The sequence below is a fragment of the Ostrea edulis genome, chromosome 3, assembly GCF_947568905.1.
Source record: "Ostrea edulis chromosome 3, xbOstEdul1.1, whole genome shotgun sequence".
In the NCBI taxonomy this organism is placed as follows: Eukaryota; Metazoa; Mollusca; class Bivalvia; order Ostreida; family Ostreidae; genus Ostrea; species Ostrea edulis.
In genome coordinates this window covers 73186904-73331082 of record NC_079166.1, presented here as the reverse complement: position 1 = coordinate 73331082, position 144179 = coordinate 73186904, and the positions used below count along the sequence as shown (strand labels likewise).

At 35.1% G+C, this 144179-nt stretch overlaps 4 protein-coding genes and 2 long non-coding RNA genes across 8 annotated transcripts in view; 4 read left to right on the top strand and 2 right to left on the bottom strand.

The window, feature by feature from the left end:
- The first annotated feature begins 31947 nt into the window (after window positions 1–31947).
- On the top strand, window positions 31948–40887 carry LOC125676905 (uncharacterized). The gene is made up of 3 exons (XR_007370864.2): window positions 31948–31999; window positions 37088–37158; window positions 38964–40887. It is a non-coding gene; the product is annotated as an uncharacterized LOC125676905 (long non-coding RNA).
- Window positions 40888–52858: 11971 nt separating this feature from the next.
- Window positions 52859–56445, top strand: LOC130052818 (N-lysine methyltransferase KMT5A-A-like). Its single transcript, XM_056158881.1, has 5 exons — window positions 52859–52888; window positions 53844–53882; window positions 53979–54075; window positions 55870–56026; window positions 56181–56445. Exons 1-5 carry the CDS (start codon window positions 52859–52861, stop codon window positions 56410–56412), a joined length of 555 nt encoding a protein of 184 aa, XP_056014856.1. The 3' UTR covers window positions 56413–56445.
- LOC125658358 (uncharacterized) lies at window positions 56334–71709 on the top strand. Its single transcript, XM_056158880.1, has 10 exons — window positions 56334–56376; window positions 57889–57954; window positions 61948–64590; window positions 65179–65307; window positions 67049–68875; window positions 68984–69061; window positions 69475–69540; window positions 69725–69781; window positions 69916–69972; window positions 71459–71709. Exons 3-10 carry the CDS (start codon window positions 61977–61979, stop codon window positions 71668–71670), a joined length of 5040 nt encoding a protein of 1679 aa, XP_056014855.1. The 5' UTR covers window positions 56334–56376; window positions 57889–57954; window positions 61948–61976; the 3' UTR covers window positions 71671–71709.
- A 4157-nt stretch (window positions 71710–75866) lies between these two features.
- Window positions 75867–103046, top strand: LOC125668174 (uncharacterized). Of its 3 annotated transcripts, XR_008801218.1 has the most exons (5): window positions 75867–76000; window positions 76112–76167; window positions 89314–89451; window positions 97313–99474; window positions 101814–103046. XR_008801218.1 is itself a non-coding variant. In XM_056158879.1 (4 exons), the coding sequence occupies exons 1-4, from the start codon at window positions 75924–75926 to the stop codon at window positions 97348–97350; spliced, it is 309 nt and encodes a 102-aa protein (XP_056014854.1). In that variant the 5' UTR covers window positions 75867–75923; the 3' UTR covers window positions 97351–99709. The 3 variants fall into 3 exon arrangements, 2 of the variants coding, with proteins under 2 accessions (XP_056014854.1, XP_056014853.1); XM_056158879.1 differs by lacking the exon at window positions 101814–103046 and having other exon boundaries at window positions 97313–99709; XM_056158878.1 differs by lacking the exons at window positions 97313–99474; window positions 101814–103046 and adding an exon at window positions 95030–95273.
- Window positions 103047–120783: 17737 nt separating this feature from the next.
- On the bottom strand, window positions 120784–122498 carry LOC130052817 (uncharacterized). Its single transcript, XR_008801217.1, has 2 exons — window positions 122237–122498; window positions 120784–121373 (listed from the first exon to the last, which is right to left on the bottom strand). It is a non-coding gene; the product is annotated as an uncharacterized LOC130052817 (long non-coding RNA).
- Window positions 122499–141950: 19452 nt separating this feature from the next.
- LOC125677464 (multiple epidermal growth factor-like domains protein 10) overlaps window positions 141951–144179 on the bottom strand; it is an 11841-nt gene continuing 9612 nt past the window's right edge. The window contains exons 3-4 of the mRNA XM_048915545.2: window positions 143084–143215; window positions 141951–142820 (exon numbers count right to left, since the gene is read on the bottom strand). Of these exons, the coding sequence (XP_048771502.2) occupies window positions 142711–142820; window positions 143084–143215 (242 nt within the window). The 3' untranslated portion in view covers window positions 141951–142710. The remainder of the gene's footprint in view (window positions 142821–143083; window positions 143216–144179) is intronic.

The window sequence follows — 144179 nt, the reverse complement described above, 5'->3', positions numbered from 1 at the left end:
CAATATTCCAGAGGAATAGCAATACTAAATGTAGGAATGCATGTGTGCTAACTATTTTAAAAAAGTGATAAGGTTTCCAGGGGTGGATCCAGGAATTGCAGTTATGGAAGCACAACTTTCTGAGGCAGGGGTCTAGGGGGCGCCTCGAAGCCCCTAGTGGGTCTAAGACTTCGCCGTGGTTGGGGCCCAGGGGGTAAAGCCCCCGGAAGCTCATGGATTTTACAGATTTTGTAGGGCTTGAAATATGTCTCCTCTGTAGTGAATTTTAGTATTTTCTGTCATTTTTAACCAGGTGAAATTAAAAGAATGATGCAAATTTTAAGGGATTTTGGAAAATAAATGTAAGTTCTCCCAATAAAAGTTATTTAATAAATCAAAAGATTTTGTCATTTATTTCTCTGAGAGTGGAAGAAATTAAAGCTTCTTTTACCGTTTACATTTTGCTAAACAAAAGACCACAATTTACCTTAAATTTGACAATTTTAGGGGCAGCTACGCACCCCCCCCCCTTAAATCCGCCACTGCTTTCTTAACTTGTGCCAGCAGTTAAAATGTTGCAGAGACAAATTAACATATAAAAACTGCTCAATAATGAAGTATATGCATAAAATGCACTAAAATATATAAAAACATAACATATGTCAGGGGTGGATCCAGGAATGGTGGTTACGGGGGGCGCCACTTTATGAGGCACGGGGTCTGGAGGGCCACCTTGAGGCCCCCAGTGGGTCCACGGCGAAGCCCTGGTGGGGGCCCTGTGGCTCCTGGATTTTGCAGGTTTTATAGGGCTTGAAATATGTCTCCTATTTAGTCATTTGTACTATTTTCTATCATTTTTATAAGGTGAAATTAATAAAAATGACGAACAATTCTAAGGGGTTTTGGAAAAATTTAAGTTCTCCCAATAAAATATTTCAATATTTCTAACAGTGTTAGAAATACTGAAAAAAAAAATCTCAGTTGGCAGATAATACATCAATTATACTTGAAGGTAGTAGAGAATCTCTCCTAGAAACTGTAAGGACACTGAACAAGTTTACTGAACTATCAGGTTTATGTATTAAATGCTCCAAAACTCATGCAGTCTGGATAGGTACTAAGAGATTTAGTCAAGAAATTATATATTCAACTCTAATTTTTTCTTGGTGTAGTAGTAGATTTCCTTTCCCCGGTATTCACTTTGATGTAGACTTCCAAAATATTCCAAAAATGAATTATGAACTAAAGCTGATACAGATGAAGGCAATTATCAGCCAGTGGAGTAAAATATATCTAACACCAATAGGAAGGATAACTACTTAAAACTCTGGTGCTACCTCTTCTAAATCATATTCTAATGTCTATTCCTAATCCGTCTGATGATTTTTGTAAAGAATTAGAAAAACTCTTTTACTCCTTTGTATGGAATGGTCCTAGCCACCGCATTAAGAAAGATATAATTACAAAAACATATAAAAATGGTGGTTTAATATAAAAGCCTTTATTGCATCTTTAAAAAAATTTTGGATTAAAATCCGCTACTGGATATTATGCGTATATTCGTATACAGGCGCGGATCTAGAAGGGGGTTGAATAGGAAATGCAGGGGCGGATCCAGGAATTACGGTTACGGGGGGGGCAATTTATGAGACAGGGGGTTTGGGGGCCGCCTTGAGGCTCCCAGTGGGTCCAGGGCAAAGCCCTGGTGGGGACCCAGGGGGCGGAGCTCCTGAATTTTAATGATTATCTGGGGCTTAAACTATGTCTACTATTTAAGTAATTTTTACTATTTTTTATCATTCTTAATTAGGTGAAATTAGTAAAATGACACATATTTTAAGGGTTTTTGGTAAAAAAAAAAATTAAGTTCTCCCAATAAAGTAATTCAAGAAATCCAAAAAAAAATGTCAATCATTTTTCCGGGAGTGGAAGAAATTATTACTTCTTTTATCGTTTAGTACATTTGTGTAAACAAGATACCACGATTTACCTTAAATTTGAAAATATTAGAGGGGGGGGGCGACTACGCCCCTCCCCCTTCCTTAAATCAGCCACTGAAATGAGAGTTGTTATAACGTACGTTGGATAGTTAAACGACAACTTAACAGGAATGCTATCAATTTGTATTTCTAAATTCAAATTTGGATTAATGTTATTGTATAATTATCAGACGTAGATCTGTCACTCTTGATTTTAAAACTAATTCTGTTTTAAAATGCATTCCGATTTGCTCCCAGTAATTCATTGTTTTAAAATAAAATGTAATATTACAGATACAAACTATATAAAATATAATATGAATTATCATCACCTAATAGAAATGTTGACGCACAATTGTATGAACAATTTCCATCACCTCACTAGGATTTTAATAACTCTATAGTCTCTCTCTCTCTCTCTCTCTCTCTCTCTCTCTCTCTCTCTCTCTCTCTTACCGAATCTAAGAGGGGGGGGGTGCAACCCCCGTAATCCCCCCTCTAGATCCGCCAATGCGTATATATGTACGAGTTTGCTGTCGGAATGCAAACGAAGTTTATCAACGTACATTGTGAACCTTTTCAACAAACAGAATGAAGTTATTATTTTCCACATATAGTACACATCTCCTTTCACTTGCAACAGTCCCAGGTAAACATTTATCCGCGTTTCTTAGAGTGCATGGTATTGTTGTTCCCAGTTCTTACATGTACCTGCAAAGTTCTCATATTATGGAATGTGCTGTTTCTTTATGTGTAACATTTGTTCTTTAAACAAATATACATATATATATTTAAGCAAGTCTAGTTTATAAAGTTTTTTGAATTGTTAGCGCATTATTCACGAGCATTATGAGAAAGAAAAAACTTTTCACAATTCGTGATTTATTTACCATTTAGGGTGTTTGTTGTTGTCTCGCTAACGATAAAAACGGTGCAATTAATAGTTTGAGAACATCACCAAACGAGGCCGCTGTACATACTTGTACCATGATCAAGCATAGTACATCTACATAAATAACTTTAAATCATAAGATTGTTTCCTGTTCTGAAATAAATCTATAAGTACATTTTATAAAGTTCTTGCTAAACCAATGCACATGTTCATTGTCAAGTGCCCCATTCATCCTCCGATTCATTCCACACAAACCTGTTACTTGTTTGTACATGTAATATATGCACAGAAAAAAGTCATTTTTAGAGTCCGATTGTATTTGAGTGTGCAGAATTTTCCACGAATACACAATAATGATAATCATATATAGAAGGAAAAGGAATTTTTTTTTTTTTTTTTGATTTGCTGACTATATAAAGTATAACTTTAGGCGAAACATTTGTTCATTTTCCCAGTGAAATAATTGAATTGATGGCCGTATATGTAGGCCCATGATATGAACTGTCAATTTTACAGATTGGACACTTTGGGAGCATTTTGTTTTTCAATACAGGATAAAACATTCTTTCTGAAGAATTTATCGATGTTTAAACCCTGGACATTTCATTCACAAACCGAATAAAAGTGCGAAGCACTTTTATATTGAGTTTGTGAGTAAAATGTTCAGAGTTTACACATCGACAAATTCTTCAAAAAGAGTGTTTGATTCTTATAATTCCAATTCGTTCCCTGTATATTATCAATTTTAAAAAAGAATTGTTTCCCTGCACTATGTTATTTGTTTTCAGTCGTGTATGTATACATAGCGTTTGTGGATTTATTGATGTGTAAATTCTCATTTAGCTTTAATTGTGTCCAATCAAAAGAAATTGTAATAAATGAAATTGGAATTAGTGTTGGCTAACAATCATTTCAATGATTTTGCATTTTCCTATGTTGTCACCAACACTGTATCAACAAAATAGACAGAACAATTTGCAGATTTCAAAACTTCGAGTGAAGAAAACAATGTTTGAAGATATACTTACATGTAGTTTTAAACGAGCATACACGTATACTTGATGTTGAAATGCTTCAGAAATGAAATATTGATGAAAAATTATACTTTAAGCTTTATTATCATTTTTATCATATCATGCGTACAAACTGTATTTATCCTTTCATCCATTTGTTATTCGAATTACAATGATTGAAATAATTCCTATTGTACATCGAGATGATGGAATAAAGGTCAGGAACCAAGCATTACATTTACGATTAGGTCCTACTATCAACATGTTTAAACTTATTCAGTGAACATGTGAGGACAAACTTTATAGATTTCACTCGGTGTTCCATTATAAAGAAGGGGTGATTATCAAGGGTAGGTTATAATATACGTGTACAGAGTGCTACAGACCATGATCAAACAGAAAAAAAGGAACTAATTGATTGTTATTAATGTATATACTTTCAGATGGTTATTAGCACTAACCAAGATGGCATACCTACGTGGGAAAAACGTTGACCTAATTCAACATTGATTATATCTTTTACGTCTGTAAGTGAAAAAGTTTCCCGGTTTACTGTCGGAAGGTCGGTGGTCTCTTCCCAGGTACATTGTATCTGGGTTCTCTCTTCCATCAATAAAAACTGGGCGCCACCAGATAACTGAAAAATTGTTGAGTTTGGCAGAAAACAGCAAAAACAAAAAACAAACAAAAAACAAACAAACGTCTCATCGAGAATTTTTCACTCATATTAAGACTTCACCAGTACCACAAATTATGCTTAGCGCTAAGGGTCATAGCAGTGAGGGTTCTTTAACGTGCCAACGCCTGCCGCTGCACGGAACCTACGTATTTAAGGTCATATCCGAAATGCCCGTGGTTCTCACTTACAAATGCAGAGCCGAGCGTTTGGCGAAGGAGCAATTACTACCTGTGTTAACGTCTTAGGTTTGACACGGCCATGGCACAAGCGGACCTCGAACTCACGACTTCCGGTTATGGAGCGCACTCTCTACCACCGAGCTACCGCGACCGATTTCACTATGTGTACTCATCAATGAGGCCCCGTGGGGAGGTGGGTTAGAATAGTTCCCCAGTACCCTATGCTTTGCTTGTCGTAAGAAGCGATTAAATGGGGCGGTCCTTTGGATATGACCGCAAAAACCGAGGCCTCGTGTCACAGCAGGTGTTGCACGATAAATATCCCTCCCTGCTCAATGACCATTAACGCCGAGGATATGCCTAAATTTTGCAGCCCTTCACCAGCATTGGTGACGTCTCCATATAACTCAAAGATTCTCGAGCGAGAGGTTAAACAATATACAATCAATCAAATGAATACTATCTCATTAATGAGGATGTGTCAAGTGGAACGACAACAAGAAGTAAATATGATGTGTGAAATTAACATCTATCGTGTTTGATTTCATTGGGGAAAAAACTACAAAAAACGAGTGGCATCAACATGATAGCACACTTTCTTTTCTTTGTTTCATTTCATTACGATTGGAGAATAGCACAGAAAGGTGGCTGTGGCGATGAGTATGTTTTTGTCATCTTGAAATTTATGTATCCATAAATTCCATGTTGCAATCATGTAACGTTCGTTAGATCAATGATGATACAGCGATTCAGATTGGTTTAAAAGATGTTGTTATAGCATCAATCACAGAATGTACTATGACGTCATTTAAATAATAACAAATAACGTTATCATTTTCCAAATGATAACGATAATGATAATAATAATAGCCTTTATTTATCCAGAGAGTTTTCATTGTGGTCCTGAATTAACACTAAATAAGAATATAAATTAGTGTTTACATATAAATATATGATAGAAAAGATATGCATGGATACAAGGACAAATACAGAAAATGATACAAAGCACTAAAATTACCAACGACACGTACAACCAGATTGTCAAATTATTGTTATATATATATATATATATATATATATATATATATATATATATATACAGTGTATATATATAACACAATAATTTGACAATCTGGTTGTACGTGTCGTTGGTAATTTTAGTGCTTTGTATCATTTTTTGATATATATATATATATATATATATATATATATATATATATATATATATATATATATATATAACGTACATTTAACAGAATCATACGAAAAGCACATTGCATTTGAAATATTTTATATAAAGCACGGAAATAGCAATGGACTCTTAAATGAACAAAACTGCCCTAAGGGAAGAAAATTTCAATTCAAAGTACAGACAATTTCACATTATTTGGATGGGTACCCATTTCCTCCCATATCCGGGCTTGAACTCACGAACTGCGGATATATATATATATATATATATATATATATATATATATATATAATATTGTTTGCATATAGTTCCTAGTCCAAGCTCACTAAGAGGAGATGCATGACTGCCAGTCCTTGTCGTGTCGTTTACGCATTTCCTATTCTAATCGTGATTTAGGAAATGTTAATTGTTTAGTTTGATTATAATTGCCACATTGCTCTCTAATTATTGATATAGTTTTCACGGAATATACATACATCAAGGAAGAATTAAACTGTTGATTATCAAAAATAGAAATATATACTTCCAGGTCACAGTCTGTAGAAACCATAACGTTAACACTTGATCCCAAATAAAATCGACAGAAATTGATGAGAAATAATTTCAAAGTAGCCTATGTTGTACATGCAGTTGAATTAGCAACATAATCTTTATACCAGTATACTATCAAATGGTCTGTTTTTGTATAATAAAGATAACCATGATAATTTATGTTTACATATTTACTATATATATTCTTGAAGTCAACTTGAAATGCTACCATAATGCATTAGAAATGTCACACACGGACATAATGTTCATAGATTACGTATGTCGAAATCAAATTCAAACGGCGATCCAAAGTTAAAATCACAAATGTTTTGAACAGAATTTATTGTTTAAATGCACAATAGGATAGTAACCAACTGATAATGACTTCTGCTAATTTCCAAATACTGTCTTTCGAGATCGCATAGAGTAGGCTCATTAATGAACCCTGTGCTTCAAAAGGTATTTATTGATTGATTTATTATTGTTTAACGTCCCACTCGAGAATATTCACTCATATGGAGACGTTACCAATGCCGGTGAAGGGCTGCAAAAGGTCTATGCTCGGCACTTACGGCCTTTGAGCAGAGAGGGATCTTTATCGTGCCACACCTGCTGTAACACGGGACCTTGTTTTTCACGGTCTCATTCGAAGGACCGTCCCATTTAGTTACCTCTTACGAGAAACAAGGGGTGCTAAGGACCTATTCTAACCCGGGCCCCACAAGGTATTTAAGTGAGGCAACTGCAAATATAGATGCATTAGTCCTATGACGACTATCCGATTAGGTTGACTTTTTTGGTCGTTTTACAATTGCAAATATTAGGTGTTCACTTTCTAGTCATTCATAAGCAAGTGAATACATAGAACACAAGTCAATCAATAGTCCACTATTTTTTCAAATTCAAATCAGTATGTTTTTTTAACAATTCATTTTGATTGAATTGTATATTCAATATACAGATTCTTTTGAATAAATCTAGATATTTTTATATGCCAATACATGAGGCAAAATAAAACCGTTGGTTTTGGTTGTTTTTTTTTTTTTTTTTTTTTTTGGGGGGGGGGGTGGTTTTTTATCAATTTAACATGCTTACAGTTTTCATTTAGTTTTCTCTTTTTGAACGGTCAGCCTGCATTTCCAATAAATTTTGACAAGAAATAAGAAACAAATCGTGTTTTGGAGATTTGTGATATCAAGTATATCATTACAAAAGGCGACTTAGCAGTACAAGGGATTCTGAAAACAGGATGTCATTTTGGATGGAAACGAATTGTCAGTATGTAAAGACAAATATATCTATTTTAATACTCGCAGATAGCAGATATCTTGTATCTGCAATGTATTAACTTTGAATTGTTATAGTTTGTAATGTTTCTTTGAAATGACCACAGTAGCAAAACGATGTAAAATGCAACAGGAGAAGGAAAGGAAAACATCGTTGATTCGGGAATTTAACCCGGAATTCCTGCACTACTACTCAAGTGCTCTCTCCACTGAACTATCCAAGCCGATACCTATAGTCCATAGCACAACCACTGCATTCTTCACTCCTTAAGCTGTATTCGGCCTTGAGGACACGCAGTCCAGATTCTGTTGCCCCATTCGGCAGATTCCAGTACCCTACATCTAGCCTTAGATGTATGAAGACAAGTGATATACATGCATATACGCCTAACATTTGTAATGCGGTCGTCGATTTACTCTGCCAGAGAAACTGTTGCATTCAGAAAGTAGTGATCAAAATATGTTTTTAAATGAATATATCGAGTTTTCCTTAGAAAACTGCCCTCTATTTCGAAAAAAACCCCATAAATCTCAAAGACAAATAGTTACAAACATTGAAAGTGTCATAAAAAATATGTTAAAATGGACAGTATTTCGTGGGAGCTGTCGGTAGTTCCAGTTGATCAGTGATGTTAAACATGTTGTTATACGTCACTGTATACGTACAATGACGAAAAACATCATACACTCTGTACATCCGAGGTTAGATGGAACCAAACAGTCTGTTGCCCCTTGCAGGACTTCCACCTGGTCAACGGCACCACATGTAACAGGAGAAAGGATTTCTTTATGTCTGAGCTGCAAATCAAACTTGGGCTCCTACATTATATGTACCTGTCAGGTATTATAACCATTGCGATATTCATGCTGATATTCAAGTCTCATATAGCCCAAATTTTCTCATTCCTATTTGATTTTTTTTATAATTCAAAATTATAATATTACATTGGTAAGCTCGCCAGGATTATATGTCTTGAAGGGCGAAGACGATTTGAGGAAGTAAGCATGTAGTATTTAGGTCTAGAAAAATATAGCCCGATTTATCAAGCATACCTCAATTTCATGTTGTTAGGTTCTTTACGAGAGATGGGGTCATATATTTATAATGTTCCTCTTACTCTACTTGATCAGTTATTGATTGATCATTAACATATTTTTTTATTTCTCTGTCCGAGCGATGATTGGTACAGAGGTTACTAATTATATACAGAGGGTAGTTCGCTGGCTGGGTTACTTGCACCGTGTTCCTGAGCCACGTTCCCATTGCTTATTGAAAGTACAGGGTTTCTCACCCTTATTCAGGATCCTTAAGCTTTTTCCACTAATGCCTTTTTTTTCAAAAATAGGGTCGGATCATTGATTGATTGATTGATGTTTTCCGCCACACTCAACAATTTTTCAGTTATCTGGTGGCGCCCATTTTTTATTAGTGGAAGAGAGAACCCAGATGCAATGTACCTGGGAAGAGACCACCGACTTTCCGAAAGTAAACTGGTAAACTTTCTCACTTACCGGCGCGAGCGGTATTCGAACCCGCGCCGACAGAGGTGAGATGCCGTGTGATTTTGAGCGCGATTCTCTTACCAGTCGGCCACGGAGGCCCGTTGAAAAATCTTCTCAAGAACCACTGGGTCTTAAGAGTAGAACTTTACATGAAAGCTTCCTGATATTGTGCAGATGCACGTTTGTTAAAACCATGTCCCATGGGAGTAGGATGGGACCACAATAGGGAATTAAATTCATACAAATATATGGGAAAATCTTTTAAAAATCTTCTTCTCAAGAACTACTGGGCTAGGAAAGTACAAATTTACATGAAAGCTTCTTGACATAGTGTAGATTCAATTTTATAAAAATCATGACCCCCAAGGATAGGATGGTATCCGAATATGGGATCAAAGTGTTATATGCAAATATAATGGGAATCATGTTCTCAAGAACCATTGGGCCAGGAAAGTAGAAATTTATATAAAAGCTTCCTGACAAAGTGCAGGTTCAAGATTGTTAAAATCATTGCATCCAAGTGGTAAGTTGGAGTCACAATAGGGATCAAAGTTTTGCATGCCTATATGTAGGGGACAATTTTTTAAATATGGGCCAAGGTGACTCAGGTGAGGGATGTGGCCCTTGTGCCACTTGTTTAAGTAAATGATAGCCAGGGGCCAGTTTCACAAAACTATCTTACGACTAAGATCTGTCTTAAGTCCAAAAGTTGTCATAAAATCCATCATAGCTGTTTCACAAAACTGTCATATCTTAAGATAATCTTAAGATTGTTAGAAATTTTAAGACATACTGATACTTGTCCTAAGTCTATACTGAACTATGTTGTGCTAAGAGATATGTAGCTTATTCGGGGGGAACGTGGTTTCAGGGAAGAAACAATCTATTAGACTATATGGAGAATGCATATGTGGACATCGTATACCGCGACATGTGTTCTTTATGATGAACTCAATATTCGTTTAGAATATCCCACAACCAACTTTTTTCTACTTTCGCTGTTTAGGCATGTCCACTTTTTCTTCATTTCTTCACCCGACCGGACATACTCTGTTGAATTTACAGCATCTTAAAAACAAATGTCTCTTTTTTCCCTCCACCTTGTCAAACAATACTGATATTTCAGCAACTGAAAAGTTTGGACATCGTTTTAGACTGGTTCACGATTTTTGAAGAAAATATTTTTTTTTATTTTTTGCTAGATATTAAAAGTATAACTCATTTAATGTTGACAACCAACATTTTGACCTTCTGAATGCAAGGATAAAAACTATATTTTAGCCTTAAATATGTGTTATGTAAACAAAGACTCGAGTCTTTTTATGTAAGCAAACAAACAAGTGAAATATTAATTTTGTAATATAAAGCATCATAATTTTGTATAGTCTCACATATTAACTTTTATATAACACATTTTACCGGAAGAATGCTTGAAATGTGAAAGTTATAATAAAATAAGATCGATGTCCATTTGTTTTTTTAAATTTCGTAAACAATAATATACCGCAATCTTTGTTTACAAAACAAATAATAAACTCTCTAATATCAGCTTCTGTTATCATGTATAACCTTAATTTTTATGTGATTTTTATTCAACACATTAGACAGTAGATTTTGATCATTAAAAGTGAAAAATAAAATTTTGGGGAAAATCGTGAATCAGTCCCTTTAAATCTTTTGACACCGATTTGTCCGAGTGCATGCACACGGACTTCGTAGCCGCTGTGTGGTCACAAGTACATGTAAATGCATGCGAATAATATTCATTTATTGTTTGTAGGCACAAAAGCAGTGTTGGGTGAATCTATTTCTTTGTCTTTGGTTTTCCCTACCCATTCACACCCTCGTTTACTGAATACCTTTTTTGTATTTAGTATATTATTTTGTTGAATAAAACAAGTGCGGCGTTGCTAACTTGTAACAAACGCAACATTCCTAGATTGTCTTTTTTTCTTTATATTTCAAATTAGTTAAGCAAATATTTTATTTTCGGAGGAGAGGAATGGGAGAGAAAATAAAAAATATACCAGGCTCTACAAAAATATCATTCAATGTTTTATTTTTGTATCACAATTTCTGAAATCAAATAGTACAGAAATCGAATGTAACTTTTGAAATACGAAATAAAGTGTAGGTAACATGATTTAAAAATAAGTACAATGTATCAAATTTTATAAATACATTAGATGATTACAAATGCCTAAAATTGCAATATTTCAGCTTCCTATTTATATTTTTATATACTTTAATCTTTCATTTACATGTAGCATTTAAATTCATCCACGCAGTTAAAAGATTATAAAGGAAACACAGTATTTTAGAATGTAACGAGTATGCAAGTACATGTAACAACGTCCTAAGATCTATCTTAAGATTTCTTGAAGTTAAGATAGACTTGTGAAACGGTTCTGTCGTATCTTATGATTGTCATAAGTCAGATCTTAAGACACTCTTCCGACCCATCTTATGACAATCTTAAGATAGTTTTGTGAAATCCGGCCCAGTATTATACAGACCCTGAAGCGTGATACTACACCTCCAAAGCATTTCGTTTCGTTCCGTGCAGACCGTTCACCGTTCCGTGCAAATCGTTTCGTGCAAGAATCGTTCCTTGCATGATCAAGCCAGGCCATAGAAACGTGCAGATCATTCAAACAACGCCCTTAGAAACGTACATACCGTGTAAGTCATTTCGGCATGGGATGTAGGGCAGGTAACATTGTTGGGAATTTGACCAATTATTTCAAAAATGTCTCGAAGACGGGCTTTCAACAATGAAAATTTGCAAATACTCTAAAGAAAACAGTTTATTATAAAACCACCAGGCAGAGCAAAATCTGATACCATTTTATCACTCTTGGTAGTTTCTAGCAAGTGCAGAGACATGTATATATATGCCTTTGGTATTTGTTTTTGGTTATATATAGGAACAATTTATTTTTTCTTATTACATTTGCATGATCAAGTTTCTCTTTTTTAAATAAAAGATATTTTCATCAAAATTGTTTATCGGAACTGTCTGCATAATGCAAAGACCAACCTGTATATAATTTGTATATTCTACGCAAATTCCAAGATGTTTTTTTTTTTTACCATAGTATAAGTCAGCTAATCCGGTTATTTGAAATTAACATTCGTACAGCAGGTGTGAAAATTGGCGGGAACAATCGAAAATGACAAAAGAGGTGTTTATATTTTTGTCTCTCAAAAATGAATGCAGTTTTCTATAGGTTTAGAATTGAGGGAAATGCAACAATCTAATTCAAATTGGACGTTAGATCCGCTCACCGATCTGTTCATCATTACTGTAGTTAGTCATTATTTGTTTTATCTATTCATTTATGTGTTTGATTTATATCTCAATCTATTTCAATCATAGTTTGATTGTTTCTTTTTGTTTTGCATTTTCCCTTCTATCCAAGGTGACAGGTTCTTATCGACTGGCAAATACGATGTCTAGATGGAACTCCCCCCTCCCTCCCGCCCGAGAATATGTTCCAGTCTTACCTCACGAGAATAGTTTTAATCATTTTATTTGTTGTCATACACGTATGTAAAAATGAATAGGTTTATTCAATATTTGTCTTTGAGAAGAGACCTAGAATATTCAAATTGCACAAGTGTTTTAACGGCACTCTAATTGAATGTAATTTTTTTTAGCGAAACACGCTACTTTTGCAATGAATTTGATAGAACAATGAATATATAAAGTTGAATAATCAATATTTATGACGATAAAATTTATGCATCTTTTCCCTTTATTTCTGAAGTTAAAAAATATTCATTTCCTTTTATTCCAACGTTTTCATAAGTCATTAAACTATTTCTTGTTTAAACAAACCCAAGGATGAAACAAATAATCCTGAAAAAATCAAAGCGTGCAGGTCGTGTTTATCGTTTCGTGCAGACCATTCACAACCCTCTTCCCGTCCAACGAATGTTTCAAATCTTTGCTGACGAGAATTTTTTGAAATCATTTTATCTGTTTTCATACACCTGCACATGTATACTACTCAAAATTTGATAATTATCATAGATATTTTTCTGTTTAAAAAATTACTAACTGCATAACTGGCAATATTGTGTCCAAGTGAAATCAAAAACGTCTTCAACAAACTTGCATGTGCATTTCATGCCATGGGAAATGCGTTTCTCATCACAGTTTATGCTTTTGCTACCATTGCACGATTTTCACTCAGGCATCGGTGTCTGATTCTTTCTAAAATTTCAAACTCACTTGAGTGTTTACACTACGTTTATCAACACAATGTCCCCTAATCGTGTAAAGCGTCGCCTGACGTCAGAACAACTGGGCAGATGTATTGGAATGCTTGACGCTGGCTATTCACAACGTGATGTTGCAAATGCACTAAACGTCAGCCAGAACGTTGTAAACAGGGCCTGGAACCAACAGCAAACTTTTTGTACAGTAGCACACCGACATGGGGGTGGTCGTCAGAGGTCGACAACCCAACGCCAAGACCATTTTGTGGCTCTTCAGGCACGACGCCATCCCTTCTGGACAGCAACCAGCCTACGTAACGACCTCCTGAACGCCTCGGGGGTGAATGTGTCCACTCAGACGATACGTAATCGGCTTCACAATGCAGGTCTCAACTCGAGAAGGGCATGTGTTCGAGTCCCTCTGACTGTTCGACACCGGTGGGAGCGATTGGACTGGGCTGAGGATCATGTCACTTGGACACAGAATGATTGGGTTCAAGTTCTGTTCACCGATGAGTCCAGGTATTGTTTGGACTTTACAGACAGGAGGCACCGAGTGTGGCGACGACAACGTGAACGTTTCCATGATGCCAACAACAGTTAACATGACCGTTATGGTGGTGGTTCCATCATGGTCTGGGGTGGAATCAGCAGGGATGGAAGAACATATCTTCATGTCCTGGAGAGAGGAACAATGACGGGGGTGCGGTACCGGGATGAGATCCTCGATGTTTACGTCAGACCCTACGCTGGTGCTGTTGGCCCTGAGTTCATCCTGATGGATGATAACACCCGTCCTCATCGCACCAGGGTGGTGCAGCAGTACCTTCAGCAGGAGATAGTTGTCCGTATGGACTGGCCAGCGCGCTCGCCGAACTTGAACCCGATTAAGCATATATGGAACATGCTGAAGGTTGCCCTTTCACGCCGTAGAGCACAACCCACGACTTTGGCAGAGCTCGGAAATGCCCTCGTGGAAGAGTGGAACAACCTTCCCATTGGAAAAATCCGGGTGCTTATTGACAGCATCGCTCGACGTTGTCAAGCCGTCATTGATGCAAGGGGAGGCCATACCCGGTATTGACACTTCATCGACTAAGTGTAATGATGGACTATCCCCCAAAACTGTATAATTCTTTCTCTGGTTTGCTGTTAACTTTTTGTAAGAAATGCCTTTTGGTGTTGTTATCAAATTTCAAGCATTCCGTATTGATAAAAGTTTCATTCATAACCTGAGTAAACACGTTTCTGAGTCAAATTTATGTCTTTTGTTATGTTAGTGGTAAATTACACACATATAACCTAGTGATCCTTATCAAATGTTGAGTAGTATATATAAAATGTATAGGTTTATTTAACATCTGCTGAACGGTCAGAACGGAACGGTCAACGGTTTGCACGAAATGCTGACTACTTTGTAGGCGTGACTTGCACGCTTTGTGAACGGTCTGCACGAAACGGTAAGCGCGGCCTGCACGCTTTGATTTTTTCGGTATTTGGTTCAAATAGTTTCAATATAATGGCAGTATTCTAGATATTAAAAAAGGTTGAGAAAGAAATGATAACGATTCATTTTAAAATTATTGTTCATGTAGGACGCGGTAAATTTCATTTTTACTTATCAAATCAATGGCTTATGAACACGTTCGAATGAAAACAAATTAATATATTTCTCAAATTTTGGAAATAAAAAAATATATGCCAAAATCGTATCGTCACGGAATATTGACTAATCAAATTTTATTGATTCATTGCTCTGCTAAATTCTTTGAAACTGAATATAAAATGATCGCGTCTGTTTCGCTAATTTTGTACATTAATTCTGAGTGTCGTTAAAATACATTTACAATTTGTATATCCCAAGCCTCTTCCCAAAGACAGCGTTTCGTGCAAACCTTTCATCGTTCCGGGCAGATCAACATGTCTGACAAACCATTCACTCAAACATCCATCACATATGTCAACACCCATACAACTACTCACATATTTCCAGCATCTGCCCAGACACCCATTCCATCAGTTCACAAACTCAACACAATACACACACCCACTACATCAGTTCACAAACTCGACACAACACACACACACACCCAATACATCAGTTCACAATCTCAACACAATATACACACCCACTATATCAGTTCACAGACTCAACACAATACACACACTCACTACACCAGTTCACAAACTCAACACAACACACACACCCAATACATCAGTTCACAAACTCAACACAATACACACACTCACTACATCATTTCACAAACTCAACACAACACACACACCCAATACATCAGTCCACAAACTCAACACAACACACACACCCAATACATCAGTTCAGAAACTCAACACACACAACACACACACTACATCAGTTCACAGACTCAACACAACACACACACTCACTACATCAGTTCACAAACTCAACACAACACACACATCCAATGCATCAGTTCACAAACTCAACACAATACACACACTCACTACATCAGTCCACAAACTCAACACAACACACACACCCAATACATCAGTTCGCAAACTCAACACAACAAAAACACCCAATACATCAGTTCACAAACTCAACACCATACACACACCCACTACAGGAGTTCACAAACTCAACACACACACACACACACACACACACACACACACACACACACACACACACACACACACACACACACACACACACACACACACACACTACATCAATTCACAAACTCAACACAATACACATACAGTAGGTGTGGCACGATAAAGATTACCCCCTGCTTTATGGCCATAAGCGCCGAGCATAGGCCTAAATTTTGCAGCCCTTCATATGCACTGATGACGTCTCCATATAAGTGAAATATTCTCGAGAGGGACATTAAACAATATTCAATCAATCAATATATATGTATTCTGGTATGCATAGGTATATTATCAGGCATAAGATGAAGAACATATCTAAAATATGATATGTAGGTCTAATTAAAATATGTTAGAGTTTCTAATAAATGTTTGGATGCTTTGAAAATATAACATATTTATATCATTTGGAAAAGTTGTCTATTTTAAAAGTAGAACCATCGAATCTCATTGTTAAGAATCACTGAACGTTATTCCTTATTGTTTCCGAATGCTCTTTTTTAATGAGGGGACATGATATGGAACGAATAATTGTGATTATATGATAGGAAATACTTGATCAAGTTAATGTGAAATAAAGCATACGCTCTTGAGTATTTCATCAAACTTCCAGAGTGTATTTAAAAATAAATGAAGTTCCTATCAAGATCGTGTCAAAAACATCCGTGTGAGTAAAACAATTGCAGCTAAGATCAAAGTACTGAAAGTACTGATGGGAGTTGATTTTATGTAGGTTTGCACCAAATGTTTCTGGGATTAAGAATCATTCTGTAAAAGAATTTGAAAAAAATCAAAAGAAGTCATAAACTTATGCATAAATGTATGTTGTGTCTCTATAACACTCAGAGCGAAATTATTCATGCCTGCATACATACATACATGTACATATAGACATCGGTATGTTAACACAGTGTCTGGATTGTAGTTTACTATTCCAGCATATTGTATACATTTACTTTTAGAATTGCTTATTTTGTCAAAACATGTCACTGCTTCAGTATATTAACGCAAAAAATGACGAGTCCCATACTAATTGTTCGGCTATTCTGTACATACATAACAGGGGATGCTTACTCCTCCTAGGCACCTGATCCCACCTCTGGTGTGTCCAGGGGTCTGTGTTTGCCCAACTATCTATTTTGTATTGCTTATAGGAGTTATGAGATTGATCACTGTTCGTTATCTTCACCTTCCATACTATGTATGACAACGTGTTACTCTATTCACCTGATCAAGATAGAGGTGCCGTGGCGGGTATGAAAGGTCATTATGACATACTTACTCCTCCATACCTAATCCCGGTTCAAACACTATACCTTATCACTAACTTTTCTCATATGATCATGTAAAAGTAAAGAACAATCCGAATATATTCAAACTCTTGATGACAAAATAACTTGAATGCACCATAGTGTTGTTTAAATGAGGGTAACTCAATTGTTGAAAACTTACCTCAAACAACATGCTCTATAAATTGCATACATTACGTAATGGTACCAAGATATCTTCAAAATATTGCATTTCATATGCATAGGAAGGATGTAAGAGGGTTGTTTGATATGTAATGTGTATTGTACCACAGTGCGATAACGCTTTGTACGATTTCGTGGATGATGATGCTCTTGAATAGGTCTATTCAATACCTTTCCAACAGTATAAATAAGAACCTTCAGCTAATTATCATTTCAATGGAGCCAGTCGTTGACCACTGCTGTAAAAATAGTTGGGAAACGTGTTGAGAATATTGAAGAAATTAGAGCTTATATAAAAGTTCGCACAAAACTTGTTCATTCGGTAATGCATATTTTTATTGAATTGGGGGAAGTTTATGAGTCTGATACGGTATCGTATGAGATAATTCGTAGGTGGAGAAAGAAATTTCTGCCTGGCACAGAGTCCGTCAAAAATGCAGCAAAATCTGACGGACCTGTGACTGTAACAGGCAAGGCAAAGGTCAGGGAAATAATTGAAAGTGATGGCAGATACACTATTCATGATATTGCCAATGCTGTTGGCATATCGTCATCTCGGGTGCGTTTCATTTTGAAGCGTATTTTGAAAGTACAAAAGATTTCTGCCAGATGGATACCGCATATATTGACAGATGACCAAAAACGGGTACGAGTACAAACCGCTAAGCAATTACTCAAAATGTTTCCCAAATTCAATCAAAGACAATTTGCAAACGCTGTTACTGGTGACGAAACATGGGTTTACTATTTCGAACCAGTAAAAAAATGGAAACAAAATGTGGCTAAGGGAACTTGTCAATATTTATTGGGGGCGGGGGGGGGAGGGGGGGGGGGTTAGGACCGGTGCAAAATGCAATAGGACATTTATTTTGACTTGCATACTATGGTCGTTATAACGATCTAGTTCGTCAGTACAACCTCGCATTGGGTCAAATGCTGTCTGACGTGTTTCATACCGATTGTTAAGCCGTTCTTGGCGCACTGATTTTGACTGCGGATAGCTCCGTTTACCTGATCGGGATATAGGGCTCACGGCAGGTATGACCGGTCAACAGGGGATGCTTACTCCTCCTAGGCACCTGATCCCACCTCTGGTGTGTCCAGTGGTCCGTGTTTGCCCAACTCTCTATTTTGTATTGCTTATAGGAGTTATGAGATTGATCACTGTTCGTTATCTTCACCTTTCATACTGATAGGACTCTTCTTCTTTTTTTTTTCAACACGAATAGGACAGCTATATTTTTTGTGTAAATGAATCAATGAACAAACAATATTATAAAATATTTCAAACGTTTAATTCAACTATCTTTTAAACAATAATACTGAATTATGTGCATGTTTTATTTCATGTCCAAGTTGAATATACTTGAGACAATTTGCAATGAAGTAATGGACCTTTGATTTTTTTTTATATTAAAACATGTAATTATTTTTTTTTTAATCACAAAAGAATTATTCAGCTATGAATAAAATTGCAAAAATTACATGTTTGCATAGAGTATGGATTTCAATCATGGAAAATAATTTTTTTTTTATCATGTTGGCCATATCTTGAAAGATACAGACCATGCTTTAACTAAAGTCTAAACACATCTTTAATAATTTGATAGTTTGCCATTATAACCTATCATTGAGTCAAATGCTGTCTGAATTGTTTCATACCGAGTCTTAAACCGTTCTTGGCACACTGATTTTGACTACGGATAACTCTGTCTATCTTATCAAGATGTAGGGCTAACGTAGGGTGTGACCGGTCGAGGGGGGGGTGGTCCTTACTCCTCCTAGGCACCTGGTCCCACCTCTGATATATCCAGGGGTCCGTGTTCGTCCAACTTTCGATTTTGCATTGTTTAAAGAAGTTATGAGATTTATCATTGTTCCTTATCTTCAACTTTCATAGAGAATACTGAGATGTGAAAAATACTTGCAAGTACATGAGACAACAATTCAGTAAAACAGTTATTAATAAGATAATGAAAATGTAGCACTTTAAACAATAATTTAACAAAAAGAAAGAAAAAAAGATGAAAATGATGAGATTTATAACTTCACTAGACAAATTACCAAACAAACATGACAAAGAAAGCAAAAATCTCTTAGGAGCTTGAATCCTTCAGCTGATATAACTGGAGAGACAAGTATGAAGTATGAAGAACTCAAGAGATTTTTAGAATGAAGTAGATATGGTGTTTAATATATATATATATATATATATATATATATATGTATGTATGTATGTATGTATGTATGTGTGTGTGTGTGTGTGTGTGTGTGTGTGTGTGTGTGTGTGTGTGTGTGTGTGTGTGTGTGTGTGTGTGTGTGTGTGTGTGTGTGTGTGTGTGTGTGTGTGTGTTCGCGCACTATGCCGAGACTTACGACACGTATAAGGTTACACACGAGCAACCTACGACATTTTCAGAACCTACGACACAAAAGTGTGTCGTAGGTTTGCAGACCCCTTGAAATCGGAATTTTTCATCGTGTTTTACCCAGGAAATACAAAATTTTGTATAGTGTGAATTTCCGGGTTACACACGACTTTTGTTACACACAACACCGAGCCATAATGGGGTGCTTACACACTTTGCATCCTTGCCATATTCGCGCATGCGCAAAAAAAACTTCCTACGGAAACAAGGTCGACTGGATGACAATGCAAATGTAAGTGTTTTTGTTGATTTAATTGAATATAAGTAGTCAATTAATGATTTAAAATTGATATTTTTGTTCCCGTCCGTTTAGTTTGAATATATTGGGGTATGTGATGTATCGTTATTCTGCAGTAATGGTGAGAAAAAGTAAGTTGACCTTTGACACGACTAAGATACAATTAGATGCGTGTAAGCTTAAATAGTTCAATGGTTTTCATTTTCTGTATGTTTTTGTGTTTGTTTTATATCATCATGATTATCTTCAGTATTTTGGTTTATCATTGATTTGACAAAATGTTTTACAAATACAGAATCAAGGAATAGTTAGAATTTCCTCTTCAATACAATATCGGTGTACACGTTTTTTTTTTAGACATATGAACATCGTTAAAAGCAACAATTCTCTAAATATTCAATGAGAATTGAATTATTATACACAATATATTTGTCATTCTTTGATGAATATGCGTATCTTAATGTATAACATTGATATATAACAAACTGACGAACAACTGGAATTTCCTCTTTAGAATATTCTATCTTAGCTTGGCAAAATATTTTCAATATTTTCAAAGATATAAAGCCCGTTTCATAGCGACAATATCAAAGAAAATTAAACAAGTACATAGCTCCAAAAAAATTGGGTTTTATTACCACTATTTTTGGATATTATTAACTGGTAACCGGTGGATAGCTCCAGCCTCTTTCCCCTTAATAAGGAAGGTGTGGTCAAGCGCGGTTAAACAAGTTCTTGGGGAAAATATTGTTTACCTTATTTTAAGAAATTGTTTAGATTTCATTTTATTCCAACATCGACCAGTTGCAAAGATTTTGGGTGAATTTATCTGATGGTTGACTTTACGCCATGGCTATAAACAACTTTATATAATATGTTGATTTATAGGCGTTGAAAGAAATTTCCAAATAAAGGGTGTTGAAATCAAATGGGACAAGGACATTTAAAGTATGTGCGGTTCAAGTGTCTCTCATCAATATGAATAGAATGAAAAATAAAGTAATTTGTCCCAAAATGAAGTCCCCCCCCTTTCTTCTCTCCAACCCCATCCCCATTTGTGCATGTAGCTAGATCCAGTGTTTTCATACCAGACCAAATTCATGTTAAATTATCGATGTTTGTCCTGTTAAGAAGATATACTTTTTAAGTAAATGGAAACTCCAATCTAATTCACTGAATTTATGAAAAGGCAAGAGCAGATCCGGATTTCTCTCTCTCTCTCTCTCTCTCTCAGAGTGTTGCCAAATCGGTGTAACTTAAATTAAAAAAAATAAAGGGGTTTCGGTCAAGGGCTACCGCTATTTTTAGAGCGACCCTGAACACTAGCGACAGCGATTACCGCTACACCGGCACCAGAACATGTACAGACTGTTCAATCGAGTGGGGAAGATCCCCATGGCTTTTTGTAAATTTCATATAAAGTTGCAGAAATGACATTTTTTATCTTTGTTTATTTTTTTACTTATTCAATTGTAAGAAATCAGATACTATTTATATGTATTTCTAAAAATAAAATAGAAAAAAAAAATCCATTACGAGATTCGAACTGGGTACATGTTATCGTGAGTTTCATAGACATCTCTAACGATTACGTAACAGTGTTTTAATCTTCACACTCTTGTTATTTCACACTCTCAAATAAATGAAGTTATGTAAATCAATTTTGTGTAGCCTATGTTTCAAAATATTATCTGTATTTTGCACCATTTACAAATGTAAAATAGTATTGTTAAAAATTCAGAAGTTTTTGAATTTGTCAGCACTTGGAGATTATTTTTCTCGTGCCGTAGACCGACTGAAGACGAAAAAAAAAGGGTCAGATTATTTTCTTACTGCTGTGTTTAAAGTTATGTATTAGTAAGTATAAAATGAGGATATCATTGTTTATAGACATCAGTCAGTGCTGCATATTACCATTGTCTGTCTGTCTGTTTACCAGTATTTACAGGTATCTGAATTTTTAATCAGCTGTTAATCAGTAAATGGATACAAATAGAAAAATGGGAGGGGGGATGCATATAGATAGATAGATAGTGTATTTATCATCTATTTATAGAGATAGAGTTTTTCCCTTCTATTTATTTATATATATTTATTGATTAAAATACCTGTGCAGTATAATGAGTATTGCCCATGTCTGTTGTAGGGGTAGTGGTAAAATAGTATGATATACATGTATGTATGATATTTTAATAATATTAACAATGAACCTACATTGTAATATTTTTGCCATAGTGTGTATATGAATTCTAGGTATCAGGACAACTCGCCCCCAAGACAACTCGCCCTCAAGACAACTCACCCCCTCATCGGGACAACTCGCCCCTAAGACAACCCGCCCTCAAGACAACTCGCCCCATCTTCGGGACAACTTCTTGAGATAATTCGCTCCTACATATCATACATGTTTACAATTATTATTTTTGGTCTAAATCCAAGAGGTGTATTACCAAAAAATAATGAATTTCTTATAGATAGTATATACATCACAGAGAATAAGACGTGTTCACATTAACACCGAACTTCGTGTCTTTTTATGCAAGACGAAAGATTTTAGTGGAAATCCAGTGTTTGGGTTCAGTAAATTCATCATCACTTTTATGTACATGTAAAATATATAATTTCAGCGGAAACAAGTTAGCGTTTGGTATAGGGAGAGTATTAGCTTGGTCTACAGCTGACGTAGTATAATTATCAATAATCTGCGTCTGTTGTTAAATCTAATTGTTTGATTTCCCCCAAGCTGTTATAAATTTACTTCAAACGTTATGAGTTACCCATCATCAGAGTCTTTACACTTTGAAATCGCCGCGTAAAAAGAATCACACCGCGTAAAAAGAATCAGTAAAGCAAAGCCGTTATAAAATTTCTAAAATGGGAATTTTATTTTTCAACGGGTATTAGTTGAGAAATGCATTAAAAGATAATTACATGTATCAGAATATTCATGCTTCACCTTTACACTTATGTATACTATATCGATAAAAGAAACACCCACACCCTCAAAATTTTCTCAGTATTAGAGACATTTAATCAATTACCTGAAGATCAGTAAATATAATTTTCCTTGCCAATTGATTTATGAAAAATATAACTTTTTCTGAAATGCAATAATTAAATATATGTATAATTCTATTAGAATTTACCATTCGTGTTAAAGTATGAAAGAAAAAGACGTATCTTTATAATTGTAATTGTAATTAAAAGATTTATATAGCGCCCTATCAACATTAGTTCTCTAAAGCGCTTTACAAATGTGAAAGAAAAGATAATATAAAATCGATGTGCACATACATGTGAATAAAATATTAGTGTCAGAATTAAAATGCATAAATATTATTATTGATATATAGCGATATGATATGATTACCCTAATAATATATGAAACAATTTAAAACAACCCTTAGGAATAATTAAATACATAACAACGACATAGGCATAATAACAAACAGCAGGGTGTTTTGTTTTTTTTTGGGGGGGGGGGTGTTTGTTTTTTGTTAACAGCACTGTAAGAGCTGTATGTAAGAGCACTAAGTATATAAAAATAATCACAAATTAAAAGCCAATTTAAAGAGATGCGTTTTGAGGTCCACTTTAAAATTAGACAATGAAGTACATTGTCTGGGTTTAAAAGGCAGAGAATTCCAGAGACTCGATGCAGCTTTGTCCAAACGTCGATCCCCATATGTTTTCGTACGTGTCCGAGGTACCTGGAGAAGATGCAGAGATTCGGATCTTAGTGATCGTGTGGGATTGTAAACTGTAAGGATATCCTTTATGTAAACTGGAGATAGGTTGTTGGGAGATTTGAAAGTATGAAGAAGTATCTTATATTGAATTCTGTATTCAACTGGGAACCAGTGAAGATCTATTAGAACAGGAGTAATATGGTCGGATTTTTTTTAGCGTGTTATTAATCTTGCAGCTGTGTTTTGTGCCCTCTGAAGTTTGCTGGTGTGTTTAGAATGAACACCATAAAGCAATGCATTTCCGTAATCTAATCTGGATGTAACTAGCGAGTTTACTAGAGTTTTACATGCTTCATCATTGATAAATGTTAAAAGTGTAAATAACACACACAAAATAAAAATAAAATGTGATAATATATTTATATATAATATTGGGGGCAGGGTTTGACACTAAGGCACGCCCGACCGACCGAGACTACTAAATGATAGGTCTGGTCGGGTAAAATGTTTATTTACTAGTCCGACTGGTCGTGTTAAAAATATGAACAAATTTAAGAAACTTTACTTTAAATCATAAGATATTTTATTCATTAAAAAAATAACTGTAAAGAGTTTGCGAGCAATTTTGAACCGCATGATAACATAATCTCTATCTTTAGTTCTAATAAGTCGCGGTCGTAAGTGATGTTCTACGACATCTACACATTGTTAATGTGTGTAAAGTTATGTTTTGGTTAAATAGAATTATTGAATTCACTTTCATTAAAAAAAACACCAAAACAGTTCATTTGAATTGAATATAAGAAAGTGTTTATTAAACATATGTGCGGGAATGTCTATATAATCAAATATGAAATCTCATCCTCAATGAAAGCAAAAGATGTCTCAAGAAAGAAAAAAAAAGGAAAACGTTGGGAAGAAACAAAGCAGCTAGGGCTTATGAAATAGAAATTTTAAAAAAAAATATTGAGGTCAATTTATTCTAAATGGATTAAAGAATTTCCGTGCCGGTAAAAATTTAATGAAACTGAAAATAGGGTTGAAAGTAAAAGCATCAAATTGAATGACGAGATTAAAGATTTTTTTGAGACAATTAAATGCATTTTAGTTCAAACTTAACGTTTTTCATTTAAATTAAGTACATGTATTTAGATATGGAGAATCTTATAAGATTTTTTTCTGGAACGTTGGTCAGGGCTAGTGGATGTAAGGTCAGGTCTAGCAAAAATCATTTTAAGTAGCCCGATTGGTCTAGTGCCCCAAAAAGTTAATGTCAAACCCTGGGGGGCGAGTGTCTCAAGAGAAGGGGGCGACTTGTCCTGAGAGAGGGCAAGTTGTCCTAAGAGGGGGCGAGTTGTCTTGGGGGCGAGTTGTCCAGCATTCGAATTCTATTGGTATCAATTATATTGTAGGCCTAGTAAGAATACTATTCTACTTCTATTCAGTAGAAATAGAGCAACACATACAAGAATATTTAAGCTTACATTTATGTATAGTAGTCTGGTGCCACTAAATATATTAAGTTGAGTGTTCATAATATGTTAAAAATTCAGATCATGATGTTTATTTACATGTCAGAGGGCATAAACATGCACCATACTTTTCATGAAGCACCAACACTCTTCATGAAGTATGCTGGCGTAAAGCGCAGCAGTTCAGGGTACCTGTAAAGTGCGAAACGAAATCGAAACGAAACGAAATATACCGAAACGAAATCCACCGAAACGAAACGAAATATGTCGAAAGGAAACGAAACCCACCGAAACGAAATGAAACCTACCTAAGCGAAATGAAACAAATTGTATAACCGAACTCTTTTAATTATAATAATTAAAAATGGCATCTGAGGCCCCTGTGAAAGTTACCACAGATCAATAAAATTCGCCTCCCCTTTGATGCTTAACTGATACAAAGTTTTAAAAGTTGGAAGGGTGGGGTGGGGGGGGGTGAGTAAGCACAAAGTACATAAATAACTTGTGCAATTAGTTTCGGATCCATAAATTTCAGAACGGAGGGTTACAGTCTCACAGGTCAGAGGTTTGGGGAAACACACTAAACGAGGAGTGGGGTCACCGGCGTTGGATCCGCCTTTGGGCATAAATACATGTTTTAGTATTTTTTGCTCTAAAGATAAATCTATGTATACATGTGGATATTGTGTATTTGTATGTAGTATATCAAACGGTGGATTCTGAGTATGTCCTCCCGTTCTCTTTGTAATTTCTGCTTCCCATGTTCATAAGCCTTTTGATTTTACAAAATGCTGACCTCCTCCTGATATTATTGCATTAAAAAAATTCCGTTTTCCGTCCCGTTTTCAATTCCCCGTCTTAGCAACACCCCAAATGTATAGAGTTATCTTTAGACCCACTACATATCAATAATAATTTTTAATAATGCATGTATATATATATCTTACTGAATTGCATTCATATAATATGGTATACTATTCAATTTTTTTTCCATTATTGAAAGTACTCGCACCTCAGCAGTTAGAGATAAAATAAGAGGTTAAGAGCTCTTTCTGCTTTCAACTTTCTCAGACACTATTTTCTTCAAACAATGTATCTATGCCCAAAAGCGGATCCAACGCCGGCGACCCCACCCCTTGTTTCGTGTGTTTCCCCAGACCTCTGAGACTGTAACCCTTCGTTCTGAAATTTATGGATCCGAAACTAATTGCACATGGTATTTAATCAACTTCGGATATGTACTTTGTGCTGACTCACCCCCTTCCAACTTTTAAAACTTTGTATCAGTCAAGCCGAAGGCCTACATCAAAGGGGAGGCGAATTTTATTGATATGTGGTAACTTTCACAGGGGTCTAAGATACCATTTTTAATTATTATAATTAAAAGAGATCGGTTATACAATATGTTTCGTTTCGGTAGATTTCGTTTCGTTTCGGCGGATTTCGTTTCGTTTCGTTTCGATTTCGTTTCGCACTTTACAGGTACCCAGCAGTTCATGCCCTTAAATACTTTAAAAAATTAAACTTATTTCTTAAATATGCATACATGTATTTGTACTTTAATAATCCATGTTTAGGAAATATTTTCATGTTATATATGTTAATCATATGTGTCACCATGCAATGTTAGATTGAAAAATAAAATAAATACATGTGTATATGCAAGCTATATGTTTCATTAGATTCTTTGCATTTGATTTTAATGTCAAGTTTCTTTTTCATAGTTGACGCAACAGATTATGAGATACAGATGAAACATGCAAGGAACCATGTAAATGATTCTGAAAGTGGCTACCCAGGTGCTGTTTAAGGAAGCTTGTAATAGGAGTGGAAAACCACCCCAAAACTATGTGTCTAAAATGCCAGTAGAGACATAGAAAGAAGAGACCCGTACGAAAATTTGCTCACGTAATTTTTAAAATTTCCTGGCGTACCCATAATTCTGAAAGTCCAGCTAGATTTTTAACAACAAATCCTATGGAAAATACTGGCGTACCTGAGGCGTACTCCAGGCGTAATTTAGCTTGAATTATGCAAATTAGTACGTCTAGATTAATAAGTACGCCTTTAAAAAGAAAATACGCCTCAACTAGAAAATACGTCTCTAACGAAAATACACCCGTACAAAAAACAACAAATCCTATGAAAAATACTGGCGTAATTTAGCTTGAATTATGCAAATTAGTACGTCTAGATTAATAAGTACGCCTTTAAAAAGAAAATACGCCTCAACTAGGAAATACGTCTCTAGCAAAAATACACCCATACAAAAACCCTCCAATTGTAGAAAGTACGCCTCAATAAGGAAATACGTCTTTAGCGAAAATACGCCTCATCAACAGCCAAGGCAAAAAAAGTACATACAGGAGTCTACTTGTGGCCTGCATATTTAGTAACTCCTATAACGGAATACAAGATTGAAAAAATAATGAACACAATAACTGACAGGTTTTTGAAAATTGGAACTGTATTTAACAATACATAATTATGCCTGTGTAACAGCTTAAATTTTTCATCAGTTGACAAGTACATTAATAATAATCACATAACTAACAAAGGAGATTGTACAGATGTATGGTAGTTTTAAATATTTCTAATAATATATGTAATATGTAGTTCAATAAGTAATTAACACAAATTCATAATGATCCTAAGGATGCAAACAAATTTTTAAAATGATAAAAAATAGACACATTATACATGTGATATTAAAATTTAAATACATTTCATGGAGTAGAGTTGAATTTTTTCCAATGATTTGTCAGTTTATGTCCCATAGAGTAAATTTGTAAAAGGTTAATTACAAGGGGGTGCTATATCTGTAACAATTTTTGGACATTATATGAAACTTACAACAGTTACCATGTAATATTTCACAAAATTGACAATTATACCAATTTGAAATAGAAAGATAAAAATTATATCAGCCCATCGATGCGCATCCATCCCCCCCCCCATGCGTATAGATATGTAAAAAGCAAAATATTTATTAACATAACAGATTAATTTCTGACAAAGATTTGAATTTAGGTTATAAACATAATCAAAATGAAATTATACCATTAAAATCAGAGCTTAATTAATATTTTAAAACAATAGATCATGATGACTAGAAATAAACTGTAATAAGATTACTGTTAAGCACTATGGTAATTCCGAACCACAGCAAATAATGTATATATATACTCTCCTTTGAATCCACAAATCATCAAACACTGAAGCTTTGAGAAAAGACCATAGGCTAAGAGTGTTGAGATTTTGAATAGCACAGTCATCATTATTAGAGCAGTTGATTAAAAATAAATCTCAAAGAATTACATTCGAAATGTTGTTATTTGGCACAAGCACACGAGTATGACAGTAGGGTTCTTTCGAGTTGCTTACTGGCACAGGCTTATTTTAACTGCAAGGTACTGAGGTGTTGCTGACAGAGGTTAACACATCTTGATCATAAAGTACAACTGAGTTATTGTATGGCACAGACACACGAGTATAGCAGGGTTCTTTCAAGTTGCTGACTGGTACAGGTGTGTTGCTGATTGATGTAGTAGTCTTAAGCATACTGCTAGGTCCAGAAGTGTTGCCGACGAGTACTGGAACATTCGAACTGCAGGGCTCGGGCACGTAATTACTGCTGGGTTCTACATTCTTGCATTTCAAAGATTGCTGGTTTGAGTCTATTATTGCTTCTTTATTTCTTCTTGTTTTCGGCTTGAATTTCTGTTGAATAATGATGAAAATATAAGAAATGTCAGTAAACTTTTCTGAATATATTGGGTTTAAAACCTAACAATACTTTCTTATGCAGAAAAAAATGTAAAGAATGTATTATCTATCTATATACATTTGTTTACATAAACTTAAGATCATCTAACGTCTGTTTCAACTTTCACAACTAATTAATTTGCAATTCCTTGCCCCGCCCCCCGATTGTGTAGTGCAATACTACCTCTTATATATATCAAATGCAACTTTAGTAATGCAGGCAAATAAAATGTATCAATTTGAAAAACTCAGCAAAGGTAACACCCAAACTAAACAGGTTCTATATATATTATAACACAAGACATGTTCATTGAATTACTAACCTTTTTTCTTCCTTTTAATTTCAGCATTTTAAATTTTCCTTAGTTCAATCGTCACTATCTAGTGAGAACAAAATAAAGTGTTTTTTATTAATATGTAATAGGAGGCAAATATCTCAATAGTTCATGAGTATTTTAAGCTAGGGAAACAGTGTTCGAAATTAACCATAGACCGAATCTATGTCAAATGACACTGGTCTATGCCAATTGTAATTGGGATAGACCAAATTGTCTATGCAGATTTTCTAGGTTTAAAGCAATAGAGTTATTCTAAAAGTCGACATCTTATAAACGTTACGAGGAAAGAAGGACATTGTTATAGGAATGGAAAGAAAATATGTTTTCTAAGCACATTAGAAATAAATAACAATGTTTTAAATTTGTGCTATTTTTTTCCATGTTGCGGTCAATGTCAATTTTATGAGGTCTATGTCATCTTGTTTTGGCATAGCCCTGTTGTCTATACCAAGTTTTAAACTAATTTCGAAAACTGGGGAAACACATGTGACATTTCAAACAAGATTTATCTATATTTGGACAATATAGCGGGCGATTCGGCTGGGCTGGAAATTTGGAAAAGGGCCAAGGAATCTCGGAGCAGTCCTTCATAATTCATACATGTACCTGGAAATTTACATTCAGCTCCGGTTGGTTCTAGCAATTAATGTGCACTTAAGCGACACTGCTGTTTGCTTCAAATAACTTAAATTTGACTGTTATCGCCATCATTAATGCCTATAGGTATGAAAATCCCAAATTAAAAACATGCAACAGTCACTAAATTTTCCGTTCAAATGAGGACTTCCATGAAGGAATAGATTACCTCGTGATATTGAAGGGTTCCTATAGTGGGTATGGGCAATTACTATTTCCAGCCGAGCGAGCCGAATCTCCGCCAAGGTTAGGATGTATGATGCATGATGAGCTCACCCTCTCAATTCATCGTTATTATTTTTTCAACGTGGAAATATATTTAAACCGTTACATGAATAGTTTAATAGAATTTTCGTACCCGTTTTTCTGGCTGTAATATCTTCAGGATCTTCGTTTTCATCACTTTGCCACTCTTTTCCTGCTCATGTTGTCGATGGCGGGCTCAAATTTGGCGGAAGTCTGTTAAAGTCTTGGTCATCCAGACTCTTGCATATGCTTATCTACCACATCTTATCGTAAGCGTTTTCTTGATCAGGAATGGAAACGTGAATTACGGTATAGAAGCTCACGAGGCTTTATTTTGATCAAATATATTGGATGTAGTTATATTTTATAGTTAAACGCCAAATCCTTTAACCCAGAAAAATGCAGTTCTAATATTCTTTTTTTTTTTTTTTTTGCCCCCGAGATCGAAGATCGGGAGTCATATTGTTTTTGTCCTGTCTGTCATTCTATCTGAAACTTTAACCTTGCTAATAACTTTTGAACAGTAAGTGATAGAGCTTTGATATTTCACATGAGTATTCCTTGTGACAAGACCTTTCCGTGGGTACCAACATTTTTGACCCTGTGACCTTGACCTTGGGAGTTTGACCTACTTTTGAAAATCTTAACCTTGCTAATAACTTTTGAACAGTAAGTGATAGAGCTTTGATATATCACATGAGTATTCCTTGTGACAAATCCTTTCCGTGGGTACCAATAGTTTTGACCCAGTGACCTTGACCTTGGAGTTTGATCTACTTTTTGAAAATGTTAACTTTGCTAATAACTTTTGAACAGTAAGTGATAGAGCTTTGATATTTCATATGAGTATTCCTTGTGACAAGACCTTTCATTGGGTACTAAACATTTTGACCTTGACATTTGACCTACTTATTAATTTTTTTTTACATTGGTCATAACTTCTAAATGGTAAATATTAGAGCTTTCATATTGTACATGAGCATTTCTTGTGACAACATCTTTCTACTGGTACCAAAATATTTGTCCTTGTGACCTTGGCCATCTTCGGAATTGGCCATTATCGGGGGCATTTATGTTTCACTAACACATCTTGTTTTAAAAAGTTTTTTCTCATTGTGAATTGATATAAGAAGTTTGTTTATAATGATCAATTATTTAATACTATGACTGGAATAAATGTGTCTCAAATTTATGACAAAATTATGCCAATTTTTTTTTAATATCTTTGGGAAATTGCAGGAAATTTAAAGAGAATTAAGCTTCAATTTCAAAAAAAGTTACAAAGTTAGAAAATCCATCTGGATTTATAATAATACGTCTCATGAAATTGACTAAGTTCTTTTAACAAAAAATACGCCTCTTGAAAAGTCTAAGTCTCTGAATTCCCTATTTAGAATGAACAAAGTTCCGAAATCCAACTGGAGTTTGAAAAATACGCCTTAGGTTAAGGAGACGTATTTTTGTCAAAATACGTGTACGTCTCAAGTTTAACCGTATTTTCAAAAATACGTCTCTTGTACGCCTGGATTTCTTTGATTTCCAGGCGTAGTACGTCTAAAAATTTCATACGGGGAGGAACTAGCTGGGATATCATTATGAAGAACCTAACCTCCTTGGAGTCAAGTATGTGACAAATTATTCATATAAATAATCATCCATGTCGCCATGAGATCGAAATTAACTTTTTAACCACAAGAAATTTTAAGTACTGTATTCTTTTCCTACTAGGCTCCAATTCGAAATTTAACCAGCATATTTCAATCGATTGCTTTTTTTTCAGGAATTTAATAAACTAAGCACCCCTTTTATCAAAATAAATGAGAAGAAAGTGCAATATCAAAATCAAGATTTAAATGAATTATCAGGCAATGTATCATTGGTGGGGGTCATAGGGAACATCTATGCAGCATGTACTCACTATCCAGAGGTCCTCCACCTACAATTTACAGCATTATGTGGCTTGAACCTTAAGACTTAGTGTGTATTTAATTCTCTCTCTCTCTCTCTCTCTCTCTCTCTCTCTCTCTCTCTCTCTCTATATATATATATATATATATATATATATATTTCTATTTACTCAACCCTGTGTGTAATCATGCTTAGCATCTATCCAGTATGTTTCTGTGTAACATATTCTCAGCCATGCGGATGTTTTTCGTTAGATGTCATTTTTCTCCCGACGAGTGAGGGGAAACCATCCCCTTACGAAACAGCCTGTAGAGAAATAAATGTTATGTGATTGAACTCCATCTGATCATCAATTTATATATATATATATATATATATATATATATATATATATATATATATATAATCCAAATAGAAAGAGTTGATATCACACAGTCAAAATAATTAAATAAAAAAGCAGGAAAATATGCAGTTCCAAAATATATTCAAATCGCTAGTGCTTTCTGGATTTTAACATCCATCCTCAGGTGAATACAAATATTGAATACAAAGTTGTTTATCTTATATTGTTGTATATGTATATATAAAACATTTGGAGATTTCATCACAGTGGCTCATCACAAATTAACCCTCTCTCTTCTATATTTACACGGGGGGGAGAGGGGAGATCTGGTATCCCAATAATCACTCCTTCAAATTTCTATTATGTCTCCTTTATTTTACTGACATAAGATTTTACGACCCCTCTCAATCGATCAGAGAAAGACCATAGTTTGTAAAAATACTTAGAATATCTGTTCGCACCAACAATATATTTGAAGGAACAATGCATTTTCTATCGTTTTTAAAACCACAGGAACTTTTCATCAATCACTCAGAATGGAAGACAGACTTGCATTGTCAGTTCAAGTTGCTCTTCAGTTGGATGTGTGAGAGTAGTTTAAGCAAACATCCCCCCATTTAAGAAATTATGTCATTGTGCTTCTGCACAACTAATCATAATCTTACGTTCTAAGTTTTTGTAGTATGTACCTGGAATATGTCAATATAATTCCATTTTTCTCATTCATAAGAGATTTACCAGTTATCTAAATATTACGTATGCAACTAATCAGAATGAAATGCTTGACTTGTGCATGTGTAGGTATTCATATTGTAAATCAACAGCAAAAAATCATTTTAATTTAATTACCCTTTAATAAGACAGTTGTGGTCATTTCAGTACCAAAAAAATGAAAGAAAGCAATGCACGTTATGTGCATATGTCAATCTGTAATTCTGTTGATGTCATCCAACAGGTATTTGTATCATGTACATATGATTAGCATAATTAGTTTGAATTTCATGTTTGCATCATATATAAGAAAGCTGTGGAAATTTTGAAATTGTCTAATCAAAATTTAGCACAATTGTGCATGTACATGCTGGCTAGTAATTTTAACCATACCAATTTGTAAGTGCCAAGACATACTAAAATCCTCAACTTCAGAAGAATTTAATGAAAAACATAAACATTATGGTCCTTGAAATATAGAAAAAATATAGAACCTTCAAAAGACAGGATATGCATATACTGAGTGTTGGCATTTTTGTATTACACCAATCTATAGATACACATACTATCTGCTATGCTGTGATATCAACTCATTCACTTTATTCATAAGAAAGTTACAGACATTTTAGTATTAAATCCAATCAAAATGAAATTTTGCATACATGTGCAGATTGGTCATTTTGAACATGCAGATCAGTTAATAAATATCTTAAAAATATCTTAAAAATAAAAATCTTAAAAATTACAAGTCTTAATTAATAAATGCCTACAATATGAATATTAAACAATCTCAAAGAACAACAAAAAATTTAGACTGATTCCCAAGTTAGTGTACCAAAATCCAATGCATGCACATTCAGACTAAAATACTATCTTTCTGCACATCCAAATGATATACATGTACGTACAATCATCTTAAAAAGATTGCATATAAAGGATCTCTTGTATAGTTATTGAGAACAGAGTATACCCTAAGTTCTGGGAACATAAATATAAGGAATCACTGTCTAGTTTGTCAGGGTATATGAGGTGATTAACAAATTAACATCAACTGAAAATATGAGAATTCATGCATAACAGCTTCACCGTTTATATAGTTTGCATGCATGTATCATCTTCATGCTTTTATGGGATCTTTGTGAATTATGTCAAGGATTTGGATGATTTGAATATATTATAAAAGTGGCAAGAATGAAAATAACATGTTCTGCCATATTTTTGTTTTCGACAGTTTATGTTATTTTTCAATGCGTTGTTTTACACCAGTTTTATAACGTATGCAATGCAGTGTACACCAGTTTTGGACAAATGAAATTGGCCTTTAGTTTGCTTCATCAATATACAGACTCTATTTCAATTGATTATATATTAATAGTGAGTCTCATGCCAGTATAAGGCAATATACATCTTTCTCACATAATCACTAGTGTGAGACCAACTCAACCCATGTGAGACAGCCATACAAGATTTTTTTGTCTTACACTGCTACGACATATCTTTGCTTGTGATGTACATATGTATGTCGTATATTTTCTGATTTACATTACACGATAAAGAAAAATAGTTTGTATTGTTTTCTTCAAATTTCAATTTGATATATATTGTGTATAGCTTTTTTATGGACAACCTTGGGTTTTGTACTTTACACTTATATTGTAAACCATTTTCAGGTATGCTGAGATCTTCATACCGTGTAATTAATTTTTGCATATGTTCAAAGAAGGATTTCAATAATTTAGAATTTTCTCAAAGCTCTTGCATTAAAGTACTGAACTGATAAAATGTGAGAAAAATAACACTTTATTATTTGCTCATGTGGGATAGGGAAATTCCACCTCTGGAACAAGATTCGCTGCTTAAGACTCAGCAAAGCCTCGTCCTAGACTGCAAATCTTGTCCCCTCGGTGGAATTTCCCTATCTCCCATTCATACGAATGAAGGATTCCATTTATCACACACATGCAATGCACACGTGATATCATGCCAATATACATATGCATTTATCACACATGTAGCAAGTTTCAATGTTAGAACACATCTGATACATGCAGTGAGTTTTATGTCAATATATATACACACATGCAGTGAGTTTCAGTGCCAGTACACATGTAATGAGTTTCAGTGCCAGTACGCATTTATCACATGCGTGTAGTAAGTTTAAATGCCAGTACACATCACACACATGTAGTGAGTTTCAATGTCAGTACAGATCAATACACATGTAGTGAGTTTCAATGCCAGTACAGATTTACCACACACATGTAGTGAGTTTCAATGTCAATACAGATTTATCACACACATGTGAGTTTCAATGTCAATACATATTTATCACACACATATATTGAGTTTCAATGTCAATACAGATTTATCACACACATATATTGAGTTTCAATGTCAATACAGATTTATCACACACATATATTGAGTTTCAATGTTAATACATATTTATCACACACATGTAGTGAGTTTCAATGTCAATACAGATTTATCACACACATGTAGTGAGTTTCATTGTCAATACAGATTTTTCACACACTTAAACTGTTAAGTGAGTTTCAATGTCAATACAAAGTGATCAATTCTTTTGAGAAGCCTGTAGTAACCAACCATGTTGATATCCAAGAACTTTTTAACATTGTTATCTCTTTCTAAAATATTCAAAGTTTATATTTGGATTTCAAAAATCTTTTGTCTCTCAATCAACACATTGAAATTTGGTTTAAAGCATGTTGAATTTAATTTCACAATCTTGATATGATTTAATTGTGATGATTTCAAAAATAACATTCCTACTCACCACCCTGCACCTCAGAAATTAAAATGTAACTTAGAAATAATGAATGCATTTTAAAAAAAGAAGATTTAAAAACATTCAATATTTAAAATGGTTGGACCAGTATTTCCTAATGTGAAATAATGTTAACGTGTACTGTGTTGTGCGGCGTGAAGACAAAATGTTAGGTAATAAAATAAGGTTATATTTAAGGAGGTATGCCACACCAGAGAAATTTGATGTAGATGAAAAATGGAGGATATGTACAACAATATTTTGAAGTTGAAAAATTTCAAATTTACTTTACTTTGTCAAAAAATACAGTTTTAGTAGAAGGTAATCTGAAAAAAATTTAAAACCCCTGCTGGACTCGAACCTGCGACCTACAGTTCAGCATTCGGTATTCTAACCTACTGAGCTACTCGGCTAGGTATTTAAATAGAAAAGGAAAAGTCAAATATTGCTGATATTGATTTTGTCATCCATGTTTTTAAAGGAAGTCAGCCATTATGACGATGTAGAGTACTACCTTAACAAGGAAAAAGTTTTTGAACAGGTATTGAGCATATATTACACAGATAAGTTAAATAGGCAACTTAATAATTTTCAAATGATTAGGTCACTAAAGATCATTTTGGAAAGATCAAGGTCACTCAACATGTACCTTATATAGAAAAGAACCTTTATTTCAAAAGTTATATATCATTGTGCAAGTCATTTGTTACATGAAGTAGTTCAACTTCATTGGTTAGATGCAGTTTGGGGAAGTAATTACTAATATTCTTGTTATTGGATTTCACTCAAATAGAGACATCAACACTTGCCTGAGTCCCCACATACACAGGGTGGCAGTAACTTGTTTATGTGTTTGGAAAACGCGATATGTATATTACACATTTAAAGTTCATTTACATTTTGTTAATAGTAACTTACAGCAGTACAAAAATTTTAAAGCTTTATCTCTTCAATGTTGTAGACTATATTCAGAGGGAATGCAGATACTGAGGCACCCTAGCTCATCTAGGAAGTCGGGAAGAAAAAAGCGAGGTATTTGTATGTCATAATTTGTATTATATTTTGTTATTCCCAAGCAAATTAAGTTTAGGAGGGTATATTAGAATCGCCATGTCTGTCTGTTGGTCTGTCTGTCTGTCGATTTGTCTGTAGGCATAATTTTGGCTGTACTCATTTTAGGAGACTAGCTAATGGAATTTTCTTAAAATGTGTACACTCTCTCAAATCATAAAGACAAATAAAAATCTGCACCTAGGGTTTTCATAATGATTGGACAAAGTTTACTTAATTTAGATCATTTTGTTGTTTCTTTGAAATTAGAAAAATTTTGAGCCTTGTTTGCTTTAACTTAAGGGTATATCCTGACCTTAGCAGATGGTCATTTGGACAAGATTACAGATATTTTTATGCCCCCTAGATCAAAGATCGGGGGGGGGGGGTATTGTTTTTGTCCTGTCTGTCATTCTGTCTGAAACTTTAACCTTGCTAATAACCTTTGAACAGTAAGAGCTAGAGCTTTGATATTTCACATGAGTATTCCTTATGACAAGACCTTTCCGTGGGTACTAAACCTTTTGACCTTGATATTTGACCTACTTTTTGAAAAAAAAATTGACTTTGGTCATAACTTCTAAATGGTAAATATTAGAGCTTTCATATTGTACATGAGCATTTCTTGTGACAAGATTTTTCTACTGGTACCAAGATATTTGTCCTTTTGACCTTGGCCATCTTCAGAATTGGCTATTATCGGGGGCATTTGTGTTTCACAAACACATCTTGTTTGTCCTTGCCATAAATTGCAAGATGAGATAAACAGGAGAATAATATACTAGGTGCAGAGGTTGCTTGTGTTCAAAGAATGTGCAACAACCAGCATCAGATGATAATCATTTGGACAAGCTAGGTCAAGGTTTATGGGTGTGCAATGCAAAATTCTTCTCTATAATGTAATTTTATTATGAAATAACTTTAGAAAATTATACAAGATTAATTAAAATATGATCAAAGAAATGTCATGACCCTGAACACAAGTCATTCAGACAAGTTTAGGGGCACAGTTTAGGAGTTTCAGATTATGAAGTCTTAGAAATGTTAATATTCTAAGTTAGAGGTGCATGGAGAAGTCATACTTGACACAGAGGCTGCTTATAGCCAAGAAGTATGTCATAAACCTTATGCCCAGGTTATTTGTAGAGGGTCATGGTCACATGACTCAAAAGTCAAATGTTCTTTAGGCTGCATCAATTTAATGCTGGGATTTTGGACAGTCATATTTTTCTGTTACTCTACTCAAAGTTTACTCATGACCAGACTTTTGGACCAATGTCATTTTGGGAAGGTCAGGCTCACTCAGAATATACACCTTATATATAAGGAAAAGTGCCTTATTTCACTAGTTTTTAAACAAGTATGGATCATAAATCGTGCAGATAGGTAATAGGCAAATGGCTTTCAGACAAAGGTCACTCAAGGTCATTTTGTAAAGGTCAACATCACTCAACATATACCTTATATATGATAACGAAACCTTCATTCCAACAATATATCAACATTTATTGAGCATTGTGTGAATCATTTGTTATTTGAAATAGTTCATTCAGGTGAGATGTATTTTGGGGAGCATACATCAGTTTTATCAATATTCTTATTTTATATTAAATATCTATTGGTAGTTTAATAAAGGTTTAGGATAGAACATTTAAAAAATATATTATTGATTTGGAATCATTTACTTTAAGTTATGGTAAATGATAGAGAAAATGAGTTGGACAATCTTTCAAGAAACTGTTGTACAACTGTTACAAGTGATATGTACTGTCCATTCTTTATTACAGCCAATGTTCGGTGCCACACTTGGACCTCTGCAGAAAAGGCAGCTTTGTAAAGACAATTTGAGACTTTCATCAAACTAGGAAAAACTCTGACTCAGGTTGACTGTCTAAAATCCATTTGGAAGGAGAAATCGCTGTCCAGTTTAACATGGTGTCGTGGAAAGTTTGCTGTTAAAAATATTACTTCCTGGCAGAGGTGTTACAAAGAGTTAATCCAATTTTTATGCCCCCTCCATTTGAAGGAGAGGGGACGTATATATTGTTTTACATGACTAATTCGGTCTGTAGAGCACATCTTGTCTGCTCAATATCTAATGAATTCTTTTGCTTGACTGTTTCCAAACTTGGTACAATGATTGCCCCTAGATAGTGAATGAACCATATTAATTTACAGGTCACAGGGTCAAGGGTCAAACTGGACACAGTAAGATATTGTCTGTTCAATATCTTGAGAACGCTTTCCTGACATACATCAAACTCGGTATACTGGTTTCTTTTAAGAAGTAGGTGGTTTCTTTTAAGAAGTAGATGGTTTCCTTTAAGAAGTATATGTCCCATAATGTCCCATATTCATTTTGAAGTCACAAGGACAAAGGTCAAACTGTACATAATAAAATATTGTCCACTGAATATTTAAAGAACCAACCCTTTACCTGACAGTTACTAAACTTGGTACAGCGGTTGCCCCTAGAGAGTAGATGACCCCTACTGATTTCCAGATCCCAAGGTTGAAGGTAAAATTGGACATAGTAAGATACCGTCTGTTCAATATTTGAGAACCATTCGCTTGACAGACATCAAACTTGGTTCACTAATTTTCCTTAAGAATTAGATACCCCATGGATTTTGAGGTCGCAAGGTCAAGGGTCAAACTGGACATGACAAGATATTGTCTGTTCAATATATTGAGGACTCTTTGCTTGACAGATATCAAATCAGGTACACTGGTTTTACCTAAGGAGTAGATGACTCCATTTGATTTTGAAGTCACAAGGTCAATGGTCAAATACTACGGACATAGGTATTGTCTACACAATATCTTGAGTTTGCGTTTCTTGACAGACATCAAACTTGGTACACTGACACATCATAAGTGTATATATCTAGTATTCATTTTAAGGTCAATGGTCAAACTACTCTGGACATCAGATTTTGTCCATTCAGTATCTTGAGAACCCTTGTTTGACAAACATCAAACTTGGTAGTCTGGTGCCGCCTAAAGAATAGATGGCTCCCATTGGTTTTAAACTCTGAAGGTCAAAGGTCAGGACTCAAATAACTGGTTATTTGAAAATATCTGCTCAGTACCTTTAGAGATCACATATAATGGTTGCCTCTGACTAATAGATACATTGTAACTTTTGCTACAGACATTCTAAATGATCATTTTCAATATTGTAATATGGAGGGCATATATGTTTCTTAAATCTTTCTTGTAAATGGTTTTGATACTAGTTTTATATACAAGATGTATTATCAGCATTTGTCATTCATTGTACACCATACATTGGTTCATTCAAAATTGATAAATATATAATCAACAGCAGTACACATGAAATAATTCTCCATCTATATCTTGAATTGAACAAAAAGTTTAATGGTATTCCAAGGCCTTATATTCATGTGCGATTGAAAGACTGAATGAATATACTAAGATAATATAACAGTATTTAACTAAAACTAATTGCAGTTTAACACTAATGTACTTATAATGTAATTGATAGTACCACGCTCTTACTTGTAACTTGTTTTCATTTATATTCAATAAATATTTCAAGTTTGATAGCTAACTCAAATTTCAAATATGAATGAACATTAAGTGTCTGCTGTTTTAAGACTAAAGAGTAGCTTTATTTACATCATATGAGGTTTTTTGAGCTAAATTGATCAGCTTTGTATGCTTATGAAATAAATATGTACACCTATATTTTGCAGTTGATTGTACTTTGCTTTAAAGAGGTCTTAAAATTGGTGTAGTTTTCATTAGGTTTGGACTTCGCAAGTGACAAATTGGATTAGGAGTATTTTTACTCAGTGTCTTCTCAAATACTAATGAAAAATCAAGACAATTTAATAGAGTCTTATAAATTCAGTATCTCTTGATAGATTGCTGAAAGAGTAGTACGAAAGAAAAATCCTGAACTCTGAACGATCAGATTCATGATGGATGCAGGGACATACAGTATTTTTAAAAGTCCTTGGTACAAGTTCTTCCTGTGACTTGAGCAGTGTCTGTATTCAGATATTTAAAAAAAAGATCTTTAAAGCACTGTAGTACACTGTCATATAACCAGGAATATTTCCTGTATGGTCACCTTTAAATGGCCTTTTGAGTCGTATTTCGACATAAAGGACATCCAGGATACAGACGCCTTTGAATGCAACATTGGTTATATCACAAGTGTGACTGATAAGGAGCGCCAAATTAACAAAAACTCAGATAAAAAGATCAGTTCAATTATTACCCGTAATAATCAATTGACGTGCGCATCAAATCAATCATTGTTCTCATCAATTGATTAGGTATTCACATCAATTATTGCGCCCATATATTAGATAATGCGCGCTGCCCATCAATTCAATGTATGAGAGCAATAATGGGTTTGCTGCGCGCATTTATTTAACTGATGACTGCAATACTTCAGCGCGGCATGTGATTTTGAGCTCCGTATAATTGATTTAATAATCTCTTTAATTCAATTGAAAATATCTTAATTATTTACAACGATTTTTGTACAAGAAATTAATTAGCACATCAACTCTTATATAGAGAGAAACACTTCAATTAATATAATGAATTCAAGACAGATCTAATTAGATAGTTGTTGTATCTAGAAGAAGTATTGCATGCATCAATTGAATAAATATCAATTCAATTGAAGAGAGCAATAATTAAATTATTACACACAGTAATTGAATTGAAGCACGCAGTAATTGAATTAAAGCTTTTTTTAATTAAACTGTGGAGGGCATCAATTCAATTGTTGATATCAGTAATTCATTTGAAGAGAACAACAATTCAACTATAGCCTAATCAACTCATCAAAGTATTCAATGCTATAAAGAATTCAATCAATGCGAGCAATAATTCAGAATTGTAGATTTTAGTAATTATCTGAACATGTTTCATTGAATTGTTGCAAGCATCAAATGAATTGATGATATCTTCAAATAATTAAACTTATCTTGAATTTAGCTTCTTAGACTGAAAACCTTTTTCAAATCTTTTTAACATTAATTTCTGTTACAGAAGAGTATATTTTAGTTCAACTGACAAAACACTAGACAGCCTCTCTCTCTCTCTCTCTCTCTCTCTCTCTCTCTGATATTTATATAAATTCCCCAAAAAGTTGTTTTTTGAGAAGTGGTTGAAACACTTGAGTTCCCTTTTAATTCCTTCAATCAACCGCCAGACTAAATGTAGTGACTTTCATGTAATATATCAAGTTTATACACTCTGTAGTGAGTTTCCGGTGTGTGTTCACATGTGACATCGTGTCGTAGGTATCAGGTGAAAATTCAATTTTGTTAAAGACGGATTTTCTATATTTTAAGTATCAGAGCAATATAAACAATTTAATCAATGCGCGCTAGAAATTAGAATAGTAGATATTATTAATTATTTGAAGAGATCTTCAATTGAATTGTTGCGCGCATCAAATGAATTGATATTTTCAAATGCTTAAAGATGTCTTGAATTATTTGAGTTTACGTTGATTTGGTGATTCATAGACTGAACACCTTGTATAGATCTGCTTAATATTAATTACCGGTATTATATAATGAGACTCCCCCCGGAAAAATTGGCTATATATAGTAAGCCCCCCTCCCCCGGAGGAGTCTGGCAATATAGTTCGACCCCCCACACCCACACCCACCCCACACTTATCAATAGTGAGCCTCCCTCCTTCGTGATTGGAAGACTGGCTATGGCATTTAGTGAGTCACCCCCTTTGAGGGGTGGCTATATCCCCTAACCCTAGTAGTGAAACTTCCCTACAATACACATACGTGGTTGGTTGCAATTTCATTAATATCTTTGATATATTGATTGAAGGGGTAAATTCTTTTGGCAGTCGTTCAACTACTGAATTGAATGTTCATTGCGCTTATGAAGGATCATTTTTTAATAAGATGCATTTTGCTATATAGCCAAATTTATTTAGGGGTAATACTGATAGTTAGCCAGGTTTCCGGTGGATGTGGTAGGGTTGCTTTATAGCCAGAATTTCGGGGGGGGGGGGGGTAAATAGCTTGGGGGAAAAGCTATTCTTGTACTCTGTACAAGGACACAATGCATGAGCAGACGAATACATTTACTATATATGTACATTTTCAATATCCACTCTTCGTCTTTTCATCAGACCTTATTTTTATTTGATATTATTGTGTAACACAGGACATATTATAAAATCCAACTTATACTGTGACATAGAAAATGTTGAAAACGGATATTGAACCAGTATTCGTGATTCGATGAAAGGCTCTATATTGTCGAATGATAAATGAACCTTTTTCAAAATTTATGTCGGGGAAAAAAATAGGAGTTTTTCCTTACTTTTATACCAAACACATAAAAAAAAATAGTTTAATCTCAATTTAAAAGGACTTTCATACAATGATAGACGATTAATACAATGGTAAATAGAAACGTTTTAAATTTTCAACCTAAGACGTAAATATCCATCTGGATCCTCCATTATCCTAAATTCTCTGAAAGTAATTACTAAATGGCTAGGCATAAGGCAGATTTTCCGGAGGATGAACCTACTGAAGGGGGTATACGCTACAACACCAGGTGTCTCATCCCATGCCCCACCAGGGCTTAACCATGGGCGCACTGAAGGCATAACGCCGGACTATTCAGACCCATTGCCTCTGAGGATTGGTACACGTCCTCCAACCCTTGCATCCACTCCTTGGTAGAACATCAAATACCTTTAATTAATATAACTTATGATCAAATATATAGGTTACAATGTGACACTTCAAACCGAGGCTCTTCTTCGGATATGAAGTCATTGAAATATGAAAATATTCATTGCTAAACACAACCTCATGCACTGGCCGAGAAGCCATATCGTCTGATATAAAAAAAAACTAGTTCTTTTAAAGGTACCAACTTTCCGGATAATATTTTGTGATAAACTGAAGTAAAACAATGCATACAAGACTGGGATTTTATTTCAATAAACACATGTAAATTATAGCGAACAGGACTATTCCGTATACCAAAGTAAAGACCCCCCCCCCCTTTACTTTAGTATCCGGAATAGTCCTGTTTGCTGTAAAGGGGGATACTGTAAAATAAAGATTGTTGGGTTTTGTTTTGTTTTTTTGAAAATGGTTGAAATACTTGAGTTTCCTGTGCTCTCAATCAATCGCCAGACTAAATGTAGTGACTTTCGGGTAATATATCACGTTTAAACACTCTGTAGTGAGTTTCCCGTGTGTGTTCACATGAGTCATGTGACACCGTGTCGTAGGTATCCGGTGTAAATTCAATATTTTTAGAGACGGCTTTTCTATATTTCAAGTATCAGAACAATATACAGATGTCCCACATTACGTAAAAATGAATTTATATTCTGGTTAGCATAACTAGAACATAGTGTAGTGAGTTTCAGGTGTAAAGTCTTGTGTAGTGAGTTTCGGCATTATGCACGTATGTGTGTGTGTGTGTGTGTGTGTGTGTGTGTGTGTGTGTTCGCGCACTATGCCGACACTTACGACACGTATAAGGTTACACACGAGCAACCTACGACATTTTCAGAACCTACGACACAAACGTGTGTCGTAGGTTTGGAGACCCCTTGAAATCGGAATTTTTCATCGTGTTTTACCCAGAAAATACAAAATTTTGTATAGTGTGAGTTTCCGGGTTACACACGACTTTTGTTACACACAACACCGAGCCATAATGGGGTGCTTACACACTTTGCATCCTTGCCACATTCTCGCGCATGCGCAAATTCAACTTCCTAAGGAAACGAGGTCGGATGGATGGAAATGTAAATGTAAGTGTTTTTGTTTCTTTTATTGGATATAAGTAATGGATTGATGACTCAAAATTGATATTGATGTTCCTGGCCGGTTTTTCCCCTCAATACGATAAGATTTGATATATCGTTATTCTGCAGTAATGATGAGAAAAAGTAAGTTGACCTTTGACATGTAGATATTTGTAAACTTTAGCCAAGTTTAACGTTAATGCTTTCCATTTCCTTAATGTTTTAATGTTTTATATTAGTATGCATATATTCATTATTAATTGGACAGAAATGATTTACAAATGCAGAAGCATGCAAGGAATAGTTAGAATTTCCTCTTCAATGCAATATCGGTGTACACATTTTTTATATACAAAGGCATCGTTATAAAAGATAATCATTTAAGTCTTGAATGAAATTTAAATGATTTACACAGTATTTGACATACATTATTTTTTTATTTCCGATGAATTTATAAATGATATCTTAATTAATGTATGTCATTGAGGTATAACAAACTAACGAGTAATTCGAATTTTCTCTTTCAAATATAATACAATAATCAGGGCCGTAGCTAGGACTAATTAAAGATTCTTTAAAATGTAAAGTCGAATATTCAAACATTTATCAATCGTGATTGCCGCATCGCATAAGTTTAAATAAAAACATATTAAATACCGAGCGAAGCTCGGACGGGCCAAGGCAAGGTACTAAAGGTAAAGCATCACATGCTTTAGCATCCTCTCAAATCTCATTGAACCATTTTCCAGTTTCATATCAGTGAAAGCCAACACAAACGCAAAAATCTTACATATTTTGAATGTTACTGGACGTTTCATGATATGCATCTGAAAGTTAGACATTCTTTTTTCTAGTCTGTTTATTGTATTTTACCAAATATGATTATCACTTTGGACACGCCAATGACCATTTCCTGCTGCACTCGGTCCAACGGTCACACTGTTATACACATTATTAAGATTTCCACTTTGAAATTATCTGGAATCTTGATTTTTTTTATTCAGGCATAATGTGGACACTTTTCTTTCCTTGTTGGGTTTATTTGTGGCATGGTTGCTGTCGTTATTCGATATGAAAAATTTACCAATTGAATTTGAATTTTTGCGGATAAATAACTTTTATATCAATCACATACTTGATTTGTTCTTATAATTTTCCAAGACAGGCATCGTGATATCATGTAGAATATATTGTTAAAAAAAGGGGGGGGGGGTTAAATAAATAATTCTATTTCCGATTCTAAGATATGAACATATTTTGTGCATAAGTTTATGAAAATTGTTCAATGAAAATAATGTGTAGGTGCGTGCCTACTCGAGCGTAACGGAGCTATGGCCCTAACACAGGCCTACATCTATTTTAGTTTGGCGAAATATTTTCAACATTTTAAAAATAAAAATCACGTTTTATAGCGACAATATCAAACGAATTCGTATCTCTTCATTCATAAACTTGTCTCTTTATTATTGTACCACTAATTTTGGAATTTTTATCTCGCACGGTATGTGGCGTGTGCAACTATCCAACGCCATTCTCCTTAATGTTGTATTTTATTATGATTTGTAATTTATCTGATTCTTTGCCAAATTAAACATAATAATGATAATGATAACAATAATAATAAGGGAGGGTGTGATCAATAGGCTTAAAAAAGTTCATGGGAAAATATCTTTCCTAAATTGGTTGTATGGAAAGTATGTGTGGTTGAAGTGTCTCTTATAGTTGCCAAAAAATTAAGCTTCTTCCCGTCTCCAGTGGCGTAGCTTCCATTGAGGCAACCGAGGCAGCTGCCTCGGCAAAAAACCCCACCTTTTACGTTGTTAAAATGTCGATAGCTTCTGGGGGGCGCAGCCCCCCAGACCCCCTGCCTCGGTAATATTCAAACCCAAGCTACGCCTATGGTCTCTCCAACTCCTCCTTCCCTAGGTACCCCCACCCCTATTCCGAAACTTCCACAAATATCAACCAGATAAAAGAGGAAATATGTGCAGCTAGATCCAGTGTTTTCATGCAACACCGATGTCATAATATTTAATGATATAAAAATATTAATGTTTCTCCGGTTAAGCAGATTTCTTTTTTATACAAAGATTAATTAGCCTAGTACTTATATAGACCTAAATTGAAACCTCGACCTAATTTTCTGAATTTATGGAAAGGCACGGACAGATCCAGAATTCTTTCTAGGGGTGTTGTAACCCAAATTTTCAAGGGTTTTCGACCTGTTATGAATTTTGGACACTAAATACATTACAGCACATCCGCCCCCCCCCCCCCCCCCCGCCCCCTCCCCTGTATACGCAATGTGAACCAGTACTGTAGGCCTACAGACGATTGTTCATTCGGGCGGGAAAAATCCACCCAGTTTTTTCTTTTCCGATAGGGGCCTACAGGTGCAGAAATGACAAATTTTGTCGGTTTTTCTATGAGGGTGTTTTGTGTGTGGGTTTTTTTTTTTTTAATTTATTTATTTATTATTATTTTTTTGTTTTTGTTTTGAATTATGATAGGGCATCAGCACTGTACATACTATTACATATATTTGGTGCATCAAAATTGGTACCGTATAACTTTTACATATATACGAATATTATCTACAGTTAAAGTCGAATGAATAGGTGGTTGAACTGACTAGTTCAGGACATGGGGGGGGTGGTCGCCCATCATGGAGTCACTACTTTTCCGCCAGATTTTGAGTGTCGGCGATTGCAAAATACCACCAACTTATAGGTATATTTATATCGTTTTACGTGTTTTAAAATGTATAAAGTTTCATCAAGTATATTAGATTTGAAACAGTTAATAACCAGGGATGCATTCGCAAATTAACAACACTTCAAAAGTTAAGGGGCCATGTGGCAACTTTACAAACATGTCTTGCCCACACGAATATGTTAGGGCCCACAGTTGCAGATAACAAAGTTTCTGTCATATACTTATATCCATACAAAAGAATAAACCTCTTAGCACAATAACATGGTGCTTTATTTCTAAGTTTATTCAAATTCTCAAGATTACACTGTTCATTCTAGCTGCAGTAATTTTATGTAGCCCTCAAAAAAAAAATTTCTCCCTAGGATCTCTGTAATGGTGCAAATGCGGGAGTTATTCACTCCCGCAACATTTTTGATCATTCTAATAATTTGCCGACTTTCTTTACGTAAATAAAATGATATTCTATGTTTCTTAGTCAATATATGAATTTACAATCTGCAACTTACGATTGGGCTCTATTCTATCATTTTCAACAATTTCAATATATTGCAATTTCTCGATTCATATTTGTGTGCCATATTTGATGTACTGAAGTTTCAACTTCCTATTGTCAAGTTATTTGTATATGCCATATAAGGTAGCATTTACATCAATGGACAAGTATGGAGGAGAAAGCTATTTCGTTGGTATTAAAAAGGTTTAAATTTAATATCCAGCAGAGCTCCAGATAAGGTGCGTATCAGCGTAAATACTCATTAAATTTTACCAAATACGCATTTAAGTTGAAAATCATGCGTACAATTACGCATCAGCAAATGTAAATATGCTTTACACTCCCAAAGTAATGCGTATTAGTCCGCGTATTTGTGATACATGTAGTATGATATAAATATGAATTATCTATTCATATGAATTGAGGTTAGCTCAGAACTTGATCATATATGATATTTAGCGCTATGAAATACGTTTTGATGGCAATCACAATTTTGAAAAATTGGAAGAGTTAACTCAAAACACTATTTATATATAGGTCTACTTGTTATACTTTCTTTCTTAAAGAGTTAGTGTGCGGTCGAAAGCACAGGGGAAAAAACTTGTATTATCAATCGTGGACGAATGATATACAGAATTGGATCATAATCATGTGACTGAGTGTCTGACATATTCAAATTTAATGTATCAATGATAAATATCAAATTCCAAATGACAATGAATAGTTTTGATAAAAAGAAGTACAAAGGATTTCCCCCGTAAATAGCTGGAGCGGCCTTTTAGTATAAACTGTAAGTTAAAAGTTTAATGGAAGAAGTATCGTTTATCTGGTGACATCCTCTGTGCAAAAGAGCAACGATAATCAGTAAATTAACTAAATACACTTTTGAATTTTTCTGAAAAGCAAAATACTCATTGATTTGAAAATCAGGGGGTAAATACTCTTTGTGGTAAAAAATTATCTGGAGCTCTGTCCAGTTAAAAAGCGAACAGCAGAGTGTAAATTAATTCTGCAACCATGATTTCCCTTTCTTTGTCGGAGTGGCTCGAGTAACTACATTTTTGCACAGATTGTCTATGTTTAGGTTTTTCAGTAGATCCACCTATGAGATCTCGCGATAACAAACATGGTGAAGCAGATGAAGAATTTTGCATGCTGTACATGATATTTAATGAAAATTCCTGTATTAGACATGCCCAAGCACAGTTGGTACTCCTTTTGGTGTAAACATCATTTGAGACTAATACACGGAGCTTATTATCGGTTATTCATAAAATTATTTTGCACCATTACAGAGATCCTATGCAATTGTAGCCCTATCCTGAAAACATCAGAGTAAAAAAAATCGAATAGAGCTATATTATTGCAGCTATGTTCATTCACTTTCAATCTCACTTCTACACTTTACACCCTCTTTTTGCAAATTTTCATTCTTTTTTTTTTTAGCACTTCCATATATCTATCTAAACTTTCGTCCTCATTATTCTCTCTCCCGTGGGGATACGGGTTAGAAAAGGTCCTCAGTACCCCTTGCTTGTCGTAAGAGGTGATTAAATGGGGTGGTCGTTCGGATGAAAGACCGAAAAAAATGAGGCCCTGTGTCACAGCAGGTGTGGCACTATAAAGGTCCCTCCTTGCTTCAGGCTGTAAGCACCGAGCATAGGCCTGAAAAAGGTGTTGCACATCTCAATAATTTCCCTAAAGGTGTTCCATGAAAGGTCGATAAAATGAAGTTATTATATAGCTAATAGATAGTCTATTATAAAATCTGCGTAAAATCTAGAAAATGTTAGCGTTCAATATCCTGAGAATTTATTGAACGCTAATTTTGAATTGCATAAATTGTGTGTGCCCAAAACATTCCGAGTATGAGCGTTCAATATTGACCTTACCGTTACTCACTTGTTTATAGATGAACAGAAAAAAGAAAAACCTGTGAAATCGACCAAAGGAGATATTAAGATTTTCACGGGTTTAATATTGAACAGTTAAGAAATGCATGCTGATATTGCACACTTTCACCTTAGATGCCAATATTGATGAATGCTCTTCTATTTTGGAGTATTTTGAGTGAAAAGGGATATAATTTAACAACTAACTACTTTAGCTAATTTGTCTTTTTTGGGGTAATATTTATGTAAGTGCTATAACAAATACATGTACAAATAAAAACAAAGAATGATCATAAGTTAACAAACAAATAAGTCAAACTTCCTGTCAGTGACTAAACTAGATCTAATAACTAGATTCGTTGTCCGAAACTTTCCTCATACATTCAGAACCACATGCATGCTGATATAGCTTTGTTTTGGTAAGATTTCTGCATAATGATTGAATTTAAACTTTTATTGATTTTCAAAATGTTTGAAAAGTATGAGTACTTAATGTATAGGTATTGAAAGTGTATCAAAATTTTAGATTCGAAAAAACAAACATGCCTTGTTTGCTGTGCTGCATGACATTGGCCTTAATATATGATCATTGCAACCATACAAAGGCTAGAAATATTACATATCTTTCCCTTAAGACTCTTCATTCTTCAATGAATATCATTATGACAGCCTTGTTTAGTGTTGTTATCGAAAAGTGAAACGACACTGAAGTATTCTGCTCTGAACTTTGGAGTTGGCAGTTTTATCAATAATGCTCTTCATCTTCCCTTCATATTTGAAACATTTCTAGTCCTTACCTTTAAATCTAAACTTTGCGTTTAAAAATTGATCACCACTAAACTATTACATTTAAATGAAAAATTAACAAACAATTCATAGACAAGACATTTTATATATGTATATTCATTTTTAAACGATTTTACTAATAATATTCTGAATCAACAACGATATTTCAGCAGCAGAAAGTCGCATGATCCTCATATGGTAATTGATAGGGGTTTTTTTTGTGTGGATATTTTACATTTATTGCATGATAGTGAGGGAGATATGAAGATTTATTCACCCAAGAAAAATCATATTGGGTGAATAAATCTTCATATCTCCCGAACATTCATGCAATAAATTGTTTATTATACCGAAACAAAGCAAGACTACAAAATTGTATTTGAGATTGGAGTTTACTCATCTATACATCGTACATGTATGTAGCTGAGATCGCCCTAACAGTAACACCGCGCCGTCAATGTATATATATAAGGTACAAACAGCGAAACGCAGTGATATGATAACCAGTTTTTGTATTTCCATTCTCCTTGAATGCTGATTTACTTGCATGTTTTTATATCAACCAAAATCAGTCGATTTTAAAACTGTATATCAGAGACCCGCATATTTTGTGCCTTACGAACAATGAAAGTAGAATGACTCGGACTTATTGTGACGTCATAATACACTTCGTCTACTTTGACGTTAAATTTATGGAAAATGCACGAAGCTGCCCAAGGGGAAATATGATAGGGAGATATGATGTTTGAGAGGGAGATATGAAGTTTTGTCTTCCCTGGCATGTGACTGTCTAGACCAATCAGATTACGCGTTGCATAGAATTCTCATACTGAGGTATAATAATAGATTTTAGAGTCAATTACGTCAGAATCAGGTGGGACATATTATGACTCGTGGTGTTGTAATTTTGACTGAATAAATCACCCTTGACTAAATGTAGCACTAGAGCAGAATTTGTCAAAATTGCATTGCATTTCTGGCACCACGCTTGCAAAGCTCAGTAGTTATTGTTAACATTCAAACTACCGACTCCTGTGGTCCAAGTCATTTGAGGTGGAATTGAATGTTTTTGTTGGCAAACTGACACAAATCTAGAAATGTTGCAAAAACAAATTAAAATGATGTTTTAAAAAAATTAAATGTTTTACCTACCTACCTATCCTACCTAATTTTTTTTTCAGAGTGAAATTTTAGGAAATACTCATATTTTATTTTTGGACTAATGAACATAATCATTATTAAAGGGACTGATTCACGATTTTACCCAAAATTTTGTTTTTCACTTTTAATGATCAAAATCTACTGTCTAATGTGTTTGAAAGATTTCAAATAAAAATTAAGGTTATACATCATCACAGAAGCTAATTTTAGAGAGTTTATTATTTGTTTTGTAAACAAAGATTGCAATATGTTATTGTTTACGGGATTTTCAAAAGAAATGGATATCGATCTAAGTTTATTATATCTTTCACATTTCAAGCATTTTAAGAGTAAAATGTGTCATCTAAAAGTTGAAATTTGTGATTATGCAAAAGTAAGATGAATTATATTACAAAATCAATATTTCACTTGTTTGTTTGTTTACATAAAAAAGACTCGAGTCTTTGTTTACATAACACAGATTTAAGGCTGAAATATTGCTTTCATTCTTGCATTCAGAAGGTCAAAATTTTGGCTGTCAATATTAAATGAGTTATATTTTTAATGCTTAACATCAAAAATGAAAAATATTTTGATCAAAAATCGTGAACCAGTCCCTTTAATGATTTACATAGCAACATAATTTTGGCAATATGTTAAACAGATTCGCAGTGTCAGTCTTACAAACTTGATCTACTAGAAAGTAGTTTGGGTATAGCCTTGAAATAGCTGCTTGATTCTTATATTTACATTTTTATGCAGAAATGACATGTCAGTCTAATTATGCCCTGTTTCATCTATTTCTGATTATTCCTTGATTCTTTTTCTGTAGTTCATGAATTAAGATTATCTGATTTGATCATGGCAGCATATTCAAGAGGAAAGATTGCAGTAAGTGAAAAATTGAATAATGCACACATTCTACCATAGTCATGCAGTCAAATTGTTGCATATTTTTTGAAAAAATATTATTACATACAAAAATGTAATTTTTTCTTTAATCTTCTGAAAGAGACAGTGCTGCTGATTATGGTAATGTTTGCTCTGCACAGTAATGAAGTAAACACACTTATCGCAAGGCAAAGGCAGTTGATAACTTGATTTATTATATACCCATCAATGTATCGTTCTTTGATACTGTGGATTTCACAGCGTGTGATCCGGTTTTCTGGATCACCACCCTGTGGTTTTCTGATTCCGTATCAGTATTCTCTGAAACTGATACCGTCACAATGACGTCACAATGCATCAACGTAACGTTTTTTGCTTAAAATATTGGCCGCGTCACAAACAAAACTGCATAAACAAAACATAATTTCACTGTATGTCTGTATTTTTGATAATTTGGATTACATTTAGTATCATATAAATGTGGATTTAAAATGCATAGGGGGTATATAATAAATTTATCATTACTATGGTAACTTAATTGATCCGAAGAGTTGGATCACATCTCGTTGACAGGCGCGGATCGTCAGATCAAACTCGACGCTTCGCGTCTCATGTGATCTGATGATCCTCGCCTGTCAACTCGGCGTGATCCGACTCTTAGGATCAAGTTACAGTAGTAATAATATATACAACATAATTTCAGTGTGTACAATGTATATGTCAGAGCAGTAATTTGGTGCTTCATTGCATTTTGGTGAATCAAATGACATCAACAGATTCGAATGATGTAAGACAATATTGAGATAAATGTATTGTTTGGTTAAATTATTTTGAACCATCGAATCATGTAAAAAAAAATTAACAATGTATTAATTCCTATTTGTAAATAGTTCCAAGTGTTAAATTCATGATATGCATTAAAGCTTATTACATATAGTTTTCATTTTAATCCTAGTTGAAAAGGAGTTTACAAGCAAGAATGCAATGCCTAAAGGTAATTCAGTTTGAACAAAACAATGTAATAGATTCTATAACATTTTTGGAATTCTCAATTGTGTTATCTGACATAAGATTTGTTGTACATGTTTAGAAACAACGAATAAGCCCGAAAGCAGAGGCAGAATTTATGTGCCGTTCAGGACTAGATAGCGATCTGTTGAAAGTGAAATACATCAACAGAAGAATTGGTGAGTTCGATCCACATGTAATAGAAAGTAACAATCATTATGCAAGTTGCAAACACATTAATGTTGTTTATTTTGTGACATGAAATTTTTAACTATAATGACTCTTTAGTACCTGTATAGGAAATGCAAATCTACTTTGGTGTAATATCATAAACCCGAAGTTAACAAAAAGTTTGAAAAGTTTGAATTTAGATTTACTAGACATAGACCTGTATGTATTATGGTAACCGTTGTGGATTTTTAATATATATATATACAAAGCACTAAAATGACCAACGACACAAACAACCAGATTGTCAAATTTTTGGGACTAATAAAGAAACAACAGACACATTAAAAAGAATGAATAATAATATAATAGTCCAGGAAGTGATGGTTTTACAACTGTACAGAGTTTTTCACATTTTTCTGGACAGATTTAGGCCATTTTGTAACTAGATCATTAAATTATGCATATGAAATGGGAGAACTATCTAGTACTCAAAAATGGGATTATCACTTATTTATCAAAACAAGACAAACCAAAACAATTTTTAAAAAACTGGAGACCATTAACTCTACTAAATACTGTCTACAAAATAGGATTAGGATGTATAGCAAATCGAATAAAACATATTCTACCAAAATTAATAAATGGGGATCAAACAGGATTTATACCAGGCAGAAATATTGCAGAAAATACTAGACTGATTTATGATATAATGAACTATACCCAAGTAAAAAACATTCCATATCTAATGCTACTCTGGAAAAGCTTTTGACACGGTGTCTTGGGATTATTTAATTTGTGTTATGAAACTACTCAATTTATATAAAAAATATATAAAATTTATACTTTATTTTTATAGTGTTCATTCATATACATATATATATTATTTTTTTTATTAGTTTTTTTTATTGATGTTCAGTCTTCACGAAAAACTTTGTAAAGCACAGGCCCTTCGGGCCTCCCGGTATAATAATTGTGCAAGCCCGAACAATATTTTACAGGCCCCAAATGTTTTTTTCTAATTTGACCACATTTCATTTGCTGATTCTACACTATAGATACATGCATGTTCTACTGTAGGAAAATACAGGTCAAGATGATCATAGTTAGAGAACAACTGACATTAAAAGGATTGTCTTATTTTATTTTTCAATATATTAATCTCGCAGATACATCAGCAGCTCATGTTCAACTTTGTTTTGTATACACCGCGTACAAATCATTTTGTTGTCTCCAGAATCAAATGTTAGCCAAGGCCTACCCTCGGTCCAATGGGCCATGAATTTTCGCTCTTTTCTCCTCGTACGACAGGTTTTTTGGGTTGTTTTTTTTATCGGATGGTTGTGATTATGAAATACGCTTGGGTGGTTTTGAATTTCCCGGACGAGCCCCCTCCCTATACTTCAGAAAAGGCAGCATGGTTGATAATTTTTCTATGCGAAATTTGACTACTAAGTCATGACATTTAGTCTGAGTCAATCTCACGCTTTATTTATAATATATACAGAACATATAAGAAAACATTTACAGGCCCGCCGGACTCCTGGGTTTAATATTTTAAGAAGCCCGATCCCGATTTTACTGGCCTCGGGCATCGGGCCACTGGTTAACGTCGAAGACTGGATGTTTTTTTTATTATTATCTTTTATAAATTATTTGTTCATGGATACATAATTAGTATACATAATAGTATAAAATATATCTTAATATTATATTAACCATGTTTGTTTTTTATCCAAGTTCATCATTATAATCTTGGCTTGTTTTTGTTTTATGATTTCTTGATGGGTTATTTTTGTGTTTAGGGTATGGCGTTTTTGCTAGTGAAAACTTCTCTAAGGGCAGTTTTTTAACTGAATATGTTGGGGAAAGAATTGCTCCTAAAGAAGCAGAGGAGAGGGATAGGAAGCGGAAAATTAAACACTGTTACCTCTTCTACTACAAGTGGAATGGTCTTAGATGGTGAATATTGTCTTGCCATTGATATACATGTATCTGTACTTTGACAATCCATATTTAGTATAAAATGTTATATTAATCATGTGTCATCAATGCTTGATTAAAAACTATAAACACACTGCACTTCAAAATCTAATGTCAAGTTTCTTTTTCTTAGTGTTGACGCAACAGGTACAGACAGAATTGGGAAATATATAAACGATGCTAAAAATGGTGACCCACTAAACAATTGTGTTATGAAGCTTTTGACGGTGGAAAACAACCCTCGACTCTGTCTATCTGCTAATCGAAATATAGAAAGGGGAGAAGAGTTGAGATACGACTATGGGGAAACTAACCTACCTTGGAGACAAGTATGTGACAAATTATTCATATCAATTGTGTTTTGAAATATCACCTGGATTTCAGGAATATATATAGTGTAACATATATGTACAACAGTTTGATACAATTATACATGAACTTAATCATTTGAATTGTTGCTTGTATGAATATTTTACAGAGTGCACTGCATGAGAGTAAATCAGATCTGCATAGTAATACTTTTTAACATGAATTTATCATTTCAACACTTTACATTTACATTTGTAAAAAATTCATTATGTTCATACGAATTTACAAATTTAAAAAAAAAAAAGAAATACCATAACAATGATTTTTTTCATAAATCCTTAGTTTAAATTTCTTGTTGACATTGTGTTTACATGTTACAATGTACATTACTAACTTTCTTAGTTTTATCTTTAAAATATAATAACTTTTTTCAAAGTGTGATGAATTCGTTCAATGTTGTACATGAGATAGTTTATTATATTGTAAATAACTTGCCTGTCTATAGACATGCATGTATATGGAAATTACCTCATTCTCTTAAAACTGCACAAAAAAGATAGAAGTTTTAAAACACTAAGGTAACCTGGGGTATGATAAATATTTTACCATTTTCCTGCATGTCATGATTTTTGTTGCAATCTTACAAACTGCTACTGCAGGTTCAACTGGTTGGTCATTTGAAATAACCCTAAGTGCACAATTATGTCCTGAGATATTGGGGTGTTGAGATAGTGCAGTGGTTAGCTGCTACCCAAGTTGTTGTATGTGAGAGGGTGATCTCCTGCTAGAACTCAAGGACTTCATCCAAGTGTTTTAGTTTTCCCCTACATCATTGACCCACTTGCACAACTGCCTATACTAATGAGAAATATTGATACTAGTTGTAGTACTCATTTGTCAATCATTATGAAATAAATATAGGTCCAGTACTGAGCAGAGACCTCAGTTATGCAGTGTGTCATGAGTAATGGGTGACATCCTTGATTTAAAGAAATCTTTTCAAAGAAGGTGTTGAATAACTAAAAACTAGAAGGCTTCACCCCTTTACATGAACTTTAGATATACTATAAAATTAACAGTATGACAAATTGTACAAAACTGATAAGGTCAAAATAGAATAATTATATGTGTGTTTCCAGTTTCCCTACCCTACCTACATTTTTGCTGACAACTCTAAATATTTTATTTATGCTATACATGTAATTAAAAGAAAATAAAAATCCTGAATTTGGAATTTTTATCTTTTTGCATTCGAGTTTCTCTGATTTACATTTTACAACTATTGATCTTCAAAATGTGTGAAAAGTATTTGTAATGTATATAGACCTGTATTGAAAATGTATCAAAACTAAGACTTCAAATAAAATGTTTTAATAAAATGAAATGTTTTACCTACATGTAACTACCCCACCTAATTTTTGGGAGTGAAATAGGAAACACACATATATTTTATTTTGACCTAATGATGGAAACTTTTGCATTTCATACATGTACTTCATAAATTTTGAGTAATTATTATTTTTGTGTTCAAGATTCCTCTGACACAGTGGATGATGACCCATTTGATGTCACCAGTAATAAAGATGAAGACTGTGAAGGTAAAATTCAATTAATACTAATCATTTTGATATTCAATTGTATTAAATGTATGATTTGAATATTCACAAGTTTTCTTTGAAAGAGAATCTTAATTGATATTTTAAATTTGCACAAGTCAACTTTCTTAGTTTGCATCATGAATACACCATTTCAATTCATCAGATGCACATGTAATTAGATTCATGCCAATATACATTTATAGCACACATGTAGTGAGTTTTGATGCCATTGCACACTGCACGGTCACATGTAGTGATTTTCAATGTCAGTACAGTTTTATCACACACATGTAGTGAGTTTCAATGTCTATACAAATTTATCACACACATGTAGTGAGTTTCAATGTCAATACAGATTTATCACACACATGCAGTGAGTTCCAATGTCAATACATATTTATCACACACATGTAGTGAGTTTCAATGTCAATACAGATTTATCACACACATGTAGTGAGTTTCAATGTCAATACAGATTTATCACACACATGCAGTGATTTTTAATGTCAAAACAGATTTATCACACACATGTAGTGAGTTTCAATGTCAATACAGATTTATCACACACATGTAGTGATTTTTAATGTCAAAACAGATTTATCACACACATGTAGTGAGTTTCAATGTCAATACATATTTATCACACACATGCAGTGATTTTCAATGTCAATACAGATTTATCTCTTACGTGTGGTGTATATTGAAAGTGAGATAAAACATTGGCTTTATCACACGCCCGTTTGATAAAACACTTCCGGTCCGAACTACTTTTGACACCGTCCCCGCTTGGATGACATATTGTCTATGTTTATGCATATCGATGCTTGAAATAACGTGTACAATTTGTTATTCTGTATTTATTTAGAATATATTTTATAGCAAAATTAAAATGATGTTGCCCCCACTGACATATAATGCAAGTTATCGGCCATAAAAATGTCAACTCGATCAATATTAAACTACTCAAAATATTCGACCAAAAAAATGTCCACACTATTATCATCGACAAGAAATCAACCGCCTACTGGACAAGCCTAATTGAAAGTACCTAGACATGCTGTGGTACCAAGTATTCACAAGCACAGTCTCTTTTCTCTGGAGCCATATTGAATGTGAGAAATCTCAATAGCTTTACTTCCTAGGCCTAAAGTGCCTCAGGATTTCCTCTCGCCCTCAGATCTAAAGAAGACACGTGAATAAAATCCAAATGCACAAACACTTCTACTTTTCATTGTAAACTATTGAACATTCTAATACTGCTGCATTAGAATATTACTTTCATTGATCGTTGTTACACATGTTTATTTCAAAAAGACGCCGACATCAAACTTTTATCAGAAGGTCAGGCCTACGTCAAAAAATAAATACTCGGTCAATAGTTTTTATTTTGTTGGAATGGCAAAACCATTATTAATTATAAACTATAATCCTCTCTAAAACAATTCTATGCCCCCCTTTGAAAAAGAGGAGGCATATTGTTTTGCAACTGTCGGTCGGTCGGTCTGTAGACCATGTGTTGTCCGCTCAATATCTTGAGAACCATTCACTTGATGATAATGATATTTCATATGTGGGTTGGTTATGAGTAGAAGAGGACCCCTAGTGTTTTTAAGGTCAAAAGTCAAGGGTCAATCTACTCTGGACATAGGAATATAATGTCCGCTCAATATCTTGAGAACCCTTTGCTGAAAAACATCAAACTTAGCACACTGGTACATCCTAAGGAGTAGATTACCCCTATTGATTTTGAGGTCATATGGTTAAAGGTCAAGGGTCAAACTGGGCATAGGAATATACTGACCATTCAATGTTTAGAGAACCCTTTGCTTGACAGACATCAAACTTGGCACACCAGTACATCTTCAGAAGAAAATTACCCCTATTGATTTTGAGGTCACATGGTCAAACTGGACATAGGAATATACTGTGAACCTACACTGGTACATCTTCAGGGCATATGTGTTTTACAAACATCTCTTGTTGTCCATGGTTTCTTTTATAAAAATGCCCTTTGTACTGTATATGAATGGATTATAAGCGCACTATTTTTTCCCGCGTAAGGAAAACTGATAACCATGACGTCTGAGCCACGAATTCAAAACAAATTCAATCAGCTGTTTCTACCATACTGAGAATCATCTCAAAATTAAGCGAAAAGAAGACGTACGACATAAATACAACATCTATAATTGCGTGTTTTGATATTTGGTTTATCCAACGAGTTTATATGGTGTATTTATTCGCTCGGCAAGCCTCGCAAATAACTACACCATATCAACTCATTGGAAAACACGCAATATAGATATCCTCTTTTTATCACACACATGTAGTGAGTTTCAATGTCAATACAGATTTATCACACACATGTAGTGAGTTTCAGTGTCAATACAGATTTATCACACACATGCAGTGAGTTTCAATGTCAATACATATTTATCACATACATGTAGTGAGTTTCAATGTCAATACAGATTTATCACACACATGCAGTGAGTTTCAATGTCAATACATATTTATCACACACATGTAGTGAGTTTCAATGTCAATACAGATTTATCACACACATGTAGTGAGTTTCAATGTCAATACAGATTTATCACACACATTTAGTGAATTTCAAGCCAGTACATTCAACAGTGATCTTATTTTTTTGCAATAAAAGTTACTTGATATTTGTCCATTATATTGTTCATTTTTTAAAATTTTTAACTCTTGAAGTAAACAATAAAAATTTATAAGGAAATCTTTTAACTCTGTTTTAATAGTGTCTATGTCACACCTTCTCAATAATAATGTCTCCCCTTCTCAGAAGGGGGAATATTCTTTTAGTGTGAATTCTTCTTTTTCTTCTTTCACTTCTTCTTCCTCTTCTTATACAAAGTTTGTCCGGGCCATAACTTTTTTTGTCTTTTGACATAGGCCTTTGATATTTGGTATGTGGGTATACCATGATAAAACTGTGTCACATGTCATTTGTGATGACCTTTGACCTTGACCTTTTATGTAAAGGTCAAATAATAGAATTTTTGGGCTAGGCCTTTGGTATTTGGTATGTTGGTAGACCATGATAAGACAGAGAGTCGGAAGCCATTTTCGATGACCTTTGACTTTGACCTTTTATGTAAAGGTCAATAAAAGAAGTTTTTGGGTATTTTTGTTGTCCGGTCCATAACTTTTTTTGTCGATTGACATTGACCTTTCATATTTGGTATGTGGGTATACCATGATAAGACTGTGTCAAGTGCCAATTTTGCTGACCTTTGACATTGGCCTTTTATGTAAAAGTCAAATAATAGAAAAAAAAATTGTCCAGACCATAACTTTGTCTTTTGACATATATGCCTTTGATATTTGGTATGTTGGCAAGTTTAGTTTACTATCATATGTTCACAACACCGTTCCTTGTTAGAAGCTCATATACATATCTAGGCGATTGTTATTTTCTGTAAGTCCTAATTTTCCACTTTAAAGATGATCCCTAAAAATGTTTTTAAAAAAATTATGGAAAATGTCGTCTCGTCAGTTTTAGTGACTGTGAGCTTAAACAATTCTTCCTAGTTTATGTATGGCTTATAGTTAGGATTATAATTTTAAATGATCCATTTTCCCCATACATAAATATAAGAAATAAATAACAATGTTAAAAAGTTTTCTGGAATATGAACTTGGTTGGTACATGATCAAATCTACCGAAAAGCCTGAAGTAATGGACCAAGTTTATATCCCAGAGACCTTTTAACATTATTCATTTCTTAGATATTCAAAGTTATTTGGATTTCAAAGATCTTTTGTCTCTAAACATTTGAAATTTGGTGTAAAGTATACAGTATTGGTGTTGAACTTTTGATTTAATTTTCAACATGATTGTGCTGATTTACCATCCTTCATCCAGAAAATCCAAAGGCAGCTTCTAAATAAAAATGAAATAATTTTAACCATAAATTTTCAAAATTTAAAAAGATATATAATGTCATCGTGAAATATTATTTGTAGATACTGTTGATGAGGCCGAAGTTAGAAGTATGAAGATAGGTGAGGGAAGTGAGAGACAAGGAGTCAGAAAAGACAAATTGAGGTATTTTGGGACAGAAGTGAGCAACCAAGAGACAGATGTTTGGGTTAACCAGGTAACAGATTTGGGTAATCCAGGAACCAAATTAAGTAATACACAGGAGACAGATGTGAGGAATACACAGGAGACTGATGTGAGGAATATTCAGGAAACTGATGTGAGGAATACTCAGGAAACTGATGTGAGGTATATTCAGGAGACTGGTGTGAGGAATACTCAGGAGACTGATGTGAGGAATACACAGGAGACTGATGTGAGGAATACACAGGAGACTGATGTGAGGTATATTCAGGAGACTGATGTGAGGAATACACAGGAGACTGATGTGAGGAATACTCAGGAGACTGATGTGAGGAATACACAGGAGACTGGTGTGAGGAATACTCAGGAAACCGTGAAAAGGCAGAAGAAGAAAAGGAATTTAGAGACAAATATGAGGAATATTCAGGAGACTGATGTGAGGAATACACAGGAGACTGATGTGAGGAATATTCAAGAGACTGATGTGAGGAATACACAGAAGACTGATGTGAGGAATACTCAGAAGACTGGTGTGAAAAGGCAGAAGAAAAAGAGAAGGAATTTAGAGACAAATGTGAGGAATACTCAGGAGACTGATGTGAGAAATACACAGGAGACTGATGTGAGAAATACACAGGAGACTGATGTCAGGAATACTCAGGAGACTGATGTGAGGAATACTCAGGAGACTGATGTGAGGAATATCCAGGAGACTGATGTGAGGAATACACAGGAGACTTGTGTGAGGAATACTCAGGAAACCGTGAAAAGGCAGAAGAAGAAAAGGAATTTAGAGACAACTGTGAGGAATATTCAGGAGACTGATGTGAGGAATACACAGGAGACTGATGTGAGGAATATTCAGGAGACTGATGTAAGGAATACTCAGGAGACTGATGTGAGGAATATTCAGGAGACTGATGTGAGGAATACTCAGGAGACTGATGTGAGGAATACTCAGGAGACTGATGTGAGGAATACTCAGGAGACTGATGTGAAAAGGCAGAAGAAGAATAGAAGGAATTTAGAGACTGATATGAGGAATATTCAGGAGACTGATGTAAGGAATACTCAGGAGACTGATGTGAGGAATACACAGGAGACTGATGTGAGGAATACACAGGAGACTGATGTGAGGAATACTCAGGAGACTGATGTGAGGAATACTCAGGAGACTGATGTGAGGAATATTCAGGAGACTGATGTGAAAAGGCAGAAGAAAAAGAGAAGGAATTTAGAGACAAATGTGAGGAATACACAGGAGACTGATGTGAGGAATACACAGGAGACTGATGTGAGGAATACTCAGGAGACTGATGTGAGGAATACTCAGGAGACTGATGTGAGGAATACTCAGGAGACTGATGTGAAAAGGCAGAAGAAGAATAGAAGGAATTTAGAGACTGATATGAGGAATATTCAGGAGACTGATGTAAGGAATACTCAGGAGACTGATGTGAGGAATACACAGGAGACTGATGTGAGGAATACACAGGAGACTGATGTGAGGAATACTCAGGAGACTGATGTGAGGAATACTCAGGAGACTGATGTGAAAAGGCAGAAGAAGAAGAAAAAGAATTTAGAGACTGATGTGAGGAATATTCAGGAGACTGATGTGAAAAGGCAGAAGAAGAAGAGAAGGAATTTAGAGACTGATGTGAGGAATATTCAGGAGACTGATGTGAAAAGGCAGAAGAAGAAGAAAAAGAATTTAGAGACTGATGTGAGGAATATTCAGGAGACTGATGTGAGGAATACACAGGAGATTTATGTGAGAAATACACAGGAGACTGATGTGATGAATACACAGGAGACTGATGTGAAAAGGCAGAAGAAGAAGAGAAGGAATTTAGAGACTGATATGAGGAATACACAGGAGACTGATGTGAGGAATACTCAGGAGACTGATGTGAGGAATACTCAGGAGACTGATGTGAAAAGACAGAAGAAGAAGAGAAGGAATTTAGAGACTGATATGAGGAATACACAGGAGACTGATGTGAGGAATACTCAGGAGACTGATGTGAGGAATACTCAGGAGACTGATGTGAGGAATATCCAGGAGACTGATGTGAAAAGGCAGAAGAAAAAGAGAAGGAATTTAGAGACTGATTTGAGGTATATTCAGGAGACTGATGTGAGGAATACACAGGAGACTGATGTGAGGAATACTCAGGAAACTGATGTGAGGAATACACAGGAGACTGGTGTGAGGAATACTCAGGAGACTGATGTGAGGAATACACAGGAGACTGATGTGAGGAATACACAGGAGACTGATGTGAGGAATACTCAGGAAACTGATGTGAGGTATATTCAGGAGACTGATGTGAGGAATACACAGGAGACTGATGTGAGGAATACACAGGAGACTGATGTGAGGAATACTCAGGAAACTGATGTGAGGTATATTCAGGAGACTGATGTGAGGAATACACAGGAGACTGATGTGAGGAATACTCATGAGACTGATGTGAGGAATATCCAGGAGACAAATGTTAGAGAAGCAGTGATAAAAAAATCCATATCAAAAGCACTCGGTAAGTTATTACAGATAAGACTATTTGATATAATTGCCATATGAAAAATGTGAGAATTTATTTTATCACAATCATTTGAAATATCTGTTGTATAATTTGGTACCTCTAATTTCATTAGTTCCCATGTTTGGTACAATTTATTTAGTATTACAAGATGAGATATATTTAGGAATGAAGCTAATTATTTTTATGAAATGATACCAATAGACTTGGTTCAGGGTAGTTACTAAGAAATGGCTTATGGGTCACATTGCTCACCTAAATTTGTTGCACAAAGAAAATTAGTTAATTGTATACCATGGTTAAAATTAAGTTTGATTCCATTTATAATTTCAATTATAGGAAGCTGTTCAGTTTTCATTAAAAATTGTCCCATTGGGATCCAAGTTAGAATAGGTCCTCAGTATCCCCTTTGTTGTCGTAACTAAATGGGGCAGTCCTTCAGATGAGACCGCAAAAACTGAGGCCCTATGTCTATTGCTCCCACTGTGTTTCTTTTAGAATTGAATGTATTCAGGCAGGCAGAAATTTTGAATAGGTGTTTTGCTGATGCATAAGTTTGATATATGGTTTTATTCATAATTTCAGATATTTTAGAACATCTGTCTGATGATGACTATGCAGCTGAGAGTATTGATGGGATGGATGATGATTCCTATCATCCATCTGAAAGTGAAAGTGATGAAGACGAAGATGAAGATTCATCAATCGAATCAGGTATATTTGTATAATCCATGCCAATAACTACATGTGTAATTTGGCAAGATTCGTTTTCTAAAATTTGATTGAATATTGGAATTTTTGTTAGAAATGTTGTTGATTTAAAGTTAGTAGGTTTTATATTTCAAATAAGAACGAAGTGACACATGATGGTTCATATGTTTTCCATTTATAAGCTTAGACAACCATACATATATATATATATATATCTTCAAAGAAGAGTAAATAAATAATTTCTTATAGCATGTGTAGTTGTACACACACAGAAACAATTTCTTCATTTTTTGTCAATAAAACTTGAACATGTTGAAGATTATAGAGTATAAACAATCAAAGAAAACACAAAAAAGTACAGTACTCTATGCAATGCACAAAAATCGAGTAATCTATTTTTAGCTCACCTGAGCAAAAGTGAGCTTTTCTGATCACCCATGATCTGTCTGTCTGTCTGTAAACTTTCACATTTTCTACTTCTTCTCCGAAACCACTGGGCCATTTTCAACCAAACTTGGCACAAAGCATCCTAAGGTGAAGGGAATTCAAGTTTGTCCAAATAAACGGCCATGCCCCGTCATTGGGGAGATAATCACAAAAATGCAAAAAATAGGGTGGGGTCATTAAAAAATCTTCTCAAGAACCACTTGGCCAGAAGAGCTGAAATTTACTTGAAAGCTTCCTGACATAGAGCAGATTCAAGTTTGTTAAAACCATGACCCCTGGTGGTAGTTTTGGGCCACAATAGGAGATCAAATTTTCACATGCGAATATATCTATAGGTAAAATCTTTGAAAATTTTCTTCTCAAGAACCACTTGGCCAGGAAAGTAGAAATTTACATGAAAGCTTCCTGACATAGTGTAGATTTAAGTTTGTAAAAATCATGGCTCCCGGGGGTATGTTGGTGCCACATTGGGGATCAAAGTTTTACATGCAAATATATATTTTAAAAAATTCTTTAACTATGGGTAGTGATGAAACGATTATCGCCGATGATCGATTGTCGGTCGTTCAGATACCTACGATGCTACTAATCGAATACAAAATATAAGTCGCCGACATCGTTGACCAAACAAAATCCGGAAATCACTTCAACTTTGTTCAAATTTTATTTTCTGTATGTCAAACCCGATCAAAAATAAGCAAACAAAATGGCGGGAGATATGAAGGACAGTAACAACGACATTCAACAGTCAAATAAAGGAGCCTATCTCTGATGTCTTTGATACATTGAGATTATAGATAAATTCCATTACTTGATATATTGGAATTCTGATTTATTTACCAGTGAACAAATGAAACAAAGAAGAATTCAAATGTTTCCATACATTTAATGGTTCTGTTACATCTCATTTGAGGGGGAAACACTTAAATGCCAATTCCGATTATAATCGATTATTAATCGAGTACATGTGTCCGATTATTGTGGATAATCGATTGTGGTTTTTGGTCCGATTGCCCATCACTAAAGTCCAAGGTAACTTGGGTGAGCGATGTGGCCCATGGGCCTCTTGTTTATGTATACAATTTTGGCCTTTTTGTTTACTGGATATAATGTTTGTGCATAAATCTTTTTGTTTTTGGAGAAGTCATATATTTATGTAAATTGAACACACATTTTGTAGAGATTCTGTATTAACTACATTAAATTTAATCAATATGCTGCATACAGGTATCCTCAGGGTATGCCTTGGTTTTAAAGGATTAATTTCCAGATTTTGTATTTGATTTTGTTTTTGTAGATCATTCTACAAACATGACAAGAACTGTTTTCCCACAACATGAACATGTTAGTGACAGTGATGATGAGGATGATGAGTATTCTTCAGTCAGTCAAGTTTTTCCAATTTTGAATGGGACAGAGAAGAAAATAACTTTCATGAAAACTGATAAATCAGCTAAGGGACATTATACTAACAAAAGACATGCCTGTCTATTCTGTGAAAAAGTTATGCCGAATATGGCTAGACATCTGACTCTAAAACATCACAATGAACCTGAAGTGGCCAAAATTCTAGTGCTGTCCAAAAGAAGCAAGCAAAGAAGACAGCTCTGGGAGGAACTTGTGAACAAAGGAAATTTTAATCACAACTACTCAGTAATTGAAAAAGGAAAAGGAGCAGTTATTCCTAAATACCAAAAGAGTAACACATCCAGTGCTGATATCAAAGATTATGTGCCTTGTTATTACTGTAAAGGATTGTACAAACGTACAGAATTGTGGAAACATACAACTTCTTGTGGAGAAAAATCCAAGGAATGCAAGTTGGATAAACAGAATCATGTGAAACTTGGGCGTTTGTTACTTCCTCCTTCATGTAACAATGAGCAGTTTGAACAAAAAGTACTTAATGTAATGAGAGATGATGAGGTAAAATCTGTAGTAATTTCAGACAAAAGGATATTGGATTTTGGAGGGAGGATGTTTCGTAAGCATGGAAATGAAGAACATAGAAACATGTATATCTCTCAAAAATTAAGGGAGCTAGGAAGACTGTTGCAGCTCAGTAGGAAAAGGTCGTTGAATGCCTTGGATGATTTGTTGAAAACAGAGCATTGGGATACCCTAATTGAATGTGTGCATTTAGTATGTGGTTATTCAGAAGTTAGTAAAGTTTATAATGCTCCATCCCTTGCATTGAAATTAGGCCATAGTTTGGTCAAGTGTGCCAGTTATTTAAAATCTGAAGGATTGAAAGAAAGTAATGAAGAGAAAATTAAAACTGCAGATGCCTTTCTCACTTTATATGAAAATGAATGGACTGAAAGTGTGTCATCCCATGCACATTCCACTTTAAATGAGAAAAAATACAACAAGCAGCTCTTCATTCCACTGGTTGAGGACGTGAAGAAACTGAATGACTTTTTGGTTCAACGAGCACATGAACTTTGCTCAGAAGTGGAATTCAGAAAGGTGGATTTGTATCCAGAACTTGCACAGGTATGTTTGGCACAAGTCATTCTTTTTAATCGGCGTCGCAGTGGAGAGGCAGAGAGAATGACTGTGGCGGCCTACTGTGATGCACTGAAAGGCAGTGGAAAACCAGATCCAGTAATAATGAGTACCCTCAATGAATTTGAGAAAATACTGTGCAAGTCCCACATTAGAGTGGAGATCAAGGGAAAGAGAGGGAGAAAAGTGCCTGTACTGTTTACCGCTGATATGAAGAAATATATTGACATTCTCCTGAAAACCAGACAAGAAGCTTGTGTCACACAGCCATATCTCTTTGCCAGGCCTGGAATGACCACAAAGCCCTACAGAGGCACAGATTGCATGAGGAAATTTTGTAACTTGGCTGAGCTTCGAAATCCCAGTGCCATTAATTCCACAAAACTTAGAAAACAACTTGCTACCTTAGCTCAAGTCCTAAACCTCAGTGAAACGTCACAAGATATTCTTGCCACTTTTCAAGGACATAACATAAAAGTCCATAGAGAGTTCTACCGGCTGCCTGAAAGTACTTTGCAAGTAGCAAAAGTTTCAAAAATACTCCATAGCATCAATAATGGAACCATAGATAGATATAAAGGAATGGATTTCGATCAGATTGATTTTGCTGACAAAGGTTTGTGTGTTTATCATCATCATGGTCTTTGTTAATTTTCTGCCCAAGTTTCATCTCAGGCTGTCTAAAAGTGTTTCTGATATCTAATGGATCTTTTCTTCAACTTAGAAACACTTGACAGTGAAACAGAGAGTGAAGTGGATGATGACAGTGATGATGATTCCAACCATGAATCTCTTTTGGAAGGTATATTGAACACTTTCAGATCTTCAAATTCTTTCAATTCTTGAAACTTCACATATGAGTGTTCCAGAGTGCTTAACATTTATTTTGATGATAAGGATTGTGATTTTTGTGTAGTCTATTTCATGCCCTAGGCAGGGCTGTGTACAATTCATTGTCACATATATTTCAAACAGAAGTATTCCTATAGTCCAATCCTCCTTAACACGTACACTTTGGTTTTGTAGTACTTAGTGCTTCACTTGAAAACTCTGTCTGATGATTCTTTATTTTATGACCACCTCCTCAGATATCTGGTACATGTACTACCTTAGAGAATACCCAATTACTAATGTATTACTTAATTACAGTACTAATTATGATCATTATAGCATACTTTCTACTCAGACTTGATTTGTGTCAAATTGATATTACAGAGCCCTGTAATTCTGGAGACATGGGTAAAGAAAGGAATGCAAGGATGCCTCAAACTTCAGCACAAGGTTTGTTTTGATGAATTAATTTATCACATGTTTACCCCTTTATCCAGTGGAAATCACCCATTGCATAACTTTTGACATACATCTATATTTTCGTACTCCGCATGGCATCAACAGTTTATGCATCGTTTATGTGTGGAAACTTAAAGAAATGCAGTCATTTAATTGAATGTCTCCAACATTGCAGAAGGAATGCAGATGCAGAGACCTAGCTCATCTAGGAAGTTGGGAGGAAGAAAGCAAGGTATTTATATGTCATAATTTGTATTATATTTTGTTAAACCATGCTGACAGACAGGCATCAAAAGTTTATGCATGGTTCATGTGTGGAAACTTAAAGAAATGCAATCATTTAATTGAATGTCTTCAACATTGCAGAAGGAATGCAGATGCAGAGACCTAGCTCATCTAGGAAGTTGGGAGGAAGAAAGCAAGGTATTTATATGTCATAATTTGTATTATATTTTGTTAAACCATGCTGACAGACAGACAGACCAACCAACAGACAGACACGGTGATTCCAATATATTACCAACATTCGTAATAAGTTTAGGAGGGTATCTTGGAATCACTGTATCTGTCTGTTGGTCTGTTTGTCTGTCGGCATGGTTTTGGCTGGATTTATTCTAAGAGAATGGCACATACATTTTTCTTAAAATGTGTACACTCTCTGTTCCTCATGTAAAGACCTGTACCTAGTGTTTTCTTAATGAATGGACAACTTTTACTCATCTAACAGGTTTTTTTCACTTCATGGACTTTATTTTTTACTTAGAAATTAGAAAAACTGGAAGCTTGTACTTGAGTTAAAAGTTTGCTTGTGGCTTGAGGGTATGTCCCAACCTTTACAGAGGGTCATTTGGACAAGGTCACTGATATAAGAAATATGCAAATTTTTGCCTTGGCCATAATTTTCAAGAGGATTGATTGTTTAGCTGTTGTCCGCCACACTCAACAAATTTTAAGTTATCTGGTGGCACCCAGTTTTTATTGGTGGAAGAGAGAACCAGATACAATGTACCTGGGAAGAGACTACTGACCTTCCGAAAGTGAACTGGGAAACTTTCTCACTTACCGGTGCGAGCAGGATTCGAACTCGCGTTGACCAGAGATGAGAGGTCGTGTGATTTTGAGCGCCATGCTCTAACCACTCCACCACGGAGGCCCATAACATGAGGAATATGTTGGTGCAAAGGTTACTTGTGACTAGAAAATGTGTAACAACCTGACATGATGATCTTTTGACAAGGTGAAGATCCCTGGTAGGAAGTGCACAATTCTTGTCCTTAATGTCATTTTATTATGAAGATTATATATACCCTCAACATTGACTATGATGGAAGAATGTGCCATGACTTTGAACTCAAGTCTGACATTTAGACAGTTTAAGGTCACAGAGATTGAAAGTCTCAGAAATATAAAATTCCATGGCAGACTCTATTGGAGGTGCATCAAGAGGTAATACTTGACACAGAGGCAGCTTATGGCCAAGGGGTATGTCATAATTCTATGCCCAGGTTGTTTGTTGAGAGTCAAGGTCACATGACTCCGATGTTCTTTAGATTGTGACATTTTAGTGCTTGAATTTGGGAGGTTAACTTTTTCTGTACTCCAAACAAAGCTCACAACCATAAACCATTTTCATTTCCATAATATTTAGCTATTAAGCTCTTTTAAAATAATCATTTTCTGTAATTGCCTCATAGGAGTATTAGTCCTATTAGGACAGTTCTAATTTTATTTTAATTAACCATTGATAGTTTACTGAAGGTTTATGACAAATGTTGATAAAAATTATTGGTAATTTGAAATCATTTAGTTTTAGCTATGGTAAATGACAGAAAAAATAAGTTGGACGTACTTTTAAGAAACTGTTGTACAACCGTTACAAGTGATATCTACTGTCCATTCTTTATTACAGGCAGTGTTCAGCGCCACACTTGGACATCCGCAGAGAAGGCAGCTTTGCACAGACAGTTTGATACTTTCATCAAAGTAGGGAAAACTCCTGGTCAAGTCGACTGTTTAAATGGCATTAGAATGGAGAAATCTCTGTCCACTTTTACATGGCGTCATGTAAAGTTTGCTGTGAAAAACATTATTACTTCTCGGCAGAGGTGTTGCAAAAAGTAATTCCAGTTTACATGGTTGTAATTATATTGACAGCTTCAGCATTGGTCATTCACCGTCTACCATACATCATTGCATTCAACATTGATATGTAATTTATAGCAGTTTTGTTATCTGACAATTCTTGAAATAATTAACTATATAAAAGGTTTGATGGTCATACCATTTTAACTCTGTGAAGATATAATAAGATAGTACAACACTAGTTAACTAAAACTATCTACAGTTTATATACCAATAGACTATGAAGTAATTGATAGTATCACATCCTCCTTGTAATTTTTTTTATATGCCCATAAAAGATGGGACGTATTATGGTATGGCGTCATCTGTCTCTCCAGACCTTGTAGGCAAAATTCAAAATGAACGGTAAGCTCGAGGATCTTACAACTACATGTATATATAGACATTTCACCGTGAATCAAGGCCATAGTATCAGTTAATAGGAAAACCTTGTAGGCAGAATACAGACTGAACTATTGGAGCTAGGACCGTCTAACTTGGTACACATACTCCTCATGCCAAGTGTAGGATGCTCTATGTTCTTCAAGGTCAAGGTCGTAGTATCACTTAGTAGGAAAACCTTATAGGCAGATACAGACCGAACCGTTGGGTCTAGGACCATCAAACTTGGTACACACACATTATGCCAAGCAGACAATGTCTATTGTTTCTCATGGTCAAAGGTCAAGGTCATAGTATCACTTAGTGGGAAAACCTTGTTTTCGTTTTGGATACAGATATTGTTTTGAAATTTAGTCACAAGCTTCCTCTAGGAGGAATAGGAGTTCAGGTTGCTGAATACATGTCAGATAGATTGGTGCAACATGACCCACTATTAGGATTTTCTTTTTGGAATATGTATGATATCAATACAGAGTGCATAATGTGCTTACAGGTCCAACGGGTGTATATTGTACTGATGTACTGTTTGTAGTACTCTTGTTTCATTCCAAGTTTGATTTTAAACCTATTCAAATTGTCATGTATGAATAGATATTAAGTGTCAGCTGTTTTAAGAGTAGCTTTATTTACATCATGTGAGCTTTTTGAGCTAAATTGAACAGCTTTGTATGCTTATGAAATAAATATGTACACTTTGATTCTGCAGTTGATTATATTTTGATGTCTTAAAAGACTGACAGGTTTGGACTTCACAAGTGACAAAGGATCAGTTATTTGTCACAAAAGGAAAAAGCTATTAGTCGGGATCTGGTTTTAGTCTTTACAAAACGCTCACCCTAATTGTTCTAGATTGTCACCAAAGGCCAAGTAAATATATTTGAAACCTAGTAAACTTTCAATAGACCTCTTACAGGGATGTACTAGCATGTTTTGTTTACGCATTTTGAGCTCTATTTGATATTTTTGTAATGGTATATATCCGGTCTTTATTAACTTTGGGCTAACTCCCTACTTGATACACATTCATTGTTTCTGGGTACAATAAAACATATCACTGATGCATGAAGTACATGCAGGTACAATACACAGGGCATGTTTTTTTCCCATTGAGTAATGCGCAGAATGAATGAATATTGTTCTTGGAATAAAATCAGCCATGGCAAGGATAGTTCCACTTGACTGTACTTGTTCTTTTAATGCATTCTATTTAAAGAATGGATATGCGTTTGAACGCATAATTGTGTAAGATATGGAAGTGTTGAAAATGAAAGATACGCGAGGCAGATTCGAACCATGGCACAAACTAATTGCAGAATGTACTGCCAGCAGTGCAGGTGACTGAGCTGTTCTAAGCATAAGTAATACATGTACCTATGTAAATATGAACCAGGTTTTCAAAAACAAATCCCCAAGCATTTTGTCTTTTTATCGTGAATTTCAACCCCAAGGCAGGGGTGGTGTCTCGTCAAAAAACATACAGGTGTAATTTGTTTTAAGATCAAAATATCAACAAGTATTTTAGGGACAGGCATGCCTTGAAAGACGTCAAAGCCCAAATTCATGTCAAAATCGGTGATTAAATGGGGAAAATGCTGTTTGTGTCATCTTTGAAGGTTAATTATCAATTTGTAGATTTTACATCATACTGTAAGTATGAAAATCCATCTATTTGCACCACAGAAAATAACTAAAGAAACCACGGGCACCTGAAGTATGGATATTACTTACACCCCCCCCCCCTCCTCTTGATATTTTTTTGCGGCGATAATTTTTCTGGAAGCTGTAGGTTCCCTGATGATCTCATCCCTTTTCGACTTGTGTAATTGTTTCAGGCCTTTCGTAAGCATTAAATTAGAGACGGGCCTTCTACCGTTATAACAAAATACAAAAGGTATAGGAAACAAAACTTTGTAAACAAACAGGGGGTCTCCGTTTCGGGGCACATTTTCCAAGTAATTACAGCGTCAGATAACGAATGTTGGCGAGCAGGACAGGTCAGGGGAGTGTCATACTACAGTACTTCAACTCTAAACCTATCTCATCTCTTATTTGTCACAATCTGACAGTGTGTATTATAAACCTATCTCATCTCTTATTTGTCACAATCTGACAGTGTGTATTATAAACCTATCTCATCTATTATTTGTCACAATCTGACAGTGTGTATTTTATACCGGTGGAAGGCCCATCGAAAATGGTGAAACGATTTCATAAATCGAAAGAGAGATGAAATAAACAGGGAATCTACATGTACATATTAGAGAAATTATCGCCGCAAAAAAAGGGGAGGGGTGTAATTTCCATACTTCAGGTGCTTGTGGAAAGGTTAGCAAGAGCTCAAATCCTGAATACTCTAAACCATATACAAATATCACACACTAAGAAAAAACGACAGATATTAATAATCTAATTTCTTAATTAGAATGATACACTAATGTATTGAATTTAGAAACAGCATTGGTTATATTACAAGTGTGACTGACAACCCCGTTGAAATGTACAAAACATTAATTATAAAAGTGAATTTTTGGTTAGAATATAGCATTATCCCTAACTCTCTCTCTCTCTCTCTCTCTCTCTCTCTCTCTCTCTCTCTCTCTCTCTCTCTGATATTTTGATTAATTTTCTAAAAATTTGCCTTTTGAAAAATGGTTGTAACACTGAGTTTCCTGTGAGTGCCCTCAATCAGTCGCCAGACTAAATGTAGTGACTTTCAGGTAATATATCAGGTGTATACACTCTGTAGTGAGTTTCCGGTGTGTGTTCACATGAGTCATGTGACTTCGTGTCGTAGGTATCCGGTGAAAATTCAATTTTTTTAGAGACGGGTTTTCAATATTTCAAGTATCAGAACAATATACAGGTGCCCCACATTACGTAAAAATGAATTTATATTCTGGTTAGCATGCCTAGAACATAGTGTAGTGAGTTTCAGGTGTAAAGTCTTGTGTAGTGAGTTTCGGCATTTTGCACGTATGTGTGTGTGTGTGTGTGTGTGTGTGTGTGTGTGTGTGTGTATGTGTGTGTGTATGTGTGTTAGATGGCACACACTCTTTTTAATTACACATCTGATATAGGACAGCAACTTTTTGTATTATTAAAGGATAGGGCATAGGGAATTTTTGAAATTGGAAATATGGAATGCACCGGTCCGAACCCCCAATAAATATTGATCGGTCCCTAAATGAACATGATAGAAGGCCGGTAGTTGCAAAAAGAACCATAAGTACAAAGAAGGTTCTTAATTGCATATTCTTCTCATGTGATGGTATAGCCATACAAATCCCGGTGCCGAAGGGCAAAAGTGTTACAGGTCGGTATTACAGAGATGTTATACTAAACAATCTCAAGAAATATTATCATAAACGATGCGCTGTGTCAGGATTTAGGCATGTTCTTTTACATGATAATGCTCCATCACATACATCTGAGCTCGTGAAGCAATTTTTGAAGTCGGAGAAGATTACCGTCTTGCCACACTCAGCACACTACAGATCTAGCTCCATGCGCCTTTTTCCTTTTTCCAAAACTTAAAAAGTTCGTATCTGGTCCCCGTTACAAGTCCCCACAAGCGTTGGCTCAGCCATCAGTCAGTGCCTCAGAGATCTACCTAAATTAGCGTACCGTGACGCATTTCAGAAATGGATTGAGAGATTGAAATTATGTAAATCAAACCACGAAGAATACTTTGAAGGGATGTAATGTTTATTTCACTATTTGAGTCGAATACTTTTGCGATATCGTACAATATACATTACATATCAAACATCCTTCATAGCAATAAAACAGGAAGGAAATTATCGTATCAATTTAAATTGTAGTTTTACAATTTTCTGCGAGATGTGAGGAATATGTACTGGTCACTCCGACTTTTCCTTGTGGTTATTACTATCTCTGTTGCAGATTGTAAAGGACTCTGTGGCAACAGGTATTTTAAAGATTGTTTTGATATAGAAAGAAAATTTGGCGATGTTCAGACTCTTGTAATTATGAAATAGCTTGTTCAGATTCTCAAATAAATCTTTTGTCCATCTTATAGAGACAATGGATGCTGCTCAGGTCAAATATGGAACGAAACACTAAAAATGTGTACAGGTAACATATATTTTATCATGTTAATTAAGGAATACTGTATTATTCGTTAAATGTTATCATTATTCTGAACGGGGGTTATCATATATAGTAACACACTAACTCATTATAATAGATATGATGCGTCCATTGCAATACGTTTATACATACCTTTCCTACGATGTGATTAAGTTAATGAAAGAGTTCTCCCACAACACTGATTGTTTATCCCTAAGGTTGAGTGAAGATTGGCATAGAATATTTTAAGGGATGGTTGTATATTGTTCAAAGTCCCGCTCGAGAATTTTGCACTTATATGGAGATGTCACTATTGCCGGTGAAGAACTGCACAATTTAGGTATTATATTTTCGGCACCTACAGCCTTTGAACAGGGAGGTATATTTATGTTGCTACATCTGTTGTGTTACAGGGTCTCAATTTTGTGGCCTCCTTCGACTAACCGCCTCTATTAGAGAAAATTTCCTTCTAAACTCAAACTCTTACTGTTGGATGGAAATACCGTCGTATGATTAGGAAAGTAAATCCTTCCTGTGTATAGGATGATAAATTCTTCCGGGTATTAGAGCCAAACTAGGGATGAATAAACTCTCCATACATGTCACATTAAAAATCTCTGATGTAGGTGTTAAAGACCTACAATGTATGTACAGACCCGTAGCAGTGCGTTTCAAAGTGGGAGGGAGTCATTGCAGTAGAAATATTACTTCTCAACTGCCATTGAAAAATGGGAGGCAGCGCAACCAATATATATTAAAATAAAAGAAATATTACATTGTCAACACCAGTTGCTACGTCAATGCTGTTCGGGATTACTGGTCCAAAGGACAAGTGAGAAAAAATGAAAAGTTTATGTCTATTCCTGAGAATAAAATCAAACAACAATGTCCAAGGAACTCTACATTATGTAAATCTTTTGAATGAATGAAATAAAAATCTCTTCAACAGCAAACATTCGGCAATGCAGGAAAATCATGAAAAGAGAAATGTTCTCACAAAATACGGACGTCTAGAATGCGAAAACATCCAACAAAACTTTCAGTTGAACGATTTAAAATATCACAGATATAACAATACGTCGTTGCGCGTCTATTGCATAATTCTACTTTATTCCATACGAAATAAACTATTTTCAGATTGTGTAGCCATTCTTCTTCCATAATTCCCGTAAGCAACCGATTATACGTTTGTGGCTAAAACATAGTCAACTTGCGAATTTTGATAGATTAGAACCGATTTTGAGTTATATCATCTAGGCAAATGTGGACATGTAGATTAAATTTGAGTAAAATGTAGCATTGTCAAATGACATCAATTACTTTTTTATTCATATTGTACAAGCACAAGGAAAGTCATCTACATAACTTTGAATTTTCTATGTGCAAATTGTGTATATGGACATAGATGATTAGAATTTATGTTGTTTACCCTTCCATGTAAATTGAACAGCATGGTTTCCCCTTTTAAAAGTGTTTCATATACCAGCTGGACTTCCGCAGTCAGACTCATCACCTGGCTGTATAGCACAAAAAATACTGAACACCATTGGAAGTTTTCACTATACATATGCTTGTAATGTCTTCGCTTGAAACATCTTCTGACAGTATGGAAAGACAATAGGCTGCAGGTGACCTGTTGGTTCTTTTCTTCCTCGCCTGCCTGCTCTGGTGAGCTGACGAAATTCTGCTTCGCAGTACTCTGTCCCTATGCAGACAGCTGCTCCCATATGTCTCTGTTCTAGTCTGTCTAGTCCCATATGGCGTGGTTGATGTTGAAGGCCCTCCGCGTGGTCTTTGGGTTATCTTTAAAGGATTTGATCTGGTCTCCTGGAAAAGACTTTTCATGTTGTAGTTCGCCGAACAGGAGCTTCTTAGACAACAGATGGTCTAGCATGCGAGCCACTTGACCTGCCTAGCGAACCCCAGTGTAGATACTTATCAGGCCAGCTCTGGTCGACACCTCAAGGTATCCTGTCTTCCCATGCTATGCCAAGGATTTTCTGAAGCTTGTGGTGTGAAAGTGGTTCAGCTTTCTTGCATGGTGTTGGTAGATTATCCATGTTTTACCTCCATAGAGCTGTGTGATGATGACCACGGCCCTGTACACATTGATCTTGGTCTCTGTGGTGATGCCTCTTCTGTTCTGCACGTTCTTGTGGAGTCTGCCGAATGCAATAATGGTTTCAACAAGTCTAGCATTGATCTCGTCATCAATGAGGACGTTTCTGAATGGGTTGCTGCTGAGGAAGATGAATTTTCCCCCGCGTTCAGTCGCCGTTTTTTATGTTGATGTTGATTTAGGCACAATCTATGACATTCCCGGAGCAGGCTGATACATCACTTTGGTCTTCATATTGATTATCAGGAAGAAGTCCACCATCAACAACAGATTGATCGGCTACTTCAGATTCCGATAGATGAGACATTGAATGGCTGCACCACCTTAAAGGAGTCGGATTAAGCAATACGCCATCTGTCTCTGGTGCATATGTCATTTCTACCGACGTTGGCAAAGAAGGCGGCGTGGTATCATCAGGAAAACTTCATCAACTCTTCCAGCTTGTATGGAAGCATGAGATAGTTATAAAGGACTTCTAAGGCGCACCCATTGTGCATCTTTACAAACGTAAAGAAAACCAGCAGGTATATGTGACAACCACCGTGGAATCTCCCTGCCTTCCATCGCAGGCAAACATCTTGGCCAGAGTCATTTTCCCACCCACCTTGAACAAGTTACCCTACCTGAAAGTCAGTACGGCTTCCGTGGAACTACCGATATGGTATTTGCGGCTAGGCATCTGCAAGAGAAATGTGAGGAACTAAACGCTGACTTGTAATAATGATAATGATGATTGGTTTTATATAGCGCCTTTTCCAGCGTTTCCTGCTCAAAGCGCTTTACAATAATCAATGTACATTATTACCCCGGCAGACCTTATATCAATCTAGAACTTTCACAGCCTCCTAGGAAGCATACAGTGCAAGCTGCCATTACAAGCGCTAGAGCACTAACATTCCAACAATATCTTTCACTGTCTATAGCCAGGTACCCCTTTTACACTTGGGTGGAGTGAGGAAATTCATGTAAAGTACCTTTCCCAAGGACACAACGTCAGCCCTGCCGCGGCTAGGACTCGAACCCACGACCTTTCGGTCGAGAGTCTGACGGCCTAATCACTCGGCCACCGACGCCACGTATGTTGATTTGACCAAAGCCTGTATTACTATCAACAGAGAGGGTCTGTGGAAAATCATGTATGGGAATGGTTGCCCCAGGAAATTCATCAATATTGCACATGTACGCCAGCTTAACGGTGGAATACTGGCTAGAGTTCAAGACAGTCGGGGAGACTTTTGCACCATTCGCAGTATCCAACAGAGTCAAACAGTACTGCGTGTTTGCTCCCACCTTATTCAATATGATGTTCTCGATCATGCTGATTGATGGATTTAGGGACTCAGAATGATCAGTCCTCAATCTCAGAAGGCTTCAAGCAAACCTAAGGCTAAACTTTACATCGTCAATGAACTCATGGTTACTGATGACTGCGCCCTCAACAATGCCACAGATGCTGCCATGCAGGGTAGTGTTGACAAATTATCTGACGCCTACAACAATATACGTGCTCATGTACTTCAATAGCAGAGGGAGAAAAATTGAAAGAGTCACAGTTAAATAGATTCTGAGAACAGATACTTTAAATCAATTTCAAGGTCAGAATACAGTGATTCAAAAGAACCAGAGCCACAAAGTACTAAAATTGGCCCTTTCGCCAAAATAAATGAGACGTTCACAGTTGTTGCTCTCGGATTTATAGGCTACAGAACAATTTATTTTATAACTATACCTTTTCTAGTTTTCGTTTTACAGTTGTTGAAACTTTGTGTTGTTTTTCAACAGAAAAACTATATAACATCACGATGTTGACATTATGAGAATCACAGTGTAATACACAAAAAACTTGACGGATAGGTTAATATATATTTTTTGGGCTTATTCTGGTTGTAAATCACAACTGTTAAAATACTAGGAACTTGTATATTTTATATCACGATGTTTAAATTTGTGATGTATTGCCCCTTCCCCACTACATAACACTTTACAATTTTTTCCCCGCTGCATTGGACATAATTGAAAAATCGTGATCAAAAATTAAAATTCCATGCAGTGAAAGGACCACAGCAAATAATATCGTTTTACCATCTATCTCAAAGACGAGTTTATATTTTCAAGTTCCATATCTCTATTCGTATTAATTTCCATTAAAATTGATATTAATAGACGATAAAAACAGACAACTGTATAATTTTGGTTAAACTTGAGTAATTATAGTAACTAATTAGAACAATGGATTTTTTAAACATCCGCCTCGTAAACTAATTTTAAACATTAGTGACAATTAGTTTCTCAATCTACGTTTCACTCACTATTGATTGAATGTTCATGTACCATATAATCCTTTAATAAGAGCACGTAATCAGTACATCACAATGGACTACGTTAAATTAAATGAAATTGGTCTGTTTACAACAAATCACTTGCTACTGGTTTTAATATACTTTGCGTTTCATTTTTGATTTATTGTAATTCTTTAAAATAATAATTATTCCCTCACTTCGCATAGTTTTAACGGAGATATCTGAATTTCAGCCCATCATTATTTCATCAAAAAGAGAACTGAACTATGAGTGACATGTCTTTGAATTTTAAACACGTTATATTATAACTTATATAGACAATTAAAGGGGTAATACGGAAACGTATAGGGTCCTTTAAAACATCAAAGTACTGAAAGGAGGTGACTAATGAAGCAAATTGTCACAAAAATACTAATACTATATATATACTGCAAATCAATTCTGTTTCATTCCTATGCTGTTCCAAAAACTCTTCAAAACTGATCATATCCTATTACTTAACCACCGTAAAATGACTGAAACATTGTCAATACGACGCTAGACTCCATACATATATGTACAATCAGTCAATCAATCTATATTGAAGGTGAAAAAAGAAAAACACTAGAGAGTAAATCTAAATCTAAGTTTGAAAATCTGCATACTGTCATTGAAACACAATGACAGTTTGGATTAGCATTTAGCTTCACTGTCACATGCATGAGGGTCAAACACAGTTTACATCTGCAGACCAGCGATTTAAGGTAAAAACAAGAAAAACAGACAGTCTTGAAAACTATCAATCATATCAACTGCGTAAATGTTCGACAGTGATACATGTGTTAATTGATCTTTAATGAAAGGCGAAGATAACGAACAGTGATTAATCTCATAAGTCCTATAAGCAAATCTTGTTTTTTACCTTTTCTATAAGGTGCAAAATTTCTTCATATAATCCACTTTCCCCCTGATAATCAATACCCGTTTGCACCTCTCCAATATTAATTATTGTGAAAATTTAATCTGGGCGTGCGTTAATAATTAATTATCAATTAGAAATACAATAATGCCTCATTGTCATTACTCTCTAACTTCTATATTTTGTCTCCAATTGAAATACTGTACTATTTCATTTCGATGCATTACCAAGTATATACACCACAAACTGAACAAATGTGTTACTCTAGACTACTACATGTACCTAACTACAATAACATGAATTGATAACACAAAAGTCCACAGGATGTTCAAATGACAAAGAAAAGAAATTTAATGCGATTTTTTTAATCTGCTACCTAGAGGGCCAATCGTTTGTCCAAGTGACACCTTTTGTTTTCCTTCAAATCAGATAAGGTAAATGAAACAATGTAGATCTCTATACGTGACCTACATGTACTTCAAGTTGGTCAATACAACATCAAAAGGTCCCGATAGATATGCCAATTTTAGGTTTTTTGTCAAACGTTTTACCAATGGAATGATCGAAAAGAAAATTAAATATTTTCGGTAAATGACGATAACTATATTGAAATTTGACTTGAATTGTCAGCGATTTCGGTTGTATAGTTTCCTTCACAGAAGAATTCTTCTCAGAATATTAATCCTCTTCATGTCAACAACAAATACACGTGTAGTTACTACTTTGTAGCTATTGGATGAATACCTACATTGAATATATAATGTAGCGGATTTTCAGTTTCATACCGAATAACTTATAAAACAATGCTGATAAACTGAGGTTTTTCCCTTAGTCAGAGTACAAATTTATGAAATATTGACAAACGACCAATAATGTAAATCCTGCCCCCCCCCCTCTCTCTCTCTCTCTCTCTCTCTCTCTCTCTCTCTCTCTCTCTCTCTCTCTCTCTCTCTCTCTCTCACAAAAATACGAATAAATACAAAAGCAATGCTGTTCTTTTCCTACCGTTCATATCTTGTTTTTTTTAGATAGCTTAGTACATGTACAATTTGAAAAACAACCACTAAATTTGAAAAACGACCACTAATGTCGATCTTGTTTAGGAACCGAATCATTTGATATTCCTTTAGAGGTGAGGACTACCTTTATGTTACAGTGTACATATGCAGGGATAAAAAAAGATTTCATAAATTATCATTAAACTCGTTTATTCCAGAATGTAAACATGTGGATCCTATATCATTTGCAATGTATAGTGCCACATCTTTAAGTTTGCATAAACATATCTGACGAATGATCTCTAATATTATAAAACAAAGTGATTTTGTAAATGGTAGTGATTAAAGGTAGGCGCCATTGATGCTGAGCGCTGAGATACGAGACTTGTAGTGTATGATTAATTATGATTTCATTATATTCTAAGAAGGATAATTCTTGGTTATAGTTATATTGATTATCTCCCTTGTATTTGGCCGGAAGTATAGATTTTAATAAATATCTGAATGATTAACATGTGTTGAATCACGTTGCCCGAGTTACTGGTTAAATCCGATGTGTATCATTTCCAAGAACACTACAAGGCATTACCAAGAAAAATCATATTCGGCGAGGTGAACGCCGAGTCCAATATATTTTCTTTTAAAGCACCCCGTACATATTTCCGTATTATCCCATTAAGTATCTACACAACGAATTTATCCTGCCGATGATTTTATGTATACATTAATTAATGGCATATATACACTTATAATTAACAATTTTTGTCAATAAACTTTGAAACTCTTGCTCCAGCTTGCACCTTTGATATTGTTTCATATGTGAGGTGAAGTCCATAAGCTATATATTAAAATCTTACTTGATTAGTAAGTATCGTAAAATTAATCAAAAATTTACTTTCGTTTTCGATAAACTAAACTACCTGTCCCGTCGGGATTCGGGTTAGAATAGGTCTTCAGTGTCCCTTGCTTGTCGTAAGAGGCGACTAAATAGCGCGGTCCTTCGGATGAGACCGCAGAAACCGAGGTCCCGTGTCACAGCAGGAGTGGCACGGTAGAGGTATATCCCTGCTCAAAGACCGTAAGCACAGAGCATACATGTAGGCCTAAATTTTTCAGTCCTTCACCGACAGTGGTGACGTCTCCATATGAGTGAAATATTCTCGAGAGGGACATTCAACAATATTCAATCAATCGATAAGCTACCCTGAGATAGCAAAAATGAGAGTAGAGTGGTGGATACATGTACGCTTTGGTGAATATAAGCCAGTTAATACGATCTGAAGAAATTCCTTATTTATCGATGCTTGATTTTGATCTTACAGAAGAAACAAGTTTTTATAATTGTTGAATCAATAAAATATGCCTGTTTGCTTCTTCAATCCGTGATTTAGTCTTGAATCAGCAAATAGGGGCTCGTCACGAAAGTTTTGTCTTATTAACATTTGACATCGTCCATTCTATATTTACACAAGGGAGGAATCCGGAATCCCAGAAACTGCAGACTCAAATTTTCATTCGTCTCCTTTTTTATATTTCAAGGACGTTAAATATTACGATCCCGGTCTCGATCGATCGAGGAAAGATCATATTTTGTAAAAATAACTAATACATGTATATGTTTGCACCGGCAATAAATATCATGAAGCAATACATTTTCTGTCGTTTTCGAACCACAGGAACTTTTCCTCCATCACCCAAAATAGAAAGCGCATTCTTATTGGTCAATTCAATTGTACACCAAACTCGAGCTCAAAGGCCTCTCGGTCACCTGAATATCATATCCCATACATAGACCATGTATTTAGCTTTTCTCACACATATTTGAGAGCAGAGAACATTTTTAAAGATTATTTCTTAATGAAAAAAAAAAAACCCCTGTGCCTGCAACACTTGCGATCAAAACATTATGACCCGATAGTACAGCATAAGAGCGAATTGAATTGACCAATGAGAACGCGTCTCTATTTCGGGTGATTGAGGAAAAGTTTCTGTGGTTGAAAACCGACAGAAAATGCATTGGTTCTTCATATTTATTGCCGGTGCAAACAGATGTTACGTATTTTTACAAACTATGATCTTTCCTCGATCGATCGAGATAGGGCTTCTTAGATTTAACGTCCTTGAAATATAAAAAGGAGACGGATGAAAATTTGAGTTAGCGACTTATGGGATTCTGGATTCCTCCCTTGTGTAAATATAGAATAGAGAGGGTCAATTCGTGACGAGCTCCTGTGATCAGCCTTATGGAAATTTCCAGAACGAAGCGCCCAGAACGAGGCTTCTCGGGCCGAAAAACAACCCGAGAAGTTGCTTACTTGATTAGCATAACATTGTGTTGGTGTTCAGTGTTAGTTATACTTATAATAGTTTTGACGAGGCCCATATTTATCATTTAATGAAGATCTATAATTTTATTACGTATTCATATATACACTGTACATTTCATTCAACGAAGCACACCTTTCTCTCGAAACCAACGATCTGAAACATCGGGAAAAAAAATTAAATACGATATATAATATTCATCTGATATATTTTCGATGTTCTTAATTTTTCCCGTGATTATAGAAGTCACTGTTACAACGTTTTGTAATTATTCATATGTACAAACACATCGATTAACACAAAAAAAGTGTTTTATTTAGGTTGAACGTGTTTAGTGATGACACGTATTTTGAAAGTAAGTAATAAGTCGAAATCTGTCCGATATGTCACATATCCAACGGTCCGGGACTGTTCAGGAAGTTTGTGTCTTATAATGTAACGAACAGCGATCAATCTCATAACTCCCATAAGCAATACAAAACAGATAGTTGGGCTAACACGGACCCCTGGACACACCAGGGTGATATCAGGTGCCTATCAGGAGTAAGCATCCCCTGTCGACCAGTCGCACCCGCCGTGAGCCCAATATCCTGATCAGGTAAATGGAGTTATCCGTAATCACAAACAGTTTGCCAAGAACGGCCTGACAATCGGTATGAAACACGTCAGACAGCATTTGACGCAATGATAGGTTGTATTGGCAAACTAGATTTCAAGTTAAAACATTTCTTACACTACCAGACCGTGGCAAAGTCCAAGAAATCAGGCCACTGTTTACGATATAGCAGTTTTTCTGTTTGTCATTCATATGGGGCATTTTGTTTCGATTATTGTGTTTGCCTAGAAGAAGCCATGTTTATTCATGATTTTGACCTTAAATTGTCGCATTGGAGAAAGGTACCAATATAAAGACATACCGAGTTTCAAATTTTGAAATTATGAACGACCGTTTAGTTTGTCTTTGGTCAACTATTCGGCATGACGGATTACAATTGCATTCGTAAAAGCATTTACATATTTTTCAATACACACACACACACACACGGATAGAGAGAGAGAGAGAGAGAGAGAGAGAGAGAGAGAGAGAGAGAGAGAGAGAGAGAGAATTTATGTTATATAAGGAACATTTAATTTGGAGCTCCAATATAATTTGACTTCCTAATAATTAAGTTTTATATACTATTTATGATATAAATAAATGTAACAAAACTACTGCACGCAAGTATTCAAACATTGTTTTTAATTCATTTGAATTAAAGATATTGTTCATTCAATTCATGTGCGTAAAACTACAAACATGCCTTAAAAAGGTCCTTCCTCTATGTAATATTATTTATGATTTCCCGTACTTGCGCGGAGTGTCATCTAGTTTAATAGAAAAACAATGTTCTTATGGATCCATGACTTCTGAATAGGCGATGACTACTTTTTAGTGACTGGGTTTTAAGTATTCTCGTGGTGTCATGATGTACATGTGTGGTCAATAAACCTCATGGAAGGGGCATATTGACAATGCTAGGTTTGTAAGAGGCATAATATCGATGTATGTAGTATTGTTTTCAGCCAATGAAATTTCAAGATTATTTTTAGAGGCAGGATAAGACACGGCTGTCTGGTTTACTGGACTTTTCATCATTTAGAATAATATTACAATATTCTTGTAAAACACTTTCTAACTTTTATACGAACATTTACCTAACCAAGAATTGAATTCGCATTAAACGTAATGTAAATTAATGCAAATTAAATCCGAACAGCGTTCATACGGAAATTTTAATGTGCATCCGTGTGAACGGGGCATAAACTGAATCAATTTATGGTGCAAAATATTTTAAGAAGAAATGTTTTTACCGCTTGTAAAGAAATTCCTGAAATTTTGCTTTTGATGAAATTAATGTATTTGCCCGATTAAAAAAAATCAACTGCTTACATTATTTTAATCCCCGTTAATCTAGTGTTAAAAAAATCATTGGTTGATTTTTAAAGGATTTGATTAACAGTTTACAATACTATTGCAATCCAACGTTGACAGGGGCGTTATCGAGCAGCTACATACACAGTTTACCTGATCTGGATATAGGGCTCACGGCGGGTGTGAACGGCCGACAGGGGATGCTTACTCCTTTTAGGCACATGATCCCACCTCTGGTATGTCCAGGGGTCCATGTTTGCCCAGCTATCTATTTTGTATTTCTTATAGGAGTTTTGAGACTGATCACTGTTCGTTATCTTCATCTTTCATACATGTACATAATGAGTTTTTCACCCACCCTCCTTGAAAAAGACAAGAACAAAAGTAAGAAACAATAAAATGTTCGAATCCATTAATGGACTACTGACATTTGTTGAAACTAGTAATTGAGTGCAATTGGAAATTTTGTTAAAATGAGTACCGACTGGTCACTGCGTCATTTATCGCTATATTTCTTTCAAAAATCAGAATGTTATATACTCAATCGGGAAAACTTTCTTTAAAATATATAATAATGTAGAACACAACACAATGTTTCGAGTTTATCTTTTAAGAAACATGACTTCGCTGCATTTGTCATTTCTGGATATAGGTTTCACGCAGGGTGTGACCAGTCGACAGGAGAAGCTTACTCCTCCTAGGCACATGATCCCACCTCTGATGTGTCCAGGGATTCGTGTTTGCCCAACTATCTATTCTGCATTGCTTGTAGGAGTTATGAGATTGATCACTGTTCGTTATCTTCACCTTTCATGCTAGGAATAAAATCTGAATCTGCAAGTTTTTGACAATGTATCCCAGAAAATCGCATTTCTTGAACGTTTAACATTTCCAAAATCAAACACGAATTATAGGTTACCAAATGGTTAACGAAATGGGATTTATCTTAAAACCGGTAATATTTTATTCCCATTTAAGTTTTCCGGATTCTCTATTCACTTACAATGTACTTTCAATATGTTTTAAGTTCTTAATCACCGGATGCTGTATCGTTCACAAAGTACACCGATAAACACATGCATACACAAATATAATCAAATACTGTACATTTATAATTTTCAACATTTGATTTACTCCAACAACTTTTTTTTGTGGTTTTTTTTTTGTGGTTTTTTTTTTCTCTCCATTTTTCCTTCTCTTTTACTCAGGTGTCCTATTGCAATATGGTTGTCGTCCGTCGTTGTGCACAGTGCGTTAAAAATTAAACATTTTTAACTTTTTCTTAATAACCATCGGTCCAATTCTTCTCAAATTTGATATGAAGCATTTTCGGGACAAGGGGGCATAAATTAAAAATGCCAGAACTCCAGTACCCCTAGGGAATTAGAGGCGGGACAAAAATTGTCTAAAATTGACCACTTCTTTAAAATTCTTCTTCTCAAGATTCGGACATGTGTAAGAAAAAACAAAATGCATAGTGATGTAGAGCAGTGAGGTTTCTACCTAAATTGTAAATATCATGATCTCCGGAGTAGGGATTCTCACCTCAGGGCGGGGTCAAACTTATAGAGTGTTTATGTGTAAAACACTTAAATACCATCTTCGTTAGTGCTATTGATACTAAATTGAAAGTAAATTGACATTTAAAAAGAGCAGATAGTCCTTTATCAAAATTATACATTTGATACTCCCAGGGGTAGGGGTTTGGTATTAGGGTGGGGCCAGGATGGACAGTTATTAAATGTGTGAATAATATACATTTTTAACTTCTTCTCAAATGGTATGAATCATTTTTGGAACAAGGGGGACATAAATTGTAAATTTCAGGATTCCTACACCCCTGGGGCCTTAGGTGCAGAGCACAAATTATTCAAAATCTATAAATTTTCAAAAAGCTTCCTCTCTAGAACCGCACATGTATAAGACAAACTAAATGCATAGTGATGTAGAGCAGGAAGTGTACATTTCATGACCCCCCGGTTAAGGGGGAAAACCCTTAAATAACATCTTCTTTAGTGTTATTGATACTAAATTGAAACTAAATGGATATTTAGAAAGAGCAGGTAGTCCTTTACAAAAAATCGTAAATTTTATGATCCCTGGAGTAGGAATTTTGACCCAAGGGTGGGGACTAACTTAGTTTATAGTATTTATGTGTAAGTTTGTTGATACTGTATACAATCTAAATGCATACTTAGGAATAGCAGAAAAGGATGTACAAAAATGGTTAATTTCACAACCTAGGGTAACCCAGGGTTTTGACTTTAAGATGGGTCCAAATTAGTCATATCTTTTGATGTTTTAATGTTAATACACCTATTATATTATGTAAATCCTTTCATTAGTGTATGTACTTTTGATGTCAGTGAAGTTTAAAGACCATATATTCTTTTATTAGAATTTGGCTTAGATATTCATAACAGGAAATGTTTTCTAAATCCCATAGCCCTTGGGAGTAATGCTACTTTTTCACTAGTATTCAGCTAATATTCAGGTGACCGATAAGGTCTCTGGGCCTCTTGTTCATTTTATGATTATTATTATGTTCATTACTATTTGCTGCTGTTTATTTCTCAACACATTCATTCCCTATTTGTTAGATTGTGCAGTGGGATACACGGGCAGATTCTGCGATATCAGATGTCATTATCCTTACTATGGAATGCTGTGTCAGATGAAGTGCAGTTCTCCTCACAGTAGGGACCAGTATGACTTCAAAACAGGATGTGTTCACACAGGTTAAAATTGCTTTATTAAAGCACAAAATAATTATACTTTTTCTGATCCAATAACAAGTGTTTCTTGTTTTTACGGTGTACATTTTGAACATTTGGCCACATAAACAAGAGGCACATCGGCCACATCGCTCACCTGAGTCACCTTGGCCCATATCTGAAGACTTTCCATATATATTTGCATGTAAAACCTTAGTCCCTATTATGGCCCCAACTACCCCTGGAGGCCAAGAATTTTTGCAAACTTGAATCTACACTACGTCAGAAAGCGTTCATGTAAATGTCAACTTCTTTGGCCCAATGGTTCTTGAGAAGAAGATTTTTAAAGATTTCCCCCATATTTGTATGTAAAACTTTGACCCCCTCCCCACTTGAGGCCCCATCCTACCCCCCGGGGGCCATGATTTGAATAAACTTGAATCTGCACTATGTCAGAAAGCTTTCTTGTAAATATCAGCTTTTCTGACTCAGTGGTTATTGAGAAGAAGATTTTAACTATGTATTGTATGTAAAACGTTGATCCCCCTTGTGGCCCCATCCTACCCCCGGGGGACATGATTTGAACAAACTTGAATCTGCACTATGTCAGAAAGTTTTCATGTAAAAATCAGCTTTTCTGGCTCAGTGGTTCTTGAGAAGAAGATTTTTAAAGTTTTTCCCTATATAGTTGTATGTAAAACTTTGATCCCCCCTTGTCGTCCCATCCTACCCCCGGGGCCCATGATTTGAGCAAACTTGAATCTGCATTATGTCAGGAAGCTTTCATGTAAATCTCAGCTTTTCTGGTTTAGTGGTTCTTGAGAAGAAGCTTTTTAAAGTTTTTCCCTATATATTTGTATGTAAAACTTTGATCCCCCTTGTGGTCCCATCCTACCCCCGGGGGCCATGATTTGAACAAACTTGAATATGCAATATGTGAGGAAGCTTTCAGGTAAATTTCAGCTTTACTGGCCCAGTGGTTCTTAAGAAGATTTTTAAATGATCCCACCCTATTTTTGCATTTTTGTGATTATCTCCCCTTTCAAAGGGACATGGCCCTTTATTTGAACAAACTTAAATGCCCTTCACCCAAGGATGGTTGTGGTCAAGTTTGGTTGAAATTGGTCCAGTGGTTCTGGAGAAGAAGTTGAAAATGTGAAAAGTTTACAGACGGACAGACGGACGGATAGACAGACGGACAGACAGACGGACGGATGACGGACAAAATGTGATCAGAAAAGCTCACTTGAACCTTCGGTTCAGGTGAGCTAAAAATGGTTCTCAGGCCAGATCTGGGGTAATGGAAATCTGTAATGGTCTGATTTTCTAAAAGAAAAAAATATGCTTCCCTGAATTCCTCTTACATTTTACATAGTACCCAAATAATATATTGGAAGGTAGTTGGTAGAGTTCTATAGCTGTGCACTATGGTTTCAGAATTTTCGTTTTCGCCATGGGGCAAAATGTGCAGCATCCCGTCCTGTCGTCTGCATACCGCGTTCTTAAAAGTGAAAGTAGAAATTCCCGTCAACCAACTTTCCCTACATGTTACTATAATAATAATAATAATAATGATAATGTCCTTTATTTAAACAGGATAGCACAATTAGTTTAAAACTAGTTTACATTGTGGTCCTGAAAACATATATACAGACAGTAGTATTATACAGATACAATATAAAATAGTATATGGAGGTATGCCGTATACATACATGTATGCTATTTAGATATTTAAAACTGAAAATAAAACAAAATAAATAAATAAACAAATAAAAATAAAACTGAAAATAATCAAAAACAAATCTATATGGTTTTAATTTCCCGAATGAAAAAAATTCTAAGATAAGCGGATTTAAAAGTTTCCAATGTTGGGTAATATTTTAAAAATTCTGGTATATTATTCTATAACTGCGAAACGTAAAATACTGTTTCGAATCTTTAACAAAAAGCCACTTTATCGATGCACAATGACTACCATTATACACAGATAAACAAGTTGAACATAGAAACCATTCGATTTCCGTTATATATTCTCTAAGAACTATCCTGCATTTTAACCTGGCCACTTTAATTATCCTGCATTTTAACCTGGCCACTTTGCCTTCGTATATGTTTTGCACACATCATGCCGGGTCAAAAGGTCATTATTATGCTAGTCGTAAATAATACACATTGATGTAAATATCACATCGAATGTAGTTTTTAATTTATTGTAAGGCATTGTCTCTGAAAAGAATTGTTAGTGAACACCCACCCTCTCTGAAAGACCACAATGTAATGGCCAATTTAACTATTTGGGAACGAAACCAACGTTTTCTACAACTCATCTTACATTTTATGCGATTGGCGAGTGAAATTTAACCCATCCTGTATAACAGAGAGGTCAATGACAGATTTCCAGTTGACTACTCACAAAAATACTCTAGTTTCAAATACAAGTATAACCATGAACCATGTTAAAGAAATCCATCTTTACAAACCACCTTCAAAGTGACATTTACACAATTATTTTAAAAAATAAAGTAACAATAATCGAACCACCTGAATTTATAGTAATGGTTGAATAAGTCGGCGAGAGTATGTGATTTATCTTATTTGTATAGACCAGCTGACTACTGGAGAACTTTGTCTCGACACTCCCCGTTTACACTCGGGCACCATTCTACCACGTCCTGGCATTATTAGGCTACCTGCTACTGATGATGATCACCTAACCATCGGTCAATTCATAGAATTTGCTTGATTGCATGTTTGTTTTCTATTTTTTGCGCCAAAAATATCATAAACATGTCTGCCCCTGAAACTCAGCCGAATATGACTTCCCAACTCGCATCTATGTTTGGTAATTTTACATATAATTCAGTTGCGGATCCAAGATTTCCAGGAAGGGGAGAACACATAGGAAAGTCAAGTATCAGTCAAAATACTAATTACTAAGCCTTTTGAGTGCCAGATCTGAAGTTTTACTAATTTTGTAAATTTGTGGCAAAATAGGGGGTAGGGGTGGGGACTTTATATCCGTCTTTGCAATTCTGTTTTGACACGATACGTGCCTACATAATCACAGATCTCAAGGAAGAAAAGCGGGAAGGTACAGAGACGTTAAAACAAAAAGGTGGTTCAAATTTACTTATCTCCCAAAGACTACAACTGAGAAGTGGCACGTCCCCCCCCCCCTTCACCTATCAAAAATGATTTATATTAGTCGTGCAATATTTAACAAATAAAAGATTACTTTGATTTAATTATCTATTCTACTGCATTTCAAATATATCTGCATGCAAAACAATCCCTCTGCATGCTACAAATGTACAAAGGATTTGCAGACGTCCGGTTACGTTGGAGTGAGTTGCTCAAACAATGTAATCTGGTTTATTTTTGAAAGAGTCGATTGGTAGTGATGGAATAAATTTAGCCCTGAAAAACATTGAAAGCATTCCTAATTTTATACGTTGGGGGGGGGGGGGGATACCATGATATGTCAGATCCACACACGAAAATCCAAGCTTTGGTGAGCAGAAATCAGTAGTTCTGTTCTGACGTAGTACAACATAATTATGCAAGTTGTTATTGGAGACATTTGAAACAAGTAAATGTTCGATTACCAATTCGATTTTAAACTCTTTTCTTCATTTATTTATTTTAAAAAATCACACTCCTGACTCGATCAAGAAGTTATTTTTTTTCCATTTCCACTTCCTTACCCTCTCATACAAAAACTTTCAACTATTTGATTCCTTTTTAAAATATTGCGCAGTCTGATTGCGATATGCACACTAAATTACAAAGTTTTCGGACAAGCCTATATAACACATGACTTGGCACACAGACACACACAAGAATACAATACAGGAAACATATTTTTGCACAGTACTAGAATAATATATTACACTCCACTCCACTTACTTGTAAATTGAAGTCGGTTATATTGAACTATCAGAAAGACGTTTAAGAACAATTGAACTAACCTGAAAGTTCATGATTTTACATTTTGTAAGGACGCAATGAAGACTAATAACAACTTAATCTTTGAAGAGTCCGAAAAAGTAGTATGCAAAGAAGGAAGGGGTCCCTTAAGGCTATCATTTTCCGCCATCGGTTTGGGTCATAAGGGTACGAAATAGGGCCTCGCGAGGGTGGGTTTACTTTTCAGACCTTTTCAGAACGTCACGGGGACTGTCTACTTCCCATGAATGTCATACTCCAAATTCAAGTGAGCTTTCTGCTGATGTAGGAACTCCATTCCCACATAATCGTATTCTCTATGGGAGCCACATAGAAATCAACACTGTATTCCACATTTTCTTGGTGTATACCCACGGGCCCGATGATAAACCCTCTCATCCTTGCGTTCTCTCCAGCCCGCACAAGGGTTACGAGTTGCTGTATGGGCCACTTGGGGTCAAGCTTCTCATAGACCATGTAAACTCAATATTCGTCTGAAAAAACCACCACAAAATCATGATATGCTGAGTATTTGATTAAAAAACCCATGTGATGTAGGGGTGAAAATCTTGTGGCGTAGGGGGACCGATACTTCTAATAACTTAAGCAAACTTTCTTACTAAAATACACATCTTCAGCACTATGAATATTGTTTTTATTTGAAAAGTACAAGGAAAATTCTTATATCACTTTGTATAAAGGGTACCCAAGTAAAATTACAGTGCATGATTGACGTGAATATTTTTTGTCGGCACAACAACTTTGCCACAAAAAAAAAAAACAAAACAAAACAAAAAAAAAAACCAAAAAAAAAAAAAAACCCAGTAGCATTTGTTTCTGTACTTTTTTAAAAAAGCACTTGGATAAAGACGTAGATAAACTGCGAGAAAATGGTTCTATCGAAGCTAAGCACAGTTACATGTAGGCCTACAGCATTATATGCATTCCGTCCTGCTCTTCAAATTCAATAAACACTCGCACCAACTGACCTTCACCTTGTACATTTAACAATATACATGTACAGACATAACTTGTGCTCCCAGTTTCTACCAACTAGTAGATTTAATATTAAAAAAAATTAAAGATGAACAATAATTGAACTCTCAATTATAAATACGTAATGGAATATTGTATTTCCTAACTTTGAATTGAATTTGAATGCTTAATTTTGTTTGTCCAATGAACGTGTACGTAACAACAATAAGTGCAGTACGCCCCGCTGCCACTTCCTATTGCAAGGTGAAGATAACGAACAGTGATCAATCTCATAACTCCTACAAGCAATAAAAAATAGATAGTTGGGCAAACACGGACCCTTGGACACACATAATGTAACGTGTAGATTAAAATAATAATGATGAATAAAATTGCTTGATTGAAATAAAGTATTATATGATTTCCAGTATAAATTTGATCATTTTTATTTTTATTTTTTTAGAAATGCACCCGTGACTAGGCCTAGGCCTGGTTGTCAATGATACATCGTAATATAATTTATCTAATCCAAAAATGAATTTAATAATGATTGCATTGTTCATTTAGAAAAAAAAACAAAAAACAAAAAAACCACGGTAATTATTGATGTTTCAAGGAATAACATTACCAAATAGTGTTTAGACGGCGACCCCATGTAAAAATTATTTATTCGCAATTGCAGATTGCATACTCGCTTTCCTCGCAAAATTTGGGCTGCGTTTGCATCGCCAGGGGCGGATCCAGGAATTGCGGTTACGGGGGGCGCCACTGTATGAGGCAGGGGGTCTGGGGGCCGCCTTGAGGCCTCCAGTGGGTCCAGGGCGAAGCCCTGGTGAGGACCCACGAGGCGAATCCCCCGGAAGCTCCTGGATTTTACAGATTTTATAGGGCCTGAAATATGTCTCCTATTTAGTCATTTGTACTATATTAAATATTTTATAATTTTTAATAAGGTGAAATTAATAAGATGACGCAAATTTTATGGGATTTTGGAAAACAAAATTACGTTCTCATAATCAAGTAATTCAAGAAATCAAAAGATTTTGTCATTTATTTCTCTGGGAGTGGAAGAAATTATTGCTTCTTCTATCGTTTAGTACATTTTTCTAAACAAGATACCACGATTTACATAAAATTTGAAAATGTAAGGGGGGGGGGGGGGCTTAAATCCGCCACTGATCGCTATTTGTATGCACTGGTGGATAAAACATATAACGCGGGAAATTTGTCAACATCGAAATAAACGCTATCCACGGTAAATAAATTAGGCCCTTAAAACCCGAGTTTTTAAAACACAAATGTATATATATCACTACTTTTCCCTACAAGTTGATCGACGAAGGTCGCATATGACGTCACTGTGCCACGTGACTCCCCATATGTTCTAATTAACTAGGCTTTTTGAAATATGGGGTTAGATATAAGTCCATATTGTGGTTAATTATCGCAATATTTCGTCGAAAGAACTATTAGAATTAATTTCTATAACCATAAGGTAGATCAAAGGACTGTGAGTACTGAGAGTCGCTAGGCTTGGCTTGTAATAATGCTGTATAATGGATATACAAGTTATGGTAGTACTATTAACTCATCAAAACAAAATGTTCAATAATTTGCTGTAATTGCTAACTAAAAGAAAGAATAAAATATTGGAAATTTTGGAACACTTTACCACGCAATTATAAATGGATGCCATTCTAGTATTTTATATGGGGATTTCCTTATGAAATATTTTTCTTGAAATGGAAAAATGAAAATGTGTTATAGTAATTCATATTGTTGTTCGATTTAGTTCGATCCTTATTGTAAAAATTACTTTTAACGTAATGAGACTGTTAAATTAATGAATTGATTGCATCTAGCATAAAACACGTGCTGGAATAAATTACAAATTTTGATATGTGATATGTGCACCTTTTTATTAAATGACAGCTAAGAAGAAGAATACTTGGTTTTTTCGTAGCACAGTGTTACCAAACAATATTAAAAACCATTAACCCAACATAATTTTCATTCCTCTGATATCATGTTATTTCATCATTTCATTCCGATCAACTGTAATTGCATTTCTCGACAATCGCAAGAATGTTCTCAAATAATTCGAAAACAATTCTTAATCATTTGATAAATTCTCACATATTCGCCTCATAGTATTCCAATGTTCTCAAATGATTCCGAAGATATTTTCGTTCGCCTGATGAAATCTCGTAATGTGTACCTCATTATCTAAATCAAATCAAAGTGTATAATCTCAATATACATGTGTCTCACATTCTAAGGAAATGTTAAATCGAATTGTGATCATCAAATACCACTGTATTAAATAGAAAATACATACGGTGAAAAAAAAAATACACTAACCATTAACTCTACGTTTTAATGAAGAATATCTAGCAAGTATATAAGATAATACTTAATCACAGTCATTCTCCACATCGTGCTTCAATCTGTCTTCAGTAAAGAATGGAGGTTTGAGTAGTTAGACCTTGAACTTTTCTCGTTTCAAAGGATAGCCGACACGTTTGAGAACGACACTGCCGTCAAGGGGCAAAAGGATGCTCTTCTTTTCTGCCTTAATATAATTTCGTGATCAGACAAAGCTGGTCAAAATGGATGAATAGAAATGACAAATACAGCGAAGTCATATGATTTCTTAAAAGACAAACTTGAAACATTGTGTTGTGTTCTACATGATTATATATTTTTAAAGAAAGATTTCCCAATTTCTCATCTAACTTCTAATTTTTGAAAGAAATATAACGATATAAAACGCAGTGACCAGTCGGTATTCATTTGAACAAAATTTTCAAATTACTCACAGCCATCAATTACTAGTATTAACAAATGTCAGTAGTACCTTAATGGATCGGATTTTTGTTTTCTTTTTTTTTTTCTTTTTTTGTTGTTGTGTTTTTTGTTTTTTTTTTTTTTTTTTTTTGTTTATTGATTTTTTTTCTTTTTTCAGGGAGGATGAGTAGGGTGAAAAACTCATTGGGTATGTAGCTGCTCGCGAATACCTATGTCAACGCTGGATTGCAAGACTACTGTAAACGTTAACCGTTTTAAATTAAATCCTTAAAAAGGCAACAGATGATTTTTTAACCACAAGATGAATTGGAATTTAAGATAACATATGCAGCTAAGATTTTTTTTTAAATCGAGCAAATCCATAAATTAAAATAAAAATTTCAGAACTTTCTTTTCAAGCGGTAAAAACATTTCGTCTTAAACATTTTGCACCATGATTTGATTAAGTTTATGCCTCGTTCACATGGATGCGCATTAAAATTTCCGTGTGAATGTGGTTCATATTTAATTCGCATTAACTTTTTTTTTCGTGTGAACGAGGCATTAGATAAATGTTTGTATAAAGGTTAGAAAGTGTTTTCCAAGAATATTGTAATTGCGACACTATGACAGCAATACCTATGGACAGAGAATGGAAATAATAAGTTATCAAATGGTGATCACATATTCACAAGAAAACAGAGAGAGAGAGAGAGAGAGAGAGAGAGAGAGAGAGAGAGAGAGAGAGAGAGAGAGCAAAAACAACAACTGAAGAACAGAAAAAGGGGTTGTTATTGTAACTTTATGTTTTCAATGTTGTTATCAGGGGGATGAAAACCTCATCTTAATTGGATAGGCTTGTAAAATCATTTCTAAAGGTGAATACCATAGAAGAAATAATAAGATTTGAAAGGTTATTTCTTTTTCGGTATTTTATTTTTTCATTTTCATTTTATTCATATTGGTGAAACAACATACTGTTACAATCGGTGGGAGAGGGGGTGTCAGAAAATGGCAACTCCGGGGAAAGGGGTAGTATACACAAGCACTTACTTAAGAGGCTGTCTACGATAGAACCATGCAAAACCAAAAAAAAATATTATGGAAGGTGTTGTCAAATTTTCAGACCTTTTTATGATATTTCAGAAGTATTTTACTAGTTATATCATATTTTGTGGCAAAATCGATGAGTACCTCCCGAACTAACACCTAATGGGCCGTTCTATTTTTAGCACAACATACACATCAATTTCACGCAAAAATGGTGTATTTTCAGCTAGTCATTAGAATATCAAAAGCAGAATAATCACATACAATTTCAGTTCCGCATAGTCTATTTGAACGATACCTTCGAATTGGTGAACATAACTTTAAAATTCATTCTCCAGATTTAAGTCGTATAGTGTTTGAACTAGTAAGATTATGTAACTTTCAAATTGAATGCTATTTTTAGTGAGTCATAAAACCCCAAGAAACACTTAAAATAAATAGTTTCGTGGTTTAAAACACAGAATTATGCATAAATTATCACTACTAAACGGGAATTTGGTTGCAAATAAATAGAAAGTCATTTATTTGGGGTATGAAATTCGGAAATTTTATCAAAATATTATCTCCCTTTGTGGAACTCTCATGGGAAGAAGGTAAGGAAAAATGATTCATAAGGCAGATGACAACAACATGAAATGGAAGATGAATTTATAGCCTTGGTGAAAATTTCAACGAAAGAGGGTGTTTATTTACATCAGGATTGCAAGAAGTATACTTCAGCACAATTGAGATTTTTAAATGTCCATCCGAAATTGTGTGAATTCCAGAATCTTTGTTCACTGCACTGCACAGCTGGTGTGCATTAACTATGATCTAGACTTAACAGACATCATCATGCCTATGCCAATCATGGACATTGACTTTGAATAAAGAACAACATGTTGTCACCCATTACATGACAAATCTAACTCAGATGTGAAAGAGGGGGGGGGGGGGGATGACTCCGTGACTCCAAAGCCGATATATTTGCCACATTACTCAAGCTGACAACACATGTTCCATTGATTCTGGTAAGTTAAATTGTTTTTATATCTCCCTGCACTAACAGATATTGAAATATGCACTTATGCATAAATACTCATAGATGAAATCTATAAAATTTTACTTCTATTTTTCTATTTGAAATTTTTAAGATATCAATTTGCTGAATGCACAATTTTCTAGATTAAAATACTGTTACAATATATTTAGGAAATATAATGAAATATATGTGTTTGCAGACAAGACAATGCATTGAGAAACACAAAAATTGTGTCCATATTAAGACAGATGTAAAGAAAGAGTTGAAAGGTATGATGCAAACAAATGTCTGAATAAAATCTAATAGGAATTTAAGTGACACCCTCTAGGTTAACAACTAACATATAAGTTGATAGAATTATGGATGGAAACTGAATTAAGTCAAACAAATAAAGTAAAATTCAGGTCCAGGATTTTTCTGGAGAATGTAAGAGCAATTTATATTGTAGTTTTTAGACATTTTTTTTTAACTTTTAAAGAAAACGATAATAGAATTGATTGAAGGGAGGGGTGTGCATTAATATTAATGTAACTGTAGTTTAAGTACTAGGGTTTTTTTTGTTCTATAAACAGAAAATTTATTTAGCAGTGCATATTGGAATCAAGATAATTTTAAATAAAATCAAATGTCATTAAATATTTATGTATGAGTCTATGGAGATATTTGTGAGATCTGTGATTAATGAATTGAAAATCAGAAAGAAGTAAGATTTTATTAATTATTCTGTTATTTACATTGTATCGTGTTTATTACACACTTAATAATAAATGCAGGTTTAGGTAATGTGAAATGCGTCTAATCACTTTGAAACTTTCCTGTGATTTCGATAAATAAAATTTTGTTTTATGTAAGACAACAAGTTCACATTATAGATGTAGCATATACCATATGTATATGTAGTATTGTATAAATATTTCTGCAGAAAAATTAAAAAATATTAAACTTAAGAGTATATAAGATATTTGTTTTAATTAAAACCCTGCCTATAGTCAAGAGCCCGACAGTGAACAGGTCAAATTAAAGAATATGTGTGGTTCCGGTTACCCGACCGTCCCTAGTTTTTACCCCCAACCCTAAACATTTTTTGACCATTTCCAAAATCAGTTACCGTATTTTGCCGAATATAATGCACACCTTTTTTCAAGATTGTATAGTATATACCACAATATATATATATATAGGTTTTTGACCCGTTTTCCTTCAGCCAATATATAGATACCACTAAAATGCTAAACTGTAAACACTTATTACAAGTCATCTAACATTAGACAGAAAGTGACTTAGAAGTAGAACTAAAGAGTGCTTACATAAACAATAGTGCAAATCTCAGGTTGCTTGAATATAATAAGCGATTACCCTCCTTATTTTTGAAAATGTTGAATAGATTTAAAAACTTGGAAGGGCTTGAAAACAGTACTCTAGTTGAAATATCATTCCTACTTTCATGTTCAAAAAACATAATTTTGGCAATTGCACTGATTTTTTCCCCCTGTATTTATTTTTTTATTTGAAATACATATATAAGAATTGTCAAAACTAGGGTGATCCCTACCAATTTTGATAGGTGTATATATATAAATGGTAAATGAAAAGAAGTGAAAGTAAAAGAAAATTGTGTTTCCATCTAAAATCTATCATTAAAAAAGTAAATTTAAAAAAAATGAAATAAAATACCTACCTACCTACCATATGTTTCAAGGGAGTGTAACCAGAACCACACATTATTTTATCTGGCCTCAGGCCTCAGCCTGTCTATACATCTGTGCATTAACAGTTTTTATGACCTTTTTGGCAATGTATCTGCAACTATTGATTTGAAAATTTATACACCTGCATTTCAATCAATGGGTTACAAGTCAAGTTACTTTTTGTGCTAAAGTTTTTGACCTTGTGACCTTAAATTTGGAATTTGACCCAAATTTTAAAACTGGGTGAATGATAGGCTGTCATATTTCATATTAACAATCCTTGTGACAAGACCTCTTTTCAAATCAAAATTTTGGACCTTGTTTATAGTTTTTTGTTGCCATTAGTGTTTCACATCTTGTGTTACTTTCAGTGTTATGTTTCAGGCAAGCCATGTTTAGGCAACTTAACACCTTGGTTAGAGAACTCACCCCTTGTTTAGACAACTTGACCCATGAAATATTGTTTTTTATGAGAACACTAGAAAAAGAAACACCATCTATAAATCAATTAATTATCAAATTTAAAATTTTATTAGATCACAAAGAGTATATCAGTGCATACTCATTTGAAATTCTCACAATAAAATGAAAATCTTTATCTCGGTCTCTAAATTCAAATTTAATGATTAAAAGAGATGCATATTATTGTGCAATGAAAACAGTGAACAAATTGCAAGGAGGATTTTAATACCAAAGGGTAAGCTGCTGAAATTGTAATTTATGGTTAAACGTAGCCATAAAACCTCTAAATATTATAATAACGTTTCTGGTTATTTAACGTTCAAAACACATGTGATGCTAATATGTCTGGGTTTTCTGTATGACCAAGGGGGGGGGGGGGGAGGGGGGGGAGGGGGGGGAGGGGTCCTGACAATAGGCAAACTCATGCAATAATAAGAATTGTTTTTGTTATTTTGCAGATGTTTCTGAAGTAAGACAGTCATACCCCTGCTTTCCAAGGAACCAAACAATTACTTTCCTTGTATTGACATGGTGGTGAAAAATGGGGAGGGTCCAGAAAATGACAAAGACCTCCAGAATATCATCAGTGATATTGTTGCAATTGAATGTAACCAATTATTATCCAATATATATTATCTATGACTGAACTCATAAGTGGTTAAGGAAAACTGTTTTAATTTTTTAGTCACTGCTTGGAGGTTATTTTACATCTCTCAGGATTTTCTAGATGTCAGATTTCCTAACACTCACACTTGTGCTTTAATTTTTTTATTTTCTTTGGGTATAAATGTACAGAAAAATTGAATGTTCTTCTATGGGATAGTTTTGCCAATAGTTTCAGTTGAAAGTTACAACAAAAACGAAGAAGAAAAAAAAAGAAAGAATTGCAATGATTAAATCTCTATGTTTATAATGAATGTGTCTTTCATGATCTTGTATGTGATGTTCATGAATTTTTTTTTACATTACCTGACTTACAGTAATATCACCCCCCCCCCATCCTTTATGGCTTTACTTACAATAAAACTACATATGCAGAGTGAATTTAAAACATGAGAGATATATCATATGTTGTAATTGCCTGCTGAATTTGATAGAAAGCAAAAACGCTTTGAATACACGATTATTGTACATGGCTACAATAAATGTACTATTTATTGGTGGAAGGTAATGGTGGAAGATGTTTTCAAAATAACCTCTCTCCCTCCAATATTGGGTCAAAGTACAACAAACAATAATTTTTACCCTTCATTAATGCTTATGCATGACATGTGCAATGATATTATTACGTTATCTGAAGATTTTAACTCTACAAAACCGACATTATCACCCCCCCCCCCCCTTTTTTTTCTTCTTCTTGCATAAATCCCCCCCCCCCCCCAATATACCACTAAATTTCATTTGCAACCAAATTCCCTTTAACATGTATTAGAAATTGATAGGTTCTACACATGTATCAAATATGATGTCTATTGAAGCGTTTCTTGGGCAACTATACCTGTTTCAGTGCAAATAGGTGAAATTAGGTAAAATTTCAGCATTTCCTTCATTTTGAAATTTTGATATTTTATTGCACTGTGTATTAAATTTTGATTGCTTATGTGTTATTAATTCCTATTTGTCTCTGCAATATCATGAAATAGGTATCATTAAATTGCAAGACATGGGTTTTGCAATAAACCAAAAACAAAGTACATTGTCTGATTTTTTTCAATAGATCTAAATATAGAAATGGGGGAAAACCAAATGTCTCTCGTTTCCATGGTTACCGATCGAGTGGAATGAAAATAATTATTTTTACGTTCAAGTTATGTTATCTAAAGGATATATACCAAGTTTCATGAAATTCTGACACATGTCCATCAATAGCCATTTGCATGGTTCTATCGTAGACAGCCTCTTAAATAGTAAGTTATTACGATTTTAGAATACGTATATACATGTACATATACCATGTAAGTATATAGATATGTATAACTTATGAAGTATATGAAACGATGGAACATAAGAATGACCTCTCGTTTTCAATGAAATTTCTGCTGCCCTCGTTCATAATACAATAAGCCTTTTGATTTTATAAAATGTCGATCACCCCCTTAATATCAACTATGCATACAGTATTTTACGTTCCGTTCGATTTTCCATTCCACGTTTTAGCAACATCTGATGATGGTTTACAAACTTTCAAACCACGCGTTCTAATCCACAATCCAGGCTTTCAGAATTTGGAACACAGTTCGCAGTTCACTATTCGCAATTCAATAGTGAACTGCATTCCAGAACGCAGTTTGCAATTCAAATTTCTATATGCATAAAACACCACCACACTGGAATTATAAGGATGGGGTGCCAGTTACCAACCCCAAACACTGTGAAGAAATGGTGATGGTAATCTTTCTAGTTACGGAGATCCACCCCTTAAATTTGTATGCATAATGCTTTACACTAAGTGAATAAATATCGGGTTCGGAATCATTGAAGACCCCTACCCAGGGGACTGAAATTTTGGGAGAAGGGTGTTAGTGGTCGTCTCCCACCACTGTGAAGAAATGGTGATGTTGCTCTCTCTAGTTACGGAGATCCGCCCCTCCATTTTGTATGCACAACCCATTACACTAAGTGAATGAACATCGGGTTCGGAATCATCGAAGACCTCTACCCCAGGTACTGACATTTTAGTAGAAGGGTATTAGAGGTCCTCTCCTACCAGTATGAAGAAATGGTGATGTTACTTCTTCTGGTTACGGAGATTCGCTTATCCAATTATTAACATATTGAATCACACTTAGTGAATAGACATAGGGTTTGGAATCATCGAAGACCCCTACCCCGGGGAATGAGAAATTGGAGTTAGGGTATTAGTGGTCTACCCCTACTACTGTGAAGAAATGGTAATAGTACTTTCTCTTGATATGGAGATTGCCCTTCAATTTTAATTGATAAAATATTACGCGCATAGAATAAACATCGGGTTCGGAATCATCAAAAAACCCTACTTATGTTTGAAAGGTCCACAAAAGGAGTGTGGAGGCAAGAAAGGGATCCCTTGGGCTCTCCTTTTTGCCCTTAGTTTTGGATTGAAGGGGTAGCAAATTTGGTCTCCCGAAGGTGTTTTCAATTCTTAGACCTCTTTAATAGTTGAATATGGTGTTCGAACAAAATGAGACTGATACACGGATGGAGAACAGCGAAGACAAACCTATGGAACCCTCGAAAGGTTTAGCATATGTCTTTATGGGGAATTGAGCTCACCTGAAAGTTCCTAATCTTAGATAATATAGGGTCATAACGAAGGCAAATATCAACTTGGCATATGGAACCTGGACTGTTTTGGCCATAGAGAATTGGGCCTCCTGTTTCTCCCCAGAAAGCCCAAACGTCACGGGGACTTTCTGCTTTGCAAATGAGTACCAAATTTTAAATCCAGGCGAGCTTTGTGATGATGCAGGAGCTCCATTCCTATATAATATGATCCTCTAGGAGAGCCACATAGGCTTGAAAACTGTATTCCTCATTTCCTAGGCGTATATCCACGGGACCAGTGATAAATCCTCTGATCCTTGCGTTTTTCGCCAGCCTGCACAAGGGTGACAGTCATGTTGCTTTATGAGCGACTTGGGATCAAGTTCCTCCTAGATAATGGTGAAAATAACACTGACCTTATTACCTGTGTTCACTACTGCTTGCAGTTACACTCCCTGGATTGTCATTTCTACAATGGACCATGTGGTCAGACGTAATTGCCCAACGGGGGCAAAGAAGTATCTGTAGGGCCCAGAAGCATGTTAAAGGACACATCTCGTGTTTTTAAACTTTTTAATTTTTTCAGCAAAATTAATTCATTTCATGCCTAAAACTACTTTACATGTGTTTTAAAAGAAACAGTTTGCGTAGTTTTCGAGTTTGATTGCGATGAAATTCAAATCTTGCGATATGCATATTTTCTTCGATATTTTACGCGCCATTATCTGTGACGTCATATGCGACCTCGAGCGAGAAGATTTGAAAACATTTGTTAGCCATTTCATAAACAGATTAGATTTAATTGACAAACAAACAATTATCACATTAACGGCTTGTAAATAACACTGCATTGGGGTGTTGTGTGCCGTTTAAGGGTGTACTTGCTGTCAGTAGAGATGATTTGGACTGTGTTTTTTTCAATTTTCGAAGGAAGGTATGAGGGACAAGACGTGAATATTTTTTGTTGGCACAACGACTTTACCATAAAAAAAACCCAGTAGAATTTGTCCCTATACTTTTTCAAACAAACTCTTGGACAAAGACGTACATGTATATAAACTGCGAGGAAATGGTTCTATCGAAGCTTCGCACTGTTACATATAGGCCTACCGCATATGCTTTCCGTTCTGCTCTCAAATTCAATACACACTCGCACCAACTGACCTTCACCTTGTAACACCATATAGGCAGAACTTTGCTAGCAGTGTCTACCAACTGGTAGTTTTAAAAAAGAAATTTAAAGATAAAAGATAATAGAACTTTCAATTATAAATAATAAAATATGATATTTCCCAACTTTGAATTGAATTATAATGCTTTCATTTTTTTTTTAAAGGAACGCGTACGTGTTTACAACAACAGCACGCCGCGCTCCCACTTCCTAAGTAACAATATGTAGATAACAAAAAATAATGATTAATAAAATTGAGCTTGAATAAAATAATTTAAAAGTATTGTGATTTTCACAATAACTTTGATCATTTTTATTATATTTTTTTCCCGAAATCCACCCGTGACGGTAGGCCTTAGGTTGTCAATGCTACATGTACGTAATCGTATTATAATTTAGGCCTATCTAACTTCTCCAAAAATAAATTTAATAATAATTGCTCTGTTTATTTTAGAAAAGCAACAACGCTAATTACAGTTGTTTACAGCAATGGCATTACCAAATAGTGTTTAGACAGTGATCCCATGTAAACATTATTTACTCGCAAATTTATGCAGATTTCATACTCGCTTTCCTCGCTACATTTGGGTCGCTATTTGTATGCACTGGTGGCTAAAAGATATAAGACTCGGGAAATTTGTCAACATCGAAATAAATGTTATCCATGGTAAATAAGTTAGGCCCCTAAAACCCGAGTTTTTAAAAATAGCTAACACTACTATTACAACAAGTTGATCGACGAAGGTCGCATATGACGTCACTGTACCACGTGACTACCTATCTAATTAACTAGGCTTTTTGAAATCGGGGCTTAGATTTAAGTCCATATTGTGGCTAATTATCGCAATACTTCAGTGAACGAACTATTACAATTAATTTCTATAAGCATAAGGAAGACAAAATGCATATAATTCTGTATACTTTGAAAACACGAGATGTGTCCTTTAACAGGGTATGCCATCCGTCTCCTCCGCTGCTTAGCCAAAAACCATCTCCAACCCATTTTTCTCCTCTGGCTGAGAAACTTTCTGCGTCGCTGCTTCCGGGCATTTCTCAAGTGTTTCATTATCCACGTCCTCCTCCTGAACAGGTGATATCTCCTGATCTGGTTAATACTCCAGGTCCCTTTCTCCAAACCCTTTCAGCTCTGGCACTGCAATATCCTATGGAAATTCGGACCTATCTGAGACACATGACTCATCCATGGAGAAGGCTTCAAACTTGTCGTCTTCCCACCCGATGATTTAGTATTCAGATTCTTCCTTCTCCTCTGGTGCCTCCAGGAACCGGACTCGGATCCTGTTGCTCTTGAAATGACGCACACAATTGAGTGCATGGTTGTCCCTTTTTCCCGATGAATCGTGCAATGAGTTTTTTTTTTTTTTTTGCTTTGCCAGTGTCCAATACTAATATCGTGGGCCTTTGCGAAGAGCGCTCCGGTGTCAGCATCCATACATCCCCTTGGATAGACCCCTCTTTAGCCAATGGTGGATGGATAGTCGCTCCTTGCCTTGGAATTTTCCCTAGGCTTCACCGTTGCCTTCTAGGTGCATCCTTCCAATTCAGCTATGGTCAGCCCCTCTTAAAGTAGAAAGCAGCCCCACACTTGAAACACCCGGGGGTTTCTGTTCATGCCCTGCAGTGATGCATGGTACATCTGGGGGAAGGATTCTGCCCCGCAATTCCTTCTCCAGTTCCTCATTTCTCAGACATGTCCCGTAAATCCTTAAATGACATTGTTCCCACCGGTTGCTGGACCTCCTCCTGGACTACCATCCGCATTTCCTTCATGGGCTTAAATTGACTTGCTTTATCGGGAATGCTGGTGGTACAGCATCTTGTCCATACATGTAGCTTCCTTTACAGTCTTAGATATACCATCCAGGGCGTACAAAACTGCATCTCGATCGTCAGCTATAAAACAGCCGAGCAATGAAATCTGAATGCACATCAGGCACAAATGGAAACACATGTATCGCTAAGGTGAGGACCCGGTCCGCCCACTGGTTCAGCGATTCTCCCACACCGAGAAACTGACTGGGAATTCATTTGATGTATGCACTGACGATTTGAAGCGCTTCTCGAAACGTCTCAAGATTTCAGCCAGTGAGGGGTTATCGTCCATCTCCAACAACAAGGTGTAATAGTCGCTTGAAGTGTCATTTAAGGAGAAGTAGAATTGGTTGTGATGCTTCATCTCTTTCAATTGTTGATTGCAAGCTACATGTAGCTGAACAATCTTGTGGAAGAAGGATTGCCAAGTAGATTTCCCATCATACCGCAGATCCGTGTACCTAGGCGAGTTTCTACCTTTGCCAATCGCACTTTCCCCTGCATAAGAGTACCGGGGACCTGGGTGGGGGTGGGGTGTGTGTGTTGTACTTGGGATAGCCCCCGGGCGGAACGCTCAGAGAAAATCGTTTATGATTCTGGTTCACCTAAATGTAACTGGAACGAAACGTTGGCTACTCTACCCCCTCTCCCTCTCCCTACAAACAGTGGTTACAAGGCTGTGCCTGAAAATGAGCAGACGGCCCCTGCTAATGATAAAGGACGGTCATGGCAACGATGTGGTGCATATATGTGCCCGCATATCCACAAACCACAGGGATACCAAGGATTAGGCGTACTGGTCACTCCCCCGACCTAGAGTCAAGGAAATGAAATACTGCATGGTAAAGGGCCAGAGGATTCTTTGAGATCAGGACAATGGAGGGACTTCAGGACCTGGTGAGTTCCAAGAATAACCCCGGCTCCAACAACAGGGCAACTAGGGGATACAGCCTTGGTGTAGGGATATACTGGCGGTGATTAGAACACCTGATACAAACCGTGACCGTACTGGCTTGGGGTCTGGTCATCAACCTATCGGTGAGGGGATTGGGCTGATCTCTCCAACACTGGAATGAAGGGATGCGGTGATTGGGGTATGATATTCTGGGAGATTCCTAGAACTGGGTATGTAACCCACGACTGTATAGTCGTAGTAGGTCTCCCTGGGATATCGGGCATAACTGACCCCCTCCCCCATGGGAGACGAGTAGTCGTCAGCCAACCTATCTAAGTCCCTAAAACTAGAGCTTTTCTTAGGCGAAGCGAAACTAATCAAGTTATTTGGGGAGTCGCACCAACACTATGGATCCCCATCTAAAATTTAAACTGTCAATCTTCTGAAAAATGAAATGGGGACCAGAAACCCCACCCCTACAATTGCCACCCCTGAACCTTTCACCCCCTCCTTCAAACAAAAAGGACGGAGAGAAATAATCACTTAGGGTCTATCATACCGCCATGGGCACTTCCACTCCGCGGGTTGTCTAAACTAAAGCAAACATTGCCTCCCAACCTACTCATGTGTAAGTACGGGGATATGGAGTTATGTCGCGCTACCACTGGGGTATCGGGGGGGGGGGGGGGGGCACAAGCCCAACAAAGAAGATATCTCATCCATAGACAAATGCATCACCCTCATACACAAACATATACAAAGCTACTACATGTTTTATTACAAAATGTCTAAATAATTCATTCTATCTGTCTAAAACAATTACTAAACCTCAATTTAATTCAAACTGAATAACTTAAACTAAACTAAAACACTCCGACAAAATAGCGGCAGACCAGAGTACTGCAGAGAAACATATTCTTTGCAATCCCCCATGGAGATAACTATGTGGGTTGGAGTTAAAGTACCCCATGATTAATCATTAAAGAGTTCTGAAAATGGACCGAGACTCGGAAGGCTCTAGGTGGGACCCCAGCAGTAGCAAACTGAGGGCGGAAAATGATAATCCTAGGGTTTCCCCTTCTTACCCCCATACTCTTTTTGTGGACACTTCAACGTTTTAGTTGTTATTAGTCTTCCTTATATGTGATCTTACATGATGGAAAATCATGAACTTTCAGGTGAGCTCAATTACCCTTAAAGGCCTATTTGACCCCTTTGAAGGGTTCTATATTTGTGACTTTGTTGCCCTCATATCCTTATATCAAAATTGGTTTCTTTTATCACCCAATATTTAAAGATAAGAAAAGTCTGAAATGTTGCCCCACCCTTGGGATCGAGGCGTAAGGTTGTACCACATCAGTCCAAAATTGAAGGCGGAAAATGATAGTCCGAGGGATCCCCTTCCTTGCCTGCATACTGTTTTTGCGTACTTTTCAAAGATTAATTTGTTATTACATGTACTGGGGTAGACTTCATTATGACCCTACATGATGTAAACTCAAGAACTTTCAGGTAAGCTCAATCGTCCTTATAGGCCTATGTGACCTTTAAAATGTTGTATATGTTTGACTTTGTTCTCTATCCGTCTATCAGCTTTGTTTTCTTTCATTACCAAATATTCAATTATTAGAGAGGTCTGAAAAGTGACCCCACCTTTATGAGGCCCCAGATAATGGGACTCCTTGTATAGGTTCTATATCTTTAACGTCATTCTTCTTTACCCTTTATCAGTTTTGTTTTATTACAACACCCTTTCGTCATTTATTAGAAAGGTCTGAAAAGTGGTCCCACCTTTGGAAGACCCCAGATGGTACACCCCTACAGCCCCATACTAAGGGCGGAAAATGATAACCTTAGGGATCCACTTACTTGTCTACATACTCATTTAGCGGTTTCTTCAAAGATTGAGTTGTTATTAGTCTTCATTATGAATCTACATTACAGTACACGACATGAGTTATATACACCCCACTGCGGAAAGACCACGGTGGAAAATCCACGGAGATACACCGTGTCTTCCGTGATCTACATTGTCTGTTATTTGCGAATACACATAGCTTTGTAGGAGCTTTGTTCTGGCCACGGGCGCCCTGCAGGAGATGTGAAAATGTGCCGCAGGCCAAATAATCATGATAAGAGTGGAATTTTAAGGGGGGATGTCAATGCCCCCCCCCCCCCCTCGATACTTATAATGTTTTTCAGCATTTTGAGCCAATTCCAACGATACCAAACACTAAATATTATGTTTCTGAGAAAACCTGGTTTTGAAATTTTTTCTTTTAGTCTTCTTTCTTCGTCAAAATATTCTTAAATTCTATGTTTAAATAATGCTACTTGCAGACAATTCCTGTTTTGAATGCGAATTAGTATATCCAGTAAATGACAAGCATACGTGTACAACATGTACATGTAATAGGGATATTTAATAATTACCGATGTGCTCTCTCTCTCTCTCTCTCTCTCTCTCTCTCTCTCTCTCTCTCTCTCTCTCTCTCTCTGACAAATGCGCTGTTTAACATAACTACTTCCTCATATAGAAATTGGAGCATTGTTGATGATTAACAAGCAAAATTACAAACAATCGAGCGATTTATTTCTAAAATCCCGAGTTAATTACATTTGACCGAAACTTATTTTCAATATACATGTACTTTGATGGAGGTTTTCATAAAAAAAAGTTGGAGGGGCGGATCTCCGTAACTAGAGAGAGTAACATCACCATTTCTTCACAGTGGTGGGAGAGGACCACTTGTACCCTACCTCAAAAATTTCAGTCCCCGGGGTAGGGGTTTTCGATAATTCCGAACCCGATTATTATTCACTTAGTGTAATGTGTTATTTAAAAATATCGGAAGCGCGGATCTCCATAACTAACGAGAGTAACATCACCATTTCTTCACAGTGGTGGGAGAGAACCACGTACACCCTACTAAAAAAAATGCCAGTCCCCGAGGTAGGGGTCTTCGATGATTCCAAACCCGATGTTTATTCTCTAAGTGTAATGCATTATGCATAAAACTTGGAGGGGGGTCTCCGTAACTAGAGAGAGTAACAACACCATTTCTTCACAGTGATGGGAAAGGACAACTGACACCCTACCACAAAAATTTCAGTCCCAGGGATTGGGATCTTCGATGATTCCGAGCCCGATGTTTATTCACTAACTGTTATGGGTTATGCATAAAACTTGAAGGGGCGGATCTCCGTAACTAGAGACAGTAACATCAGCTTTTCTTCACAGTGGTGGGAGATGACCACTAATACCTTACTACAAAAATTTCAGTCCCCGGGGTAGGGGTCTTCGATGATTCCGAACCCGATGTTTATTCACTTGTTATGGGTTATGCATAAAACTTGGAGGGGCAGATCCCCGTAACTAGAGACAGTAACATAACTATTTCTTCACAGTGGTGGGAGATGACCACTGATACCTTACTACAAAAATTTCAGTCCCTGGGGTAGGGGTCTTCGATGAATTCGAACCCGATGTTTAATGCGTTATGCATAAAACTTGGAGGTGCGGATCTCCGTAGCTAGAGATAGTAACATCACCATTTCTTTACAGTGGTGGGAGAGGACCACTAATACCTTAGTACAAAAATTTCAGTCCCCCAAAAATTTCAGTCCCCGACGTAGGAGTCTTCGATGATTCCGAACCCGATGTTTTTTTTACTAAATGTAATGCGTTATGCATAAAACTTGGAGGGGGATCTCCGTAATAGAGAGAGTATTATCACCGTTTTTTCACATTGGTGGGAGAGGACCACTAATACCCTAGCACAAAAACTTCAGTCCCCGGGGTAAGGGTCTTCGCTAATACCGAACCCGATGTTTATTCACTAAGTGTAATGCATTATGCATAAAACTTGGAGGGGCGTATCTCCGTAACTAGAGAGAGTAACATCACCATTTCTTCATAGTGGTGGGAGAGAACCACTAACACCCTGCCATAAATATTTCAGTCCCCTGAGTAGATGTCTCCGATGATTCCGAACCCGATGTTTATTCACTAGGTGTAATGCATTATGCATAAAACTTGGAGGGGCGGATCTCCGTAACTAGAGAGAGTAACATCACCATTTCTTTACAGTGGTGGGAGAGGACCACTAATACCTTACTACAAAAAATTCAGTCCCCCAAAAATTTCAGTCCCCGGGGTAGGGGTCTTCGATGATTCCGAACCCGATGTTTTTTGTCTAAATGTAATGCGTTATGCATAAAACTTGGAGGGAGGATCTCCGTAACTAGTGAGAGTAACATCACCATTTCTTCACAGTGGTGGGAGAGGACCACTAACACCCTACTATAAATATTTCAGTCCCCTGAGTAGATGTCTCCGATGATTCCAAAGCCGATGTTTATTCACTAAGTGTAATGCGTTATGTATAAAAGTTGGAGGCGCGGATCTCTGTAACTAGAGATATTACCATCACCATTTCTTCACAGTGTTTAGGGTTGGTAACTGGCACCCCATCCTTATAATTCCAGTGTGGTGTTGTTTTGTGCATATAGAAAGAATTGTGAACTGCGTTCTAGAATGCAGTTCGCTATTGAATTGCGAATAGTGAACTGCGAACTGCGTTCCAAAATCTAATTGCCGCAAAAATGTAAAGCATTTTCTAAAGTACAGTCACAGAGGCTAAGCCCGTTTTGGACCCGAACTCTGTAATACCATAAATATAGTGAGGGGTCTAACTCAGACCAAGATAAACGCAAAACTACCCACTTGTTTCAATTGCCTAAAAATTCTTAAACTAGATGTAGGTGCGGTGTGCGTAATTTGCAGGTCTCCTTGCATAGGCTAATGTTTTAACTACTTGCATGTCAAATTTGAAGCTACAGGTTCTTGAGATAACAAAGATATACGTCATCGTTTTCTCGATTTCACATGTTTATTTTTACTAAAACATTTACATGTCCAGCTCACCGAGTGATTGCTGGCCTATGACAGCAGCTAAATTCAGACTAGTGTAGAAGATATCGGACCTGTAGATTAAAGTTTCACATTAATTATACGCTACTTACATCACATAATTCGGGCCAGAGACGGGCTTGGCCCCTATGAGTACAGTGCATAACTATTCACTCAGTTCAAACACAGGGGCTTCTTATCCATTTTGTTCTCAACCTATATACAAATATCTAACACAGGATGACATGAAAATAGGATACCGGTTGTAAACAAAGCTCAAAATCACCATAGTTCCAAGAAACAGATCGAATATTGTCATACAAAGGGTGTTAAACATTTCGTAACACAAGTCCAACGTAGTCCGATCATTTCATATTTAATTTAATGAGTTTTATAAACGAAAATAATTCAAACTGTCGGCGTTATCGTCGATCACTATTTTCCGTAACAAAAGCATATACAACTTTGAAATTTGGTCACAATTTCTCCCCCATGAAGTGTAAGAGTGAGTTTCCATTTTCGCTGGATTGGTCCGTCCTTGAATTACTTTGGAGCTACAAGTAGGTCAAACAGATTTCCGGACGTTTTCGTTACAGATACAAATATTGCCCTGTAATTTACACATAAGCTTCCTCTAAGAGGAATGGAAGTTAAGTTAGCATATCTGCTGGATTGACCCGTCCGTCCGTGACCTACCTTAGGACTAAAAGTAGGTCAAACAGTTCTCCTGTTTTGTTTTTTTTCATAATGGGTACATATATTGTCCTGCAATTTAGTCACAGGCTTCCCCTTTGAGCAGTACAAGTTCAGTTTGCATTTCAGCTGCATTGGCCCATCCTTGATCTACTTTTGGGCTAAGAATAAGTCAAACAGTTTTCCGGGCTTTTCTTTCATTGCGAATACAGATGTTGTGCTGAAATTTAATCACAGGCTTCCTCTTGCAGGAATACAAGTTCAGATTGAATTTCAGCTGGATTGGTCCATCCTTGACCTACTTTTGGGCTAAAATAGGTCAAATGGTTTTCCGGGCTTTTTTCATTATGAAAACCGATATTACGCTGAAATTTAGTCCCAGGCTTCCGCTTGGAGGAATACGAGTTCTGTTTTGCATTTCAGCGGGATTGGCGTACTATGACCTACATGTACTTGAGGGGTAGAAGTAGGTCAAACAGTTTTTTCAGTTTATTTTTCTATGATCACAGATATATTGCTCTGAAATTTTGTCACAACCTCCTTCTCAGAAAAATGCATAATCAGTTCAAACATTTCAACTTAATGGGTGCACCACGACCCACTTTAGAGCTAAAAGTAGATCAGATGATTTCCCTGACTTTTTATCAGCATAGATAAATATTGTACCGACATTTTGTCACAACCCCAATATCAGAGAAATACAGAATCAGTTCACATGTCATGTAGATTGGTGCACCATGACCCACTCTAAGGCCTTTCTATTTAGAATATGTGGTGCATCAATTCAGAGTGCACAATATGCTTCCGGGTTGAATTTCGCTGTCCAACGGGCCAATATTGTACCGTTTGCGATATTTTGTTAAAGTCTATTTGAATGAAATTTATAAGCGATATTTTTCAAAATGTTTTTCAGCTTGTCCTCCTGGTTACTGGGGAATAAAGTGCAACAACATCTGCAAGTTCCCGTACTACGGAATGCGCTGTTTGAACATGTGTAACTGTTCCGATAGTGATTGCGACCCAGCCTTAGGATGCGAAACCTTAACGACCTTGACATCCCCAGGTATAAAGTATAACGTTTCATTGATAAATTAAGCCGATATGTTCTCTATATTACACATAACGTTTTGAAAATGAACGGTACAGGAAACTTTACATGTATATTCACACTATACCAACAAGTGAATAATATATCTAGAATTGCAACAAATCGTGTTTTCTGCAAGAGTTGGCAAAAATGTAACAATACTGATGCCATAAAAAATATGCTGTCCAAAAAAAAAATTTAAATAATTTTCTTAAAACACGGTACATAAATATTCACTCAGTTCAAATGAGACCATTTTCCGCTATACACGTCAATTGAGGTCCTGCAACTGTAAGAAACATGTTATATTCACTTTGATGGCGCGCACAGGTGAATATAATGTGTGTAGTTTTGGGCTCAAGCGGATTAGATGCTTCAATTCATTCTGAATAAGATGATGGAGTAAAAGTCCGATATGGAACGTACTGTGGCGATGCAACTGAATCAATTCAAAGAAGAATCGTGTCCTCTGTTTCCTATCAGGTTAGAAAGCACCAAGGTGACCAAAGTTCTACCTGAAAAAATTCAGGTAATTAAGAACAATATGGACATTACGAGAAGGTTTCTGGTACTTTAACTCAAGCTTTGTCGGCGTTGAATGATAACAAACATGATTAGTGTAAGGATTGTACAGGTGAAAGAAAATATAATTCGATAAAAACGCAATAAACTTATAAAAATGGTCGGTATATCTCCCGTTCGCTGTTGCAGAGTTAAGTATTACATCTCGAACTCTGTAGCAAATGATTCTGATGATGGAGAGCGTATCAACAAGGTGAAAATAAGGCTCTTAAAGAAAAACAAACAGAAAAATAAAAGTCTAGAAATAATATTTCTAATGATGTTAGGGGCTTTGCTCCGTCTTATTTTCATTTTCCAAGGCAGCCACTCCGTGAGTCATCACTCTTTCAGTTTGGATTTCCTGGAATTCGCCACCAGATGTTTTCACTGTGGAAAACCGATTACTCAACCCGAGCAAATAGGACGGAAAGAGAATCTGATCTGATGCGTATTCTATGGAAATATCTATTTTGATATCTTACAGTTTGATGATTGTTATTCATGAATACAAAGAAAACGGTAAAGTTTGTGTAAAGGATCGTTAAAAAGGTAATTTTCAGTTTTGGAAAAATATTAATGCATGCAAGGTTATTTTTGATACACTTAGTTTTGATTACAATATTCCGTAATTTCTTTGCTACAGGGTAGATTTTCCAAGAACAACAATTTTGCTGTACAGGAGGACAAAATTGTACGAGGTGCGATTATAGATCTGTAAGACAATGGTTTGATCTCAGAGGAATACGCAGTGCCTTTTCCTACTAATCCTCTTTCAGTTCCAGTGGATTACAGCGGTAAAAGAGGATTCAATCTAGATTCAAGGAAATGTTTGTGATTTGCTTGGAATTTTGATAGTTACGCGTTATTTTCAATTCCATGTTTTACTGTTGGGTCTTACTTTTACATCATACATTTTCGCCGAGCTTACTTGAGGCCCGGTCCCACTGGGGAGAGGATTAATTGCTCATGAATTGAGTATACAAATTCCGGGCGTTCGTTGTCCTCCGCGACAAAATTGGCCAAAATGACAAATTTCTTAGTATGAATTACGGATATACTAATAATGTATAGCGAATATATGACGAATAAACGTGGATATTTCACGAATAAAAGTGAATGCGATTGCGGATGCTCTCCCATGACGGATACAACTGGTAAAGGACTGGCAAATATGTCGATTTATGTCACATTCATATCGAAATTTGAGTTTACGTGAAGCTTTTGTTATGCATTCGCAAATTGTTCGCAAATCAGATGCAAAGCAGACGTAATACAAACGCATTATTTGTGGGCAGTCTGTATACATTCGCTACAAATTATTTTAGTTCGTGATGTGGACGTGATGGGCACGCTATATATCCGTTTTACACTCTGTTCCAGTCCGCTGCCAAGCAGCAATACCCCGTCAACAGCGGATATCAGCGGATATACAGCGCATAGATTGAGTATGCATTGCGTATGTATTGCGTATGTAAGGCGGAAGTCATCGGCAACCAAAATTTTGTGCAGCTCAAAAATCCTGGGAACGGAAAAATGTGCCTCTGCGGATAATTGCGGACGTGTGCGGATGTCGGCCGACTCATACAAGCATGTTTCACGAATATTGCGGATGTTTAGCGAATATAAACCAATTTTGTGCGCAATTCATACGCAAATCTTCCTAAAGGCCAGTGGGGCCGGGCCTTGAGGCCTTGAACAAGAAATGACGAAGAAAGGGGGACCATTTTGATGCGTTTAGATAACGGTTTTGCATGTCACTGATTATGTAAAAGCATGTGAAATGTACTCAAATATGGTTTTATCAGGTCTCATACCAAAGGCTTAAAAGTCTACAGTGTATGTGAATACCCTGTCAAAAGATAGAATTTTAAAGCATATATTTGAATTGTGAACAGTGCACTTATCATTCAGGTCCCTAAACGAAGAATTAGCAAACTTTCAGACACTGAGAGTAAGGCGTACTGTTAGCCTGGTGGTATGGTAATTTCTATGTCTATTGTTATTGGCACTGTTTCTCATCTTGTGACTAGATGGTGTAGCATTGATACGTTATCTGCAACATCCTGGAATAGCATGATATATTCATCTGAAGGAAGTATCAATTGAATTCAGCAAGGGAAAATATGTTAGATAAAATCAATAGAAGAGAAATGAAGTATATTTCAGGTTCCAATCGGATTGGCTATACTGACGCAAATGAGACGTGATTTGATGATTATTGTTTACATATAGATAATGCTGTTTCTTATGGTGTATCTGTAAAAAAGGAGAGAAAGAATAGATCCACATGGGAAGAAATAGTGGCCGTAGAGAGTGTCTTTTGCTTCTTTTTTTTTCCTGTTCTGGAAAGAAAGAATATTAAATGGTTCACATATTTACAAATGCCTTGTCTATTGTAAAAAGGGGGGGGGATTATGCAATGATAAGAGATTGCAACGATTTTTTTAAAGTCTAGAATATAAAATCCGTTTACAGATAGAATGGATTCCCAGAGAGATGAATGATCAACAGATTATCTAAGTCAGATTGTTGATTTTGATTTTTGGGTGATTGGGGTAGAACTCGAAGTCTATTTGATGAAAATATCGTGCGCGGGGTCCTTACGGTATAAATGTATTTACTTGGGATTATAATGCAAAAGTTGAAAATGTTGCTCCTTTGCAGTTGATAATCTTACCTTGAAATGGAAAAACTGGAATGCCTGGATAGTTCCTTCAAATTATTTGATTGGTAGAATTTTAGAATATATATTTACATTTACAGGGTTTTGAACGCATATAATTCCTTTGTAAGAGTCTTCGCCTTTTTTGGTTTATTTTAATTTCAAATACCATCAAAGCACATATTGTAAAGAGGAGAAATCTTCCTGTTGGGAAAGAATGTTACCCTTCTGATAAATTGAAATCTATTATTTTCAGTATAGAAGATTTAAAATGTAGAATGATTGTAATTGTTATGCTTAATTTCAGAGAATGCTTTTGGGAGAGATCGATGATTTCCTACTATTGAATTATGTCTTTCTAGTATGAATCTTAATTGTTAATTTTCATTTTCATTTCCAGTATTATCTTATATGCAATTCTGTCATTTTACAATTTAGTTAATTGCACAATTTGTAGATGCTGTTATTTATTTGGCATGGAAGCTGGAAATATTATTTGAAATTTGTTGTTTGATACAAATTCTGATAATTGATCAAGATTTGTGTGGCATGTTCTTTAAGTGTGAAGTCATATGGGAGATGCCATTTGGGTTTAATGATGCTTTGTTACATCCTTTAAAAGTTTAACATTGTTTACAAATTAAAAACAGCTGATGTTGAAGTTCTTGAGAATGGTTTCGAGATGCATGACTGGTAAACTTCTTTCCTATACTAGAATGCGGGAGATTTTCCTCAAAGCGTTTACAGGAACTGTCAAAAACATTTAGGTTTATGGACTACAGAATTTGAAATATGGTGGAGCTTCGGTTTGTGTGGTTCGCAGGATTTGTAAGAGTCATAGAGGGTGGTGGTCGGGATCGGCGAAAGATGGATACATTAACAATCCACTCACAGAACGATGTTATGTGTCTAACAATCTTGAACTTTAATTGTTTTAAGCAACGATGTGATTCATGATGTAAAAATTATATGGTATCAATTTTGATGCACCAGATGCGCATTTCGACAAATTATGTCTCTTCAGTGATGCTCAACCGAAATGTTTGAATAAATTTCCATATGTATTGATATATTTCTTATAGATGAATTCAATAAATGTACATGTATGTTTCAGTATGCTTTTTCCGTTCTCTACATTGTAAGCTGCTGTCTAGTTCACTTACATGTACACTGTAGTATGTTACAAAAAATGTATGTTACCTTATTGCTGATCTTGTATCACAAATGAGTGGATACAATCCAACTTATACGCACGTGGTGTCATGTAATAAATCGTATTGTTATAACATTAAAGCTGCTGCGTATCGTTGGTAGTTCATTTTGTGTGTTGTGTTGTTTTATTGTCGAACTTGTGTCAGAAATAAGAATCTCATCTTATGTGGCCTTATAAAGAAAATGATTTAAGAGTTAGGACCTCATACATACACACCTCCCTGAAAATAGTCGAGGTGGGATCAGGTACATGGGAGGAGTATGTATCCTCGGTATCGTTAATCTTTTCGGTATACATGTATAACACGTAAACAGTCTGCAGGTCTACAACTTCTATAGATATGTTATAGATATATATTATAGTTACGCCCAAATGTTTGAGGATGCGTGGGTCTAATCCATCCAAAATAAGTTCAACTATGACATAACGAAATATTTCTAAATTTAAAATTCTTAAATATTCGACACTATTATGAAAGGCGAAGATAAGTAACAGTGATCAATCTCGTAGCTCCTATGAGCGACACAACATACAAAGTTGGGCAAACACGTAAAACTTTGATAATATGTTGTGCCCCAACCCTACCCCCTGGGTATCAGAATTTCAACAAACTTTAATTTTCACCTGGGATCAGATGCTTAGGAGGAGTAAAAACCCCTTGTCGACCAGCCACAACTGCCGTGATCCCAATATCTTGATCAGGCAAACGGACAATCAGTAGTTGAAATCGGCCTCAGTTAGTTTGAATCATGGCAAACAGCATTTTACCTACTGATAATTTGTATTGGTAAATTAGATCGTTGAAACGAACATGGAATATGCGAAATGCTGACTTTTAACGAGATTGTTGAAACCCATGTCAATCAACTTATATAAATATAAGAACTGAAAATGCACGCACACACACACACGTACATGTGGTGTGTGTGTGTTTGTGAGTATATGTGTGAATGTGTGCATCATATATCTCTTTATATATGCATAATGCATTTCCACGTGCCCGTTCAGCCTTTGCTCTTATATCAAATTACATGTAGCTGACCATCGGGCAAATGGGAAAATTTTGCGTTTACTGAGTAATGGAGCAGGACTACAGATATCCATACAGTGCGTGTATCTGACAAAAACAGATACAATAATTCAATGGTAATCGGGGTAAGCTGTTTATATTTATTAACAAGAATCTGAAAATAAAACACAAGATTTGTTTAATTATTTTATCTACTCCTTAAAATCAGAACATTTTCATTCCAAGCATCCATCATAAGAACGCTTACACTCTCATCCCACGTTAGATTCTCCTGAATGTCAACATCGACAGCTCGGATGGTACATAGAAAAGACACAGTTACTTTAGCTGCATGTTTGGTATCAATGGACTTTTACAATGTTGGACTTTCTGATTTCACTTTATACGATCCCGTCGACGAGTCTCTCTTGTTCTTCTGATATCGATTGGTTTTCCCCACAGAAAGAAAATGTTAATTTCACAAAACGAATGCAAGCTAAAATCTTCCTTTTTCTTGTGATTGTTCATTATCTTATCAAGAATGGTATCAAAGTTGTCATTTGATATAGGATATGTAAACACATTCTGTCTGTAAAACACATCATGTCTGGAAAGCGCATGCTGTCTGTAAAACGCACCATGTCTCTAAACGCATAATGCATGCGTTTTACAGACATGATGCATATCTGTAAAACGCATGCTGCCTGTAAAACACATCCTATCTGTAAAACGATGCTATCTGTAAAACGCATCGTGTCTGTTAAATGCATTGTGTCTACAAAACGCATTATGTCTGTAAAACGCATCATGTCTGTAAAACGCATGCTGTCTACAAAACACATGCTGTCTGTAAACGCATCATGTCTGTAAACACATCGTGTTTGTAAAACGCTTAATCTGTAAACCGCATATCCAGTCTTTAAACGCATCCTATCTGCAAAACGCATCGTGTCTTTAAACGCATCATGGACACTATATTGATTGTTTTTCAGTTACTTTGATTTATTGGGTTACTTCATTTAACCACTGTAATTTACTATATTAATTTTTTCGAGTTTTCTGTCTGTTAAATCAATATAAAGAATGTAGGTATGTTCATGTATTCAAGCTGCACATCCCTACGCATGAACTGGTACATGTAGTAGGCAGAGTTAAAAAAAACCACATGCATATAACATAACCTTGATGAAATCCCCAATATTTTTTTTCATTGTTATTTTAAATTGAATTCAAAATATTATTTTAAAATGCATTTCATTGACTATAGATATATTCTATCAATACATTATGGATAGGTTTCGTTTGGAAATTTGAGTCAGTACGTGTGTATTCGCAGTTGATGGTGGTGGAACTTGACAACACCTAACCCACTATTGCCTTGCTTGATGAATCTTAAAAACCATCATTTATTTGATGATGAAGGTGAGTGCAGACATATATGTGTTACAACATTCCATCTCACCGAACATGCCAATTTTTGTAACAAGAAATGTAACATGAAGTATTTTGTTATTAAAACATGTAAATTTTAAGAGAATTCTTAAAGCTAACCATTACAAAAAAACGACATATCTCATTCTGAAGATAACTTAGCATACGCACCTGCTGATCTTTTTCGATTTCGAGAGATGAAGCTTGATAGTTCTAACATCGTTGATGTGTCTGAAATGTTCATATGTAAATGTAAAATTCTAGTGGTATTGTTAAAATGTTCAGTCACAATTATCAAAATTCCGTTTTACCATGGCAAACAAAGGTTCATGTTGTTTTACTCCTTCAAGCTATTTCTCCTTGGCTACCAAGTTTTCAAAAGTGATTCAAATTCATTAGGCTGCTCTCTTTGATTTATTAACAATCAATGCACTGTATCCTTTAATAAATACTTATTAAAAATCCCTCCATTGAGTACATGCCAATCAAACCGTAATGCTGACATCCGGTCACAAAGTTACATCTGTCCTGTTCACAGTCACACTTCCCCATACAGCGCATACCGTAACGTGGATATTTACAGGTTCTATTGCAGTTCTGGCCAAAGTATCCAGGCATGCATCCTATCAATAAGATAAAAAAATATGTTGTTGATTGGGAACATTTTGATTTTGATTTGTGCACTGTTATTTAAATAAATATTACAAACACTTTGCTTCGGAATTACCATGACCCATTTGTAAAAAAGTGCATCAGAATCAACATGCTTTGAAAGGGATCGACAGAGAACCCCACTTAGAATCTATCAACATTCAATTTCCAATTCGTTATCATGAATTTATTGTTATAAGAAATCTAATCCGTTGTAATTATTTTTTCTTTATTATTTAATAGCATTTATAATCCATTATCCTATATCATTTAACTGGTTTTATCTGGTTCTGAAATTCTCCACCGCAATTTAGATTTATAGCTGTGCCCTTGAATTACGGAGACCGTTGTCAGGATTTATGGGGAGTGAAACATATCCCTGTTTTGCATTAACGAGCTGAAGCAATACAATATTTCCAAGCTATGAATAAAAGATAACATTTACATCCTTAATATTGTTGCCTCTGATGTCTTTAAAAATTCCAATTTGATGGTAGCCATTTTCTCATGAATGCGCTGCAGTTGTGAACAATGCGTGTATAAATCTTGATTTATAAATTTATACAGTATTTTTATTTAAACGGCGGGGAATATTGACGGAAATGAGAGTGGAATACAAATGAGAAGTGATAAATTGAATAAGCGTAATGTTGAAATTTAATCCTTGCACATATTCTAAAGACCCATTTCGTGTTTGTTTGAAGTGCGGAACAGGTTCAGGTAAGAAGAGAAATATATATTGTACAGGTGAAGAAAATTGCTCTTTGGGATTGTCTGTGATCTACTGCCTCGAAGCTTGCTTTCTTTTCGTGTCAAATTCTGAATCGTTCTGGAGCCAATGCTCTTTTTTCTATGTCGAAAATGCATTTCTTTCGTACAGTATTATGTGTAGAGAAATACTATACACCAAAAGCACAATTTGACTGAAATGAATTTATTAATCTTTCGCGTGAAACCAAAAAAAAAAAAAAAAAAAAATTGATTGTCAATCTTTTTCTATAGCATTGATTAATGACTAGTCTAAGACTAAAGTAAGATGTGTCTCTTCTCTAAGCTGATAAATTACCACTATGTTTGAAATACTAGCAATGTAAATGTTATCCAAGGTTCGGCAAAAATGACTTCCATAATGATAGATCCATTTGATGATATAATAATCTATAAAGAAAAGATGGAAATACACAGGGGACGTGAACGAATGTGTTAGGTGTGGATTTTTTTAAATTGAACTTTCTTCAATTCCCCTAGGTCATCACGCACTGCGCATATTAATATATTATCGAGGACTTTGGCGTAGACCTCTTCACATCCTCGTTTTGTTTAAAAGATAACGTGCGTCCATGAGAACGTTCTACAATCAATATGATTTATATTTTAAAAAAAAATAAAACAGGAGAACGTATTTCAAATTATGAGCACATATAAATAGATAAATGTTCGTTTTACAAAATGATAGGAAAAGATGGATTCACGTGAGTTTTTACTTTTATATTTCTAAATGCGCACCGCACGCTAGGCATTATATGGGTGAACCCGTAACTGATCAGAGAGGTTGGATATTAATGAATGTCTGTAATGTAAAACTTATACAGTACCAATTTTGATGCACCAGATGCGCATTTCGACACATAATGTGTCTTCAGTGATGGTCAAGCCGAAATTTTGAAAATCCGAAATAACAATCACCTTGTAAGAGCTAAAAGGAAAACTAGAGTGCCAAAAAAACCAACAAAAAAACAGGAGCCAAATTCGTCAAAGGATCGGATCTATGCATGGTGATTGAACTACATTTTCTCTGCACATCCATGTAGTAAATAAATAGATATATGAATTTATGGAACCAACATTAACTGCGTAAATGTTAAATTTGGGGACAAGAATGAATAGGACATTTAAAGATTGCTATAAACAGTATTTTCTTTTCTTTCAGCAACTCTCACGAGTGCAACTAATACTTTGATTTACTACGTAATTGCAGATGAGTGTCAAAATCGCATAATACTAAGGAGTTTGATGAATCAATGATCTTAATTTTTCTAACAAATACATCATCCGGAATTGCTCATGACATTGCATGGATGCGACATATTATCCCGGGTCATACGACACCAGCCTCGATGAACAACTCCATATTTACATATACTCCTAATTACTGAAAATTTTGATGAATCCGTACATTTGTTGATGTGAATTCCACAAAGTAAACATTTCATGATTTTTTGGGTGACATATCCGGTAAATTACGTCATTTAAACAACCTATAGGATCTACAACAAACCTGTGCATTTGCCGAGTGTTTTATTCCAAATTGTTTCAGCACAGCATCCATTCTTACTAGAAATATAATGTAGACATAAAGAAAACCTTTATCAAATTGTCCCAAAAATAAGTAAACAATATCATAATAATTCAACGTGCTGTAAAATACCAAAAGATGTATTAATTACGAGCATGTTTTAATCATAAATATCCACCGGTTATAAATACAGATTTAAAACTTCTGCATATTAGTGAAACATTCTCGAGAGAGACGTTAAACAATATACAATAAATCAATCAGTATTTAAATGAAAATGAAATCCGAAATTACTATAATTCTATGACTCCCAGAATGGCGCACTATACCACCCAAATCATGCACATTAGCTACAAAACCCCGAGTTGCATGTAGTAGGTAAATAGATCAATGTTCTTTCTGCCTTCCATGTGTTATACCCCAACCAATGACATCCATTGTTTGAAAATGTACACATGCGCAGTATCTTTGCAAGAAAGACATATCGCTACCACACTAACCCTCGTAGAAATCAGATTTAGCTGGGTAGAGTTCAAATGTCACATTACGTCATGATAAAAGAGTTTGAACTCTCTCCGTTCGATTGCAAATCGTGTAGCCCGAGCTCGTACTCGAGTACGAACTAAAGGGCTCTAGCACAACCCCGGTGCTATTGGGAAAAGTCAACTTACCCATGCACAAGTGTACGTTTATAGTAAACGGGATTGGTTAGCTGCTATGAAAACAGCTTAGGTTGATGATGCAACCTTTATGTATATATTGGAACCTAACAGGATAGCACGTATCTTTCCGACTTGGAAACAAGTCAGCTTGTGCATGTTTAAGAACATATTAATCGAGATCGGCAATGTTTCATAAACGACTGTCAAGAGAATTAAAACAAAAGTTATGTCAAATTCGTGATCAATAATTTTAGTGTTCTCAATAAAAACAAATGTCATGGAGTCTGATTTATCAATTTATAGATGCATTCACTTCTTTACCGCTCCACCAAGAAAGTGATGGATTGTTGCGCATGTCGTGTACTGAGCTATTAGAATGAGAAACAACATTTAAGCTTGTGAACAACAACATTTTGCTGCCAGATTTATATCATTGGATTAAGGTATGAAACTCGAATGTTATTATTTAAAACAGATTATGTCCCTTGTTGAATTTAAATTGTAGGTTCCAGATCAAATGCATGAATACCTCTTAATTCTGAGGAACTACAAATATTTCATATCCATTATTACATTGTATCTCACTATAACTATATCAATAAGACTTAAAATGAAACACCTACATATTTCAAGTAATATATAAAAAAAAATGTTGTAAAACAGCTTTACTTCACCTAGAATATACAATTTCTGTTACAAAGACATGTCTATGGCTCATGTACATATATTGCAGTCATTGTTAAATGACAGCGACTTGTCTTGACCATTTGCAACACTTCTTGTTATAGTCGATATTATCATTCGATAAAAGTCAAATCATCTCCGATAAACAAAAGGTGTCCGTTCACCACACTCATTCCCAGCAATGACGGATTTTGTCAGCGTTTCTTGATTACCGCAGTTTCCATTAAATCAGATAAACGAATTACGCTCATTTACATGTCATCGACATCAATCAATGATAAGAATTACTCTTAAAGCTGTTGATAGATATAGTTTAACTAGTCTTCAATGGCGGAGTCTGGTAACATGAACTGCATACTTCCGTCATACCAACGTATGATCGATTGTTGCAATTTCAATTATTGAGGCCAGGCCATTCCAGCTCAAATGACCGAAATAACCCCTTCACTAGCAATAATTAAGCATATACACAACTGTCTACACCTCATAAAAGGTATGTCTACAAATCGGACTACATGTATGAATGCAAATCACTACAAGTGCTTTTCGCTAGAAAATATTTTAAGGGTACTCGCAATATCTATATTTGTTATAGGGATATGATAAGGAAATTTCGTATGCAATTAAAATTGTGAAGTTCCATGATTGTAGACATTACTTCAATGTTTGTTATTGAAAGATGAAGTATTAGCCAAATACTGAATGGAGAATTATACATGTACCAATAAATGGAACGCATTGTTGCAGAGCGATGCTAGATATATATTGATAATTTTCAGTTGATACGCCTATCATTCTGAAAAGGTTAGGGTCATTTTTCATCATTAGAGTCACCTCACATTTGTGGTTCAAGTTATATCAGCAAAATCAAACCAATCAGAATCGATACATCATCATCATCACCATCATCACCACCACCATCATCATCATCGATCTAGGAAGCACTAAACATTATGACATGGAATTGAAGTATTTCAGATCCAGAAGAAAAACAAACATACTTATCGCCACAGCCACCTTTCTGTGCTATACTCCAATGGTGTTGAAATGAAACAAAGATAACACAGTATGCGAACATGCTGATTCCAACTGTTTTTAATACATAAATAATGCAGGAAAAAATCGATGGTAATATCTTTCATTTTGTTTACTTCCTGTTTTCTTTCCACTTGACACTTCCTCATTGACGGACTACATGTGTAACTATCACGACAACATATCAAGAGGCTAACAACTGCCAGCAATATTCTGAAACTATGAATTTCATTTTCCTATATTTATATTTTCAATGTATCTGACTTTGGTATCTTTACAAATCATGTTGATAGCCATTCCCAATGAATGCACTGCAGCTGTGGGTTTGAAATGGATGATCCGGTGTTCATGTATTATTTTTGTACATCATTACTTTAAAGCAGATTAATTATTTTACAAAGATGTGAACTTTCCCTTAATTACATGCTTGAAAAAATCTGCATATAAAAGAAAGCAGTGAGAATATTATTTGGAAAGTAAAGATAGTGTGGTACATATATAAATCATCCGGAAAACGTCGGGCCTTTCACCCAAAGCACGATGTATTCGGTGAAAGCCCGCGGTGTTCAAGATAATGCATGAATTATACAGGGTTAGACGTCTATAAATAGTCCCACGTGCGCCAGGGGAATCCCAACATGATGTATTAACTCAGACGCAACTGTCTAGTTTTAAGGTTGAAAGAGCGTAAAACAACGAATTACTATGAGGTATTTTATTTCTGTTAAACATATGGCACGGTATTATTGGAACAAAATACAAAGCTTTTCACAGATAAGATCACCGATGATCTGAAAGTTTGAACTGGTTACGTGACTGTCACTTGAAATGGCAGAGTGACGCGGTTGTTTACTAATATATTATACGTGCGGTGATTTAATAACGTTTTTACGAGATGAAAAAAAAATCGGACCATACAATGTAATAGTTACATGTATTTTCACGTAATACATCTGTGCTTGATTGACACCTGTGACCTAGATAAACTTCAAAACCAAAACAGATGCACATTTGCAACATGACAGCCCTATCACTCACCGTTGAAAAGTTGAGAGCATTGTTAAATCTTAGTAAACAGGCAGGACAAAAACAGTACCCCCATCCCCCGAACTTAAGTCACAGGGGCATATCAAATGTTGAATCTACACAACTTTTGTATTTTCATATGATTTCGAGTGGTCCTCCTACTCTTGAAAAGAATTTGTTTTGACTAATTTCCTGCATACTCCCATATACATATTTTATTTTCTATTATGTCCCGAACCTACCCGGAGCACCTGAAATGAACAAACTTGAATTTGGGGTACCTGAAGATACTTACATATCAATGCAACTTATTATAGTCCTGTTGTTCTTCGGAAGACGATTTGTAAAGATGTGTCCCCATATATTCAAAATAAAACCTCACTGTTTTGGCTCTTCTTTACCCCCGGGTGGTGGTGTCATAATTGAAACAAACTTTAATCTGCACTATATGTGGCTGGTTTAAGAAAAAATAACTCCATCTAGCCTTTTATTCCGTTTCGGAAGCTGTTATGATGTCATGCAGTGACCTAATTCGTGTCTCTATAGAGAAACGATGGGTTGTATATTTCTAAAATTCTGAGAGGTAGTATAATACAAGTAAAGTTATTGTGTTCGTGAACGAGGCAGGGTGACCTTCTCAGTCTTGAAATAATGTTTGAAATATAAAAGCCTTGGCTTTTATATTTCAAAACGTAGAAATAGCACAGAGTTAGGGTTCCCTCTATGGCTTACTTCTGTGGTGTCACCTTTTTAAGATTCCGACAAAGAATACGAAAACTTAGTACGTAATCCCTTTCAAGTTTCCTCAGAGTCATTCAAGCGAATGATGACCCCACTTAAAAAAAGCATGAAACATCCAACAATTAAAAAATGTGTTCATTTTTTTTTTTTCCAAAGCCATTTTCTCTCTATAAGTGATTAGGATAAGTCCCGTTAGTACATCATAATCAACTAAAAGAGAAATAATGAATGAAATCACAAGTATTTGCATTGAGTTATCTCCCTGAACTTGCATGTACTGTATTCAAACCATTAAAACTGAGAATGAATGGTTACATGTATGCAAAAGCTTTACATGAAATATATTTCACTTCATAGAGTTTTAAGTATACAAAAATAACAAAAATGTCGACAATTCCAGATGTTCCTTTCTTTCATTCAATATAAAATGAACCATAATTTGTAAATTGTCTGATACACCAGTACTTGTTCTTTTTATACATGTACCATTGTATGGTTTTCGTGAGTGTACAGTTAAATTTAGAAGAAAATAATTGAATGTCGTTTTAGTACTGTACATTATTTTCGTATGATAGTACACAAACACAAAAATGACCTCGTATTGTCCACTATTCACACCTGAAACAGTTTAATAAATAATATAGGGTAAATTCCCTAAAGTGCTCAATCTGAAAAAAGAAATAAAGATTCTTATCTTGAGCCTACATGTACATATACGATCTTCAGTTCGATTTCTACACTCAGAAAAGACCACATTGTTCGCCTCTACGTTTCTCATTGGCATCTAAATAATGAACACCCATTATTTTCTTTTATTTTCTTTATCCAAAATTATCATCACCTGTTACATTTTGCGTGCTGAATCTAACCTTAACGCTTTGAAATGTGCATTGTAAATCTCTAATCAAAGACTAAATATGAACAGTTTCGTAGTTGTAATACATAAAAATAACTTGTATTTTAAGGAATGAATTGGGGAATTAATGAGGCACTTAACAATGCACACTTGTATATTGATTTAGAAACAACTTAAAGTACTTATATATATATATATATATATATATATATATATATATATATATATATATATTTGTTTGAAAACAGGAAATAGCCGTATATTTTAGACCTATGACAATGTACTATGTTTGATCGTGTACGTATGTACATTCCGCTCTCCCCTTGACTTTGTTCTCTATTTCTTAATTGTTCTTATTTACAGGAATTATATCACTTGAATACCTTTCTGATAAATGTTCGTAACTAATGCGAACACAACTCAAGAAACTTCTCCAGTATAATTTCAGTATAATGCCCTGATTGTGTGACAGATACATATGTATCAATGTTTAAATGTATATACGGATAACTCCGTTTTCCTGATCAAGATATACGGTACATGGCGGTTATGACCGGTTGACAGGGAGTGCTTACTCCTCTTAGGCACCTGATCCCACCTCTGGTATACCCAGGGGTCCGTGTTTGTCCAACTGTCTATTGCGTAATGCTAATAGGAGTTATGAGATTCATCACTGTTCGTTGTTTTCACCTTTCATATAGAGAATGTGGATGCTATATATGCATATACAGTGTGTTATATGAGGGGAAAATATGATCAAAATTCATTTCCTGTATGTATATCAGAATTCATCTATTGAGTTGGGTTTTGTATGTAATAAAATATGGTTATAGAAAACTTCGATAGCCAGTGAACAACGTTAACAGTTCGTTATAACCAAACGTTGCTGTATCCTATACGATTTTCGTGATTTTTCTCTCGTAGGGAAATGAATATTATAGTACACTTAAGTTCGCTAAAATCATGTTCGCTATATGCATAATTTACTTCATCATAAAAATATTTACGTTGAGGGTTCAGAGTTTATTCTCGAAATCGAAATAAGAAATAGATTGAAACCTTTACAGGTTTTCTGTGATTTTGGAAGTAATGAAATTCACCAGTTACATTCGAGCAAGGCGAAGAGAGATAAAGGGAGCTTGATTTAGGTGCGGATCAATTTATAATATTTGCATGATACCCGTGGGATCATGTAATCGATGTTCAGATTTGCTTTATTTTCGCTTGCAATATTGCTGCCGAATAGCTGCAGGTATATATATATATATATATATATATATATATATATATATATATATATATATATATATAACACTATAACCCCGCATTAGACATAGTCAGCATTTCGCAAATTATATGGTCGTTATAGCGATCTAGTTCGTCAATACAACCAGTCATTGGCCAACATACACAACATACCGCTTTGTGAAGTCAGCACATTCATGTTCATGTGTGAAGCTAGACACATAGAGCACACATGTATATACATCTACATTCTCTAACATACACAATATACCGCTTTGTGAAGTCAGCATATACATGTTCATGTGTGAAGCTAGACACATAGAGCACACATGTATATACACCTACTTTCTCAAAATTACAATATATCTCTTTGATATATGTTTTTGTTTGATGCTGGACACATAGAGTAAACATTGTCCTACTGATAAAGTTATTTATTTTTGCAAACCACGTTTTTATAGTCCTATTTACAAAATTCTATTGTCAACAAAAAAGAGTGGACAATTCCTCTTCAAAGAGGATGTGTAACCAGAATTTTTTACATAATTTTAAGTTTTTGAATGTAAAGGATGAAGATGTATACAAAGAAAAAAAAACATGTTTCATTTTCTAGGTGTATTATTTTTCTGCTTTGTTTGATTTGCTTATTTGAATCATTTAGTTAATACATTTATATTAATTATTGCTCATTATTCATGGCTGTGAAGTAAATTTCAGATTCGTACTAGAAAATTTATTTATGCATACACATGCATATGAACCTATTCATGTATTCATGACATACATGTAATTAGTTTACATTTTGTTTTTTACTTTTATGTTTTTAATTATTTTCTGTTTGTGATCTTTTATTACCTGCTGCTTTTTGTGAAATAAATTATTAACAGATAATTATTTAAGTTTCATTTCAATTTATAATTATGATGCATGATAAGTTTGAAAAAAGCAGATGTTTGTCTCCCAAAGGTGATAAAATATAATTGAAAATTCCGATCCGTGTGCTGTAGAAAAAAAAGCAAGTGTCGAGTTATCTAACAGAAATATCCAAAAGTTGGGCAAGGCATTTCCATAGATTTATAGGTCCACAACATAGGTTATAGCCAATATATCATAAAAAGCGTTAAAACAAAACTTAATAATATTTTATGGCATTAAAGATGAGATTTTACTACATAAAAGGTGAAAGATCATTTTTAATTAAATTTTCGTATTTGTAAAGGTAACCTTTGATGTTTTGGAAAACGATGACACTAAAGAAATAATTTACCAAATAATCTTTATTGGCAGTAAAGATGAATTTTTATTACACTGAAGGTGAATGTCATATTTAATTACATTTCTGTGTTTGTAAAGGTAATCTTTGATAGGTAAAAGAAGATGGCATAAAAACTATTACAAGAAAATCATATTTAATTTCATTAAAGATGAAACTTTATAGCATTAAATGTGAAAGGTCATATTTAATCACATTTCAGTGTTTGTAAAGGTAACCTTTACACCTTTACTTTCCGTAAAGTTAATGCAAAGATGACCTTGCATATTGGTACACCTTTAATGAAATTTACTTTCGAAGTAAAGTTTTGTAAAGCTGTTTTTTCAAGCAGTGTGGGTTACCCAACTATCTATTTGTATTGCTTATAGGAGTTATGATATTGATGACTGTTCTTTATCTTCACCTTGCATCAAAACAAAAGTACGTACCATTTATCCTTCTGTGTTTAGTAAACCAGAAGTGATAAAAGAATTAGATAGGTTACATGGGGAAGATGTTTTGGTTCCAGCTGACAAAGCTTTTAACAACATTGTCTTTGTTTGTAAGGCTCATTATTACAACTGTATTTTAAACGCAATTGGCAATAATTCTACTTTTGGTAATCGTACTTATACTCCAACTGTCCTTTCGAAAGATGAAATCCTTCAAAATCATGCTTCAGTTTTAGACACATTTAATATCCCAGTCAATGGGTCGAATGAATATGAGTTACCGTACCTATACTGGATTCCTAAACTACATAAAAACCCTTATATACAAACAAAGATACATTGCTGGATCCAGTAAGTGCTCTACCAAGACCTTATCTTTGCTTCTGACGAAAATATGAACAGCTGTGAACGTCAAACTTACTGAGCGACTACATATGCCAGAAGTGGTGTTAATCAAATAAGGATTCTACGAAATTCTAAAGAACTTTTAGTAAACTTTAAATCCCAAAACTTTTCCAAAATCAATAACATTACACACGATGAGTTGGCATTATAATCAATTTAAAAAGGATTTTGTGAATTCTTTCTGTTTAGGAAATTGAAACGAAACCTGGTTTCTATGCACAAGAAATAGTTTATTTCATTGGTAAAACCTAGGAGTTCCGGAGACTTCCTGGGTCCCCACCAGGGCTTTCATATACGTTACGTACACTTAATGTTCTCTCTGGCTACGCGCCTGATATAACATTGGCGGTTCATATTAGGAAAATGACGGACGGTTTTAGTGACTTGCGATTTCAAATTTACCGTTTGTTTTTCTTTTGGGTTAGTTTATGAAAGACCACCATGCTACAGTAGTCCTTAATCGAGGAATATTGAAACCAGACTCTACATGCATACATCAATTTTCTCTTTTTATTTTGTGTGCATGTACACAATCAACTCAATCAAAAATCAAATCAATCGCTTATATCGGAATTTGAGTATCAGTCTTTAAGTATCACTGTTATTCAAATATTGTAACATGAAATATTATAATATGTTATAGCATTTTATGTTACTATGAATATACATGAATACTGATTAATGATATTTTAATATTTTGATGCTAAACATTGAAAATACAACTCATTTAAAGCTGGCCACCAAAATGTGTGCCTTCTTAATGCAAGGATCAGAGCAATATTTTGGCCTTTAACATGTTTTACGTAAACAAGAAGTGAACCTTTGTTATGTTTACAAACAAACCAGTGAAATTTAAAGTATCATCTATTTGCACAGACAGCAATTTAACTCTGAAATGACATAGACTAGCTTACAAATACTTGAAATGTGACATACATCATAGACTATATGAATGCCTCTGCCTTTTCAAAACTCTGCAAACGATACCATATCTCATGATCATTCTTCGATTGCACAATAAATAAATAAAACTCCCTAAAATAAGCTTCTATCTTAATGAACAACCATTTTGTGAAACCTTTAAACACATTAAAGGTGAAAAACAAAATTATGGTGAAAACTCGGAATCAGTCTCTTAAATATTGAGATATTAAGGAAGAAATATAAGTAAATCGTTTGGATTTAATTTTGAATTTTTCTATAACTTCAACTTCATTTTCAAGGAGATAGTTCTATAAGCAATAAAATGAAATTCAGCTTTTCATAGTAAATCTTTATTATAGTTATAATTATCGGTTATTTCCTTCAATTCCATTTAATGTCAAATTATATTATTTCTATGATTAGTAATGAGGAAGTGTGTGTAATTATTTTCCATTGTTGAATCGACATATGTACGTTTAACTTTCTCAAAACATTTCATGACAAATATATTACAATAACAAAACCGATTATCATCAACTTAACCTATCACCATATCCGAAACCACGATTAAAATTGAAAAAGCGGAAATATCAAGGAAGTACAGTCAATTATTTCCAATCAGTGGAGTTTTTGTGAGAAACTGCATGTGAAACAACGAAACACTGACATTGACAGATGGTGCATGGCTGTGTAAAGTCCTTCAATATATGTGGACGAGTTATTGTTATATAAAGAAACAATAATAACGAACACTGAACTGTATATCTTGATCAGATAAACAGGGTAATCCGAAATAAAAATCAGTATGTGAATAACGCCCTAACAACTGCTATGAAACACATCGGTCGTGAGCCCTATATCCTGATTAGGTAAACGTAGTTATCGGTAGTCAAAATCAGTGTGCCAAGAACGGCCTAACAATCGGTATGAAACATGTCAGACAGGATTTCACCCAATGATAGGTTGTATTGACGAACTAGATCGCTATAACGACCATAGAATTTGTTAAATACTGACTTCAATCGAGATTGTTGATCACTGTTCGTTACCTTTATCTTTCATCTATGCCATCGACCTATGATCATAGCAATGGTGCCTCCTATCGTGATACAATACACCAGTTTCGTGAAACGTCTCATGCGAAAGTCTTGTAACATTCCTCTTCAAATGTTGGATATTTTGATTAGGTAGTAGTCATAGATTAATTTTAAACCTTAGGTTCGACTCAACCAAAGTACGACCGGGGCTTGAAACCACGCCCAATTTTACAGAGCAAATGATTTAACCCCTGACAATCAACCATACAGTCTGCTATATGAATATGAATAAACAAAAAATATAACATATGCACACATATTTACTCACCACTATGAACAAAGTCAGAGGACGTCCACACAAGAGTGAAAAAATCAATTAGAACGCAAGGCAATATACAAATAACATATCAAGGTAACTCAATACTAGCATTATCTGATAAAATTATTGAAAATGCATATATTTCTATTTATTAGAGTTAAAACTGTTAAATTATCAAATAAGATGTATCACTGAAGAGACATTATTTGTCGAAATGCGCATCTGGTGAATCAAAATTGGTACCGTATATGTTTTACATTACGACCCCTGGATCGAGGGCTCTGTTGGTGGATTGTTAGTCCCTGAGGGTATCTACAGTCCAGTAGCTAAGTACTTCGTTACTAGTTTGAAAATACGTATCTATATTTAATAGGATTATCTCCCTCATGTATAGCTCTTATCCTTGGATCAATTTGGCTCCAGTCTCTGGCACTCTAGTTTTCCTTTTAGCTTTTACGACTTTATTGTTATTTCGAATTTCCAAATTTTCTGCTTCAGAATCACTGAAGAGACATTATCGTTGAAATGGGCATCTGGTGCATCAAAATTGGTACCGTATAAGTTTTACATACAGGTCATCGCACCTTTTAAGATGCGAAATATACATAAACAGAATTATATATCAACGTCAGAAAATTGTCTCTCAACATTATCAAAAGTTCCTTTGAAAACTATTTATAACAATATAATAGTATTCATAACAGTTTCATTGCAACGTGGGGTAAGCAAGGCTATCTCTAATCAGACAAAAACCTTACTTTAGATAACAATATTTATTTACAAAAGATAGAAAGGTTAGAAAAAGATAACAATAATGACCTCACCTCACTCTCACATCTGTCACTCATCCAACATACACATGGCTTAAGGTGGATCGATCCTCGTGTGTTTCATCAATATTAATAGCTTAAAGTGGAAAAACTGTACTAATTATAACTCAATATAGTTAGATTTAATTAATAACCAAAGAAAATGTGTATGTTGCCACATTTTTAAAGATGTCAAACACACAAAAGCAAGAAGTATATGTTAACATCAGAAAATCACACATTTTCGTTACACAGAATAATTGAAATAGATAAAAACTCGTTGAAATGACAAACTCTAACAGTCAACAGTTTAAAAAACACTGCTAATTCATAAATATGTATGAATTAATTGTGGATATTAGGGAAATCATGTATGATAGACATGTAGTAGAAGAAATACCAACATAGAAGTTATTGCCCTTGACAACATTTTTTCAAATCATTAATTGATTATCTATGGAAAATATAAACTTTTTCAGTATCAATTGTTCACCAATTTTTTTATTCTATTCAGTAAATAAAATTCCTCTGAAATAAATATTTTTATCATGAACAAAGTTTAATTTAATATTTTTTTTTTTTACAAAAACCTATAACATCACATGATGATCGATTACCCTTAAAAATGGATATTTACAATGATAAAATAAAATTTATCAATTATTATCTATATTATTATAAAGGTAGTTGCCACTTGGCATCACTGCTCAATATTGTCATATCCAAGTTTGTCGAATTCATCAATGAGTTAAAACATCCATATCAGATGACATGGCATGTTTGCAAATATGATTAAGTTGTATATACTACAATGGGTGAACAACGATCGTCACTTAGCTGCGATCCCTGGTAGTGCTTAATTGTAGGGCTTGAACCGTAGATCCCTCTCCTCCTGGGATTGAATCCAAATACTAGCTGTTCATGAATTCCCGTTGATATATGGTTCAACAATCCACCACATTGATTGTCACGTTCAATTCAATAATGAATCAGCTACTGTCCATAACGTTACAATATGGCAACTATCATAAATAGGCAACTAAATATTGTATTTAATTGTAGGGATAATAAAGTTGTATTATGAAAAGTAAATATCAAAACAAATGTACATGTAAAAGCTAACATTTATATTTACAAAACACGGCGGACCCTGCATCATATCCGGTCATTCACTTCCGCCCAGGTATAGAAATAAGATTTAAATGTCACAAGAATATTTACAAAAAAACCAATTGAAAACTACCTCACTAACTCTCTATATAATGTAACAATAGAGATTTAAATTCTCACGCCACTGTTACGCCTGACCACACATCAATGTAAAACGGTGATTACAGGCCAAGTTTAAATATAAGAACGGGTATATACAGACTGTTCAATAAGTTAAAACATACTGCAAATCAACTATAAATGCAAAATATATACTTACCGCATCGGTGTATCCGTGCCCTTGCCATACTTAAGTTACTAATATATAAACAATTCACATCGAACACGTGTCAGCATGCAGCACAGTGACACATCCACCATCTTACCATTGACCTAGCTCACCCGGGAATGAATACCGGCAATAAAGTTGCGCACGGGTGATTTACAAAGAATTATGGGAAAGATGGGCGTGTTTCATTTAATAACAGGAACGCAAACAGTGTGTTCGAGTACAACATATTATATAAAAGTAAAATGACATGAATGTTACATTCATTTAGAGAAACATTTGAATCAGCAATAGAAGAAACTATTGCGAAGAAAATAGTTAACTCAAATACCAGAAAGAAAAACGTAAATTAAGAGGAAGGAACGCTTATGGACTAGCTATCTGAATGATAGAGATTACAAAGATTATCAGAAATACTGTAAAATATGGAACCAGATGAAGTCTATTTCCAGGCAAATTACTAAACAATTTGAAAAACAAATAGCGAGTGAGGTAAAGAGTAATCCGAAGAAATTCTGGAAATATGCACGAACTAAAACCAAGACAAAATCTAGTATACCAGACTTTTTCACAAATGTTGAAAAGAACGAATCAACTGAAACAGACAAGGAAAACGCTGATGTCCTAGCAGATTTCTTTACATCGGTATTCATGATAGAAACAGACACAGCTATCCCAGAAATAGAGAAAGTTGATGTAACTCCACTAAGTTCAATGGCCATTAATGTAGAGAAAGTAAAGAAAACACTTGATGCTTTAAAGATTTCAAAGTCACCTGGGCCTGATGGACTGCATCCACGAGTACTTAAAGAAGCTGCACAATTAATATGTTTTCTATTGCCCATAATATTTCAAACATCTATAAATCTGGCAACCTTACCTGAAGGCTGGAAATGTGCAAACATAACAACTTTATTCAAGAAGCGAAATCAGAAATTAGCTGGAAATTACATACCAGTGAGTTTCACAAGCATCATTTGTAAAGTAATGGAATGACTTGTAAGGGAAGAAATACTAGAACATATGAAAAAGAACAATATATCCAGTAAAGGACAGTTTGGCTTGATAAATGGTCGCTCAACAGTGCTTAAGCTACTTCAAGTAATAGAAAATAGACTGAAATATTGGACGGCGGCGGATGTGTTGATGTCATATACTGCGACTTCATGAGGGCATTCAATAAAATCTTGCATTTACATTTAAAACACAAACTTGAGAAATATGGAATTACTGGTCAATATAGTACATGGATAAGATCATTTTTACTAGGCCGCAAACAGCGAGTAATAGTCAATGGAGAAAACTCAGAATGGAAATCAGTATCAAGTGGAATCCCACAAGGATATGTCCTTGGACCAATCTTGTTTGCCCTTTAAATCAACGACATGCCAGAAGTAACAGTCATTGGAACTGAAACCTTTTTATTTGCAGATGATACTAAGGCATTTGGTGGGATCTTCCAGGCATCTGACTGTACTGAATTACAAACAGACATACATGCACTACAGAAGTGGTCTGAAAAATGGCTCCTATATTTCCATCCCAAAAAAATTAAGGTTATGCGTATTGGGAAATTTAACATCGAGAAGAAGGCATACAACCTGAAAGATAGTTTACCACCTATGGAGTATGTAGGAACAGAAAAAGACATAGTAGTAACAATTGACAATACGTTGACCTTCAACCAGCATATATCAGACAAAATAAACAACGCAAATTTTGTCATGGGCGTATTACGAAGAACTATGGAGTATATGAATTGTGGAACATTCAGGTCGCTTTACATAGCACTAGTAGGATCTCATCTAGAAAACGCCTACCATATTTGGTGCCCACATCTCAAGAAACATATTGAATCAATCTCAAACGTACAGCGTAGAGCCACCAAACAAGTGCCGGGACTATCAAATCTATCATATGAGGACCGTTTAAAGAAACTAAAATTACCATCACTTGCCTACAGACGATCCAAAGACGATATGATCGAAATGTACAAAATATTGACTGGAAAATATGATGAAGGAATTTTAATTCATACCACTCCTTGAAGATTCCAACACACGAGGACACGATCTAAAGTTATACAAAGATAGATCAAGATTAGACATCAGAAGATACTCACTTACACAAAGAACTGTGGATATATGGAACAATTTACCAACTAGAGTTATTAATGCACCAACTATAAAATCATTCGAAGGAAGATTAGATAGCTACTGGGAACAACAGCCAAGAAAACTTTATTATACACAAGATTTAAACTGACCGGACAAGACCAAGTAAAACAAAGAATGAACAAGGAGCTGACAGAACAGGACCTCACTGGGGACTTATAGTCAGAAGAGGATCTGTGAGTATCAAAATGCTTCTTTACAAACATATACAAAATGTCTGTGAAAAAATAAAGGAAATATATCACACGATGGACTTGATAGAGAAATAAATGAAAACAGAATTATTTTCCTTGGATTCAATAATTCATGATACATATACAACTTAGAATTTAAAAAAAAATAAAGTTTAACAAAATCTTTCACAACAGCTACATTTATCTGAAACGCCTCCATCAAAATTTGGTTCTAACATGCATAAATCTAAATAATTCAATAATTTTGCTACATCTTTTGACGTCACACAATTAAGAGGATATGCAGGGATTTCATTTTATTTCGTAATGAACGTCATGGTTATTGTGCAATGTAACTACATGTCGTATTGTACTAAAATACAGAAGTAGAGATAATTTGAAAGAGTGCACAGTGATAAGAAATATTTGCACTCGTCCCGTGTCCCAAAATGGGGCCAGACGTGCAACGTTTCATTTATATTTGTTGGCACCCTCCTTAAAATACTTTATACACCAACTATGGTTAGTGCTCATGAACACACTTTCCGAAAAGTCAAACATGTTAAAATGTTAAAGCATACTGTTTCTTCTTCATCTTTACATGCTGAAAAACGTACAAGATTGACAGGATCACAGTTACCTATCTACAGGTCGCACAACACTGAGTATTGTATATTGTTGGAATACTTTCATGGAACAGAGTGTATTTTATAGAACATATCCAAATGCATGATTAAGAAAGGAAATCCGAAATGGACTTGGTAACCTTTTTACTTACTTATTTATTTACACACACGCGCGAACGCACTTTGTATGAAAACTGGACTATATCAAGCTACGTAGGAATCCTCACTTAGACTACCATGCGAAGCAACGGGAATATGGCTGTAGATAAAGGTGTAGAGAATCCTCCTGCGAGCTCAGTCGTGTTGTACTTTTTGTGGATTCTGGCAAATATCTGTGTTGTTGACGTTCTGGTTTACAAAATTTTAAATTGCACGTTCATATCTTCTCAGTCATGTTTGAGAAATACTCACCCTTTTTAAGTAGTCTACTGCCATAACAAACGTACATACTTTTAGACTGAGAATCATTTATAACACATTTAGTTTTTTTAATTCAAAATTACTAATGCTACCTGATTTTAATGTAAGCATCCTAGTCATTTTGTAATAACCTATTGCTATTCTACTTTTGAAGTTTCAAATCTGAGTCGACTAATTGCTTCAATTATTCGAATAAGCATTCTTGCTACCGGAAATATATGAGTATTGGATTAAAATTGGAATCAGCGTTGGCTAATTGTCCAGTAAAAGTTGATTATTTGCCATCGTTTGACTAGCCGTCCGAATTATATGACTTTATATATATATATATATATATATATATATATATATATATATATTCATGTTCATCAAAACGCAATCAACCTTGTGAAATGTTAGTGATGTTAAGTTTGTATTTCCACACTTGTCACAAATGTGTAATGGATCACTTTACTATCATCTTCACTAGCCAAGGGTGACTATCCATGGTGTGTTTTTTGCATGAAACGAATTTCTTACGTTAGACATCACACGCATTTTCTCTCATTGACTTTCGGTTTAATGAAAATTTAGCAGTTTTCAAAAAAAGGGAGATCTGATACAAATATAAAAAAAATATATGAAATCTGAAGTAACAAATGAATAAAATAATGAAATAAAATAAATGAAATGGCATCGTCCATTTCATGAATGGAGGTCACAACGATACCAGTTGAAGTAAAGTTTCTTTATCCCGATTGATTATTATAAAGACAAAGAGTAAGGTTTATGTGACTGATGGCAATGTAACATGCACATGTAATGGAGCTGTGTATCAGTAAGACTTACCAATGGTGCATGCATTTGACGACCATTAAATTACAAGTTATCGAAGGAAACAGTTCGATGTTGTTTGTATGACGAGGATATAATGGAGGGATGGAATGATTGTATCACTAGTGAGTGCCGAACGTACTCCAAATTCTTCCATTGATTTCCTTACCCAACTATGACAAACAATATATACATTGATACTTTATTCCCACATTCTGAAATATATAGATGGTTCGTACTTTTATCGAAAATGTGATGCATTGAAATGTTACACATGTACTTCAAATACTATGAAATCAATGATAAAATGGATGTGTAATATGTTGATGCATACATAATAGAAGTCGTTGATATTGAGCACAAAAACAGCTCAAGAGATTTGGAATAGTGGAATGCTGAATCATTGTCCCCTTGCCAGAACTTGATGGGTACAATATAATTATTTTCAAACAATAGACATAAAAGTTGTCTTTAATTGGTAATTAGTGTACATATGCCTATTTTAGAGCACACTTTTTTTTTCTACGCGTCGGTATATATTCCGTTGTATGCATGGTATCATACATTGCATAAATATAGATCCCCATCAAAAGAGGGAAAATAATGTTTAGACTAGAATACAATTACCTATTGGTTTATTCGTAGAATTATCTGAGTCTGCTCTTTGCATTTCCATAGAGTAATCCGTTGCTTGTGAAGTAAAGAGTACTGCAAATTCTGAAAATGAAAGGCAAATTCACAATGGTTTTTTTTTTTTATACAAAACACACTTTCTGCTTTGGCGATGCTATATGTGTAGTATATGAGGGTTTCTAATTGACATTTGATTGTTCACTCACATTCAGAAATCACTAATTGTAGGTGAAGTAACACAAACTTAGACCTATGATTAGCGCTCAGGACCGTAGCAATGAGGAACCTTTAACGTGCCAACACATGTCGCTACACTATTATACAGTATCTTGGTTTTGTAAGCAAACCTTGGTGTGGACATCCTGTTACGAAGTTACATCTGTCCTGTTCACATTCACACTTCTTCATACAGCGCATACCATATCGTGGATATTCACAGGTTTTATTGCAGTACTGGCCAAAGTATCCAGGCATGCATCCTGTCAATAGGTCGGTAAAAAAAACTTCATTAAAATCAATGTTATTTTTTTCGCATTTGTCTTAATATAACAAAACAAAAATGGTTGGCAAAATGCATTTTGAATTCAAATATATATGCGTGCGTATGTGAGTGCGCGCATGTGTGTGTACTGCAAACACTGCTTCAGTTTTCGTTTTGGATGTTTTAAAAGTAAGTCAGTTAATGCGCCAATATCAAATGTTGTTCTTTATGCCTTGCACTTTTCCCATTGCCTAAATAGAGCAATGTTTTGTCGTAAGGGGCGACTAAAACACCCTTGCTACAAAAAAAATCTACCTCTTTTGAGTTCAAAGTTTTACATTGTTTCAGATTTTGTCACAATCCATGTATGTTTGAAAGTTTCCTTACAGAATAGTGTTTACTGATACTTGTATACAAACATGGGGTATCTAAAGAAACGTTAAATCAATATGTGAAAAGGAATTAATCGATTACAGAATTACTTTATACGGGAAAACTTACTCCGTAAGCATTAATGTTTTGATCAACTTGACTTAACTTAGTTTGTTGCATTTCTATTTTAGATGTTTTCCATATCTTTTCACACTTTGTACAGACATATCTTAAACGAGATGTTCGATTTGTTTGTAGCAAATGTGCTTAAATGCTCTAATTTTCACAAAGTGTAGCATTCTGTCCCGCTAAAATAACGAATGAGACTTACAGAGACTCTAAATATTCCTTTGGTTGCCCTAGTGGTGGGGTCATCCTAAAATAGAGTCTCTTGGTCCTTTTGTAAGAATAAGTGGTGAGATTTCAACCAGGAATGTAAAATACATCATTGTTAAATCAGTACATCATGACATAGAGGTGTGTTCTCTGTACTGGGGGTGGTTGTATTGCTCCTATATAATGTAATTACAATGATCAGCCAGCAATCCTACTACACGTATGGAAATTCAAAGTGATAACGAGATGAACAT

Coding starts and splice junctions, on each gene's coding strand:
- LOC130052818 (XM_056158881.1), top strand. CDS start 52,859: ATGGCAGCATATTCAAGAGGAAAGATTGCA. Junction 52,889..53,843: donor ATTCAAGAGGAAAGATTGCA/GTAAGTGAAAAA, acceptor TTTTAATCCTAG/TTGAAAAGGAGTTTACAAGC. Junction 53,883..53,978: donor CAAGAATGCAATGCCTAAAG/GTAATTCAGTTT, acceptor GTACATGTTTAG/AAACAACGAATAAGCCCGAA.
- LOC125658358 (XM_056158880.1), top strand. CDS start 61,977: ATGAAGATAGGTGAGGGAAGTGAGAGACAAGGAGTCAGAAAAGACAAA. Junction 68,876..68,983: donor GATTGATTTTGCTGACAAAG/GTTTGTGTGTTT, acceptor TCTTCAACTTAG/AAACACTTGACAGTGAAACA. Junction 69,062..69,474: donor CCATGAATCTCTTTTGGAAG/GTATATTGAACA, acceptor TTGATATTACAG/AGCCCTGTAATTCTGGAGAC.
- LOC125668174 (XM_056158878.1), top strand. CDS start 75,924: ATGTACTGGTCACTCCGACTTTTCCTTGTGGTTATTACTATCTCTGTT. Junction 76,168..89,313: donor AACACTAAAAATGTGTACAG/GTAACATATATT, acceptor CCTATTTGTTAG/ATTGTGCAGTGGGATACACG. Junction 89,452..95,029: donor AACAGGATGTGTTCACACAG/GTTAAAATTGCT, acceptor TCGCAATTGCAG/ATTGCATACTCGCTTTCCTC.